Raw genomic sequence first — 144,179 nt, 5'->3', positions numbered from 1 at the left:
AGTTTGATGGTTGCCTGCAGTCTCCTGATATTAAAGAGGTTACCATCCAGCCTGTACACTACTGTCACCCCACTGTTGTCTTCAATCTCCTTGTGGAGAAGCTGGGTGACACATATGAGGAAGATGTTAAAAAGCACTGGTGCCAGTACACACCCCTACCTTACCCCTGTGCGCACAGGGAAAGGGCTAGACTGTTGACCTCCTATTGTCACCCTAGCAGTCATTCCATCATGAAACTGACGGAGGATGTTGACAAACTTAGTGGAGCATCCTTTACCGGAGGAACTGTCACGTGTGTACAGTAGAGGGCACCGCTCAAACAAACCTTTTAGCTGTGCCGCCATTCTGGATAACCGAAGAATGGGATGCAGGAGAAAAACGTTTAACACTTAGGCTACTTTACCAATAAAAACAAAAAAAATCTAGTCTTTTTGCTTATGGTTTAACTGAATCATCAAAGGTCAGAAGCAAGTACATTCAATAAAGTGAGATTAAATGCATACAAATTTACGTTTTATTATACATATTTAGTTATTGGAGGTTTGCATAGTATTCTGATTCTGCATTTCACTGATTTCATTCAAGTTGAGGAATATTTTTTTTTATTTTTTTTTTTGCAAGTGAGATGAGTTAGCGCTCACAGTTAGTCTAGAACTACAATAACCATCATGTTTACACAAGACGTCTCTGCACTTTGATTTGTCTCAACTTGGGGACAAGAGAGCTGTCAGAAGTATAGGAGTAGAAAGGAGTATATAAACTCTTGCTTGAAGTGTACTTTGGTGTGTATCTTATTATGACAGTTGGTGTAGATTTACATGTATTAAAATAAGCAAATACAGAATAAAGTAAATAACAACAAATAGCGCTTTACAAAGGAGATTCTACTCACAGTTGATGCTAATCAGGTTTAGCAGGATGCTTTGCTACTGATCAGCCCATTAGGAACGAAGTGGGACATCTTTCTGGAATCAGCGTGACACTCTAATAAGAATAAAAATCAATAATCAATATGCAAATACATGTATGAATAAAGATAAGTTGCAATTCAATATGGAAATACTGATAATCTCATCCCTGTTGAATCCCCATAAATATTGAATGATTTTAAAACTTCAGTCTTTATATTCTATTTCTTTAATTACATATTTAAAATTTTGAACACACACACACACACACACACACACACACACACACACACACACACACACACATTCTTGTACATCTATCTTTATGAGGACATTCATTGACACAATGCAATCTCTAGCTGCTTACCCTAACCTTACCCATCACAACTAAGTGCCTAACCCGAACCCTTACCCTAAACCTACCCTTAACCTAATTATAACCTTATCCCTAAAACCAAGTCTTAACCCTCAAACAGGCCTTTAAATGGGTCTCAGAAAGTGAGGACTGGCCAAAATGTCCTCACTTTACTCTCTTTGTCCTCACTCCAATGGTCTAAAACCGGGGGGGATCCGAAAAAACAGTCAGTGTCTGGTGTGACCACCATTTGCCTCATGCAGTGCAACACATTCTCATTCACATAGAGTTGATCAGGTTGTTGATTGTGGCCTGTGGAATGTTGGTCTGCTCCTCTTCAATGGCTGTGCAAAGTTACTGGATATTGGCAGGACCTCACTGTTGAATATGCCGATCCAGAGCATTCCAAACATGCTCAATGGGTGACATGTCCGGTGAGTATGCTGGCCAACTGGGATGTTTTCAGCTTCCAGGAATTGTGTACAGATCCTTGCAACATGGGGCCGTGCATTATCATGCTGCAACATGAGGTGATGGTCGTGGACGAATGGCACAACAATGGGCCTCAGGATCTCGTCACAGTATCTCTGTGCATTCAAAATGCCATCAATAAAATGCTCCTGTGTTCGTTGTCTATAACATACGCTTGCCCATACCATAACCCCGCCGCCATCATGGGCCACTCGATCCACAATGCTGACATCAGCAAACCGCTCACCCACACAACGCCATACACACTGTTCGCCCTCTGCCCTGTACAGTGAAAACCGGGATTCATCCGTGAAGAGAACACCTCTCCAAAGTGCCAGACGCCATCGAATGTGAGCATTTGCCCACTCAAGTCTGTTACGATGACGAACTGCAGTCAGGTAGAGACCCCGATGAGGACGACGTGCATGCAGATGAGCTTCCCTGAGACGGTTTCTGACAGTTTGTGCAGAAATTCTTTGGTTATGCAAACCGATTGTTGCAGCAGCTGTCCGGGTGGCTGGTTTCAGATGATCTTGGAGGTGAAGATGCTGGATGTGGAGGTCCTGGGCTGGTGTGGTTACATGTGGTCTGCGGTTGTGAGGCCAGTTGGATGTACTGCCAAATTCTCTGAAACGCCTTTGGAGACGGCTTATGGTAGATAAATGAACATTCAATTCACAGGCAACAGCTCTGGTGGACATTCCTGCAGTCAGCATGCCAACTGAGCAAGCCAAAGGCAACAGTGGCAAGGAACCGAAAAAACTCCATCAAGTGGCCTAATGGTGTCCTAAAACTCCATCAGGTGACCTAATGGAGAAAAAAAAACCCTTGGGAGAACCCAGGCTCAGTCGGGGCCAGTTCTCCTCTGGCATTTATGAACTAGAGGCCGGATTGTAGTTTGAACTGTAAGATTAAAAATATTATATGAATGCCTGGCCGAAAAGATGTGTCTTTAATCTAGTTTTAAACTGGGAGAGCGAGTCAGAGCAATGAACAGTATCAGGAAGACTATTCCAGAGTTTCGGAGCCAAATGTGAAAATGCTCTCCCTCCTTTGGTTGATCTGGATATCCTAGGTATGACCAAAAGCCTCGAATTTATTTATCTTAAAGAGCGCGATGGATTATAGGGCGATTGAAGATCCGTTAAATAGACTGGAGCTAAGCCGTTAAGGGCTTTATAAGTCAGTAGCAATACCTTGTAATTAATACAGAACTTTATAGGTAACCAATGCAGTGATGATAAAATCGGTGTTATATGATCATATTTTCTTGATCTAGTATTGTACGCTCCCTCAAATTGTACGCAATTGTACGCTCCCTCAAAACTTGCAACATCTGTGGCATTGTGCTGTGTGATAAAACTGCACATTTTAGAGTGGCCTTTTATTGTGGCCAGCCTAAGGCACACCTGTGCAATAATCATGCTGTCTAATCAGCATCTTGATATGTCACACCTGTGAGGTGGATGGATTATCTCGGCAAAGGAGAAGTGCTTACTAACACAGATTTAGACAGATTTGTGAACAATATTTAAGAGAAATAGGCCTTTTGTGTACATAGAAAAAGTCTTAGATCTTTGAGTTCAGCTCATGAAAAATGGGAGCAAAAACAAAAGTGTTGCGTTTATAATTTTGTTCATTGTATATATACTGTATACAGTATATGTGTGCATGTGTAAAACTGTTAATACACACACACATATACAGTAGGCTATATATATATACAGATATATACAGATATATACAGACCTTTTATATACATACATATCTATATATATATATATATATATATGTGTGTGTGTGTGTGTGTGTGTGTGTGTGTGTGTGTGTGTGTGTGTAAAATGTATCATATACACATTTAAAGTTCCATAAAGTTCTTATAAAATCTTTGTGCTTGAGGTTTAGACCAAACCCTAACCAGGAATATTATTAATGCATGACTTTCACTGTAAATATCTGCCTTAGATTATTCGTAAAAAACCATCAACAGCTGTTAGACCTCACAGACCTTTTGTCACGGCACACCCATCCCCATGAGTATTAGTAATGCTCCTGAACGCTTCTGCATTGAATCCTCCCACATTTAAAACTCTTCGCCTCTCTTCTAAATGTCAGAGATAATTTATGGAACAGCTGTGATGCTGTTTATTCACTTACGACTCAAGCCTTTAAAACAGCGAGAGAAGAACAACACTTGCAGGTACTTAGCGTCGTTTGAGCCACATCAGCAGCCGAAACAGATGCTGGGTAAACGAAGATAAAGCCAGACACAGCTGAGAACGGGGTTTGTAATGGGTGATCAACGGCTGGATTTGCACAAGGTACTGCTCTGAGACCCACAGTCAGCTCAGTAATTGGTGCAGAACAAATACCTTTTGCAAGAGCATCCAGTTAATTGAATGGAAACGGGGAACATATGGTACCTGAAAGTGCTGTACTGTATGAAGTATTGTTTTGATGATGCATGCCACTTCATGCACAATAGTTCGGCTAGCAAAATATTCCCCAGATAAACACCTGTGAAGTTTTGTGTTTTCATGTTGATATTTTTGACATTTTCAAAACCGTTTTCTTCCACTTGTGATGTATCATTCCCATTAAAAACAACCGATTAATGCAGCGCTTTCTGACATAAAATCACTTTAAGAACTCGAGATTATTTTATTAGTATAGCGATTTTCACAATTCACGGTGTTTCAAAGAAGAAAACCATGCATTAATATCTTAGGGTTAGTTCACCCAAAAAAATTCTGTCATTAATTACTGTACTCATCCTCATGTCATTCCAAACCTGTAAGACTTTCGTTCACCTTCAGAACACAAATGAAGATCTTTTTGATGAAATCTGAGAGATTTCTGTCCCTCCATTGACAGTTGCGCAACTACCACTTTGATGCTTTAAAAAGTTCATAAAGAGATTGTAAAACTAATCCATATGAATTGAGCGGTTTATTCTAAATCTGTTCATCATATAAAGCGATCAAATCTCTTCAGAACATTTGATTTCATTTCGATTTTATTTTGTGTTTTGGTGTTGTTTTAATATAGAACTTGGTGTACTTCAATTTCAATAAAAACGGGATGTTATTGTTTTGGTAAATGTCTGTTTCTCAGATCTTAAAAAAGTGTAGAAAACAGAGGAGGAAAAATGAAGACCGTTCACACTAGCGTATTTCTTAAAGTTCAGTGGTTGAGACCTTCAGATGGACAGATGAAATACAGATGATCTTGAGACAAGGTAAAGCCCGACTGCCAAAGATGTAGTCCACGATTCTCGCTTCTTTAATTGGTGGCAGAATTAAGTCATTTAGCTCTTTGAAAAGGTCAGCGCTCTCTGAAGAGGCAGTGGATGGGAGAGGTGAATGAACCCTTGACCCGCACGAACAAACTCATATCAGACCCTGAGCTGAGAGATATGACCTTTAACTCAGTTACATACGGTGAGAGTGGAAACATGCTGATGCGAAGCCAAAACACTGTCACAACAAACTCCTTAACTTGAGCTGACCTCGGCAAAGTTTGTGTGGAGGATGGAAGTATTGAATTCGTGAATATTCCCTGATGGCAAGGATTTAGCAGTTGATGCTTTATTCTTTAGGATAAAACTGAGAGTGGAAGAGAAAGACTCTGCCTCTGGAGTAATCAGAAAAGATTTACATCAAGTTACTGATCTGAAGTCCGCTGAAGGAAGGCCTGTTCGCTCTGGGAGTTTCTCGCTTGAGTTTTTCCCCTTATGCAGGAAGTATCTCACCAAAAGAGAGCTGATTCTTGTTTGACATGCCAATATGGTGACGCACACACGTAATGTGGAGATAAAGCCAAGACTCATCTAAAATAAGGTCACAAAACAAAAAAAATGAACAAGTTAACATGCATGATTAATCGAAAATGTTTAAAGCTGTTCTTTTGATTTTACACACAACAAAAAATTCCCTAGCTGAGCAGCGGTTTATTGATAAATGGTAGAGAAAGACCCTGTTTATGGGTAATTTATTTTTAAATCAACCCCTCATGGGACATTTAACAAAAGACATTTGGGGCCCTATTTTAACGATCTGAAACGCAAGTATCAAGCGCAAAACGCAAGTAACTTTGTGGGCGGTCTTGGGCGCTGTTGCTATTATACCGGCGGGATAAATGACTCTTGCGCCCGACGCAAATCTAAAATGGGTTGGTCTGAAGTAGCTTCATTATTCATAGGTGTGGTTTGGGCGTAACGTGAAATAAACCAATCAGAGCGACATCTCACATTCCCTTTAAGAGCAGGCGCGCTTGTTCTAAAGCGGATTCCTATTATAACGGCGGATTTGCCAGGCGCACGAGGAGCGCTTCACAGCCGAGGAGTAACACACCCAAATTAACTTTGGTTAAACAGGCGTATGATAATTTGGGTAAATGTGTAAGCTAGATGTATGCTTTTATAATAATCTATCTATCTATCTATCTATCTATCTATCTATCTATCTATCTATCTATCTATCTATCTATCTATCTATCTATCTATCGTAATAATGTATGATTTGCAAAAATGATAACTGCTGCGTCTGTGTGTAGATGAGAGAATCAAAGTGTATGCGCGTTGAGCACACGCTACATTGATTATGGCCCTTAAAATAGCATATGAATAACATGCGCAACGCGCCACTGACTTTAAACTAGGTTTTTTCGGTCAGTGGCGGAATTGTTTTCTAAACCTGTAAAATAGCATGAGGGAACGTTTGCGCCGGAACACGCCTCCTCTTTTCGTGAACCGCCCCGGGTAGCGCAAGTGTATTTCTTAGTTAACCGACGTGCGTCTGTGGAGGGAAAAGTCTGCTTTGCGCGGGTGCAAAATAGGAATGATACATGCGTCGGTGTACAAAGTCAATTGCGCTGGGTGCAAGATAGGGCCCTTGCACTCTTTGTATAATGAAATTTAATTATCATCAAAGCCAAACGAGTGAACAATCATCCACAAGCTAAACACTGTCATTCATGTTGATGAAAACATTAGGAAGGCCATTCTATCTTTCAGTTACTTTGTGGTTTATTTTTTGATTGAACTGTCAGAACTTGAGAGAACTTATTGTATATTAAATAGTTTTTCACATAAAATAAAAATGCTAAAAGTTGTTTTATTAAATCAAGGATAATCTGTCAGTCAAACATATTACATTTCAGGTGTTTAAAGGCAAAAATATTCTGGCAAAAAGTAGTTTTCACTATGCACATTTAAACATAATTTGAAGACTTTTATAGTCAATATAGCTTGAAAGGATGCCATTGAGTTTTCAGGGACAACTTTGTTTTTTGCTAATTTCTGTCAGAACATAGTTGGAAATTCTGCCTCAGTAAATTAAAAGTGCAACTTAAAAATATAAATATAACAATGAGTAAGATGGATTTAAACTAGAAGTACACAATATATATATCGTCACCTTCCTAAAATAATCATTCATTTTTCATTCATTTATATATATATATATATATTCTATAAAATATATAATATGAATAATTAAATGTATATATATCAACACCAAACATATTTTAACATTAAGGAAGATTGAGGATATTATCAGAATTTTTGTCAGAATTCTACATTCTTACCATTTCCACGTGGTTTAACAATGACGTCAGATATCAAAGTAAGCAGTTATTGCTTGAAAGGAGATAGACTGTCATGTTTACATCATAAAATAAGAGAGGGTTGTTCATAATTATTCTATCTTTCAACAAGGAACTTTTCCAGCAACTTCCTGTCAATGTTCCTGTTCGTATTTAACTTGAAGTTTGTTTCACCCTGAGCAAGCTGCAAAGAGCATTTTCATCTGTCACAGGAACCTGCGAGTCACTTATTCCCTCTGACACCCTGACAGGAGGAACACTATAATGACAGTCTAGACACTGCGGAAGAGTACAGGGTCTTTGTGGGAAGGCAGACCCTCCAGAAGGAATGAAAAAGCGACTGGAGCTACAAACAAGCCCAAGAAGGGATCACTCATTTCCAGCCTATATTTTGAGGATTGATAACTGTGTTTCCACAACAAGAATAACCCAGTATCTTTACTGAGCAATGGAGAATGCAGACCGCATTTTTCTTTTTTGCTTACCATGATAATTATTGCCAAAACTGCTTATCAGAACATGCAGAGATTATTGCTATTTACTACTAAAAACACTCTTTCCTTCTTGAAATGTTCTTATCATTAAATGCACAACATAGTCAGGAGGATGCTTTTAGTATTTGTTTCTTTTTTGAAGGGAAAACGTTTTTCTCAGAACATGTACAGACCCAAGGCCCTTGTTAAAGGCACTCCAAGACAAAATCAGTATGTAACACATTTAGGGCCCTATCATGCACCCGGCGCAATACAGTGCCAGGCACGACGCAAGTGTTTTTTGCTAGTTTCAGCCTGACGCCGTAATCATTTTCACTTCCTGCGCAACTTTGTTTAAATAGCAAATGCATTTGCACCCATCTGTTCGCCCATGGGCATGCTGGTCTGAAAACGAGGTGTGTTTAGGCGCATTGTTGTCGAGTTGCTATTTTGAGGCAACTGAGGCAGTATTGTTTTTTTGTAAACACAATGCGTGTACATTCTGCTTATTACACACACAGGGACACGCACACAATCATGCCAAATATTAAAAATAAAAGGATTAGCCTACAATGTAAATATTACTATTGGGTACATAAAGATATGGTGGATTCTCTCTTGTCCCGTTGATGGTCTGCTTGCGTGCTTTAACCTCGCGCACTCTGGAGAAGCGTTCAGTCTTTCCGCTTGAAAATTCCGCCATATAAATAGCGAATACACCATGGCGCGAGCGCAACTGGCTTTTAAAGGGAATGGGAGATGAGACTCTGATTGTTTTTTTGCACATTACACCCAAAACACACCCATTACTCATTAAGAGAATAGGGACAACCCTTTTAGACCATGCACCGGACACACCGACCATTTTTCCCGTTGTTAAACTAGCAAAATTGATTTCGGATATGCCCTAAGTGCACTTGCACGGTGCACTTTAGACCATAAGCTTTGATTGTTAAAATAGGGCCCTCAGGCTAACATTTTCCCTGCCATGTTTTCACTGTTATACAGTAGGAGGCGCTATTACGCATCTTCTGAAAGAGTATAGTATCTCTGGATCCAAAAACAAGCAAAGAAGAAGCAGAAACAATATGGAAGCATTGCTTACGCACATGAAAGCTAACGTGATCATCAAACATTCAACAGCATAAAATCAAAACTTCCCGGGCTTAAGATCCCGAATGTAATGTACATTTAAATACATTAATGTGGCACTAAAAGCATGTTATTATAGGCCAGGTCTATAATGCAATGCATATGGAATAGAGGATCCTTGTCTTTCTTTCCACCATGATAACGGCTGGAGACCCTGATTTGCATCATGGGCTTTTCTACTATCATAATGCTATCGCATTCACTGGATTGTGAAAGGATGGAGCTCATTGGCCAGTGAGGATTGGCCAGATCTCCGAGCAACTCTACAGTCTCGGAGCACAGAGCCTTGTAATTGTCCTGACAGACAAAACGCTGTCACAATCAATTCCATTATCAGTCAGCAAGAATGCGTTGTAGCATTCACGCTCCATCCAGTGGAAGAGAGGCCATCTTCATTAACACAAAAAAGCACACGCATTCGCTAGGTGAGACGCGTTTACGTTGTTAAAGCCTCCGAGCATGTCTCAACTCACAGTGCTGGCAAAAGTCAGTGCACATAGTGGCCCTCTTTAGATCATATTACAAAAAAGCTGCGGGGCATTTCTCGGAGCCGGCCTGAATCTGCTTCAGATAATGATCTCAGGCCTCAACAAGAGCAGGAGATTTAACCAACGTGATGCAACCACTGAAATCACATCCTTTGTTTTGAGGACATTGTGTCATTGGCGCTGGGGAGTTATTGCTTTTTGCTAATTTGTTTTCAGAAATTTTTTAGCATAATATAAGCATTTATTTCCCATGTCAAAATGTAAAACTTAAGAAATATCAATAACTTAACAGTCTAGATAGATTTGAACTAAAAGTATACAAAGGTTGACCATGCTGTTTAACTCTATGAGTGAAATAATGTAACGTAATGTAAGTTTAATACCCATATCAATAAGCATTAGGTTATTGCTCTAATATTATATTAATAAATAATTCATATATTTTCAGGTTTTGTATCTTTTACTTGTGAGCCATTTTAAGCTGTGGAGCTTAAAGATTTACACTGGAATGTGACATTTAGACGAATTTTGCAAGAACTAGTATGGGTAGCTAGGATTAACATTCCAGCGACATGCAGAGTGCAAATTAAACAAAATAATGTAATAATCCCAAAGTCAGACGTCCCCTGAGTGAAAAATAAGCCTGGAATAATGGACAAGCCTGTTCTAAAAATGGCTGCTGTCGTCTTTGTGTGCCTTACGACCTTATTTAAATTCTCCACAGCTTCTTTTCTGGAAAGAATGTCATGCACACACTAATTCATGCGTAAATCTGTGAGAAAATTACACAGATGTTTTTTGTTGCTACGAACACATGCTCCGCCATCTGCGGTCGTGTCTGCTTAAAGTATTACAGTGTAATCATGAATGAAATATCATCACAGTTCATATGGTAATTTCAAAATAAGTCTCTTTAGATCAAGTTTGATCTAGAAGCAGGTTCACAACAAGTTACACTCGCACCAACTTTTGTGGTGCATATGCTTTCAGTTTACTGAACAAACTAATTCACATAAAGGCTATGATGACTGTACATTATCCCGCCTCGTTACCAAATAAATAAAGATAAAAAACATACATACTGTTGAATACAACTACAAGCCTAACAATGGTGCAAAAAATACTACGCTATTCTGAAAACTTCTTCTAGACTCAAAATTGCAAAAACAATCACTAATGGAATCATTCAGGGATGTAAATCATGTAATTCCTTATGATTCCCATACTCATATGTCATATTCAGCATTACAAGCTGATGTGTCTGCATTTGCATTCACAGAATGACTGAAGAGTGAATGCAATTTCTTGGCTGGATTATGACTGACAGACAGGAATGAGTGGCACACATCTTATCTTCATTTCACTGGCGAGGAAGAGCTGCTGACACACTGGATTTTGCAAATGAGCCACTGATACATTCCTAATCATTTTTTTTTTTTTTTGGCTTAATTCGAGTCGGGCTCGGCCGGGTGCAGCAGATAATGGCAAATTGCAGACATTCTTAATAGACTTACAGAGTTTTGATTTCAGGGAATTCTTTAACGCAGTCTTTCGCATCGGCCTCCAAAGAGAATCACGTGTGAGGAAGGTTAAGAAACAATGAATCTAGATGCTCATGGCACAATCTAAAACCATCACAAACACCCCGAATAATTGAATTACAATTAAACATGCTAATCATTGTGATTATGCTAATTTCAACATCTAAATGAGGGCTGTCATTGTAATTATGTCCATTTTGTGAAGCATTTTATGAGTCTGTTTCCTTGGGACGGTTGCACATAGTTGCATGCAAAGATAATCAATCTAATCTAATCACAATGATATATGTTGGGAGCAGATGGGAAGATTTTATATAAGCCACTGAATTTAAATGCAAATGGGACAAATCGGTGCAAAACAAAAAAGGTGTATGAGTCAGATAATAAGGCAGTTTATTTCCTCCTGGAACTGTGCACTGTGCTGGGCGAGAAATGAAACTATTGTTTCCTTTGTCATCGCCATCATTTCACAGGCTTCAAATTAAATCCTCCTCCCTGTTTTTCTTCTGCTGTTTAAAAGAGAATAAATGGAGGAAAGTTTCTCAAAAAAAAAAAAAAAAAGTATTCTTAATTATCCATCCTCGGAGCACACATGAAAAAACGTTTTTTTGTTCTTCTTAAAGGGGCCATTTTCTACACTTCTGCAGCATCAGCCACTCAGCCACTTACTGCACTAATATATGTACCTTAATATGTAACTTTGCCAATTTCAACCCGCTTCGTATTGTTACAATCTCGGAAGTATATGTAAAAGAACAATGTTAACTCTATTCTCTTATTCTCCACCGGATAGTGCACTTTTGTGAGCTCCAGGGCTTTTGTGAAAACTAGAGATTAAACTTCCGCATTTTTGTATGCCAGCCCAAGAGTCGGATCAACAGAGGGTTATTAACAGAACAGTTATTGTAAGGGTAGGTTTATCACTGAAAATTGTATCGTACTATACAGTGTGTCAACTCTTTAAACAACATTATGGCAGCTTTCTTATCTGTATGCGACAGCGTTTTGCTTCAGGGGTTGGGCGGAGCTGACAGAAGGTTAGTTCTCAAACAAAATGAATGTTTGGTCTAAAACACTGTGTTAGTGGTCATACAGTTTGAAATGTTTACTACAAACACGGAGGTTTTTCAGATTTTCCGTCGCAGTGTTATATGTTCTCTCGATTATTTTCAGCCTTTAGCCACTGCCTAACCATAGTGAAAAAAACCTATGCCAAAATGTATTTAAAATACATTAATTTCATACTAAGTATACAACAAATTCATTAACATATATTTGACATATTGCTTGAGAAATTATAATTAACTTTATTTGGAGTACTTCTTTATTCAACAATGCACATTTCTTAATATTAAGCCTACCGTGTTTATTAGTAAGGATAGTATGAGTAAGTGGCAGTATAAGGTCTGTTTTGACACAAAATTGCCTTATTTCTCCATTTTAACTATTTATTAAACATATTAACATGTTGTTCCAAACCTGCACTGAAAAAAAAGGAGCAAAAACAATTAACACTCAGAAATTGCTAGAAAATTTCACAATAAATTACAAAGCAGCAGCAAGTAACACAATTTTTAAATAGAAAGACAAGTATTTTCTTGTAATATGTACTCCAAGCTTTGTTTAATGTACAACTTGAATAGATTAAAAACGGTAAGTTTGTAATGTTTTTAATTCCAGTGCTGGTGGATTTCCTCGTGAAATTCGAGCATGTCTTTGCATTGCATTACGTCACATCTGTACACATAAAGAAGGAGTCTCGGCTAGTAGGCTATGTTGCGTGTGAGGATGTTGGAGGTGGAGATTTATAGCTTTTTCTCACAGCACTTGATATAATTAAACTTATCAATTTGATGGAGGATTCAGAAAGGATCAAACGACAATCACCAGTGACAACTGGAGATTCACCTGTTGTAAAATGCAAAAGACTTCAGACTTCGGAGTGGAAAAAAAGAGACTTCAACCTGGCCCATGCGAAAACAAGGATAAATATCGGAAGGGCATTAAATGTAGTCACGCAATTCTGATGTTGTTAACATTAACAATTTGAGAACAAAGTATAATTTGCACTTTTTTGACGTGATATGATAAGCGATCGTTAGATTTAATCAGTGCGATTTACTGCAATGCTTTTTTTCCCCCTTGGTTGGTTAGAACAAAAGTATATGTTACTTACTTGTTCAGACAACATTTTCCGGTGAAACTTCTTATGTTGGTCATACTTCCAAAAAGTAGAATCTGTGATTTGAATGACAGTATCCACACCGACACGATGACTGACAGTCGCATATTCTCCTCAAAACATTGGATTCATCCGCACTGTGCCGTGCCGAGGCACAACCCACATAAAGTTGATAATTCTGCGAATAACTGCAATTGCAGATTTCGAACAGAGATGGCGACAAAGAGGAAAATCTACGGACTGCAGCTTTAACATTTGTGTTTATTTTGTTTTTATTTTGTTTGTTTGTTTTATAGTGAGAGTTAATGGTGTCATAGGCCATAATGGGGTTTGGGTCTCCACTGACTTTCATTGTACATATATATAAAAAAAATTATAATAAATTAATTAATAAAATAAACATCTTCAAAATATCTGTGATACCGCAGGAGAAAGAAAGTTATACAGGTTTGGGACAACATGAGGGTGAGTAAATTGTTTATTTTTGGGTGGACTATGCCTTTATCAACTGCTTGATTTACATAGTCATCAAAGTTAAATGTTTTTATAGTCATATTTTAATACGGTGGCTTTTGTTGCCCTCAGCTCTCCTGCACTGAATTAATGGCACGGTACTCAAACCCCAAATAAAACCATGAAATTTCAGTTAAAGAATATAAGGGCTTTTACGCTCCCTTCGGCCAGAAACGAGCCGGATTGCATCGCATGGTCCTCTTATGAGGACGTTCTATGCTGAAGCCATTTAAGTGTGACGGAATTTAAAAGGAAACTCTGCTGTGACCGGTCTTCCATTAGGGCACTTTCGGATTTCCAATAAAGGCTTCTAAATGTTTCAGTATTGGCTGATTCTGGGACGTAATCACTGATTTTAATTAAAAGCTGTGAATGTGCATCGACGTGCGAACACATTGAGCCTGCTGAAAAGCTATTTAAAAATCCTAATGGAATTCATCATTTTCTTCATTTGCAAACGGCTCCAACAAGGGATGAGCAGCTTCGCGTGAACACTTCATCATTCTGTGTGATTGTTTGACAACAGGCCTCTGCCTTCTGTTAGCTGAATCACCAGCGTTCTGCACTGAATACAGATGCCTGCCGATGATTCTATGCTTTGGAATAATTACGAACAGCATGACCAGTTATAAAATATTCACCGTCACTGAAATGGCAAATCTGTCGATGAAGTCGAGTGTAGAACCAAATATTGAGTTTTATAGAACTACTGAGTATTTGCAGCACATTTCTGTATTTGGTTGTGTTGTGAGTATTTGCAGCGGGTTTCTGTATTTGGTTGCGTTGTGAGTATTAGCAGCGGGTTTCTGTATTTGGTTGCGTTGTGAGTATTTGCAGCGGGTTTCTGTATTTGGTTGCGTTGTGAGTATTTGGTTGCGTTGTGAGTATTTGCAGCGGGTTTCTGTATTTGGTTGCATTGTGAGTATTAGCAGCGGGTTTCTGTATTTGGTTGCGTTGTGAGTATTAGCAGCGGGTTTCTGTATTTGGTTGCGTTGTGAGTATTAGCAGCGGGTTTCTGTATTTGGTTGCGTTGTGAGTATTTGCAGCGGGTTTCTGTATTTGGTTGCGTTGTGAGTATTTGCAGTGGGTTTCTGTATTTGGTTGTGTTGTGAGTATTTGCAGCAGGTTTCTGTATTTGGTTGCGTTGTGAGTATTTGCACAGCGGGTTTCTGTATTTGGTTGCGTTGTGAGTATTAGCAGCGGGTTTCTGTATTTGGTTGCGTTGTGAGTATTTGCAGCGGGTTCTGTATTTGGTTGCATTGTAAGTATTTTCAGCGGGTTTCTGTATTTGGTTGTGTTGTGAGTATTTGCAGCGGGTTCTGTATTTGGTTGCGTTGTGAGTATTTGCAGTGGGTTTCTGTATTTGGTTGTGTTGTGAGTATTTGCAGCGGGTTCTGTATTTGGTTGTGTTGTGAGTATTTGCAGCGGGTTCTGTATTTGGTTGCGTTGTGAGTATTTTCAGCGGGTTTCTGTATTTGGTTGTGTTGTGAGTATTTGCAGCGGGTTCTGTATTTGGTTGTGTTGTGAGTATTTGCAGCGGGTTCTGTATTTGGTTGCGTTGTGAGTATTAGCAGCACGTTTCTGTATTTGGTATCTGTATTTTTTACATTCAATATGTTTATCCTCTGTCTTCCTGTATCCATCATGAATTCCCCCGGTACAACTAATTATGTACTCAAAAACACATCAATAACCCTGACAGGTGACCTTCTTCCATTTGATATCCGAAAGGGAAAATAAATCAAATCCAAATTACAGTGCGATTGCGCTCTCGGGGGACAGCTGGCCCCGTGCTGCGTTTATAGTGATGCAGTCATTGTCCATTTGAGAGGATGATAAAAGCATCAGGGCCAGAGTCCATAAAATATGAAAGCACGCTGTGTACTTCGCCCGCATTTATAGAAACACATTCAACAGGCCAAACCTCCTACATTTTCCTGTATGACATTGCAAATCCACAAAATGATGTACTTATAACACAAATTTAAGCCACGCTCAGCAGTTTTATTGCTGGGGGTCGCAGGACGCTGGGCTGTAGGCGTTCTTGCTGCTAGATGTGCAACTGGCCAATGCTTTTGAAAACCTCATAAATGAGATGTATTGCCAGTGAAAATAAGATGTCATCATGTCAGCTAATTTTCATGCAGCTAAAACGAATACCGTACTCTGCAGGGGGAAGCATTTGTATGTACATTGCAGCAGAGCATAATACATCACATCATAAACAAGATAATTATCAATGCATGAGTCAAACTCATGCAGATTGTTGACAATTTCTGGCTGGCATGTTAATTTTTTTTATTATACTGTATGCCTTGTGGGAAGAGACAAATCATATAGAACAGTGACATCACTCACAGTAACATGAACTCCTCCATCTGGCTGATGCTCGATTGCAGTATCTCACAGGATAAGTACGGATCACATCAGCTCCAGCGTCTTCACTCCTATTGGTCGCCCACATCGCTGACACTTCATAAAAGACCACAAAAAAAAAAAGTTGTACTTTTAATTATTTTTAAACTTATTTGCCAGTTAAACATTTTTCATCTAATATTTATATTTGATTTTATTTAACAGTAACAACACTGGTAGCAATTTCCATTGCCAAAATTAAGTTAAGGAATCTTTTCTGTATTTATAATATAAGAATATTAACAGAAAATATTCATCTTCAGTTCCAAACTAAGAGCTAAACTTAGCAGAATCTTAAAAGTTTATAGGAAAACAGCAATATACTAATTAAAAAAAGGAATTAAGGAAAGACAAGCATTACTGCGCACTCTCATGCTTATTTACAAATCATCTAAAATGTTTTGCACATTTTTATAGACGGTAGAGAGGAGGCAGAAAGTTACTAGGCAGATGAACATTCCACTCAGGTCAGATTCAAACTTAAGGCTCCTAAAAGAGCACCAAAGCTCAACGTATCTGCATACTAAGCTCTAATATCATTGGTTTTCCTTTTGGGTGACACCACAAAATCTAATTTCCTAGAACCTGTGGAACCTGTGACTGGTTGTCCCTCCATCCTTGTTGTGGAACAATATGTACTATTTTTTTTCCTTGTTTGTGAGATCCTCTTGAAGAGATTGACTCGGTTACTTGAAATTCAGTAGAAGTTTTAAAACCTGTACCTTTTGTGCTTTGAGGTCAGATTCTTCCCGCTGTGCTACCACCATCTGTGCACTCGTTTTGAAGACAGGCATATACAAAAAAAACGATATATTTCTAAATCTATTGCTTCTGACTTCTTCTCTAAAACCCATTTCCCAAGTGTGTCAGGTATTCATAATGAAAAGCAAGCTTGATGTTGAATTTCAAAGTCCTAGACATGCAAGATGAAGCTGTAGAACATATTAGCTAGGATTCAGCTTGGATTGCGAAGAGTATTGCGGTTTAAAGTCAGGGCTGCTGTGAATCCTGATAACCAACTGGGTTCGGCTCACACTAACATTACAGATGTTGGACAGATCTGCTAGTCAGGCTAAACAAAAATGCTTTTTGTACTTTTAATGATTTTAAAGAGGAACTATTGTGTCGTAAAGTCTTGATTTAGTTTTTTGGGGCTACTATAACAGGTTTTCATTCTTGAATATTCACATATTTGACATTGTTGCAGCACCTCTGTTCCCAGTCTGTCAGTAATGTTCTGGGGTGCTTTTCTCATACAACAACATAACTCACTGATAACTACCATAGTACAATGCATCGTTAAAGAAATCTCTTCAGACATTGTTCACCAATTAGGGTTTCTTTCACTCCAGCACCGCCACTTTTTCTTTTCTTTCTCCAGTGATCTTTCATCTAGTGCATGGCCTTGGGTGACAAAACTTGCAGAGAGATTAATTAGTTTGAATGAATCAGTGGGCAAAGGGGTTCAGAGATTTCACCGCATACAAAATACATTCAGCTGTTCAGTATCTGCTTTCAAAGCAGGAGCGGTCAGGAAAAAGCAAGAGCTTCAAAGCTTATATAAATGTATACACTCCTTGCTTTGTTTGCACCACTTGCAGTCAAATATTATTTCATTTTCTTGGCAAAAAAAAAAAAGAAAAGAAAAAATATTTCCATTCACGGTTTATGATAATGTTGTCCATTTAAACAATATCCATTTTGTTTGTGGATCAATCTTGAATGTTCATCAGTTCCCATTCTCTTACTGAAAGATCTGGAAATGTATAATTCTTGCACGGCCAAAAAAAGTTTTAATTAGTAATTTTTAACGAGTATCTAAAAGTCCTTGAAACAAGATTAATTTACTTGAGAAGCCACACTGCATAAGCTATTAAGACTAGATGTTGTAAGAAGCTATGGAATGGTTGCTTCATAAAAGTGCATTGCAAATGCATACGTTTTTGCATTCATAAATAAGTTCACAGACTGCATTCATAAATAAGTATTTTTCAACACTCCCGACTGAGTTCAGTGCTAACAGTTGCTTTTAATCTTCATACTAAAAAATCCACAAGCATTTAAGCAAGTAAATAAATACTGTAATAATAAAAATAATCCAGTCTTTAAAATCCACAAATAATGTTTGCTAATATCATAACAGAATGCATGGTCGACTCGTCGTGACGAACACCTGTCAACGAGGAATCAAAGTGAAATGAACATGACTGCACGAGAGATTCCATTTTCTAGGCCTCTGCTCTAGTTTTGCCTTATTTATATATTTTAGAGTGAACCAAATACAGTATTTTTGCTAAATGAACTTTTTGCTGTATTAATAAACATAACCCAATGCAAATGCATTCCTAATGAGCTGTTCATCTCAGTGGACGAATCCATAGCATCTTATATCATCTATTATGCAAGTGAGATGGGGAAAACAAACTCAAATCACAAACACTAAAGCAATGAATAGTATATAATCATGCATTACGCATCCACCGAATCCATGTGACAACTGTTGAATGCGAGTCAAAAAAAGATTTGAGAAATGCATATAAATTTGACCTGGAATCATGTCTCCACCACTGTCATCACATTCAATTCATGTATGCCTTTTAAACATATACATTCTTAATGGTTTCCAAAGGCAACAGTCTCCAGTAGGCATGGAGAAGAGATGTCTATTTAGACTAAGTGTGAAGCTGTAAATATACTTGATGCATGTAAATAGCTCTAAATCGTGAGCAGATATTAGATGGACTGCGCAGGAAAAAGTGTTTGTAAGAACGTTATCTCAAGCGGCATCAGCAAGACTCACAGTGACAGATCTCACAACATTAAAAAGTATAGAACATCAATGCTTTGCTAAAGTGTTCAGTGGTGAAAATACAAGTTTTATCAGCTGTTTATGCAGTACTGTATCAAGTTAGTATTTCACCAAAAGTTTTAAGCCAGTTATTTATATCCTTTGCTGTATTGTGTCAGTGGGAAATACCAGTTCATGTTTCCAAACATTCCTTTTTGCTATTAATTGTAATAATCAATAAACAATAGATTTTTGTATGCATAATGAGTCTGACAACAGCTGATGCTCCACACGGAGATCTGAAGAAACAGAAAGAACTGAGACAGACTAAATCCAGAAGAACTGCGGCAACGTCTCCAAGACGCCTGAAGAAACATACCTGCAAAGCTACAGTATTGTAAAAAGTTTTAGGCACGTGTGTAAAAATGCTGTAAAATGAGGATTCTTTTCTTTATCAATTAACTTTTATTATCTAAATCAAAGCATTATTTGGTGTGACCACCCTTTGTGTTTAAAACAGCTTTTGTCGGTACACTTGCACATAGTTTTTCAGGTAGATTATTACAATTAATGGCAAAAAGAATGTTTGTAAATGTAAACTGATTTTTCCTACTGACACATACAGCAAACGATATAAATAAACAATTTTTTGTTTATTTGGTGAAAATACTAATGTGTATTTAGTATTAAAGATAGATCTATCTATTAGATCTAAGACAAAACCAACAAATCTTAATATTTTAATTTTAACGAATTAATATTATATACCTAGGCTAGTTCTGGCATGCAACTCTAGATGGTGCAGGCTGATAGGTCCTTAACTCATTTGGTAGTGATCACATGATGATCTACATAGCGCATCTGATTGGTTGCTGTTGCATCAGCGGTCAGTGAGCTGCGGCTCGGCATTCAAATACTGGTTGCTGTTAGCAGTCTGCTGTGCGCTTTTAGAAACCCTCCACCTCCCCAGCTCCACCTGTATAGATGTGCAACAGGGGTTAAACTAAAACTAATCCTAGACCAGCAGTAGGCAGCTTCAACATGCAGTCGATTGAGTGCAATCTCCAGAGTGTATTCTTTTTGGTCAAATTAATTTTCCCCTCATATTTGACAAGTCATTATTGGTGAGTACAGTACGTCACTGCCCCCTAATGCCTGCCCCTGGCACATGACCCTGGCATCAGCTCAGCTGTCACAAACCAAGCAAGAAATAGTTTCCCGGAGACGTAATTAGAAGTGCAAAGTTGTGAACGTCTATCTTCCCCAATGCTCTGCCCTACATTTAGCACGAGGAGTGAAACTCCTGAGGGTTTTGTAAAGTGAGAGTCGTGTCAGTACACTGAGCTGGCAGACTGATGGTGTCGAGATGGAGTGAGTTACACCCTTAATGAGGAACCTGAACACCTTTTGGCACTGCTGCATCTGTTGTAATTATCTCTCTGTCTCTCCCCAATCGCATATGACAATTACGTCCCGCGTTTAAACCAGACTCACTTGTCACCAGTTATGTGTTTGAGACCTAGGAAGACAAGCAAAAAAAAAAAAAACACAAAAGGAGAAGGTATATGTGCATGAGATGACTCTGAAATGTAACTACAAAAAAAACAAAACAAAAACAAGAATGTAATATAAAGACACTATTATCAGAGGAAATGAAAGACTCCAGGGATTGTTGCATGGGGCGGCAATTGTTTCACAGCTGGTGCCTGCGTTAGAAGAACAATAATCCAGCTCATATTCTAGTGTGATTCAGAACAACAGGATTTCTCCAGAATCCCCCAAAGGGCCTTACAAAAACCTACTAAATCTGCCTTTTTATCTTTTTTTTTTTGGGTGGAACAAACAAGACACTTTGTATGCGGTTTGATATAGCATCTCCACAATCCGATATACTATCTATCCATCTATTTGTCTGTCTGTCTGTCTATCTATCTTCTTAGAAAAAAAGACATTAAATTGATATTTTCAAGGAATTATTAATTGATCTTTAAGAAATAGTTCATTATTTTGTATCACTTACTTGCCCTCGTGTCATTCCAAACCTGTATGACTTCTTTCTTCTATGGAAAACAAAACATTCAAATTTAATTAAAATCCATTTGGGTGAACTCCGTATGATACGGCAATGGTTTTTACTGACATTTTTGGGTAAACTCCAAGTTAATTAATTTTTATTCATGACAAACAGACCCTAGTAGTGTAATCTCACAATCTTCTCATGTCTCTTTTAGAGTTTCAGAGATCTCAACATCTCAAAATGTGATAATATTGTCCAAGAGACCAAAGTCTGCCATAAAAAATACAAAAAATAAAAATAAAAAACACAATTTCAATATTAAAATTTTTCACAAAAATATCTCATGAAATTCTTCTGAAAAATGCTATTAACATTCATTTTAAAGCTCTATACTCTTAGTTTTTTTCTATATTATAATATACATTAAAATATTCTAATTTGTAAGCCAATTCAAAATTATGACATGCTAAGTCAAAAAGAGATGAAAAATCTAAATTATGAATTAAATATGCAAAATTATGAATTAAAAAGTCAAAATTATGATTTAAAAGTCAAAATTATGACTTAAGAACTCGCAAATAATTACAACCCCCCCCCCCACACACACACACACACACCGAGTAACAAATTAAACATGAAATTTTGAAGTAGAAAAACTTCAAAATTTGTATTTTTTTATTAGTAAAATAAAAAAATACATTTTATATTTTATATTAATTTTTATACATTTTTATTTTTTATTAGTAGCCTAAAATAAAAAATATAAATGTTATTTTATTTATAGTATTTTCTATTTATTATGTATTTATTTACAGTTAAGAAGAATATCGTATTCCCAGATAAGTGAACCTGCGATCATCAGAACCTGCCATTTTTTCTTCTCCATCCTTTTGTGTGTGTTTAATTTTAGTCTCAAAGCAAATGAGAGCAAATAAATCTCACAGATAACAGTGTATGCTAATCAGTCCAGCTTGATTTGGGTTCTCCACATGAAAATTAGGGTCCACTAGGTGTGTAATTAATTTCACATGAAAGTGATTCTGCAGGCTCATTCATCACAGTAAAGCCACTGCACTGATAAAAATGATCTTGTGGTGAAGTAAATACTACAGAAAAAAAAACAATGTAATTTACATGAAAAAGTTAGTTCAGGCAAAAATAAATAAAAAAAACGAAGTAAATTCTATATTAGTACTCAATTCAAGCGTGTAGAAATGAAAGCGTAAATATCAATGTATAAAATTAAGTAAAATTACTCAACTTTTCTGATACTGGTGTTCCCATCATGCACTGGGCCTTGAATAATTAATGATTTTTCACTGTTTTCCAGCTGTATTTACACTGTTTTATTATTGCTTTTGTTGTTAGGATTAGTAACTTGCCATTTTGTGACATTTGAAGTTTATTTTCCACTCAAAATGACACATTCAAACACAAAAGCGATCCATCAAATGTTACCGTCATTGTGTATTGTCTACCAAGTATTGAGGTCTCTCCGTTCACCATTTGTAACTCTTTATATCTAGAATAACTATTGTATTGATTATGTTTCTAAGTAAAGCATATACTTTAAAAGTGTGGTTTAATTCAATGTTATATTGGTTGAGTGAAATGTATTGCAAAGGAAACTTCAACTAAATAAATATTACTCAACCTTTTACAAGCCAAGTTAAAATTACTTATTTCCTTTGTTACTTTCACTTAACTTAGTTAAGTAGAGTTTACTTAATTCCATATGTGAAATTTACATAAAAATATGCATGTGAAATTTATCTTAAAAATATTTGTGCAAAACTTGCCAAAGAAAAATGAAGTAAATTTTACTTGTTTTTTTCAGTGTGGGTTAGCCGGGTTAATGTGTGCTGTGTCTATTCATTGAGTTTCTAGTTAGGATGAAACTTTTTAAAAGATGTAAAATTAAGCAGAATCTTTTTGTCTAAATAAGCATCACAAATGACATTTCCAAATAACACGCAGTGTAAATAAATCTAGGATGAATTGGAATACCACATCAAATCCTTAATTCAACTGTGTCTTTAACATTAAATTAAACTGCTCAAACACCCTGTGAAGTGGAAACTTAACTGAATTGAGTCAAATTACACGTCAAAGTGCTAAAGCAATATTTTTAAACATTGAACAAGAAATAAAGAAGCCATCATGTGCAGTGGAAGCGCAACAAAGATAAAACGGTTATATTATCTAATGTAATATTCACCTACAATAGCACATTTGCAACCAAAGCTCCGCTCTTCACCTCAGTGGAAAAGCTAAAAACAGAAATTCATCTAAATCCGCATTCACAAAGAACATCAACTCTCATCTGGTTAAAAACATAGAATAACTGGTGGTAACACTTAACAATAAGGTTCATTAGTTAACATTAGTTTACTACCTTAGTTAACATGAACTAAGAATGAGCAATACTTCTACAACATTAATTCATCTTAGATAATATTAATTTCAACATTTACTAATACATTGTTAAAATCAAAGGTTGTATTTGTTAACATTAATTAATGCACTGTGAGATAACATGAACAAACAATGAACAGCTGTTTATTAACTAACATTAACAAAGATTAATAAATACTGTAACAAATGTATTGCTCATTGTAAGTTCATGTTAGTTAATACATTAATGTTAACTAATGAAACTTATTGTAAAGTGTTACCAGATAACTTACAGTATATCATTTACTCTTCCAATTCAGTCCCATGCAAAGCATGTTGAAAACTGGGAATCCCCTGATCAAACAAATAAAATGTATTCATGAAGTCTCAATGCAAAACAAACAAACTTTTGTTTACCATATTTAAATAATTTTATGCAAATCAATTAAGTTGCAACAAACATTCAAGAGCGGTGCTGCAAAGACTAATTTTAAACAAGTAAACAAGCAGCAATTCCAATTTCCATTTTCAAAATGAGCCATCACTTAAAATGACAATGAATGGAGTGAAGATATCAAATAAAAAATGCTGCTGTCATTAACTGTGCTTTAACATGATGCTGTGTTTGAGAAACACACTCTCTAGTTTCTAAGAGATCCCTGAGATTCATCCTCCCACGACTATGAATGTAATTTTAGTTATGCAGCTAGAGAAAATAACAGCAAGTGAGATTTATCAAGACGCTGCCCACGGTGATGGCTCCTCGATTCTGATGAGACAGAAGACTGCTTGATGAAGTGTGTTGTCAGAGGAGGAGAGGAATACCAATTAATGATGGGACTCGCCGTCAGAGGCGGTCCACATGAGACTGAATACCTCAAATAAAATAAAACTCGACCTGCACTGCTGAAATGCTCTGGATGTCCCATCACAATCATCCTCTGCCCAGTGTGTTCCTGTTAATTGCAATGAAAGAACATAGAGGTGTTCAAAAATAGGAAATGAATGATTATTTATGATGAAACTAAATATTTCAGATTATGGGTGAATAAAAGGAAATACATTTCTACTATATATATATATATAGCTTCTGCTGCAGTCATATATATATATATATATATATATATATATATATACACTTTTACACTGAATTGTGACCATAACACGATTCACTTGATTAAAAAGGAACACTTTTAAAAAGGACTAAGCCACAGACAAAGACAGTTTCTGTTTGGTCTGATGATAGTATTGAGAAATTAAAGGGCTGTTTTGCTTCTATGGACTGGGAACTTTTTCATGATGAGATGGACATTGAGGTTGCTACAGAAACTGACAATGTTAACTTTTGTGTGGACACAGTTGTGGAGAAGAAAACTGTAACTGTATCTCCTAATAACACAAGTTATAAAGACAAAATTGAACTAAAATCAGTCCAAAAGGAATTAAATTTATTACTAAAGGGAACAAGGAAAAACTATAATTACACCTGCTCCCAAGAAAACTTGCCCAGTTGAGAATTGTGATTTTAGACCTGTGGCTTTGACTTCAAATGTTATGAAATGCTTTGAAAGACTTGTTGTATAATTGTCTTAAAGGATCAGGTTAAATCATTCCTTGTCCCATTTCAGTTTGCATGTAAGGTTGGACGGTGTGACAGTATTTTTCTGATGTTGACAGGTTTGTTGGCTGGTGTGACACTAATTTGTTGATTTTAAATGAAATGAAGACGGTTGAAATTATTTTTGATCCTGGATCTGTGGGGGACCATAGCCCTGTAATAATACATGGTAATATTATTAAACAGGTTTCTTCATATTAATACTTAGGAGTTTATATGGACAATTCATTATGGTCTTCTTACATCAACACTCTTTGTTCTAGACTGCAGCAGAAGCTATATTTCCTGTGAAGGTTAAAAGTGTTTGGAGTGAACCAGAGGATCTTGTTTCTTTTTTATCAGTCTGTTTTTGAGAGCTTAATAAGATATGGCATCACTGCATGGTATGGAAATCTGACTGTTCAATCAAAATCAAAACTAGCACGACTGGTGCATACTGCTCAAAAAATGATAGGGTGGGAGGAAAACGAACCATACAAGAGCTGTACGAGGCATCTATTCAGGGTCTTGATGTGTAAGTCTAATTGTTCTAAAAAACTATTTTGTGCCAACTGCGGTCAAAATTTTAAATAGAGATTTTCAAAATTGATGTAGGATGCTGCTAGTTTTTATTATTGGAATGTTGTTATATTCTTATTATTGTATGTACTGTGTTGTGTGTGATCGAAGTTGTGTACTGGCCGTGTCATGTTGTCCAAGACAAATTTCCCAGGAATGGGACAATAAAGTAAAGTAAATATATATATCTTTATATATATATATATATATATATATATATATATATCTTTATATATATCTTATTTTATATACATTCTACTAGCTATAAGTAGCTTTGCAACTACATGACAGCTAACTCTCATTAGAGTAGCAGTAGACCGTCTGCTTATATCTGCTAACACTTTATTTTGATGCTCCCCAACAGACATTCAACTGACTATAACTAACTTTGCAAGTACGTCAAATTATACTAACCTTATCCTAACAGTCTACTAATACTCTAATGCGAGTTAGATGACATGTTGTTGCAAATTATTGAGAGTTAGTTGTCATGTAGCTGCAAAATTATTTATAGCAAAGTCCCTTTAAGACAAGTCATTTAACTCTGCGGCCATCTTTGAAATGCCTCTCAGGCATGCAAGTGAAGCTCCTATGTCTTTAAATGGGGAAACATCTAATTCTCCAAAACTGTTCACCAAGCTTATGATTAAATTTCATATTTGAAATCACCAATGAAATCTGACAACAGCTGTCTCATCAATTTTATTTCTAAACGCTCGAATCGCGACAGAAAACAACATCTTTCAAGCTGGATCAAACAGTGGAAGCGCACGTCTGACTGTTTCTAACTGCAGTGACGCAAAGACTTTACCAATCAGCGACTGGTTCTTATTTAGAAGGCGAGACTTATTCCGCCATATTGAGCGTTGCACTTTTCCCCATTCAAAACAAAACGAGTGAAGCACATTGTGTTATTCGATAGTCTTTATTTATAGTTAGTGGAATGTCTAAAGTGGACAATAAAAATAAAGTGTAATCTAAAAGGCTACATCTTCCACACCTAATGCGCTTAAGAAATGTTTTTTGCTAATATAATCATGCTTTCAACATTTAAATAATTCGCATTTGTAGAATTACAAGATTTGCTTAAAGGGATACTCCACCGTTTTTTCTATTAAACTATGTTATTCCCTTAACTAAGACGAGTTGATACATACCTCTCTCGTCTCAGTGCGTGCACTCAATCGCTCAATCGCTCTCAATCGACACTTTGATAGCACTTAGCTTAGCCCAGTTCATTCATTAGGGACCAAACAGAGATGAAGTTAGAAGCGACCAAACACCTCCATGTTTTCCCTATTTAAACACAGTTACACGAGTAGTTACACGACCAAGTATGGTGACACAAAATAAAACGTGGCGCTTTTCTAAGCGGGTAAAAAGGATAACTATAATGTATGGCGGAATAGCACTTGAAGTTGGGAGCACTTCGACTCTGCGCAGTAAAAAGTCACGTTGGTTCTAATGACAGAAGTGAGAGGATTTTTCAGGAGTGACTTTTTACTGCGCCGAGTCGAAGTGCTCCCAACTTCAAGTGCTATACGAAAAAACGGTGGAGTATCCCTTTAAAAATCAGCAAAAAATAAAAAAGATAAAGACAACTAGTTGTCCAGTTCGGAGAATATGGGTTTGACTCGTTGCATGTTCATACAGACAGTATTTGAGACGCTACTGTAAGTTGCTGTTTGAATGGGACATTTCGAGACTCACCTGTAAGTATTTGCAGTCAATCCCAAAAACCGACAGTGTGAACGCAGTCCTAGTAGTCCGATTCCGTTCACACAGCGCAGGTTTTCCCAGAATGCGTTTGTGAGTCCTGGAAATTTGCGGGTGTGAGTTTGGTTATAGAATGCGGTTGTCACACCTGAACACCTGAACTGTGCGTGAAGTGAACATAACTGTATTAAGCATTCAAATACAGGACTGACAACTGTATTCTGTTGCTGTGTGAATGTGGCCATATTCCTACCCTGTGAGATGTTTCTGGTCCCCAAGACGTGAAACAGCCACCCTCTAAAAGGACACCAGTGGAATGACAATCCGCTCCTTATGTCTTGCTCCCCTGGCAGTCGTGTACTAATGATAACTACAAGATGGAAAGTCTCAGATCAGAATAGTGTTGCAAATGGAACTGCTGGAGTGTGACTCTTGATCCTTTCCCTTTGAAAAGCAAATTCCCTATGGGACAGCGGCATAGATGAAAACTCATAATCACCAGGAGACGGGGCGATATAGATCAGACAGGTCTTGAAGAAAAATCAGGCAGGTTTGGGGTCTATTGATAGCCTGATCTACGTTTTCACAGCGCAGTAAAGCTCTCTCTATGGCAAATGCCACCAGTTCAAATTTCATATCAGTAAAAGGGCGGCCTCTGTAAATATTAACATTTCTGCAAAAGTCATGGTGTGAATTAATAAAGGACATTGAAATTTATCCAGTGGGAATTCTTTGATTGGTAAAAATTAGAAATAACTTGCAGCCTGATTTTAACAAGTTTCTGGCTTACGCAATAAAACCCGGAGTAAGAATAATGACCCGCAGGAACTCTTGTAAGTATCCTTCTTACTTAAGCTTCTCACATTAGGCTTTTATTCCATTTTATGCCTGGCATCAGCCAGGGGAGAAATACGCAGGACCTGAGAGCATCCATGAGTTATGAACGCTCCAACCACTGCGCAGAAATATTAAACTCTATTGGAAACTATTCAATAATTAAATACATGAACGAAATCTAAGCAATCCTACTGCAAGAGTGATTACTGCTCGCAATTCACGCATGGAAGAAAATCAATGGTCCCTCAGAACCATCACTGGCTTATTCATTTATAATGCAAATGGCTTTATTCAACTGAATGAACACATAAACAAACAGAGAGAAGAATTCCCTGAGATTTATCAGGACAGGGATCCAAAAAAAATCCGGTAACTTTGTGAGATTGGAATTACACTGCATGAAGAACCTATTATTAGGATCATTGCACAGGGACGATGAAGAAGTCCCAAGGGCTTTACAGTATATTTAATTCATTTTACACTCTGCATAATGATTTCACTTAAGTGTAGGCCTATAGTCATATGCTCCCTAAAAGGACACATATTGCTGCATAGGAACTACAATGATTGTCTGACCCATCAAGCATGTAAACTCACATGCTTGCGGTGGTTGTAGTCCTAATCTAGCAATTTGCATTAAAAAAAAAAGACTTCAAAATTCACGTTTGAGGTCTGACCGTGTATAATTTAAGTTGTACAGCAAAATATGTCACTTTATAGCTGCAGTCCGTAACTTTTTGTGTGTTCAAAATGTACAAAATGTATATAAGCGAGTAGGCCTACATCATGAATCAATTTTTAAACCGTGTTTTTGTCTTATCCTGAATCACTACGGTACACCTATAAAAAGTGTTTGCATTCAGACTATTTTAGACTGGTACGAGTCTGTTGAGTAGCCCCTGCATGACTCGTCATAAACAGCATAGATATAAACAGAGAGAAGTAGTTTGGTGTGGTAAGGACCCCAGCTTAGGACCCCAGTAGTATGCCTGATCTAAAGCTGTTCTCGCGATTCTTAATGTAATCAATCAAACTTTAATTAATGGAATAATCTTTTATTTTTATCCTGATTATTTATATAGTTTAAGTGAAATAAATTGCATTTTTAGGTATGATTTGCGACATTGTTAATAAGGCATACATTTTTTTTTTTTTTAATTACAAGCATGTCATGTCATAATTAATTCTTAAACAGAATTATGCTTGTATCATATTTGTTATCGAAGTTTTTTATCGAAAAATATTGTAGATGGTGAAAAACTTTGTTTCTAATCATTTCGGATAGCTGTATACTATGCTACTATCTAAGCTAACTAAAAAACACTAAGAACGAGAAATGTTTCATTTCACAATCTATAGCTCATAGGTTATATACTAGTATACACTCACCTAAAGGATTATTAGGAACACCATACTAATACTGTGTGTGACCCCCTTTCGCCTTCAGAACTGCCTTAATTCTACGTGGCATTGATTCAACAAGGTGCTGAAAGCATTCTTTAGAAATGTTGGCCCATATTGATAGGATAGCATCTTGCAGTTGATGGAGATTTGTGGGATGCACATCCAGGACACGAAGCTCCCGTTCCACCACATCCCAAAGATGCTCTATTGGGTTGAGATCTGGTGCCTGTGGGGGCCATTTTAGTACAGTGAACTCATTGTCATGTTCAAGAAACCAATTTGAAATGATTCAAGCTTTGTGACATGGTGCATTATCCTGCTGGAAGTAGCCATCAGAGGATGGGTATATGGTGGTCATAAAGGGATGGACATGGTCAGAAACAATGCTCAGGTAGGCCGTGGCATTTAAACGATGCCCAATTGGCACTAAGGGGCCTAAAGTGTGCCAAGAAAACATCCCCCACACCATTACACCACCACCACCAGCCTGCACAGTGGTAACAAGGCATGATGGATCCATGTTCTCATTCTGTTTACGCCAAATTCTGACTCTACCATCTGAATGTCTCAACAGAAATCGAGACTCATCAGACCAGGCAACATTTTTCCAGTCTTCAACTGTCCAATTTTGGTGAGCTCGTGCAAATTGTAGCCTCTTTTTCCTATTTGTAGTGGAGATGAGTGGTACCCTGTGGGGTCTTCTGCTGTTGTAGCCCATCCGCCTCAAGGTTGTGCGTGTTGTGGCTTCACAAATGCTTTGCTGCATACCTCGGTTGTAACGAGTGGTTATTTCAGTCAAAGTTGCTCTTCTATCAGCTTGAATCAGTCGGCCCATTCTCCTCTGACCTCTAGCATCAACAAGGCATTTTCGCCCACAGGACTGCCGCATACTGGATGTTTTTCCCTTTTCACACCATTCTTTGTAAACCCTAGAAATGGTTGTGCGTGAAAATCCCAGTAACTGAGCAGATTGTGAAATACTCAGACCGGACCGTCTGGCACCAACAACCATGCCACGCTCAAAATTGCTTAAATCACCTTTCTTTCCTATTCTGACATTCAGTTTAATTAATTTAACATATAACATAACATATAATTTAAAAGACAAAAATGCTAATTCTCTTCTAGGTTTTAAGACACAGTAGTTTTAAAACTACAAACTTAACAACTAGCCAATCATGCTAGGCTAATTAATGTACGTGGTGTATTGAAATACAGTGATTTTAAACCTTGGTTACTTTTATCCAGCCAGAAATGATAAGAATTTAAAGTTATTCGTATATAATGTTTACTGTTATACTTTTGTACATTTGGATATACTTTAAAAAGTATAAAATGGATGTACTGATAGCATCTAAGTGTAAACTTATTTACATACAGCTTTCTTTATGCATCCTTTATATTATATTTAAATGATAAATGTGTGATCTTCAATGTCACATGACCCTTCAGATTTGATGCTCAAGAAACATTGCTTATTATTATCAATGCTGCTTAATATTTTTGTGGAAACCATGATAAATTTTTCTTTTTCAGGATTCTTTGATGAAAAGTATTAATTATGTTTGATAAAAAATAAAAATAAAAAAATAAATATATATATATATATATATATATATATATATATATATATACTGTATATACTGTATATATATATATATATATATACTGTATATATATATATATATATATATATATATCGTACTGACACCAAACTTTTAAACGGTACTTTTAAACGTTTTTTTTTTTTTATGTTAAAAACTTTCAAAACGACTTAAATACGGCACCAGAAATCACACAGAACAGAATGAAACTTATATAATTTCAAATTATGTAAATGCATCAAATAAATGATTGCACTGAACATACTATAATGTCATTGATTAATACGACAAAAAAAATCTATTAATTTCATTAAAGGGTTAGTTCACCCAAAAATGAAAATTCTGTCAGTAATTACTCACCCTCATGTTGTTCCAACCCTGTAAGACCTTCGTTCATCTTCGGAACACAAATTAAGATATTTTTGATTAAATCTGAGAGCTGTCTCACTCCTCCATATGGCTTCTGTTGTAAAGTTTTCTTTGATCGAAGCAGAGACCAGTGAGACAGTCGGGATCGCGTTCAACAGAAGTTGTTCTTTATTGAGAACTCCACTGTACGCGGCTGTAGAAACTTCCAACATGATCTAATCTAACATAACTTTACATGGTATCTTATAGGCATTTTAGGAGGAGGGACTTTTGGGGGTGGAGACAAATTCAAACAAAGCATGTAAATGAGTATACAGGTTAAGGTAACACCCTAGACTGTGAGGGTCTGGCCAATCCTAATTCAATCAGCATAAGGCTCCAAGAGCCATTTGGGTCTGAAAGCCATTTGCAGAAAAAAAGGTGAGATTCTCAGTGAATCATTCGTGTGCTAATCCCATCAGTCTGAGTGATACTGGGACTCAAAGAGCCATTAAAGACAATGAGGAGAAAACAGGAAAGGCAACTTTGCTGAGCAGAATCATTATCTTACCCTTAAACACTAAATACAATATTATTTACCGTGATGTTATGTAAGGAAGCATATTTGAAATAGATTCTTAAATTTGAATCCTTCACTTCTAAGGGAATGAAACTTGCTGGCCCAGAAAAGTTATTAAAGAGATCGTTAATATAGTCCAAGTGACTACAGTGGCTCAATCTTAAGTTTATAAAGCGACGAGAATACTTTTTGTGCGCAAAAAACAAAACAAAAATAACGACTTTATTCCACTATTCATTTCCGTCTCTCTGGGCCTCGAGTCTTTTCACGTAGTATAACTATCACACGCATCACACACATGACAAGCGTTGGCCAATAGTGAGCCTACGTGGTGACGTGCAACACAGACGCGCTATGCTAAAACACTATGTGAAAAGACTCGAGGTCCAGAGAGAAGGAAATTAATAGTGGAATAAAGTCGTTATTTTTGTTTTTTTGCGCACAAAAAGTATTCTCGTCGCTTTATAAACTTAAGATTGAGCCACTGTAGTCACTTGGACTATATTAACGATCTCTTTAATAACTTTTCTGGGCCAGCAAGTTTCATTCCCTTAGAAGCCATATGGAGGAGTGAGACAGCTCTCAGATTTAATCAAAAATATCTTAATTTGTGCTCTGAAGATGAACAAAGGTCTTACGGGGTGAACTAACCCTTTATTTCAATATTCTATGATCCTTAAATGATTTGTAAACATTTATGTGCACATTTATGTAAATACTTACGATTATTAATGAGATCATATTGCTTTTGCCATTTTATAAATGTGGTCTGATTCACAACATGCATTAAAATCACCCATTAACTGGTAAAATCATTGCAATGCATGGCCTCTTGTGGCTTATTGCTTTAATATGTAAAAACTCATTAGGCGGTCGGCTCAATAACCTCATGCAACAAAAAACTCTGGCCACGATAACCTCGGGTCAAAATCCTATTTTTAAATGACTACTTTACACTATTCCATTTGATTATTCAATATGCCCCTGAGCTTTACCATTTAAATGCTATAAATTATTACAGATCCTTGTCATATATCATGACTTTGAGCCAACTTATCTCTGTGAGCTTACAGACCGAACACATTAAGACTCACCCAGCGCCTCACAGCTGGTGAACTATCCACAATTTCAGACCTGGATGAGCCCGTGATTGGAACGCGTGCTGTCAGCACATCTTGAAAGACAATTTTTTGAACAGTCTGCGGATGAAATATATGCCTCCCTCCTCAGCTGGCATTTCTGAACTCAGAGACACATAATTAATGATGTCACTCATTGGGGATTGCACCAACAGCATGCTGGGATACATTGAGTCAGAGCCGAGTGTGCTCTCCTCGTTGTGTCCAAGCCATTAAGGGTTGTCACCACAGTTAGGAAGAGATATGACCATAGTTTCCCACCCTCGATATGTGTCCATGTGTGCATGTTATTTCCCTGCAGGGCTTTATTGCTGTGGGTATAGAGAGGAAGGCACACACATAAAAATGAGCTATACTTTTATGCCCCGGTAAGCCACCCTTCCCCCAATCCAGGGGCTTCTATATTACACCCACTCAAACAAACTCCTCATCCCAGTTTAATGAGGCCAGAGAGCACATATTTACTGAAATGAGAAACTCCCAAAGAGAGCAACATCTCTTATGTGCACAGAAATTACCAGTTATATGAAACGCTAAAAGGGTTTTGAATCCTTGCATTCCCAATGAGCAATCAGGGCTGGATTATGAAAGAAAAAATAAATAAGACAAAATATAAGTTTGGAATAAAGTTTAATGAAGTCCCCCCCCTCTCTCCAAATCAGGCAGATGCATCTTTGTGAAGGATGTGTGACTCAAGCCACATATAAGATTATCCTGGAAGAAAACTTGCATCCTTCTGCTCTGACAATGTTCCCCAACTGGAAAGATTGTTTTTTTTTTGTTTTGTTATTTTGACCAGTTGTCATTTTCAGCAAATAAATGCTCTAACTGAATGTTTTTACGTGAAATGTAGAAAATGTTGTCAGTAGTTTAGGGAATGAAACAAAAATGTTAATTTTACTCAAACATATACATATAAATAGTAAATCCAGAGAAACTGCTAATTTTACAGTGAAAAAAAAAAAAAACTGTAATCCTTTTTTAATGTAAAAAACACCTCAAGGTTTTATGGCAAAAACAAGTATTTCAGAATACAAAAGTAAAATATTGTGGTAATTATATGGTGTAAATTTACATTCATTAAATTTATATATTAAAATCTTACCTTTTGGATTTTAAGACACATATTTTGAAGAACGTCAGTAACCAAACAGTTAATGTTGACTTCCATAGTAGCCTACTTTTTTTTAACTTCCATACTATGGAAGTCAATGGGGTCCATCAACTGTAAGGTTACCGACATTCTTCAAAATATATTTTGTGTTCAGCAGAAGAAAGAAATTCATACAGGTTTGGAACAACTTGAGGGTGAGTAAATGATAACAGAATTTTTTTGGGTGAACTATCCTTTAACTATACTATCATGGGGTTATTTATTTATGATGTTGTTTAAGAAGTTTTTTTTTTTTTTTCCCAAACAATTTTATTAAGAAACAAACATAAAAAAACAATATTCTTAAGAATTACAACAAAAATCCAAATTTGAGATGTGTAGGCCACTCTCTCTCTGCTCACCTTACACATCATCATCTTCAGCTCTCCAAGCCCCACCAATCAAATCCTGACCCGTCCACTGCCTCTGTTCTGCTTATCGCCCTCAGACAGTGAAGAAGAGAAAAAAGAACTTTGACTCTGGTCAAAGGCGGATAATTCACTGCAGGACCGAAAAAGACTGAGGGTCACAAAATCTGTAATGGAGGAGCGAAGGAAATTAACAGTCTCTTGAATAGCTAGAGGAGAAGATCTAACGATCCAGGCTTCAACAGTAGACTACACATGCAATCAGCCATTATTGATTGCTTTCTAAAATAGCTGAAAGTTTGAGTATTTTTGGATGTCCAAGAATGGCTGTTACAGATGGATTATGCGATCAGTGAGTGCAAATCTCAGCTATTCTGCATCAATGTTTCATTTAGCAGTGTGAAGTAAACTCCTTTCTCAACAGAGATGAATTTTTCATGCATAAAGCTGTGTGTTTTAGATCATGTACATGAGCTGATATGGATGCATGCAGGTTTTTGGCAACATATCAGATTAAATGTGCTGCAAACGACCTAAAAAATTGTTTAAGCCACCCTGGATTAATATTTCATGTGTGAACATATGCTTCAAAGGGGGAAAACTGATTAGGTTGGCCGCTTGGGATGTTTTTCAAAGTAATCCATCTTGTTTTTGCTCAAACAAGGATATCCTGTTCCTGGATCAGTACCTGGAGATCTCTTGAGACTCAAACTTCTGCAAAGAGAGAGAAAAAATGTGAAACTTAATGAAAAACAGATAAACTCTGAGAGCACACTCTGAATATATCGGATTCCTTTTCGAAATGAATAAAGTTCCAAAATAGAGAGGACTTTTTAAACAACATTCAAACTACCATTCACACCTAGATTAATGAAAAATTACATGCAAAATCACTGAGTTTTCAAAATACAGCTTCTCAAAATTAATTTAATTCACATCATCTAATTGCCTATGCCAGTTACTGAATATGCATGAGTTTATAAGAGAAACATGTTTAATATGAAAATGAAGGCTGACACATTTGAAGCAAAAGTCTGCCTATGATGGTGAACCATACATGATTAAGCATATTTTCTGATTGAGACCATAGTTAAAAGTGAATGAAAGAAAAACATATTTATGTATTTGCCTCAAAGTAGCTTTAATGCATAAGAGCAGAGCGTCATGGAGTGGCCCTTAAAATTAAACGAAGGAATAAGAAATCAATTTCGATAATACAAACATAAAAAATTAAATGTTTTTTTTTAAAATAGACATTAATAGATAGTCCTGTATTTATTTCATATTTTAAAATGTGGTTAAAAAAAATTAATATATTCATTTATTTTTCAATTTAAAATTTTGGATTTATTGATTTATTATCCTAGTTAAATAAGACAATATAGAGCACATTTTAAATTGCAAAAATTATTTTTTTTTTAAATAGACATTAATAGATAGGCCTGTATTTATTTCATATTTTAAAATGTGGTTAAAAAAAATTAATATATTCATTTATTTTTCAATTTAAATTTTTGGATTTATTGATTTATTATCCTAGTTAAATAAGACAATATAGAGCACATTTTAAATTGCATTAAAAAATTGCCAGTAGCTTTTCTTTGTCGTTTGGTCAAAATCCTTGTTCAAAATGCCATTAAGTGCTGCTGGCACCAAAATTAGAAATGGAACATTTTTCAAAATTTCTTCTTGTGTTTGGGTTTGAAACAACATAAACATTTTAATTCTTGAGTAAACTAACAAACTATTCATCAAACTTAGGGTACGTTTACACAACATCAATATGCTAAAAACAGAAAAGTTTTTTCTTTGTGTTTTTCCTGTACAGATGACAATGTTATCAAAACTATGTTCAGATGGACCCGCTAAAACGAATAAAAACTCTGTATTCTGCTGCCAGGCCAGTAGATGGCGATGTCACTTTGTAAGGAAACGCTACACTCCTATAGACCTTATGCGCCAGAGAAACGAGGGCGCCGCCATCTTTAGAATATTGTCTTTGAACTTCTGGTTTTGTGGTCGCTCTGTATATTTCTATGGCATTGCTGTCCAGGAGTAATTAAGTAAAGTGGATTTACTTAATGTAAAGTTAACGAAAGTTATCATGAGGACTGTAATGTTTAAAGCAGATGTCTTAACAAATGTCAGTCGACCGGGAAGATTTCAAAACGAGCCGTTCATTCATAAATGTGCAAGATCGCTGTGAAAATACAGACCGGAAGACAAAAGACAACGAGCGCAGCGCTGAAAAGGGGCGGGGCTACATAAGGTCTATAGACTATATAATAAACACCTAATACGCTTGAGCATGACGTCACTGTTTTCACAAATTCAAGTTTTTGTAGTTTACACAGAGACTATAACAGTATAGTTTTCAAATCTCTATTCATTTTTTATAAATCTCTGACAGAATCACGATTCATTATTTATTTCCCAGTGATGATAACTCTCTGAAACTTTGCCTCGGGTAATACGCCTCACAGAGCCTGAGCGCGAGCGTTCCAAAAATAATTGTCTATACCTCTGTGATGATGTATTTTTAATTCAAAATAAACCATGAAGCCAAAGACGTGTACATCTTTGTTTTGCTTTCACCACACACAGACACAGAGGAACGTGGAAAGATTACAGACAGCGGTCCGCAGTTGTGTGAATTAATGGCCGTATCTCAGCGGTGTTGCTGCTGGCCAGACGTTCCTCTGACTCTTGTATTATGTCAGTGTCAGCCAGATTAATGGCAGTATTGGAGGTCTCTCCCCAACCACCATGATCACAGCCAGAAGACAGCCGGCCTGTTTTCTACACCCGTCTCACTAGTAACATTTTAACACTAGACTCCAGCAGTAATCAAAAGCATCCAAAGTTGAACCCTGTTCGATCACTGTCGCTCAATGACTTCTTTGGCAATTTGGGACACTGGCTCTACTGGCCCAGCAATTACACTGTAAAAATAAGCATTCTTGTATTGTTTATCAGTAAAATATCTTAACTGTCTTAAATTAAGACGCATTTCCTTGAGAATCCAAAATAAGTCTATGCTAAAAACAAGAAAAACATATCTGCCAATGATATAAGAAAAATAAAAGTCTTTTTCCCTTTGTATTAAATTTATTTTTCTTATGCCATTGGGAGATTTTTTCCCCCTCAGAAAACAAGACTTGGGGCCAGATTTACTGAACAGCGCAAATTATCGTGCGGCTGGAATCTCCTCTTAGAAAAAAAGGTTCATTGGGATTCTATATAAACCCATGGGGTTCTCGACTCAATTTTAAAGAACGCTGTATGCCAAAAAGGTTCTATATAAGGAGAAAAGTCTTCATCTTAAATGACTGTAAAGCTTTCATGTTTAACAGGTTACTTAGATTTTTTCTTTTACTTCTAAAGGAGCATTCACACTACACATTTCATTCCATTGACTTTCATTATGCGAATTATAGACTGTAAAAAAAAAAGATGGACAGAGCGTCTCGGCTTCCTTCCACTTTAGAAAAATGAAGCCAAAATATCCAGTAACAGTCGGAGCCAGAGTCTACGCAGTAATGATCCTGAGGTGGAGCTGCGGCATCAAGGGAATCACAGCTGTCAATCATTACATTTCACCACTTTTTATAGCATAAAAAAAACTATAACTTAATGGAAAAACGAACACTTTAAAGTATGTCTGCGTGATAAGACCTATCCAAAATGACGGAAACCATCTTTGGAAAAACATATTTGAAGTGTAATTGGATTTTTTTGGTTTGGCTCACGTCCCATTAGATTACATGGAGAGGGCGGGGTTTGTGACCTATACTGCAGCAGCCACCAGGGGACACACTTGGACACACTTGATGCAAATGCGTCAAACCGGAAACACAGGTCAAATTCCAAAGGTCAAATTTGGTGAACTCTGACCTGCGAATTCGCATCACGTGAAGACGTTTGACCAGTAGAAGATCGATACGTCACAGCATGACCTATTGTCTCGATTAAAAGAACACATATTTGTGTAGAGTCAAGTAGAGTAGAGTCGAGTAGATTGTATATTTATACATTTTTAATGTATTACTATGTTGAATTCATGTTTATAAAAAAGACGCCACGGAGTGTGACATCATATCATGACTGTTACAGTGTCCGTAGAAAGTCTATTATGACCATGGGAGTGGAGAGTTCTGTCAGTGCTCTACTGACAATGTGCCTGTCATGTCAGGCGCAAAATGGATTATGGGGGGAAATACCACTGAATTACATTAGTAAATCATGTTGCATGACTCTTTAAATACTCTCCACCCATAAAGGCCAATTCACACCGCAAAGACAAATGCCAACAAACTCCAACAAACAAGTTGGCCGTTGGATTTAGATTTTTTTAAAATAACTGTCATGTTCACACTTCCCCAACAGACACAGACAAACACTGATTGAACATGTTCACTTGGGTGAAAACAAAACCTGACCAACGCCAAACAGACACCGACAGGCGTAACACACTGATCTGACAAAACCCAGCATACGTGTTTGTTGGCATTTGTCTGTGCTGTGTGAATTGGCCTTAAGTTTAGCAGTCTGATAGGGAAACTCCTACAAATGCATATGTAATAAGGTCAGGTGCAAAAATAACAGGCCAAATTTTTCAGCACCAAGAGGGGTGTAGTATATCTGGCCTTTGAAACCTTAAATTAATTTTGTCAAAAAACGTCAAAAATACTGAGTAAGAAAAGCTTTTGGTCACACTTTAGAATAGGGTCCAATTCTCAACATTAACTACGAACTTTGCCTCAATAAACTCCTAATTACTGCTTATTAATAGTTAGTAAGGTAGTTAAGTTTAGGTATTGGGTAGGATTAAGGGATGTAGAATATGGTCGTGCAGAATAAGGCATTAATATGTGCTTTATAAGTACTAATAAACAGCCAATATCCTAGTAATAAGCATGCTAATAAGCAAGTTAATAGTGAGAATTGGACCCTAAACTAAAGCGTTACCCTGTACCCAGCCCTGGTTATAATCAACAAAATTCATGAACTTGTTTGCTGGTAAAGATCATTCAGTCGAGTCAACTTAAAGTTGCATTGTTAAAAATACCCGTTTTTCTAACCCATACATGCTTAAACAATTGCCTGATGGGCTGAATGAGCCCTTCTCTGATCACTGCGATTGCCTCTATAATCCTGTACAGTAAAATAAATAAGAGGGATTCGGGACGGAATTTGAGACTGTGCGTGACGTCATGCGCGTTCACGCTCACCTGGTAATGTCTGGCAGGTTTGTGTATTTGCCGTCATTCTACGGTGGCCGAGAGAGCTCAACGCGCTGCAACTGAAGAAAACACATGCAAATAGAAAAAACACCCGCAAATTAAGAAAACATCTTCATCAGTTTCACAACACATGTGTGCTCCAAATACTCACAACACAACCAAATACAGAAACGCGCTGCAAAAGTTCACAACACAAACAAATACAGAAACGCACTGCAAATAGAACAGAACACAACGGAAATGTTTCCGGGGAACCCAATAAGTTACGGACGGACGGCTGGGACGTGCTTATTGCTCGTGAGCTTTACCTATGCCCTACTCTCTTAAAAGGGAAGACGGCAGAGCCCTTGAATTGGGCACTTTGGAGGGAGCGGGGCACTTGTGTGCCATTATGTTGATGAAGGGAGCAACGAAAGACAACGTAATTTCCTCATTATTTTCACCTGGGATGTTCCCATGACAACGCAGCGCGTGTCCATCAGCTGAATAGCTGTCTTACCAGAAATATAGTATTATTGCTGTTAACATAACTGTTGCAAATAAATATTACCAGAAATATAGTATTATTGCTGTTAACATAACTGTTGCAAATAAATATTACCAGAAATATAGTATTATTGCTGTTAACATAACTGTTGCAAATAAATATACATTTTATACAACAAAGTTTTTAAAATATGCGTTATATCTGTGTGTGATATATCTCAGTTATATCTCAACTTTAAAACTTGCCGTCTCATATTTGGACCCTAGCTGCATTCTAACATTTCTTATGAAACTTATTTTAACATAACATGACAAAATGTGTACAATGTAACTGATGTATAGATTAATGTCTTTCCCTCATGTTCTTTTTCTCTATCTTTATTTATTTATTTATTTATTTTAGTCTTCAGCTCATTGTTCTTTTTAGTATTCTTATGACATTGAACTTATTGTAAATACATTTTGTATATTGTATACAAAGTTGTATGTCATAAACGTGTCATCTCTGTATGTTTTGCAAATAAATAAATAATAATAAAAGTAGACAGCTGTAAGCACGTCCCAGCCGGGTCCGTCACTTATTGGGTTCCCCAGAAACATTTCCGTTGTGTTCTGTTCTATTTGCAGCGCGTTTCTGTATTTGGTTGTGTTGTGAACTTTTGCAGCGCGTTTCTGTATTTGGTTGTGTTGTGAACTTTTGCAGCGCGTTTCTGTATTTGGTTGTGTTGTGAGTATTTGGAGCACACATGTGTTGTGAAACTGATGAAGATGTTTTCTTAATTTGCGGGTGTTTTTTCTATTTGCATGTGTTTTCTTCAGTTGCAGCGCGTTGAGCTCTCTCGGCCACCGTACCATTCTCCGTATCAGCGAAGACAACTCGAGCGACAAAACAAAACTTTAGTCAACTTTCGACAAAAGTAAAAGATGGATTCAAAGAGACCGGCTTGTAGTTCATTCCAAACCCCAACGCAAACTCCACATAAGACAAAGAAAAGAAAACTTTTGTCTAGTGCCACAGGCGTCGGAATAAGACGAGAGTCAACATTGGGAAGGCTTTTAACAAATGGAGAGATCTCCGGTCTGCTGCACACACTAGGAAGCGCCCGCGCCCTCAGATCACTTGGACGTGGCTGTGTACAAAAGGTAAAAACGATATAAATACTGTTCGTTGGAATCTCCGGTCTGCTCTAGGGCTCAAACGGGATCCTCAGTTGGCTTTTTTTCTTGATAAAACGGTAAGATATAGCCCAGTCTCTAATATCTGATACGGCAAATCTATGACAACAAATGATGTAATAATCTATGAATATTACCTTGAGACATTTGAGTGTACTTTGTTGACCAACTGTGTATGGTATGATTATTATTTTGAGCTTTTACAAAGTAATAACAAAGTAATAACGTATATTGTTCATGAACGTGTTTCCATAATAATACAATCATAAGTGGATACAGTAAACACATAAAACAGTTCAACATGGAGATAGATGGAAACAAAAACCGAAGTTTTCTACTACCCCCGTTTTCCCCTCACACATAAGTGTGTAATTTACTCAAATGCCTTTCCGGCTTTCACATATTTAAAATGACTTGCAGATTTATAACTTTATTACCTCTGAAGACATTATGACTGTAAACAAAATATTTGTGTGGCTGATGCTCCTTTGGTTATGAACAGCTCGTGCAAGCGTGCGTGTGCGTGTGGTCCATGAGCGTGCGCACCTCTGGTTGCAGTTTCGCTTGTCGCCAGAGGGGGCATAGTTCTGCAAAAACTCAGAGACTTGCGCAATGCACCTTTAATATAAAATACTAATTTCAGTCGTCAAAATAGTGGCTTACATTTTTCTCTGTTAGCAGATCTAATATAAAACAACAGTGCAGTGATATACCCCCATAGCATGAGCGGACGGCCCTGACCCGCTCTCTCAGCATAATATAAAGACCTGCGGTTTCACCTCCGTAAGGACTGATGAGAATAAAAAAAACTCTTGGTGTGATAGAAACACATCTATCACAGGAAGTGCAGCCTTCACCATCCAGCAGACAGGAAAAACTGCACCTAGACACACACATACACAGAGGGAATGAAAAACTCATTTAAAAACGGAAAGCTGAAAAGCAAAATTCATTCAACCATTTTGTCAAAGCTTTAGACGCCCAGTTCTCAAATCTCGAAGCAGAGAAACAAAGTTAATCTCTGATTTATTGAATCAAAGATTTATTGAACCATATTTAAACATATCAAATAGTGATTTTTGACTTTCGGTACAGCAAGCCGCCTCTGCACAAATACACATGCTCTTGCTCTCGGTAGCGTAATTGGTTTTCAGATTGCAGTCAACCATCGTATTGCCTGGAACACTGAAGAAAATGACTGAAAGACCCTCATTAGACGCTCTCTAAGCATATGGGCTTTCACTGTGCAACTGAGACCCTGGGACCTTGAGATTCAGCCATGAATGCTTGAGCGTCTGTTCAGGGCATAATTATTGATCGTACAAGATAAAGAAAAGCTCCTTACTTACACTGGTATGTGTCTGAGTGTTTCACACCTAGGTGAGAGCGATGTCATTCAGCAAGAAAGGCTGAAATTATGATCTGCTCACATAGGTTCCTCAATAATTACATTGTGCAAATGCAAATTTGTACATTGAATGCATTATTTAAATGAGTCCAATTACAAAGCTCCTATTTTTCCTCAATCGCAGTCTGAAATTCTCTGATATCTCCATCGGTGTCATTTTCAGCTAAGTTAAACTGGAGGAGTACTTCTAGGATCCATGAGAAAAAATGCTTCAAGACAATTCCAGCACTTTACTGGAATTACCAGTACCAATAGACTTTTAGTCAGAGTATATATTTACGTTGCAAACAAAAACGAGACACGAGGGACAAAAGACCGTTCAATATGTCATTATTCATGTCTAATTTGTAAGAGTTCCAAAGTTTTTGATTTACTGATTGATTTATTGATTGATTGTTTGTCTACAGGACAACACAGTCCATTTAAACACAGTCCATTTACTGATGTAAGGAAGATTATAATACCGGTAGAAAGCTATTTGTTAGCATTCCATATCATGTAAACAAATTGCCTAAAAACAAACCAAACAAAATAAATATTGGCAATTTATTTACTTCAACATTTGGCATATGCTTTTATTCAACAATTGAATATTGAACATATTGAACATATTCATCAAATTGAACATATTGCATTAAAGTTAAAGAAATTATATATTTTGAAATAAAGATGAACTAAAATATAATAAATATTATATTATATTACTAACTGAAATAAGATGAAGTACTAAAATTACTAAAACTGAAATAAACATAAATATATAGATAAATATAAATATATAAGCTATCTAGAAACATTGTTAAAAAAATAATACATAAAATTAATAAAACTAAAATATATTTTTTTATAAAATAACAAAAACACTAATATTATATAAGTAATACTAAAATACAACTTCCAGTTATTTTAACTGTACAAAAGCAGTCCATTATGCTGCTTAAAACTGCAAAATGAAATTTGTTATCACGTTGTTTGTAGAGCAAATAGTTTTACTTTTTACTGAACTTTATTCTTCTATAGTTATTGACCTATAGCGGCTGAAATCATTGCACATTCACAGGAAATAACTTAACTTCCACATTGACAAATAAGGTGAATATCAGTTTAGCTTTATACAGGACCCATATTGCAGAAGCAGAAAACAAAATAAAAAACAAAACTAAAACTATTTTGTCAGAATACACACTTTTGAGTGGCCATCAATGGAGAAAGATGCTTTATGCTGGCAGATGGTGTAGTTACATCATCTACCAGCAGGGGCTTATGGTCCATGCTGACCAGCAACACCCTGATCCCTTGGATTTGATGCATGACGACTTAAAAAATCCCTGTGAATTTAATGGATGTAAATATGGTAAATGCATTAAAAAACATGACCAATGTTGTCAAGCACACAGAGGTGAGGAGAAGTTTAGCTCCACAGACAGATTTGGAACAGGCTTAATCCTGTTCTGTGGCATGTGTGCGAGTGTGTATTTCCTGTTGCTGTGCTAATGAAAGCTCATTGACACCCTGATCACAGACCGTGCAGCCACTGGGGCACGTCACTAATTAACACCGGCATAATTCGTGTCCCGCTCTGACCTTTTCAGGCCTTCCAAGGTCTGTGTTGCTGGCACCGAAATTGATGTCAATTATTTCAGATTTCATGTATTTTCACCGTGAATAAGTATTGTCTGAAATGACTGATGATTATGTTTTCATGAAATGTGATTAAGAGGACAAAAGGAAGGTGTGCTTTGAATAGGCTCTTCCTGCTTAGTATTTCCTTTGATTATGAGCACATTTTGACATTATTACATTTCATACTATATGGTCATTTATCCTGTACTTTTTGATATTAGCCCATAATTCATAATATGTTAAGGAAATGATTCTGTTATAGCCCTATATGATTAATGAGAAAAGAAGCTAGTGAACTTTAAAGGGCTTCATTATTGAGTACATACAGCAATATGTCGAATCCTGAATTGTCCCTATCTATCTATCTATCTATCTATCTATCTATCTATCTATCTATCTATCTATCTATCTATCTATCTATCTATCTATCTATCTATCTATCTATCTATCTATCTCTGTTCCATCCATCTCTCTCTCTCTCTCTCTCTCTCTCTCTCTACATTTACATTTATTCATTTAGCAGATGCTTTTATCCAAAGCGACTTACAAATGAGAACAATAGAAGCAACTAAACTAACAGTAGGACAACAATATGCAAGTGCTATGACCCCTCTCAGTTTAATCTAACGCAGTACATGTTATTTTTTATTATTTTTTTATAGAATAGAATAGAAGAGAAAGTGTTAGTATTACTGGATCAAGTGCTGTCGAAAAAGAAGCATCTTCAACCGTTTCTTGAAAGTGGCTATGGACTCAGCAGCTCTGGTTGAGTTAGGCAGATCATTCCACCAGCAGGGAACAGTCATGGTAAAGGTCCGAGAAAGAGATTTTGTGCCTCCACAAGACACCACAAGACGTTGTTCGCTTGCAGAGCGCAAGTTTCTGGATGGCACATAAGTCTGAAGTAATGAGTATAAGTAAAAGGGAGCAGAGCCAGTGGTTGTTCTGTAGGCAAATGTCAGTGACTTGAATTTGATGCGAGCGGCAACTGGCAACCAGTGCAATTTTGTGAGGAGAGGAGTGACATGTGGTGGAAGCCCATGTGTGAGGAAGGGCCTGATCCGCCTAATGTTGTACAAGGCAAATCTACATGACCGGGCAGTTCTAGCAATGTGGTCTGTGAAGTTCAATTGATCATCAATTACCACTCCAAGGTTCCTGGCTGACCTTGATGGAGTTATGGATGACGAGCCTATATAGCTGAATGGTGAAGTTGTGATGAAGTGTTGGGTTGGCCGGGACCACAAGTAGCTCTGTCTTCGCAAGGTTTAGTTGAAGGTGGTGGTCCTTCATCCAGCCAGAAATGTCTGTCAGGCAGGCTGAGATACGATCAGCTACCGTCGGATCGTTAGGCTGGAATGAGAGGTGGAGTTAGCCATGATAGGAAAAGCCATGTTTCTGAATCACAGATCCTAGTGATGTCATGTAGTTGGAGAAGAGAAGTGGTCCAAGCACTGAGCCCTGAGGCACTCCAGTAGCTAGATGTTGGGTCTTAGACACCTCACCTCACCCCTCCACGACACCCTGAACGACCTACCTGAGAGGTAAGACTTGAACCATTGGAGTGCGGTTCCTGAAATGCCCTTCATCTTTAGGATTGACAGGAGGATCTGGTGGTTAACTGTGTAAAAGGCAGCAGACAGATCCAGCAGGATGAGAACTGAGGATTTGGAAGCTGCGCTTGCCAGTCTCAGAGCTTCAATTACTGAGAGCAGGACAGTCTCAGATGAGTGTCCGCTTTTGAAACCAGACTGATTGTTGTCCAAGAGGTTGTTCTGTGTAAGGAAGGAAGAGATCTGGTTGAAAACAACTCGTTCAAGTGTTTTTGCGACGAATGGAAGAAGAGATACCGGTCTGTAATTTTCCAGATGTGCTGGATTTAGAATGGGTTTCTTAAGCAGTGGGGTTACACGAGCCTGCTTAAATGCTGTGGGAAAGGTACCAGTGTGAAGAGAGGTGTTTATGATGTGTGTGAGTGTGGGTACAACTGAGGATGAAATGGCTTGAAGTAGGTTAGTAGGAATAGGATCAAGTGGACAGGTGGTAGGGCGATTGGAAAGGAGGAGTTTGGAGACTTGTGCCTATGAAAGTAGAGGGAAGGAGGGTAGAATGTGTGTGTTAGCTGGTAAAATGTGTGTGTCAGTTTGTGGATTGGTAAATTGGCCTCTGATGGTGGTGGTTTTATTTATGAAGAATGTGGCAAAATCTATCTATCTTTCTATCTCCATAGTTTTATGGAACAGTATACTGATGATGGGTAAAGAGATGATAGATAATGATGTTCATAACAATCCCGGAAGTTGCGTATTGGTTAGAATGGACTAATTACAAAGGAAACAACTTGAATCACTTGACATCATTACCTTCGAATCCAAACGAAGTTGAACTGTTTAGCTGAATTAAGAGACTCCCCAGCTTGGTGAAATTAGAGCTGCATCTGCATGCCTGCAACCATCATGACTAGTGCTAACAGGCAATTTGCCAACTAATGATCTGAAAAGAAGGTGACTATTAATAATAATAGCAGAACAACAGTTAGTGGTAATGAAGTGCAGACAGAAAATAGTGTTACTGTATTGCTGCAGTTATTATTTTTAAATCAATGCAAAAACAGTAGAAACAATTAATTTCACACTTGAGTGTTACATGCAAATTATTTTTAATTGCTAATTTAATCTAAGAATATAAACATACTAAAATAAAATATTATAGTATTAATGTCTGTTTGATAATGTAAAATGCCACACACCACGGTACATCTGTGTATGTGTGAGCACTTACCAGGGTTAATCGTCACTCTGATCCCTAAGATCTCTGTTAGCCTCTCTCTGCCATGACTCAGACCTTTCTGCGGTGATGTCTGTCATTAATGTTTCTGAGCTCAAGCGCTCCTTCGAGAGAATCCAGACTGTTGCTTGTCTACTGATGGGGCCGTATTGATAAATGAAAAGCATTAAGCAGAAGCTTGTTTGATCTGCTCAGTGGAGGAAGCCCCATACACTGCTGGCATACCAATTTACACCCATCATTTATCCTTCCTTGCATGCTGTCTTTAAGCACTCAAACAGACCATGTTTATTTTTAACTAACTAATATTATATAATAATATATGCACTTTTCATACTCTCAAAGCATGTTCAAAAATGGACACGCGAGTGGCGGTAACGAACAACAATCCCTTGACGTGCTGATTTATTTCGGCTAACTTTTACATTTTATTTGAGGAATTCTGTTTATAATAAGCTGAGTTGGTACTTTATCATTAGGCAGTGCAAGACTAATATGTCTATATTGGTTAATGTTGATTAAGTGAACACTTAGGTTTACTGTATAATGATCATAATGCAAGGCAAGCATCACATAAATTATACGGTACATTGCATATGTTTTTCGGTGACATTCATCCAACAGTATTGGATTTGACTGTTTGATTCATAGATTAAGTATAGGCTATTTTAAATGAATCACATATACAGACTTTTTTGACTCCTCTGAGGATTTGTTACACTAGTCGGTTACAAAATTTTAAACATTAATAAAAATAGTCATGGCGCACATCTAATATATATACAGTAGCTGATATGAGGTCTTGGGGTGATGGGCTCTTCTGACTTGGGCCTGTAAACAACCACTCAGAACAACAGCAACCACCTCTCAAGCAAGCACCATATCATTATGGCAGCAAGTCAAGTTCCAGTCACATTTTTTCCCTATTTTATAGTATTTTGTAGTCCAGATGTTATACTGTATATTTATATCCACCAGGTTACTCTAGTCAAAATGCAATAAATCAGCAGATCCATTTAGTGCAAAACACATTCAGTAACACCTGCAGTGTGTTTTGACTGAATTTTCACCTGCAGGAATGAAATGAACTTTTGCCAGGAAAGATGTCAACCATGGTTTCATTAGTTAGTGCCACATTTGTATGAGCTACAAGGATGTCAATACATTATGTAAAATCAAAGTCAATAATAGGCACTTCACATTGAAAAGGAGGCAGACAATGGGAAAAAATATCTCAGCTGTCCACGCAATGCGATGGTACAGTTTTTTTTCCCTTCAACGCCCACAATTCCATTTGGCTTGCTCTTTGTACTGAGATGTATTTTTGTTTAGTTTTTTTTTGCCGTTTCCTTTATTCACAGTTAAGTGGTGGCATATGAGTTTAACATAAAGCTAACTGAAGCCAAAAAAATGTGTGCCTAAAGGAATAAAAATTATAATAACGGTCATAAAGATAGGTGAGTAATTAGATTTTAGAAATGCCTTTTGGCTTCTGATTATGGGTTCAAAACAGCAGTAATAATAGTCTTCTTGAAATTGGATGGATGGATGGATGGATGGATGGATGGATGGATGGATGGAACAACAGAACGAATGAATGACAGACAGACAGACAGATAAGACAGATAGATAGACAGACAGACAGACAGACAGACAGACAGATAGACAGATAGATAGATAGATAGATAGATAGATAGATAGATAGATAGATAGATAGATAGATAGATAGATAGATAGATAGATAGGTAGATAGATAGATCTCCAGGGGTCAAAATGCCCTGGATGAATGGTATGTCACACAGCAGACAGAAGAGCCTCACCTCTGACATGACTCTGACATATTGTACACTTCTTCTGTGATATCTTCACTCAAACACTATCTGCAATCTCTGTTCCTGTAATTCAAAGAGACAGAGACATTCGAGAATAATGCTGCTTTTTGCCCGGGTGGGTTATCTGCACTAGTTGATCATCAAGCTCTCATATTCGATTCATGGGACACCCTCTGCGCTCTGGTAAGTATTGTGTTTCGGGTAATTCAAATTGCTGCTTGTATGATAACGCTAATGAGACTTTTTGCAATTAACCTGATGGTCTCGTCAGGTGGGCCTGAGGAGGAATTGTGCTGATGATGTCATTTTGGGTTAGATCACAGCGAAAAGAGAATGTGAAAAGAATAGTCTCTAAATAAATTAGGAGCTGAACCAGAGGACACCGTCGTGCTACTCCAGAGTGGCGATACGATTCAAATGAGTGGTTCTGATGTTGTGTGATGAGAATGGGGCTCCAACTTGACTGAGGAAGCGTGTGTATAATACACAATGTGTGTTATAAATTATTGGCTTCTTCTGACAGGGAATGGATGAGTTATGCCTGTGTGTTAATCATCTTCTGCCTCTCGGCTCTTCTCTTCGTTTCCTTTCTTCAGAGCCTATACTCTGAACATAAGAAATTTACTTTCCACACAAGGTCTGTCTGTTTTAACTCTCTTTAGTTTGAGCCTGATCCTTAAGCCTCCTCTATTCCACAAGGAATAAGAATCGACTCCCTCCATCTCATCCATTTGCTGTAGAAACCGACCTATCGTTGATGCTACTGGGCTTTGGGTTTGCAGACAGGGAGAGTTAAAGTCATGCATTCTAATCACACGCTAATCAGTCCAGATTAGAACTGATACAGAGAGAAAATGGATTCATCCCCTCACCCCTTGAGATTCTGGAGTTCAATGGAGATGGATAATGCTTGTGATATCTTCTTCAAAGACTCTCAGATTGATTGTATGTCCATCAATGCACAGTAAGTAGGTATCCGATGACTGACACTTGAACATCAATGCTAAATGACAACCGCTTAGCTTCACCTGAAATACAGGACAAATTCAAAATGGGCTGTTAGCACAGTGTAGAGCAACACTAAAACAAAAAGGTTTTTTATAAACTTCTACTTGAGAATAGTTTGAGCAAGCTCTGGCTTTTTAGGCTCAAGAAGATGGATTGGTTTTTAGCAGTGTTCGTCACAATGTTACTTCAGCTACAAGGCTAACCTGCTCTGTTTTATGGGTTAGAGATTGCAAACTAAAACTGGACCAATCAGCTGTGAGCAAAGTGACATACATGACAGGTCACCATGATTCTACCTATTAAGACACATTTTTGGACAGGAAACATGGGTAACGCTTTATTTTGATGGTCTCTTTTGAACATTCTGTCAACTAACTCTCATTAGAGTATCAGTAGACCGTCTGCTTAATATCTGCTAACTCTTTATTGTGATGGTCCTCCAACAGACATTCTACTGACTATAAGTAACTTTACAACTACATGCCAAATAATTCTAACCCTAACTTTAGACAACTAATACTCAACTCACACTCTAATGAGAGTTAGTAGACATGTAGGTGCAAAGTTACTTATAGTCAACAGAATGTGTTAAAGGGGCCATCAAAATAAAGAGAAACCGAAACATGTTGATCCAGGAACCAATTTTTTCCAAAAAATTCCTATCGCTAACCCTAAACCTACCCATAACTTATCCCTAAAATCAGAAGGAAATGATAGGTGAATAACACAGATGTAGAAGCACCTAACCATGGTTGTAAGACTAAACTTGAGAAACCATAAACTTGTCCCTCAAATCTGATTGGTTAATTGGAATGTTGCTCAAGGATCAAAAAAGATGTTGATCCAGGAACATGTTGTACTTAGTGAAATCACATTTGCTGAATCGGATCTAAACCAGGTTGGATTTGTATGGTTTCGTCAACCCTAAACCTACTCTGAAACTCAGTTTGTTAGGGTACAGTAGCTTCAAGCAACAGGCCAATGATGTGCATCTTTACCTACATGTTGTGAAATATAAACAAACAGTCAGTAAACACAATGATTTATGTCTTATAGTTGTAAGCTGCACGCATTCATTAAAAATAATTGACTTATAATAATAATTTGTTCATGGCGGTAACTTTCTGATTGAATTCAAATTTTCTGTCAATGTTATTATCGGTTATCAGCTGGAATGGTTCTAATGTAACTATATCATTCCTCTTTGTTGTTATTGTTATAGATGTGGGGTATATAGTTCTGGACTTCCCTATTCTCATAAAAAATGTTGGTGTGAATGGCCCTTAATGCCCTGCACCCTTCAGAAATACTAATGTCAAGTGCCCTTCAGAGTGAGTAAGGGATAGTGATGCTCACGTTTGATTAAAATTTGCCCATTCATCAAGCAGATTCTTCAAGAAGTGGAATTTGGCAGTCATAACATGGATAATTAATGTGGAGGAGAATAATAAAGCATATTTACCAGAGAAAGTCAAGCTAATGCAACTCCTCAAGCCTAATACAGAGACAGATAGGCCCTAATTATCAGTTAATCAGTTTAATTACCCATAATTAGTCTTTTCTAATTATCCTACCATTTTGGTCTGTAGATACATCATCAACATCCACGTCACAAAGGCTTGTATTGTCAATTTATAACAAGCCAAAGCAAGACACTCCAGATTTCCAGATGACTGTTGGCAAACAATCAGCCGTTAAATCATTAACCTGATTAATGTGTATAGCTTGTTATTACTACACAAAGATAAAATCAACTGATGACGCACAAGTGATTTTAATGCAGTGGTTGTTTCTGAGCATATACATAGAAGTTATATAGGTGTGAAAGATTGCACTCTGAGGGAACTTTTTACAGCTTAAAATTATAACTGCTTCTGCCTCCTACTGAGTAAACCGTATGCAATATTTAGCAGTTGTTGTGAAGGAGAAAGACACCTCTCTCTAATGATCTAATTCATTATTCACAGTGTGAGTTACAGATGGCGAGGGTGAGAGATTGCATCTATGTGCTAATGATGGCCTGTCGACGTGATACCGCCTCTCTATACAGCTTCCTTAGGATGGGAATAACAGACTACAGATGTTAATGTATGCCTTTAGTAAAAAACACACACTACACAACAAGAATGGCCTGCGATTCATCCTGTACTCAACTGTTGACATAGATCACATTTACTTCACTTCATGTTTGATTTTCCATTAAAAATAACTTTTTATCATATTTTTTCATATTTACTTGATGTCATGTAACAGGCTGAGTGACTAGTGGCTGGGGTCAGCAACCATGACGGTACGAAATTGAAATGAAATGTCGCAAGCAAAAACGGTTCATCGTCTCTTGTCAATAGCAACATATAAAGGACAACTTGTACAGAATTCGCTTTCAAACCAAGCAGCTTTCTGTTGGTCAACGCGGATCCAACATGAACCTGTTGTCAAATCTGCATTGGGAAATCTTTTGTGTCCCCACAACATTCCCAAATCAAGTGGATTCAGCAAGGATGTGTTAAATTGATAAAAAGTGATTTATATTTGGAATAAATGCTGTTCTTTTTAACATTTTATTCATCAATGAATCCTGAAAAAAGTATCACAGGTTCCAAAAAAATATTAAGCAGCACAACTGTTTCCAACACTGATAATAACTGAGTATCAAATCAGCATATTAGAATGATTTCTGAAGGATCATGTGACACTGAAGACTGGAGTAATGGCTGATGAAAATTCAGCTTTGCATCACAGAAATAAATTATATTTTAAATGATATTCAAATAGAAAACCATTAATTTAAATTTTAATAATATTTAACAATATTACTGTTTTTTTCTGTATTTTTGATTAAATAAATGCAGGCTTGATGAGCATAAGAGACTTCTTTCAAAAACATTAAAAATAGCAATGTATCCAAACTTTTGACTGGTACTGTATATATATATATATACACACACACACACACACACACACACACGCACGCACGCTCACATACACAATATTGAAATATATAGTTCAATATATAGCATCATTTTACAAAAGAAATTACCAGTCAATGCAGTTACAGTTACTTATTTACTACAGTTACTTATTTACTAGCCTTTGAAGAGTTTGTTTTCTTATATTTATGATCCCCTGAGTGAGAATACTTCAGTATAAGAATCCAAAAATCAAAGAGAATGAAAGCAAAAGGGAAATATTCACATGATGTCCGTCAAAACGCCGGCCTCGTTGCACGTCGAGCATGTTGCGCTACAAAAACAGCCTAAATTCCATGAAACATTTTCAGTCTCATTCTGTCCCACAAGCACTTTCAGTCCCTGCTGATCCTCAGATTTCCTTCTAGCTGCTCCTTGGTAAGATGCTCCTCATGTCCGAGAGCACCATGGATCTGTAGTTGCGCTCCAGCCCCTCCATGTACTCCAGGTAATTACTCATCCTGAAGCTGTGGATCGGTTCCTCCTGCAAGCATAAAAGAAGCACAGATTTGATTGAGAGAGCCGGTTTGCGGAAAAGAGGTAGATCAGGCTTAAAACAGCTTTAGAAATGATTACATTCAAGATTTTGATATTCTTATTCCAGTCTGAGCAGATCCTGATTATGTGCGACACAGAGTGGTTAAAATTATTCTGACAATTGTATTCTGCTGCATGAAAGCATGCAAACTTTTACACATAATAAATATTGTGACAAATCTCACTGCCAACAGTAACAAAAGGTCTTTATTAATGAAACAAGAGGTCATATACTGGCACTATGTGAGGAATGGCTACACGTCAGCGTACTAAATAAACAATGCACCGCCTAATACACTCTGACATTTAGCTTGGGATAAATAATATCGTTTAGACAAAGCCATATTAATTACATTTTGTTTACGATGAGTCAGCGGATGCAAGACCAAAAGCTATGCCTTAAGTTACAAAAGGACACTTCAGTTCATGGTGAAGAGATGAAAATGAGAGAAGGGATAATAAACCTTTATGAGTTTGCTGCATTAAATAAAACATGCCTGCAGTGCTAGCAGTTTTGTGATATAACTGCAGACGGCTTGGCAATCACAGTCGGTTTGGCAATGACAAACAAAATAGATAAACTCACAATGCTTAAAAAAAAAAATAGTCCATTATAAAACAAACTATAACCAATTTTATCCACTGCTGATAAATGCTATATGTCATAAATATAAATACGGAGCGTCTTTCAATAAAACCGAATGGAGTCAGATAATAACTGACAATATGTGAAAAAGTAAACTGAGAAGTATAGATAAAGATCGTGAAATTGCATACGCTGCTCTGATGGAACGTACAATTAAGTTACGTATTGTAAGATGAGACCTCATTTAACTACAGTCTTTGCGAACTTGAAGGAATAGTTCACCCCAAAATGAAACGTGTTCACCATCAGCTGAAGCTTATCACCATAAGCTGTTCCAATTACTTTCTTTCAAGGAACCAAAAAATGAGATGTTTTGAAGGATGTTCACATTTTGAGAATTTGAGGAAAAAAAGCACCATAAACATTCACATTATTCTGTTTCCATATTTAAACTTGGCATGTCACAATCGGTCACAAGTCAGAACCAGTAGTGTTCAGTATCACTGAATTCAAACATGGTGTGATGAATTTGGAATATTAAAATATTTTGTTTAGGGCTGTCAATCGATTAAAAATTTTAATCGATTAATCACTTGATTGTCATGAGTTAACTCGTGATTAATCGCACATTTTTTATTTGTTCTAAATGTACCTTAAATTAATACTTTTCAAGTTTGTAATACTCTAATCAACGTGGGCATGGATAAATATGGATGCTTTATGCAAATGTATGTTTATTATTGAAACCATAGTCAACATAGAGCATGAAGACGAGACATGTTTCAAAGGTCATAGATGTTTTTCAAAGAACTTGTTCATGTCTATTAGACACATGTAGAAAGAACAAAGAAATACCAGGTTCCCATTACTTCTCTTTCTTTGCACTGAGCAATTAACACAAACATGTTTAGGTTTTTGCATGACAGGTCAGCTCTTCTGAAAATGCTAAATGTACATTTATTGTTTATTATTAGGCTACATTATAGTTTGTCTCTCTCTGTGCCCATTTTGATGAAGCTAAATTTTCAATAAAACTGTTTTCATTGGTATATTTTACTGTTTCTGTTGTCAAACAACGGAATGAATATGAAATGGTGACTGAAACGCGACCCATTAAGACATAATCAGCTCTCCCTTCCAAGATGTTAATCTGCACAAAAATCCTGATAATCGAGCCGTCGTCTGATGAAATCAAATACACATAAGATAAACACAATATCTGTTTTGCGATTTCGGCTATAACTTGCATGTAAAATTAGAGGAGCAACATCATATCTGTGTTTAACTGAATTAAAGCGCTGCTCCTCTCTCCAGCGCGAGATGCAGAGAGAGAGCGAGAGAGAGAGAGGCGCGCGCGTGTGCTGGGAGAGCAGTACCGGCGGTACCGGTAGATTCTCAGAAACTAAATAAGGTTTGGGCGCTTTGTTTAAGGGAAAAAAAATCGCTAAATGGGTCTGCAGTGTCGCTAAGTTGGCAACACTGTATCTCCATTTCTCCAACTAGGTTTTGGGCCACGGGTCAAACAGAAAATACGCGCTGCGTTAATCAAGCGTTAAAAAAAATAGTGCCGTTAATATGATTTTGCGTTAACGCGTTATTAACGCGCTAACTTTGACAGCCCTAATTTTGTTATATGTCAAAAAGCAGCTTGGTATGGAAGCTTGTTTCCGCCACAGAATAAAACATTTTAAAAGATAATTGCGACTTTTTATCTCACAATTGCGAGTTTACATCTCGCAATTCTGACTTTATTTCTCAGAATTGCAAGATATAAAGTCGCAATTGCGTGAAATAAAGACACAATTGCGTGTTATAAAGTCAGAATTGCATGAAATAAAGACGCAATTGCGTGTTATAAAGTCAGAATTGCGAGATATAAAGTCAGAATTGCGTGAAATAAAGTCGCAATTGCGTGTTATGAAGTCAGAATTGCGTGTTATAAAGTCAGAATTGCGAGATATAAAGTCGCAATTGCGTCTTATAAAGTCAGAATTCTGACTTTTTTTCTCGCAATTGCGACTTTATATCACGCAATTTTGACTTTACAACACATAATTCCGAGTTTATATCTCGCAATTCTGACATCTTTTCTCAGAATTGTGAGATATAAAGTCCAATTCTAAGGGGAAAAAAGATACTTTTTTTTTTTTTTTTACCTCAGAATAGTTTATATCTCACAATTCTGACTTCATAACACGCAATTGCGACTTTATATCATGCAATTCTGACTTTATATCTCCCAATTGCGTGTTATAAAGTCAGAATTGCGTGATATAAAGTCGCAATTGCGAGAAAAAAAGTCAGAATTCTGACTTTATAAGACGCAATTGCGACTTTATTTCACGCAATTCTGACTTTATATCTCGCAATTCTGACTTTATAACATGCAATTGCGTCTTTATTTCACGCAATTCTGACTTTATAACACGCAATTGCGTCTTTATTTCACGCAATTCTGACTTTATATCTCGCAATTCTGACTTTATAACGCGCAATTCTGACTTTATATCTCGCAATTGTGAGATAAAAAGTCACAATTATCTTTTAAAATGTTTTATTCTGTGGCGGAAACAAGCTTCCATAGCTTAGAGATTCTTCAAAATACCTTATTTTGTAATGTATAGAAGAAAGAAGTGATATAGGTTTGAAACAACATGAGGGTGAGTAAATAACGACAGAATTTACATTTTTCCTGTTTGGGTTATTGTTATTGTGTGGAAGGTTACTTGAATTTCTTCACAGCACTGATGATAGCTGTGGAGTAGCAACAAATCTATAACATAAAACCACAGAGCCATAAGGTACTATTGTGAAAAGTCCAGATGTTTCCCTAAAGCAGAAGAAAGTCTCCTGCCTACAAAGCCATTCAAAACCAGAAAGTGGATGCATGCTGGTTTGTTCAAAATGAAACAATAAAAATGGCATTTTAATTACAAGTACCCATTATCTAAGACATTCAAACTATTCCACCATCTATTGTTGCTGATAAAAATGAAGGAAAAAAAGCCTAAAATGGTTTTGCAGGATACTTTGAACTCACTAGCTAGACTGTGTCATGGTTTTCAAAGTGTTGGAACGATTGGATAGTGACAGACAATTTCTTTTGAAATCCTGCAAACAAAGAATGACTTTAGTTGAGTTTGATTTCCCCTTTGTTGAATCATCCAAAATGGATTCATTGTACATTTACTCTGGCTTCAGAGTGACATCAGGAGGGATTGTTACGAGTAATTTCCATTCCCGATCTTTAATTTAGATGAAATACAGATAAGTTTTGCAATCTTGGATATGTACAAATCCTCAGAAACCATTCAGGAATAGTCTGAAATGGTTTTTCTATTGTGCAGGGTACACCGTGAACACTGACGCACACACAAACACTAAAAAGTTTTGAACTTTTAAGGGTGAACCAAGGACAAGAGTCTGCTTAATCTGATTTACCGCAGTCACGCTTGCACACTCCATGGTCCCTTAAAACAACACCGCCTCTTACTTTAAAGGACTAGTTCAGCCAAAAATTTAAATTCTGTCATTATTCCAGAACTTCTTTCCTCTGAGGAACACTTTAATAATGTTTTTATGGTGCTGTTTGGTCCTTTTTGGAGCTAGACAGCCCCAGATCCATTCACTTTCATTGTACGGAAAATAACGTGAACATTCAGCTAAACAGCTTCCACGGAAGAAAAAAAAACTCATACATTGGAATGGCATGAAGGTGAGTAAATGATAGCATCGTTTTCATTTACAAAAGTTATACTGCACCTTCAGAAAGACCTGCAGGTCCTGCGTCTGTGTGTGCTGCAGGATCTCTTGCTGCAGGTGACGGAGGGCAGAAACACACATGTACACCTGGTAATCTGGTCCCATGATGACGCAGGTGACCACATAGTGACAGATCTCAGGCCAATCTAGATAGTTCCAGAAACACTGGCCAAGCCACTGAATACAGATCTACACGGCAGGTGGAGGGAGGAACAGAGAGCGAGGGAAGGAGAGAGAGAGAAAACGCAACGTTTGCACCATACATTTTTTAAATCAATCAATATGAAATGCTGGAAAAATAAATGAGAGATCAAAAACTTCTGAGTATCGAATTTTAACATGATGCAGTCAACTGTACATTACCCATTAGAATCATAATTAACTATGAAACAAATCACTACACACAACATAGTCATTTTCTTTAATTAGTATTTTTGTCATTTTCTAGTAAAGAAACGTCAACATTTATTTGAGAATCAAAACAGCAAGATATTAAAACTTGTTTTGAGAATACGTTTATGTTCAAGAGTTTAGGGTAAGTAAAATATTTAATACAATAAAGACACTTATAATGAATAATGATTACTATTTTAAATAAATGCTGTTAATTTTCTTTCTATTTATCAAAGAATGCTTAAAATATCACAATTTCCACAAAAACACTAATCCTGTTAAAACTGAATTTCAATAATATTTCACAATATTATAGTTTTTACTGTATTTTTTATCAAATAAATGCAAAATTCAAAAACATTACAAAATCGTACCGACCCAACACTACATTATTATTATTTTTTTAATCTTGTTTAAGTATAAATCTAACACAGCTGTTTGGTATGTTCACTGGAAATATTTTATTTTTTTCAAAAGAACATGATTTTTAATTTTATTTGTAGTGTATGAATAACATTGAAAGAATGTTCCTTGAACTCGTACACAGAAATAAATCAAGTCATATCATATGAATCATATGCAAAAATCCCTTTCATCGACAAGCTTGACGTATTTCTGTTTTGTTTCTGTGGTGGTGAACTGCGTTCAGGTCATATAATCCTCCTCAGAAGCTGTTCAATTACTCTACGGTATCATAGAAAGGTGTTCCAGTCTTGCCAAGCGTGTATGCATACATTCAGACCACTCCAGCAGGCAATTTATACAGCATCTGTGTCTCTCTTTCAGACACTCTTCCTGCTTTGTCAAGAATTCGAAACACTCTCTCCGAGTGCGCAGACACGGATGCCCTCTATGATGGAGGTGACACTCAATTTAAAACAGAAAGTCTTCTTTCCTTCAGTTTCTGTCACTTCAAAACTAGTTACTAGTTTCACAACTTTGGGTATTTTCTTTTTATTACTCAGCTGTGTAACACTCAACACACTGATGACCATCAATCATTAACTGCAGCCTTTAGCGAATCAATACTTCTGTGTGGTATAAATAAAATTCCTGTCACAGAATCTGTATGAACTGAATGCGTGTGTGTATATGATAAAATAGTGTTCTCATAAATGTTATGTAATGTGACATATAGTTATCCCAATCATAGTTATTATTAGTCGTGCATTGCTGTTTGAGCTGCGTGTGCTGAAGTGCTGAATGAATAGATAGGCCTACACAAAATAAACACGATATTACAACTTAGATTTGCACGAAACAAAAGGCTGCGAATGCACACGCAAACTGTAAAATGGTCCCAAACATAACATTAATTCTTCCTAGTGTCTGCTTTACGTCACACGCATGAACCTACTTAATCGACGATTAATCGTTAACATCCCTACTTAGCACTATACTAAAAATCTTAACACCCTGCTTCTAACTCACAGACTCAACAACGTACCAGAAGATGACAATTACAGCAATTGTCCTCTGTTGTTTAGTGTAACAGTTTGATTTGTAATAAGGTGACAATAAGGTGAACAAATATGTTACTGATGCCCTGGAATACTGGAATAATTTTAAGAATGTGAAACTTTGTTGGCTGAAAGGCTACTTGCGTGATAACGTTTTTATGGTATATTTATATGTGATTGTTAATCGTATGTTACCTCGTCCTGCCCAGGGACTACAGATGAAATTTAGCTTGTAGCTAATTCTGGTATGGCTGAGTGCCATACACTGTCCCTGTTAAATAAACAAATAAATAAATAAATACTGAAACCTTGATTCTGCTTTCCCTTCACATCACACTGAAGTACAAACAAAAATGTTGTGTAAATTGCCTCCTGTTATACTGGAAGACTTTTTATTTTCCTGTGTCCTTGTTGTTCAGAAAGATTTTAAGCTTATTGATCATATTTTTAGAATGGGTCTATGTGAGTGTGCATTTTAATAATTTGAAAACAGCTTTGAAACATTTTCAGAAAACATAGCTACCAAAAAACATCTTCCATTCTAATAACAGAAGAAATTTTCTGGACGCACAGAGAAATAATTTTTTTTTTAGTAAGGTCATAGGAATTAAGCAAGATCAATTCCAATAAACTAAATGCAGAAAACACAGTTACTCTATAATTTGCTTGTCCTTGACTGCTAGAAAAGGTTATATCTGACTTCATCTGACAAAAGACTTGAGGCAGAGCTTTGAGATCATGCATATAAACCCCAGAGAAAGTGTAGCGCTGAATAATCAGTGCGTTTGTCTATGAAGATTGTCAGTCATTCAGGTCATAACAGAATGTCTTTGCATCTTTATATTTCTAGCCTGACAAAGTCACACAAATTCACCCAGCGATCACAATTCACATCATAAGTGATGTGACTCCCACAGAGATTCGTGACAAAGTAACATGTGATGAGCTTAAATACAGGACATCCACACCATTTTATTATTTTTATTATTATTATTATTATTATGCCCCATAAGTAAATTCAGATAAGTCAGTGCCATATTTGGCTTTTCTGCTTTTGTTGTATGGAAAGGTTTTTACAAAATTATTCATGTTTTCATGTTCAATAATTATTTATGTTTGATAATATTTTCGTATTATAATTAATAGAATATTTTCTATTGTAATAAATTATAAAAACTAAAACCACTGAAGAAATATATTACTATAGTAATATAATTATATTGCACAGTAAAACAATTGCATATTTAACAACAGCAATAATAATAATAAATTAAAATTTGGTGATTAACATTAAAATAACAAAACTAATATTCATGGCTTAATTTCATAATTCTTATTTCTTTCAAACATTTTCAAACACAGAACTTTAATTTTGGTGAAACCACAGAGGAGACCTGTTGCTGACAACAGATTTATAACCAATCCACATTAAAAATTTAGGAAGATGGTTGCTGCTCCGAAACACTGAAAACACCAGAAGGCATACCTGCGATGCAAAGTGCATCAAGGCTGGCAAGTCTGTTTTACCAACAGAGGAGATTAATTAAAAATGTAAAATAACAATTCCTAATAAAATACTTAAAATACAGCACCTGAGAGGGAGTGAAGCCAGACATCCTGAAGGCAGAATAAACCAGAGGAACCTCGGCCTTGAGCAACATCTCAACGTAATGAGCGGTGCAGGAGTAGATCGGATGTATTCCCGATTGAGCGATTTCTATAGGGAGATGCACCTAAAACATGGGGAAAATGTGAAGAAACTGTGAAGATGCAGTGCACAAGGTGTAAATGATGCTAAGCTGGTGTCGTAACTGATCATGAAGTGCAAATGAGATTTGAGAACTCTGGGCAAGGGCAAGACTTTCAGTAAATAATTACTTGATTATAGTCTGTTCTCCACACAAAGCTATCATTGATTTCTGAAGACTTTTATATAACACAGTGTCACTTTTATGATGCTACTTTTCTCATTTTTGAAGTAAAAATCCCCTTTTGTGCTCTACAGCTGAAAGAAAATTGTATTATTATTATTATTTTTTTTTTGGAATGGCATGAAGGTGAGTAAAGTACATTTTTTTCAACTCTTCCTCCAAGGGAAGGCAACAAAATGCCACAGGTGCTAATGACATGGCCCAGATTTTATTAGCTGCATCTGTGACGAATGTGACGACTGCATCTTCTCTTTTTCTGATTCTCATCATTGTCTCTGAATGATTTACATGCACGGCCACTCTGACAGCACAGAAATATGGAATTGTAATCAGACGAACTCGTGTGTATGGAGCGTTATCATATCCCGCACATATTTCTACAGCTGAAACTCTATTAACTGAGCTCTGTTTACTATCCGCTGTTCCGAGAAAGAGAGCGAGATTGCTCCATCCACATTTTATGGGGACCACAGTAATGACTATGCCCCAGTAATATCATGATATCCAGCATTTCCTCCCAGTATTAACTTTTCCTATGCAAATGGAGATTAGAATGATAATGCAGGTCAAAATGCTCAGATTTGTTTACAGCACATGAATATGGGAGCCACACAAGAATATGCATATAAATTCAGAACATTACTAAACATGAGAGGGATGCAGATGTTATTAGTTTACAAAATTGCACCTTGGGCTGTTTGAGACATTTAAAGGAATAGTTCACTTTATCGTTCTGTCAACATTTACCCTACTGTTCAAAAGTTTGGGGTCTGTAAGATTAAAAAAAAAAAGTGTTTTTGAGAGAAGTCTCCTATTTATTTGATAAAAACAATACAGTAAAAACTTGTAATTTGTGAAATATTATTACAATTTAAAATAACTGTTTTCTATTTTAATATATTTCAAAATATAATTTATTCCTGTGAGGGAAAAGCTGAATTTTCAACATTATAACTCCAGTCTTCAGTGTCACATGATTCTTCAAAAATCATTCTAATATGCTGATTTGGTGCTTAAGAAACATTTCTTATTATCCATTATGAAAACAGTTGTTGCTGCTAAATATTTTTGTGGAAACCATGACATATTTTTTCAGATTTCTTTGATGAAAAAAAAGTTCATAAGAACAGCATTTATTTAAAATAAAAAACTTTTGTAACAATGTAAAAGTGTTTACTTTCATTTTTTAATCAACTGAATGTATCCTTGCTGAATAAAAGTATTGATTGAAACATTTTTTTTTTTTGGGGGGGGGGGGGGGGGGGGGACTAGTCCTTTAATGCATTGTGTGTGTATTTTGTTGCTCCAGTCATGATAATAGCTACTCAAGCAACACATACTGAAGGTTGACATGAATGAGAAGAAAGAGAAACGATAAATACTAATGTGATGAGCTGTAACTCACAGAGCTGTGCAGTCTCGGGGGCCACAGGAAGGCAGACGGCAGCAGACGGGAGAAACGCAAGAGCAGACTCAGAGAACGGCCCACGTCGCCATGCATGAGCAGAAAAACTGTGGAGGCAAACCAATCGTGACCAGGATAACCCCCCTGAAAATAGGCTGACAACTGGGTCAAGGAATCTTCAATACATTCTAGCCTACATGTTGTTGCTAATGCCAATATCTAGAGAGCAGGACCTGATGGCTAAAAAGTGATATAGTAGCCCCAAAAACTATTTGAACACGCAAGTAACACTTGTTGAAGAAATGCAAGAATGTCACATCATTAGATTCAAACCAAGAAACATCTTCAAACAAAAGATACTAGAGCTTTTCTTAGAAGTTCTGAGCTTTTTTGCAATGACTTATAACCAACTGATTTTTAGTAAGTGAAGTTCACAGTTAGCCAAGCAGAGGGCGAACATGTTGCATTAATGCTTGACAACCAGAAAGTTGCAAAATGCTAATTTTTTTTAAACAATAAATACAAACGTTCAAAAGTCTGGGTTCAGTATGACTTTTTAAAAGAAATTAATTCTTTTTTTCACCAAAGATGCATTAAATTGATCAAAAGTGACAGTAAAGATTTATATTTCCAATAAATTATGTTATTTGAACTTTCTATTCACCAAAGAATCCTGAATATATATATATATATATATATATATATATATATATATATATATATATATATATATATATATATAACAGTTTCTACAAAAATATTAAGCAGCACAACTGTTTTCAACATTGATAATAAGAAATATTTCTTGAGCAGCAAATCAGCATATTAGAATGATTTCTGAAGGATCATGTGACACTGAACATTGGAGTAATGATGCTGAAAATTCAGCTTTGCCATCACAGGAATAAGTAATATTTTTAATTATATTACAATACAAAACAGTTATTTAATATTTTAATATTTACTTTTTTGATGAGATAAAATGCAATCTTGGTGAACATAAGAGACTTATTTTGTAAATATCTTAAACACAAAGCCTTTGAACGGTCGTGTATGTATTGTTTCATTATTTTAAACCCTACAAAAACTCTTCAAAAGTGTACTTTAGCTAGAATTCTTGATATTTTATAATGCATTGACATTCATAATTTTTAAAGTATGGCTTGTGTATCCAATATTTTGGGGCTAAGTTCACTCAAAATAACTGAAAACAGAAAATGTCTCCTATCAATGGGCATTGGTATAGATGTAAACTAAATACATACTAAATTGATCTGATACTAAACTTTTAATTGTGATTCATCCACATTAACATAAATATATATATATATATATATATATATATATATATATATATATATATATGTTCTACAGAAAATTACAATATTGTGAAAACAAATGTAAAATATCAGAATTCTTGCAATAAGTTGCGTCACTTGATTGATATCAGGAATAATCTGTAATGAGAAGGATACAGAGCTCAGAGGTGACCTTGACTCGTTGCTGAGAGAGAAACTCCTGACAGTGCTTTAGCAAAAGACACAGATCCTGTTCTGAATCTTCTCTCAATAGCTTCAGGAACTTGCCATACCTATACACACAAAACACACACTGTTTTACATGGCAGCTTCATTTAATACCCCATTCAAGGTCTTGCTAAACAAAGTTGAAAAGAAAATTGTTAAAAATGTTCTTCCCGAAACACCAACTTGTGTACATTTACATAATTAGAACTTTCTCAAGGCAATATTTCTTGACTAATAAGAACAAATATCACTACTGAATTAAATTTGGTTTTATCATGCATGTACAGTCTCTCCCTGGGAAACACAGCACCAAATCAAGGTTAACAGAGAGTTACAATTATCCCAAAGTGCTGAGCACTAGAATGCATTGGCTGATTACAGTCAATGTGGACTGCCTTAAGACAAAATATCTAAATGGGTTCATATTATAGTTACTTAGTGTGCTGACATATCGCAGAAAGAATGAATCTGAATAAAAACACTGCAACAATTTCTTAATCAGTATTTTTGTCCTGGTTTGCAGTTTAACTATCTAAACATTTTTATAGGGGTCAAATTTGCCTTTGTCATTTGACATATAAGAGGTCTGTGTACCATTAAAATATCCTGCATGTTTCATAGCTTAAAATGTCATTATAAAAAAGGATTTATTTAATCAAGCTCCAAAAAAGGCGCATATTGATATTGCGCGATCTGTGACATCACACGGGCAAATATATTTGCATATGACTGCCTCCAGAGCAGAGTCTCGAATGAGTTCCGAATGAGTCCGCGACTCCGCGTCCATGAATCGCTTGACTGAATGATTGAATGAGTCACTCGTTAAAACAATGTTTTGCTGCCGCCTACTGCCAGTTTTAGTTACATTTTATTTTTCATTGTTTCATTTATATCTCTCGCCTGCGGCTGATAAAATCATGCCTGCGGTCCACCATGCTACAAGAATAACTGTCCTCACTTGACTAGATTTCAATTGAACATGACGTTATGACATTGTTGGATATGGATAAATCTGTCTGAGCTTTTGCAGCACTCCGTTATCGGAAAGTCAAGTTTTAAATGTCAAAATCAGAGTAGCCTAAGTGTAAAACTTTTCCGTTGATGTAGCTTATTCATATTCCTATTATATTAAATCACTTATCTAATCCCTGTTCTCTAATTTTTATTTCTTTGCTCTCATGGCCTGATCATTACGCTGTCCAAGGCGCTCGATGAGGGGTTGAGGGTGACAAAGATTGAATGTTGATTTTGTTTTCGGTCATGATTGTAGCGTGGATAGAATGCAATATAAATTATAAATGTATAAATATAAATTATAAATAGACTATTAAGAGTGAAATAACAGTTAACAATGTTAAATAAACATTGTAAAGTAATAAAGTAATTGCAGTAGCAAAATATATACATTTTATTAACATTATAAGTGAACCTCAAGGAACATTAAAATAATGGGGAAAAAAATCCATGTCATGCCCTTAAAAGCAGAATACATTTAGATGAGAAGAAAAGCTCTAACCAGCACCAGGAGATTGCCTTGCAATGAAAAGCACTTTAATTATAAATTAAATTAATATAAATTAATTAAAATAAATGATTATGTTTTACTTTAATGCTATTAATAATAATAAAGTTTCTAAGTAAATTAATTTTGTTTTAAGGATGTCTAAGGAATTGTTTTTATGGAAAAATAATAAAATGAGCTTAGTACATTAGTATATTAATTCATTTCAAAGTTGGTTTATTTTCTCATAAACCATTAGCCTAGTTATGGCATATTTATTACCTGAGGGATATCCCCACACCTAACTGCTCCACAGAAGACAGGCTTCGAGTCTTTACACTGTGGTCCACCACTGAAACCAAAAAAAGAATAGAGAAATTACCTCTCATGTACACCCCCTCTTCAAATACCCATTTCATTTTGGTAAATGGAGCAGAGAGTAGCAAAAGAGCACTGAAAAATGTGCTGTTAAATAATACATTTTCATCTCGGCATCGGCTTACCCACAAATCAGCATCAGCTGCGTAATCTACATTCATCATGCTTAAGAATCGCCTTAATTGAGTGAATGCCCTTGGTGAGACGGAAATGGGCCCACTGATATAATTATGGGACCATTCCTCCATCCTCATTAATATAACAACAATGTCAGGATTGTAATGATGACATAATGCAGATAGATGTGCACCTTGTGAAGTGACTGGTCTTGACTGGCTGGCAAACAAACCAATAGGAGAGAAGGGCTAAGACTGAATGACAAATCATACTTCCCTCAGCGATTATGACATGAACAGCTAAGTGAGATGAAGCATGACAACTCGCTCCAACTGCTCTGCTAAATGAGAGGTGAGGATACAGAGGACACAAATGCTAATGTAACATAACACCACAATCCTTTCAATGTCGGGTATTTGCATGTACCCATATATCATATTTGGGAAGTTTGGGCATTTGCAACTGGTTCAGGCATATAAATTCACATTTGAATGACCTCACTTACCAATTCATGTATCACTCAAAAGTTTGCCCAGAAGCTGCATTTTGTGTCTTCTTGTTAAAGCAAAATCATATTTACTTAAATACTACTGTTCATCAGTATGTTTTCAAATTGTTTATATAGATGGCAAATGTTGCTTCCAAAATATCATACACGTTTTATTCCTAGATGAATTCTCTTCCTCAGATTTCCTTAGACAAATCAGTTCAACTGGATCATAAAGAACTGTTTCAAAAAAATTTCCAAATCAAACATTACAATCATGATCAAGTAGATTCAAACACTGTGGGATTCAAAATGTAAAAACAAACATACATTATAACAAATGAGAAATATAACATAACATAGCATCACGTAATATAATATACTATACAAGTTTCTGAAAAAAACTGCGTTAAAGGAGAACTCCGGTCAATTTTAACATTGAGCTCATTTTTTTGTAAATTTGGAGTGCTGTCAGTACAGAGAACAACGACAAAAATCGGTGTTGCCTACACCGTGTTATCCTCTTTTTAAAATTTGCACCCTGTTGACTTAAATGGGGCAAGTTTTAAACCTGCTTTTAGCCTCTTAACATCCTTGATGTGTCATTACAAGTGCACAGCCAATGTGAGTGATTCCTTCAGAGTGAACACGGGTGAATCTGACTGCAGTAGATGTGAAAGATATGAATAAAAATGAAGTTAATTCGGCCAGCGCTCATACCTGTATTTATTTCCTGTTTTCGGTCGAAGTCCATAGTAGTCGATTGTCCAGTTCACGCAGATCATAGGTAACTAAGCAACAGTGGAGAACTCGACAATCGACTACTGTGGACTTCGACCGAAAACAGGATGTAAATACATGATACCGAATTATTATCATTTTTATTCATATCTTTCACATCTACTGCAGTCAGATTCACCCGTGTTCACTCTGAAGGAATCACTCACATTGGCTGTGCACTTGTAATGACACATCAAGGATGTTAAGAGGCTAAAAGCAGGTTTAAAACTTGCCCCATTTAAGTCAACAGGGTGCAAATTTTAAAAAGAGGATAACACGGTGTAGGCAACACCGATTTTTGTCATTGTTCTCTGTACTGACAGCACTCCAAATTTACAAAAAAATTAGCTCAATGTTAAAATTGACCGGAGTTCTCCTTTAAGGTATAAAAATGCTAGAAGCATTTTCACTTGTAGTCTCAGACCTTGGACTTCACACATAAATGAAGAGATGCTTGTCATTAAATTAAAAGTTCATGAGCTTCTCAGAACCCAAACCACTATTAATCTCCACAGTTAACTGACCCCTGACCCTTACCATACTCAAACAAAGTAAGCAAAAAGTCTTTCAAAGTATGAAAACTTCAGCTCTCTGAGATTAAAAAGAAAAATATATGTAAGATGTTTAATTGATGTCATGGAGTCAAATAGAAAAGCAACAATTATAATTATCATGGCTTATTATAATTCTTAAAACAATAATAGGTTTTAGAGGGATGTGAATTTTGTCAAATCTTTCTTTGAAGTCGTCACATTAATCAAGCCTGCAGATATTACTTGCAGCTGGGATATTATATCCAATATTATTTCTGAGAACCATTATGTTTAATAAATTATACAGTTGATAATAAATGATAAAACCCACAGAGCCTCAACTATTCGCCTGTTTTCTAAATAATTCTGTTTGCATGAATAGAAAGCTGAACAATGTCTTCCAGAAGGATTTTTACAATAACTTTACCATGGTGATCACGCATGTGCTAACCAGGTGGGATGCTGAAAGTTTCCAGCAGAAAGCAATTTGTCTTTTAAACACTGCTGTGCAATGTGACACTATCACACCCAATAATAAAATATTTGTTGTTTAAAGGGTTAGTTCACCCAAAAATGAGAATTCTGTCATCATTTACTCATACTCATGTTGCTTGATGTGCAAGGACCAATGAGGTTCCTTCTTGTGTTACACTGCACATTTGAGTTTATGCAAGAACCAACGTTTGCTGAACAATGTTTACGTGTGAATAAAAGCCTAAATTCAATCTGTTCATCATATAAAACAATTGAGTCATCTTTAGACAATTTGTACTAAACTGCAATTTATGAACTTTATGAACTTTTTGAAGGGATAAAGTGTAGTTGCGTGGACTGTCAATGAAGGGACAGAAATCTCTCAGATTTCATTAAAAAATATCTTCATTTGTGTTCAGAAGATGAAAGAAAGTCTTACGGGTTTGGAACAACATGGGGGTGAGTAATTGATTCAATTGATTTTTCATTTTTGGGTGAACTAACCCTTTAATGTACAGTAATGAGAAGCAGGGCTATACTACACAAAGGTATATTCACATAAACTCTTGTGTTTTTCTTATTCAATTTATTCCGTCAGAAGTCAAGGGTATCTCTGTTAGCTGGCTGCAAGAATATAAAAATAATATCATTTTATTAAACATTGAAGTGCTTTTGACTGACCTTTATATTCAGCAGGTGGAAAGAAGCAGTCGGTAGATGAAGAAGAGAGATGCAGCACGACCTTCTCCAAAAGATCAGCAAGTACTACGAGAGCGGAAAACAGAAAAGAGGAAACCTGACTGTCAAGGCAATTCCCTTTGAATCAAACCAAAAATCTCATGCAAAAGAGCTCTGTCATATAAAGAGTGGATGCTCGAGAAATCAAAGAATATCTTGAGCTACAATATAATATATTGAAATATTCTACTCTTAATCCAGAAAAACACAGCATGGTTTAAGGGGGTTTTACAGCTTTATCATTAATGTATTAATAAATTTAATGACCAGACCGTAACATTAAAGAAAAAGACATACTATACTGTAACAGACATTAAGGTGTGAAAGTAAATAAATGCCAATAACTTAAGTCTAAAAATCAATTGCACACTTCACATTGTAAACAATCTTTGCTTCATTTACAGAAACTGGTCTTGCAGAATTAGAGATCCTGAATACATTCATTTATAAGCTTTCTCTTCCAAAATAAATAACATTTGGAACATATAATGCAAAAGAGCTTTGTTTTGAATTTAAAAGGGTCATTTCATACATCTTTTATTTGTTTTTCCATTATTTTATTTGTACATCCAAGTTCACAGTTTTTCCCCTCTGGTTCACTTTTAATTTGCCCAAACAGTCATATTTAGTTTTATTTTTTAAAATGATTTTCCACTATCTCTCTGTCCCTTCAAATTAAACAGGCTGCTGTTGTGCCTTTAGGACCTTTATGTAAATGCCCTCTTTGCATGTGAAACGAGTAACAACACTGACTCACGAGCTGCAGCTTTGCTGTCGAGCCTAATATACTTTGTGCTGTCCCGGCCTTCAATAACAGCCTCTTTGCAAAGCCTGCATTACACTGTGATAGGATCACAAAACAATCTGCACTGAAATGTGATGTGAAAAAGGATTGGACTGTGGTAGGATAGGACTGCCACTGAAAAGGATGGGATATTGTTAGTTCTTCTGGTGTTTATGAGAAGCGTCTATGCTTGGGAGCCTCTTAGTATTTATCCTACATCATCACACCCCTTATTACCTCAAGGTGACTGGGCAGACATGTTGTCTACCCAGCAATTTGATTTCTCATTACTGACACCTTTAAATACTGTAAAAAGATTAGAGATTCTGTGCATCTTGCTGTGAATTTCAGACAGAGCTGAATGGGACTCATACCGTATCCAGTCAGAGTGTTTGACTTTGTAGCCATGACCTTGCAGAACTGTCTCCTGCAGTCATCCATCCAGCTAGCATCTCTCTCATTTTCTTTAGACGAGGCCAAGAAAGCACTGATCTCTGACTCTGAGAAGAAATACGCAGTGTTCAAAGTCTCTGACTTGTAACTGCCAACTGTATAACTACCTGGCCTTCAAAAGTACAATATACCGACTCAAGCCAAGTAAACATTTAAAGAAACATCACTGAGACATCGAATAGGCCTTCACACACATGTTGACGCATGTTCCTAAAGGAAGAGTGTTTACTAGGCGTTAAGAACCTCTGGTCTCTATTTACTGAGCTGGAAACAGCTGTCACATTGAAATAAAGATGTATCGCCGTGACAGTAAAGAAGAGAAATGAGTCTGTCATAAAGAGAGAAAGTGTCCTTGAAGTTACTAGTACAAAGTAGAACCCTGTAAAACACTGAATCAGACTGTAACATATTCCTTTCATATTTTCATAAATTAGGGAAATAACACATACAATGCCTAGAGCTTTAAAAGATTGTTCTTACCCTGTTTAGTGCGGAGAGTCTTGGGTACGTCAAGGATGTAAAACTTGGGCAGAGGGTAGGTAAACACCATTGGCCATGGGTAAGGGTCACTTCCCTATGGGACAGATGGAACACTTTACATAATTATGGTACACTGTGGTGTCATGAAGAATGTCGGTAACCAAACAGTTGATGGACCCATTGACTTCCATAATAGAAAAAAAAAAAAAAACTATGGAAGTCAATGGGGTCCAACAACTGTCTGGCTACCAACATTCTTCAAGATATCTTCTTTTGTGTTCAACAGAAGAAAGAAACTCATACAGGTTTGGAACAACTTGAGGGTGAGTTAATGATGACAGATTTCTCATTTTTAGGTGAACTGTCTCTTTAATAGTTTATCAAACAAAAACAAAACAAAAAACATAGGGTTTTGCCTCCTACAGCTTAAAAACATATGACACCACAGTGTACCATAATTGCAAATAAATGCTATTCTTTTTAACTTTATTCATCATGGAATCCTGAACAAAATGCATCATGGTTTCCAAAAATATTAAGCAGAACAACTGTTTTCAGCATTGATAATAATTATAAATGTTTCTTGAGCACAAATATTAAGCATCAATCATAGAATGATTCCTGAAGGATCATGAGACACTGAAGACTGGAGTAATGATGCTGAAAATTCAGCTTCGCCCTCACAAAAATAAATTGCATTTTAAAAATATTAAAATAAAAAACACATTATTTTAAATTGTAATAAAATTACTTTTAAAAACAAATGAAACCTTACTGGCCCTAAACTTTTGAACAGTATTATATTTTTAATTATCAACTCAAATTTTACAAATTTTAATTTGCTGTCATACAGCTGTGTGCACAACACTTTTATTACATGGTTTTCGCAATTACAAAAAAAATAAATCAAAAAGTAACAAGCTCATCCATTTATCCTTGAAAAAGAAAAAAGAAAAAAAGAAGAAAAAAAAAATCATTAAACTTTTTGTTGTCTTTAATATATGGGAAATATACATTTATCAATAACTACAAACCATCCTTTGGTCTGAAACAAGCTAACCACTAGTACTGAATTACAGCTTACTCTGACCTCCTGAGGTCACAATTTTCTAAACTTTAAGCATCTCCATTAACTGTGCCAAAACACATTTTTTCCTTTGCTACAATAATAAATATTTATTGCTTTTTCAAATCAAGAGTCTGGTTTCATTATAAAACAAATGAAAAATAAAGGATAACACATTGGCTTTGTTCGTCAAACACAAAAGGCTGCAGGTTTTTTTTTTTTTTTTTTGGATCCAGTCGTGATAATCACTTAAAGATGGTTTGAGTCATCAACCAGAGCCACATACTATATGTCATATTCAGTCATCACTCAAACTGTCACATATGCATCTATCTTTGTAACCAGACTTTGCAAATCCTCTTTACATTACAACAAAGGAAGCTCTATTTAGAAGAACAATATTTGTTGTTCACGCCACTAAAATAATTTCTGAGACATTTGAAATACAGCACATTCTTAATAAACAACTGACAAAGCAGCAATAAACCCCTCCATGGAGATAATGTTGTGGTAAATGGTAAATGGTAAATGCTGATATTTAAGACCCCATTTCTGTATTTTAAATTCTAAACATGAGATGTAGAGGCATCTAAATCTAGATTATTAACTTGGGCACAGTTACAATGATGTAAAATTGTGCAAAAGCATCCTGTCTTCAATAACAGATTAAATCTCACTATCCCTTTTCCAAACTTAATAACCAGGATGAAACAGCTTTTTATTTACAGTGTAAATAAATAATGTGTCTTGCAACCAAATTGCAAACTGTGACACTTTGCTTCAGTGGTTCTGTATCTACAACGTGATAAACTGTACACAACTGCACCCTCACCTTCTCCAGGCCTCTGTGAGGAAGTCTCCTCTCTGACGGGCCACCAACTGTGCAGATTCGAACAAGGATATGGTTTCTTTCCACAGACAGTCCATCAATGATGAATTCCCTAAGTATAAAGAATTAATGTATAGTGTTTCCACAGTATGCTCATATTGTACATACAGGATATCTAAGTCTATGGTAAATGATAAAACGGTTTTGTAAAGTGACTGTTTGTTGACCCTGAATTAGTGTCTTGTTGAACTACAGAGTCAGAGTTGGTCACTCACCCTTCACCTGAAGGCGGCTCTGTGACATTGTCCTTCTGACCCTGCAGCAGTAACTCGGTGAGGTTATACTGAGACTCCAGCAGAAGAAAAGAATCCAGGTTACAACACAGCACGCTCAAGAGCCTGGAAGAGCGCAGATGGGATACAGAAGTGTTTAAAAAGGAAAACAAAGACCAAGCAACATTACTTTAATTGTACATAGCTGAGAAATGGATGGTTGGATGGATGGTGCATTCAGTATCGGTGCATACTTCCGTACCATACAATTTTGATTTTGATGACTTGATGTTTGCGTTACAACTTTTCTACATTACATTAGATTTAAATTCATAATCATAAGTCATTTTATTATGTTAAAATACTTTCTCTTACCCCATCTTAAAAATGCAGAAACAACAAGGCATTTGTAGGTAGGTGTCAGTTCATTCATAAATGCAATTCTTTTTCATTATTTTTAACTTATAACTCATTAGTAGACTAATGTCTAAAGCTCAGTTGAATTTGTTCTCGGTCATTAGACATGACGTTATAGATATTATAGTGCCTTAGAAGTCTGCCTGAAATCAGTTAACTTAGGATGTTCCTTCATTCAGAAACGCTGGCTGTGAAGTCAGCAGCCTTAGCCTTTGGACACAGCCTATTCTCTGCTAATGTGACTGTGATCACAAGGCCGAGTGGGCTATCCAAAGCATAATAACTGTCAGATGTTTGGATACAGATAATCCTAACAGCACTCAGAGTTCTTCAAAGTCTGAAAATTCTATAAAATATGTAGTTATTGAATGATAGGAAAAAAACAGATTTTTATTTTGACTAAGAAAATTAAACACCTTTACAAATCAGATGCATAATAATGCTGGTTAACCTTCTTTGTTTTTAATTTTTTAAATGGGCCTAATGCTTAGTCTCAAATCTGACACAAGGGGGCGATTTATCTATACACAACTGTGATATTGTAACGTCTACAGATAAATACTTGAGCTGAAGGACTTCAAAACACGCCTCAGATGACCGAGGGCGTGAACTGCATGCTGATATTTCGCAAACGGACCATGTTCCATGTAAACACAAGAGTGTGGGACTGGTCATATAGCATGTGGATCTCTCCACAAACACAAGAGTCACAGTTTTGTCATTTCCCACATACCCACACCCAGGAAATTCTATTGCTTTATGTGCCTGTTCACCTCTTGAGCCCTGCCATCCCAACAGCCAGACATCTGTTACTGAGTCACTTTATCAAATGACAGATATGCTGCATTGTCTGGCTGGTTATTGCAATCGTTACTCCATAGAATGTCATCCATTTGAACTTATAAGTTGAAATCATAGTTTTAGAGTTACTTTAAGAGTTGGTAACCTTTAACCTTGAACCTTGACTAATTTCTGGTTATTGAGTTAAGAGTTTGTTTGGTAAGCTTTTGTACACTGTGTGCTGATCAAACATTCTATGACTGTTTTCATGGTCTTCTAGGATGACGTAACCTAATGGATGTGGGGACTTAAGACTCAGGGTGTGGTCAGATTTACTTTTGTTCGGCAAATTTTCACAGGCAATTTTTTTATAGGAATCAGGGATTCCGCGTGAGGGTGAAAGATTTCTCATGCAGACCATCAACGGGGCTCGTTTGACATGCAACCATTTGACCCTTTTCACATTTCCAGGTTTCTCAGAAGCGGAAGTTGTCATAGTTGTCAATAGTAGTGAATGAGAGACTACATTAAATATATTTTGTTCCCACTTGCTAAAATAGCAAAAGAAAAAAACTCCACAATAGTGTTTTCACAGCTTTCAAAAAGAGGAGTTTTACATGGGCAACCACACACATTTTCTTCAGAAAGTCGTACTAATTGGTAGTTTCTCCTTATTTATCTTTATTAATCTCCTTTATTTCATCCTGCAAACTTTCAAGGGTGTAAACAATGTTTCTACTCAAACCATTAACATGAACTGTTACCGGATAGATAATGATGAAAATAATGCGTTTCTATATTTTTACCAGAATATGCCTGAGGATGTCACTCTTTTCTATGCCACAACTTACATCTTGACTTTATTAAGGGAAATACAGCAAACCTAACATGACAGCAACAAATAAACAGCACTTGGTTTCATCATCACAATTGTTCTTTGGATTGCCAAAGGCAACTTCCTCTGCACTGAGGCAAAATGCCATATAAAGATTTAGATTCAGGCGGAATAAGACAAACACACGCTAAGAAACTCACAGGAAGACAGAATGTTTATTTAAAAACTCAATCAAAATTGACACATCTTAGCAGTCATGTATGGATTAAAATGATTGAACACACTTTTTCATATCTATAAATGTTTACGCTCAAATAGAACCTAATCTCCTGCCATACTCCAACGCTGGTTCTGGACTTGCCACATGCAAATAATAACTAATAACTAACCATTTATCATATAGTTAGGAGAAGTTAAAAGGGAGGAGAAAAAGCATCCTATATCTTTTGCTTTCAAAGGCTGTTCATCCAATTGACCTCTACAGTATTTTGGCACTAACCTAACTAGGCAGAAGCCAAAATGGGTAGGTTGCTTTGACATTTTCTCATCCGTGAAAAGCATCAATAAAACGACACAAGATAAAATAAAACACAATAAAATAAATAGTTCACTTGCAGTGAGCATAAACATTGTTTGCGCCAACAACACTGTGTATTGTGGAGTGAATTATTAGCTGCTGGGAGTGTGAAACCACTGAATATACATGATTTTAACATGATTTTTATTACCACCTTTTTCTTAATACTCAATTATTTTGCCCTTTTCAGAAACCTAGATTAAAGTCTCTAAAAAAGGCTCCTTATGAAATTTGGAGGGTTATGTTATGCTCATAATGATAATATTGACATAATCCTTTTTAATATAAATACCACCGGTGGGAGAAATAACTGGCACAGCACTATGCATCTATGTAAATGTGATCTCAAGCTGCGGCAAGCGATCTAAAGAGCTGAACCAATTCTGTTTCTGATAGCTGATAAAAAAATAAAAAAAGAATTTATTTTTAAACTATGGTAATTCATTTATATGTGAACAAAATGCATCAAAAGTGTTCCTTTTTAATAAGTAGATGGATTACACCAGTCAATTCTAGTTCCTTTGAGAGCCCGAGAACTCTTTCATATCCTGGTATCACCTTCTCTGGCATTAATTCAGGATAATCATAGCACAGAGAACACAAAGAGCTGAATCAATCAGCCATTGATCCCCAGAGAAGAATGAATGGAGAAAAAAGGCTAATCAGATAATAAACCTCTATAAGGACCCTCTATCACTTCTGTGCTCTTCCTGTCTATTTACTGGTAGAGAGAAGTGAACTATTGATCTTACCTCAGGCCAAACGTGTGGGACTGCTCGTAGTTGAAAAGGGAGTGAATCTTCGCATCAGAATTAATAATGATGAGGCGGTCAATCAGGTCCTGACGGGAAGAGTCAGTGAGTCATTATCAAAAATGCATGATTTCAAAATAAGTGTGACAAAGACCACAGCGAGTTCAAAGACACACCAGTCAAAGTGTGCCCTCCAATGATCATGATTTGAACTGCAAATGAAGAAAATCTGAGCTGCTAAATGTCATATTAAACAACTCTGAGAGTTTTACCTGTCTCTTCATCAATACTGTTTTATCAGCAGACACAACTTAGATATGACTTAGTCTTGTGTAGCACCAACTTAGACTGGAAGACACCTTCTGGCCATGTACAGTAACCAACCACAGTTCATTTCAAAACAAATAATGATAAATCAGTCCCCTATGAATGGTTGTACAAAAATACAGGAAAATGGAGGGAAATGTGTAGAGACTCTGTAAAATTATTAGTTAATATACATACTATCGTTGAAAAAATTTTGTATAATTTTTTAATATGCTCACCAAGGCTGCATTTATTTGATTAAAAATACAGTAAAAACAGTGCTATTGTAAAATTTAATGACACTTTAAATTCAAATTATTTCATATTTGAATTTATTTTCATGTATTAATATATGTAAAATTTCTATTTATTCCTGTGATGCAAAGCTGAATTTTCAGCGGTCATTACTGCTGTGATTAGAAATCATTTTAAAATGCTGATTTGGCACAATAAGAAACATTTGAAATGTTATTATTACCACAGTTGAAAACAGTTGTGATCCTTAAACTTTGAGGAAAAAAAGTTTTTTTTTTTTTTTTTTTTTTTAGGATTCTTGATGAATAGAAAGATCAAAAGATAATTTTTTTAAATAGAAATTTTTCGAACAATATAAAAGTCTTTACTTTTAATTTTGATCAATTTAATTCATCCTTGCTAAAAAAAACTAAAGAAAGTTTTATTCATTCAGAATAAAACAACCCTGTACTGTATATACTGCTCATGTTGCTCACGGAAAAATTCCTACTTTTATACTGTTTGTATTGAGAAATCACTCAATACAAGTTAGTTATGTGAACAATAGGCATCAGAAGATCAGTGAACAGACTGTGGGCGGTTCATGACTGTGAGCTGAGACTAGACATAGATAGGCCAGTTTGGGTTTGTCTATTATACTCACTAAAACTGATGTGGCCATCTCTCTCAGATTGTACTCTGTCTTATTAGGAAGCGCTCGATGTCCCAGCAGCTCCCACACAGCGTGAGGTGAAGAAAGCAGATTGACTAGAGACAGGAAGGACTACACACACACACAAAACTCACTCAAAGTCATTCAGAAATATATCACCCATATTTTGGGGTCAAAACAATGTCAAAAAGTATTTCGATATTTAGTGTTCGTCCTTAATAGTTTATTCAAAACAAAATGAAAAAGGTCTGCTTTCATAATCTTTTATTAAATGTAATAATTTGCAACTGGATAATGTTAACCAGGTAAAATGGGTTGTGAATGCAATTTCATATTAACTTTAATGTGGTTGGTGGGTCATTGTGCGCACTGTTGCATTTATTTATGGAATTATTCAGTGTAGCTTTTGTAGGCAGACTGTGGAAATTGGCAAATCGAAGCCTTATCCATAGAATCTCAATGAAGCATAGCTTTTGCTTCTAAATAATTGTAAATAGCAAAACATTTCTGAATATTAATTGCAAGATGAATGATAGGGGAGTCAGAACCTTGAGGCAGCTCCTGTCAATAGGGTCCATTGGAGTAGATTTCGGATGGACCACCCTCACATCCTCTCGACCACACTCCAAGGCTGACCACAGCTCCACCACGATTGTCTGGAAAAATCCTGCGAATCCACTCAAAGTTCAACTCCTTTAACAGCCTGAAAACCTAGTTTCCATGTTAAAACATTTCCCTTGTGCAACGTCGTCTCAGTGACTAACGACGTGCATGATCAATAGTACCAGGAAATGTAATGATTGCAGAAACACTAACAATGTAATTCAGTATTTTTTTTAACATGACCTTTGCTGTCTGAAGCTGTAAGAAGAAAATATGGAAGATGTTGTTCTTAACTCTCTTGATATAGATGAAATTGGTCATAAATAATACTTCTAGCTACCTGAGCTTTGCAAGGCCACAATGCCTGGGGCTGTGGAAGCCACCTGGGTCACCATCACACCATAACCAAACTTCTCACACCTGCTGACCTAAGATAAGAGAAAGAATGGAGGAAATACACATCCTTCAAATTCCAGAGTCTGGAAATATGTAATATCTAACACAAAACAATTAAAATAAATGTCCCCAATGGCCAGCGAGTAGACTCAAGTAATGAAAACGTGTGCATAAATGTACATGTACATTTTATATACATTTTTATATACTGTTCACAAGGGTATTATTCTATTCTATTCTATTCTATTCTATTCTGAAAAGTTATGGTGGCCACCATATTGAGATCATATGACCACACTTTTTGGGTGAACTATCCTTTTAACATAAGTATCACTAGCCACTAATATTCTTTATCAGAATAAAATGCTTTTGAAAGTGGCATCTGATTATATTACCTGTAGTTTTTTGGTGAATCTTGAGAACATGTAGGCGACACACTCGTTAATGGCTCCAGTCTGTTGGAGGAGCAGCAGTCCTTTTGGTGTGGCAGCAAAATTCAGCAGGTTGTCCAACAGCATCTCTTCCCAGGCCACACTGTAGAACCAGGATAAAAGATTTAGGAAGAGAGTTCATTATTTCTTGTTCTTGTTGATTCATTCCCATAAAACAGCATTGGCAGGCCAAGCTCGAGTTTAGCACAGAAACAAACAGCTTGTGCAGCAACAGGAGATCACTGGAGGCATGATGGTGAGATACTCACACGCTCTGCAGCTCCTGGGAAGCCAGCACTGGGGGAGCTCCAGGAACAGGAGTGGGAACTCTCTCTGACATTGAGCTTGTCTGTGGGGGAAGAGAATTCGCTGTCAGGCTGGACTGCTACACGGCATTCAAACCCATTGGCTAAATAATGAGACGACATGTTGAATGCAATGTTGATTCCTCACACCATTCGAACTCAGCCTTTTTGAAGGCAGGGGAACCCCCGGGAGGTTTCATTAATGATGGTGCAGCACTTTACTGCTGCTTCTGTATTCAACAAATCCTCTTTACACAGCCCAGAGATTGGACGTTCAGCATTTCTTCCAACATTAATACTGTTTTGCCTGGGGAACAGACACTGCAGGCTCTAAAGCAGCAGTTCAGAAAATGGAGGCTTGATTTTGGCTGCGAGAGGACTGATAATAACTAAAAATAAATTTTCAATAAGCAGAATTCTGTTTTGTTAAAAGGCAACTGGAAAAAACATGTTTACTGAAATTTTATTATAGTTTATCCATAAATAAATAAAAATTAACTTTCTTGACACAGTCATTTCTGTGGTACGCCAGGACATACACTATGGTTTAAAAGTTTGGGGTCAGTAAGATTTTTTTAAAAGAAATAATACTTTTATTCAGCAAGGGTGCTTTAAATTGATCAAAAGTGACAGTAAAGACATTTTTATTTTTTAGAAAAGATGTCTATTTCATATAACATTTAACATTGATAATAATAATAAATGTTTCTTGCACCAAATCAGCATATTAGAATGTTTTCTCAAGGATCATGTGACACTGAAGACTGTAGTAATGGCTGCTGAAAATTCAGCTTTGCCATCACAGGAATAAATTACATTTTTTTTAAATATTCAAATAGAAAACAGTTATTTTTAAATTGTAATAATATTTCACAATTATTACTGTTTTTATAATCAAATAAATGCAGCCTTCCTTGGTAAGTGTAAAAAAAAACTTATTTCAAAACATTTTTAAAAAGTCTTTCCGACCCAAAATGTTTAAACGGTAATATATTTGGCAGTATGAGACAGGGACTGGTCAGATTCCCAGACAAAAATTCATCAGACACGTCTTTCATAAAACATTACAACACCAACGATAGACATACAAGTTATTTTATCTATGATTAAAGGATTACTAATTAAAGTTACCAAATTTCTGTGCCACTGACCTCACGACACTCCTACAACCACAGACATAAGACTAGTTAGATGACTAAAATAAGATGATGCAATTCTAGCTTTTATATAATCATTGATAGGATGATTAAAATAAAACTTACTCTAAATGTGTGCTTTTACCTTTCATTGATTTACATTTGAATATATATATATATATATATATATATATATATATATATATATATATATATACAGTATATAAGTTCATGTATATAACATTCATAATAAATGTAGCTGCAAGCAGCAATTAACGGGGTTCAAGCATTTTAAAGCCTTTAAGCTCATGTATAAAACAATATTAGGATTTATTTAGCAAGCATGTAACCACTTAAATCATAGAAGGAAAAAAGACCATTTACAGCCAATACAGGCAATTTACCATAGGAAATATACTTTTAAAGCTTTTTAACAGTTATAACCTATGGTCCGATCACGCGAAGGCGCTCCCTGGTGGCCGAATTCTTTCGAATTTCTCACAGACCTCTAGAGCCGTGAGTCAAACAGTCCGTTATACTTATACCGGTATAACAGACTTATACCGTTCACGATACCTCATACCTTCACAAGTTATAGCCACTTTAGTAAAAGTTCTTCAAACGTTTTGGCCCTTAAGAGACCGTGAATAGGAATTACATTTATTTTTGGTAATTATTGATAAATAGAATAAACAAATAGGTCTGGTTCCGATTGGGCAAAAAACCCCAATACATTACATACTATTATACTATGGTCTGTCAGAATACTTGATTCTGATTGGCTGTTTAATAAAACCATTTAATGCACAGGTAATCAGTTGAATCACAATTGTATTTTAACGCTGTTTTCATTGAAGCGCACACACGGAAATCACGCTGTGCACACACAGAAACACTCAGGAGCACAGACATTTGTTATCAACGCTGCCCCGTGACTTTTAGTAATATGTAGCTTCGCTACTGAATCGCTATAGCAACGAGAGGATAACATCACTATTTTGAAGTAAATTTTGAAATAAATGCTATAATTTATTCATTCAAATAAATGTGATCTTACGCACTACTTTATCTCTGTGTGCCTGATTCAAAGTGGAGCGAGGTATTTTACCTTCCGGTAAAATATTGCGCTGCCTGCAAACATCAATAACAGCTTTAAGTTTCGATGCTGGCAAATGACCATGGTATAAGCGAGAAAATCCACGGCTGGCTGTGCATTAAACGATTTTAATGCATTTCACAGAGGCAGCTTTTGGTTCTTTGCCTCCACGTTGTACTTAAAAATCATTTATGCACACCAAGCGTGGATTATTTGAACCTGCGCTAACGCAAAGACCCGACAAACCATTCGCAAGCTTCTGTGATCATGCCTCCGTGTGCCATAGGTTGCCGACCCCTGTGCTATGGCATAGCGGTTAAAGATCTGGGCTAGTAACTGAAGGATTGTAGGTTTAAAGCCCACAAGGTCATCACAATTTTATATTTACAATAGTGTTAGTCTGGATAAAACAGTCAGCTAAAGAGTACATTGGTAATAACTGAACTAGTGAGGCTAATGTGTATAAAGCTCACCGTTCTCCAGGCTTTAGCGATGCACTCATGCAGGGTGTATGGCCGTAGAACTTGCAGCCCCTCGCAGGTGTTGTACATCTGCCGACAGACGAAGATAAAGGCCCCGCTCACGGCAGTAGAAATCTCCAGCTCACAGAACACATGCAGCTCTTTTGCCAACAGCCTCTGAGTAAACTGCACAACCACATGTGCAGCTGAAATACTGTGGAAATAACAGCACAACATATTAGTACCGTGTTATTCCAATTTGATAAAATATTAAAGTGCCTGGATCTGTGAATGTTATTTTAGAAATGGAAACTGTGATTTTAACTGCTGGATTAGTGTGGTCAAATGAATGGTGGTATAGCGTAGTGGATAACAACATGGGCAATTCTATTCTATATTATTCAACTTATTTTAAACGTAAGAGTAGGTGCAGTCATTTGTAACTTGAATGTGCAAGGCTTCTGGTGTCATCAGTTTCCAATTATTTTAGCTGTACAGACGCAGTCTGTTATGTTGCTTGATATTGCAAACTGGTATTTGTTATCATATTATTTGTACTTATTATCGTAATCATAAACACACTGGTTTGTAGCGCAAAGAGTTATACCCTTTACTGCACTTTGTTATTCTTCTAGTTACTTACCTATAGTAGCTAATAAATCGGGAATTCTCAAAGCTTACTTTCGCATTGCAAAATAAGGTGGATTCTATTTTAACGGCATTCATCTTTTGTTTCTTTTCCAGAGTATGTTACAACTCATCTCACTAAAGACACTGGTGTCAAAAGGGTCCTTTCTTTTATTGAGAAGCTCATCCTTTCATTCTATGCATGCTGATGATATATATGGCGCAAGTGCTGACTAGCTCGAGATGACACTAGCAGGAAGAAAAAAATAATGAATGTAACCTGAGAGCAAAATTAGATTTACTTACCTTTCACCCTCGGCCGAGACGAGATTTCTGTCATAAAGCAGGAGTGATAAACCTCGTTCAGTGGTAGCGATCCTCGCCAGGGTGTCTGCTATGTGAGTCAGGGCACTTTCTAGGGAATTTAATTTGGGCTGCAACAAAAGACAAATTGAAAATGCTTGGGGTGAACAGTATAATGCATATAAAATGCTGCAGATGAGGTCTCTGATGAGATGTTATATAAAAGCTTACAGTTTTATTTCAGGATTTAAATTAACAGGCTTCTTCTGTAGTGAAACTGTAAAAATATTCTGTTCACGTCTTCAATGAGGGCACATCATGGAAATGGCATCAATTCCTCTCTTATATGTACATTCATAGAGTTGCTCTTTTGAAATAACATACTATATACAGTACACTAACATTCAAAAGTTTGAGGTCAGCAAGATTTTTCTTTTTTAAAAAGAAATTACCAGGAAGGATGCATTAAGTTTATGACAGTAAAGACTGTTTTCAACATTGATGATAATTTAAAATGTCTGATTTCTGAAGGATCATGTGACACTGAAGACTGGAGTAATGATGCTGAAAATTCTGCTTTGCCATTACAAGATTTTTCTTTCATATATATATATATATATATATATATATATATTAATATTTTAAATTGTAATTATATATTTAACATGTTACTACTTTTATTGTATTTTATCCAAATCAATTCAGCCTTGATTAGCATAAATATTCTTCCAAAAATATACAAAAAACTTTGCAAAAGTTATATGTTACACGTTACAAAATGTTGCATATACATATTCTAATGTTGCGGGAATATAAATAGCAAAAATGGCTCATTTTGAAATTTTGTAATGGTTGTGCAAACCCTGTATAAAGTTATGTATGTATAGTAGTATGTTACCATAATAAATAAATACAATTAAGAAAAAAAAGAAAGAAATCATCATAGAATTAATGTCAAAAACAACAACATATTAACATAAAACTACCCACATTAGCATGCCTATTCAGTATTCAGGAACTTTCCCCACTATAATGGACTATTTGTGAAGATAAATCAAACAAATAAATTAAATGAAAAGAAGTAAAATACTACAAGCAGGAGTAGTAGAAAGGGCCCCTGTAGTGAAGCAGAATTCACATTTCATAATTATGTCTAGACTCTTGATAACACATTTGCTGATGGAAGTGTTCATGTTCAGCTGACCAGCTTTCCTTTAAGCAGGGTGATAACGGGAGCCAGCAGAGTCTCTATAACAGGGATTTGGTAGAGACACTCCACAGCACACTCAGTGCGGTCACACAGGGTCCTTAACACCTCCATCACAAGATGAGTGGGAGACAGGGAGTCTAGAGAATACACAAACACAGACATACATACCTGTAATAACTCGTTGGGAGCTTTAAGACCCCTCTGTTGTTGGCCTTTAGTTTTACTGCAGATCTCAGTTAATGAATGATTTAAAGTGCAGCACAACATGTCCGACAAAGACAAACCAAGAGAAAAGTAGTATTTCTTCCAGTGTAAAAAAAAAAAAAAAGTCAAACTCTTTTAAAAAATATGTTATGTGCCTTAATAAGCGATTCGTGATTTACGCTACCTGGTTAAAGCCTGGTTCACCTGAAAATGAGAATTCTGTCATAATTTACTCCAAATTCTTATGACTTTCTTTCCTCTGTGGAACGCAAAATGAGAAATGTTGAATAATCTGATGGTCACTTTTTTAACACAATTTCAAAAAATGAAGAAAGTCATACAGGTTTGGAACAACATGAGAGTGAGAAAATATATATTTTTTTATATTTATTTTGGTGAACTACAGTTTCCCTTTAAATAAGCATCCAAATCAATAATCAGCTCCACATAATAAGATAATCACTGGAACTGTATAAAGTGCAGTCCTGTAAGTTTTCTAGATAAGATTGAATCATTTATCCTCCCAAGGAAGTAAGTTCATTAACCTGAGGAAGACATAATAGGCCCTTGTTCTAATACAGTTGTGTCACTGTGAGAAGGATGATCTGGCACACCCATATTAGCACTAACATTTACATAATGTTAGTGCTAATCATAAAAAAAATCACACACTTAGACACACTCCTTATGGGCAGGCATGGTTGAGTTTTAATCAGAGTTTATCACTTTGGTACTCTTATGACGCGTACCTGCATGTGGTGTCTCACCACAGGATGGTTTTGGGTGTTGGTATATGATATTGATCAGAATCACAACCAAGTCGGTCAAAGTCACCGGATCTGAAACAGGGGACAAGTTTAACACGTTTAACACGTAGAGATCATTTAGTGAGTCAGACTTGTTATTCTCAAAAATGATTGCTTCCTCCCCTCCAAACTTACCTCTCCGCTTCTTCACTTTAATGGGGAAAAGTTTCCTTCCATTAGTGTACATCACAAGCCTCCCGAGCACACACAGCGAGTGAACGAAATAAACAAACTCCAGCTCTTTAGAAGTGTAGAGAGTTCTCCGAGCAGGGCCTGAGGGGCAAAACACAAGAACATCTCATTCGCAGAGCATGCTCTAAATGGATTCAGTCATTTGCATGTGACCTCCAGTTTCTAAATTAGCACTGAAATATAAATGTTTATCTTTATCTTTATCAAGCATTAGAGGAGAAAGTAGTTTGGGTTATTTACTGGGTCTCACAAAACTCGTAAAATACACGACCAAGTCCCATAACAAAAAGGAAGATTTTTTTTTTTTTAAAGTCAGTTTTTGTGGGTGGACTACTAAACTGCCATGCCAAATGCTGGAACAAAGAAAAATAAATATTTATAGTGTATATACATAAAAGTACATTTAATTTTTTTTTAATGTCAGCATGTCACCAGTACATATTTCTGTGATTTTCACCCAGTAAGCAATTTTACAAGAATTTTGACCTTTTAAAGATAAGGTAGATTGATTCCACCGAAATATGATATCTGAAATCTATTGTAATACTACATGAGTGACCATAAAGGAGGGTTGTGTGGAAGAATCATAAACTGACCCTGATCACAGAAACTAGATAAGTGTCTTTTGAATATAGCTGATCTGTTACGAATATTTTACAGCTGTGGGAGGTTTAAAAGTCTGGTAGCTATGACTTGTGTATACAGCAGAAGATAACGTAATCAGTCAATACTGTGTGTATGTTTGGGTATTTTGTTTTTTCATGTGAATCTTCCAGCTACAATACAGAACCCGAATTCTGGGAACGTTTTTCAATGTAAGTCCACAAACCCTTGGAATTATCTCTGGCAATGATAATCTAGCAAGTTGACCATGAGAGGACAGCCTGTAACGGCACACTGGGGAAAACATAAGCCAGGTTGTCAGATAAAGTATGATACTGTATGTGAACATTGTGGGCAAAAGTTCAGCCGTACCAATCTGCTGATGTTCCAGGCTGTGGATAATTTCCAAGGTTTCCTCTCTCACTGAATCACAGGAATCGAAGTAATAAATGCACTGCTGCAGAGCATTAACAATCTGGGAAAAATGATTAATAATCACTTGAACACATACTATTATTAGAGACACTTGAAAAACTGTTCATTTTACCCATTTAAACCAGCCAATGAATACTGATTATGTTCGGGATAGTATATTATCATACTACAAAGTACACAACAATTTCTGCAAAGTACAGTATGAATATTTTTAGTTTGATGCTGCTAAACATGCTCCAGACTATCAGCAATGTTTTCAAAATCAAATGTAAGGCTTTTTAAGACCTACACAAATGAAATACCATATGAAAGGCCAATTAAATGACGATTAAAAAAAAACTAAATTTCATATAAAAAAAAAGTTTTATAAAATAGTAAACAATTAATTTCCACATTTAAACATTCACATTTAAATCATATATACATATAAAGATATATTTAAGACTTTTTTTGCCCTTAAATTGAATAAAACTGAATTTAAGACCTTTTAAGGAGCCGCAGGGATCCTGTGCTCATCATGTGACAACAATGCAGTATAATATTGTTTGAAATTGTCTATTGTTTTGCTTTACATATTATGAAAAATCAAATCCAGTTTTCAGTATGCTAGTATTCCATTCTCACTGGATTTTATGGTTAAGGCTAGAAGTTAGCGTTTACAACCATTGGTTTGTGCATACCGCATTGAATAACTCACCAAAGACTTGTATTTCCTCTCAAGAAGTCTTAAGACAACGGTTCTGCTGTAGTAGCCATGCTAGAAAACAATATTTAGTCATCAATTTTAATTATTCTGATCATTTGAGTAGATAAATGATTTTTTTTAAATTATTATTGGTCATATTTTCCAGTAAACATACCGAAACATCCTTAAAAGAAGATACATTTACTTGTATTTCAGAGAATATATCTTGAATTGTGTTTTACATATTTTTAGTGTAAAAGGCCTGTTCACACCAAGAACATCAATCAATGTCAATCAATCAATCAATCAGTATCAATCTATATATTGGAAATTGGACATGTAAAAACAAGTAAACAAAACTTCTAAACCTGTGTTCACACTGCTGAACGCCTAGTGGGCGTTCTCACTACTGGTTGCCAAGTAACATTTACGAGTGACATTCATGGATGTTATTCCATGTTGTAGACACCAAATCAGTTTTCTTGTTGTTAAAGTATCGGAAAGTTTAACCGCTAAAATAACCTCTCCATCTTGCCGCCGACACAGGATGCAGTGATGAATCACGTGCGGTCAGCTGACAACACTCCTATTGGTTGTCGCTCCCGAAAGTCACTCTTCACATTGCTGAACACTACTACTGTACATCCTGTCGCCAGTGGTCACTGTCGCTCATAACAACGGAAATCACCACCTTTCCATTGAAATGACTGGGATCATGTCGCTTTGTTGCTGCACGTCGCTGGCAGTGTGAACACAGCTTAATTTAGAAAATGGTGTGTTTTGCGCTTCTGGTTTTGTTTATTCTTTGATAAAAACTTGGCTCACCATCCATTTCTTAAACCAGGTGGCTTTGATATCCAGCAGAGAGATTAAGTGTATAGGCTCTAGGGATTTCTCTGAGCCGGGACTGCTCATGCCTTGTTCAGAATGCAGAGCGAGAAGAGAGAGTGTGTTCTCAATTATTTCCTCCATGTACCTAGAGCACAGGATGAAAACTCATTTATTTCCAAGAATCTGACACAATCAAGATATAGTGTACAATATTTGGGAAATGGGATTGAAACGTGAAAGCTCACTTCTCAGGATGTCGTATCCAAAATGTTGTCACTTCTTTTTGAAAGTCGTTCATTAATCGCATCTGGAACGACCAAAAAGAAACAAGTTCATCTGTATATCCAAGCAACCTAAACTTTATTCATATGCAAGGAGAAAAGAAATGACATATACCTGTTTGAGGAGACGGGCCATATCTGGTCTGTTCGCATCAATACTTGAGGAACCGCTGGGAAAACTCAACTTGTGGTACAGGAAATGAGCCTCCAAGCTTTTTGCTGAAAAGAGATGTTGACACTTCATGGGAACGAATTGACAGACAGTTCATTCTCATATATACTGAATATTAAAACATATTGCATCCTGCTAAAGTAAGTTTAAACTATTACCAATGCTAGCGTAGATATCCTTGGTCACATTTAATGGAGAAGAGGAAAATGTTTTTGCAAAAAACTGGAGGACTTTATCCTGTGAAAACAGAATATGTTCATGACAGTGTTATTTTAGTATCATTGAGATATTAAGTACCTCAATTATACTTTTAGTTAGTTTTAGTAATTATGTTGTCATTTTTATTAGTTTTTTGTTTTAGTCTATTTACATTTTGGTTTAATTATTTTAGTACATCAAATTAAACTAAATTAAAATGAGAAATGTTGCTTGGCAACTAGCTGACAGAAAATATGTCTAAAGACTGGAATACACTGCACTGCAGATTTTCAGATTAACGAGTCCACAATAGTTGCAGAAAGTCTGTGTCATTCTGCAGATTTTGAGCAGTTGGAGTTTTTTAGTTTTTCAGCTTCAGATTAGGATTCCATCCAGTTGGAGGATATCAAAACGTTTGATATTTTGAGCCGATTTTAGAATACATATCGTAGTGTTTATGCGTAGCTAGTGAAACCAAAGCTGTCCTCGATCTACCAGTGTTGCATTAAAATACAATACAAATACAATAACAACACAAAAGCAAATTAACAGAACACGAGTAACAAATTAGCCCCTATATATATGACTCATCAGCTCAGATAAAAAAAACTGACTGCGCCACTCACCTCTAACTCCCGTTGTAATCTGTAGAGTCACAACCGCATCTACCCACCCAAGACCGCATCCAAATGCGCTTGGCTCGTTTTTGTTTTTTGACTCACTCAGCACACACAGTTGCTACAACAACTACTGTGGTCATGATGCCTAGGCCCGGTTTCACAGACAAGGCTTAGATTAAGCCAGGATTACGCCTATGTAAGTAGTTTTTATAAAGGTGCATTAAAAAAAACATCACTTGTGTGCATCTTGAGACAAAACGATGGCAGTGACATTTTAAGATTTGCCAGTGCAAGTTGCTTTCAGTTAAAACAGCTCAAACTTGCATTTTAGTCTGGGACTAGGCTTAAGCCTAGAAAGAAGTGTATTTTTTAAGCCTAGTCTGTGAGAGTTTTAAAAGTTGTGTAGTGTATTCAAGCCTTAAGTTATTCATGTTTAATTTTATTTCAGTTCACATTTATTTTATTTCAAGTGATGAACATGTTTTTTTTAATAGATTTAGTTAGCTATAATAACCTTGATTCAAAATATTTAATAAACTCCCACATACTGTGGGATTCAATATTAACACTGGAACGGGTCATGGCCTCCCGTTCCACATGAAACCACTTCTCTGGAAACTGCTTGAAAATGTTGTATTTCCACATTAAGCAGCTAAGGAAACAGTTTTGCTGTTTGGACCATGGCAAAGGTCAGTGCTTATTTAGCACTTAGCTCTTACGCTGAGCTCAGGGTCAGGGTCAGTGAGCGCAGCAGAGAGGTTTCGGCGCAGACCAGTCCAGCTTTCACAGCTCAGGACATCAGAGGGAGGGGCATAGCACAGAGACTGCAAAGCTTCCCAGCGAACCTGTAGTTAAACACATCAGGATGGCTGCATCATGCTGACTCAAAACCACAGTTCTCTCCTTTCTATAATTGAAACAATGGCAAGTGGGTGTATCAGAGAAGGAGCTTTCACCTCTCGTGGTCTACCGGGGTCAAGCTTCTCAGCGATGACTTGCAATTGTTCATGTTTGATAAATGCATAGCTCTACGTGAAGAAAACAAAGACATCAGTTAGTGATTCAGTCTATGGTATGAAAAGCTGAGATAAAAACTGTGATATGCTATGTCATAGAAAACACTGCAGCCACTGTAACTTATTTAAATGAATACAAAAACAACCTGATTGAATGAAGAGTCACTGTCAGAGCAGTTGTCGGTGTAATGGTTGCCTGACTGTTCATGTTGGATCTTCCTGTCCATTTCCTCTTTCTTAAGCTGATCTTCCTCAAATTTATTGATTAGTGATTCCACAACCACCATCATGGTCTGTTTCAGAGTCTGCATCATCTGTTTATACCTACAGATATATAAAAAAAGTCATGTTAACATCATCATTTTCTATTCAAGTCTGTGAGGAACTAAAAGTAAACATCATCGCTGCTTTCATAATCGAATACTTTCCTACTATAAAATATGTGAAATAACAGTACACCAACAGAGTAGTATGTCTGAATACATAGTATTTGAAAAACACCAGGTGAAAAGTACTTGAATGACCTACTACTTCCATTGAGATTCTGAAGTGTGCATTCAATGGGCACTTTACTATCCCATGAGGACACAGGACAGGATTTATGAATGGTAGTGAAGCGACGCAACTGATGCTGGTAGGTCACGTGACAGTAACAACATGGCGGATGTACATCCGATTTTCATTCATACTTCTCATATTCATTTAACATAGAACATACTTTTTTAAAGGTTGTGAAGTAAGTTCAAAGTCAAATGTAGAACAGTTTGTAGTTTGTGCTTTTGGACACACCACATATCATTGATTTTTAACAAAAACATAAACATTTCAAGACAGATATACCATCTCACTAAATTTATGGTGATGAACTACTAAACTACCCATACTCGGAAAAGTTGCTGTAACAATGAAAACAGAAACCACTCACATGAAGCATTGATGATACCATAATCAAGTTATATATTTGAATACATCTGGATACACTACTAATGCACCATGGTTGCCAACATTTTTAAGTAGATATTAAGCATTAAGTAGCACAAATATTATATCAAATGAAATAATAATAAAAAAAGAATAATAAAAAATGAGTAAATTAAATTTTAAAAATATATAAAAATACAAAAGAGTTATTTTGATTGAGTTAAATTGTAATAATATTTCAAAATGTTACTGTTTTAACTAAATGGTTGGTGAGCATAACTTCAAAAACATTTTAAAAAATATAGTTTTTAAAGGGTAGTGTATTTTGAAATAAAGTTAAAATATATGCATTGTTCATTTAATGACTTAAAATATGCAATTTCATATTCTACTGTTTTGATTCAGTTATGTAATTCGCAAAGCTTTATGGGATAAGTAGTTGATTTTATCATGAATGACATTAAAAGACGGAACGCTGTTGCTTGTGTGAACAGCACATTTGCGTATTTACCGGAAAAGTAATTCTAGTAATTTTACGTTAATTTACCAGGATTACTGTGTGAAAGAGGCTAGTGGTTGTAATATTGTGATTTATCCTGGAGATGGTTGGTTTGATTTGGTTCACGGCTTAGAGCTTTTTATTGCTTTTTTTTTTTTTTTTTTTTAAATGGGAACTTACCGAACTACTTTCAAAATTGCATTGATGCAGGTATTTTTGCATCATGCAGTTTGAAAACTTCCACAAAATCATCTTATCATACAAAGAAACACATGGTAAGGGGAATTATAAAAACACATACTGTGTGGACTCCCTAGTCCTCTTGGTAACAGCATGAACCAGACTGTCCTGTCCGGACCCAATAGCATGACTATCACCCCTGGTAAAATTCTCAGTCTCTTCTTCAATAGCTGCTCCCAAACTGCTCTCCACATACTCCCGCAGATACTTCACAAACTCATAGCTGAAAAACAGAGGGAGGGCACAAAAACAGGTCAAACAAATAGTAATCACAATCAGGCTTAACATGTACTGGAAGAGGCAGATCTCTCACTTGTGAAAGTTCTTGTCAGTTTCCTCCAAATGAAGCAAGATCTCTTCGGCACATTCTACCGATGGTGCTCCCGAGATTCTGTCTTTGACACTTTTCAGGAGCTCTCGCAGCAGGGTCTGGAGCTCTGCCTCATCCTCGCTGGAGAACTGAGACATCGCTCCTCGGGATGTGTGATCTCTTCTCTACGGGTGATCTCCTGCTTAGAGAAGCAAGGTGTTAGCCTAAGTAAGGTGTGTTTGGCTTATAGTAACAGTGGTGGGAAGTAACTTATACAGTCCACACAGTATATTCCCACAAAGTTTAGATTCCTGGAATGCTTTTAAAACAGTATGTATGCTGGATACTTGTTCAACAAGTATGTTCTACAAGTTGTTGCCTGCTTTTCCTCAGTATCTGACCTAACCCATTAAACAATATAAACAAACCAACAAGCAAATAAAATAATTTGTCTATAAAAGCAATTTCAAAATCATGAGAAACAAAGATTAATGTCAAGTGTGCCTAAATCTGATATAGTAAGTTAAGTTAGGCTAACGTTATATGTACCCTGTATATTGGAGGGCTAAAGCTAAAAATAGGAAATATAGATACATTATTAATAACATTTAGGCTAAGTTACCCTACATCGGAGTAATACATCACAGGCTAACGTTAGCTATAACGTTATATCATTAAATATTAAAACTGAGACGATCAGAATTCAAGTGTTGGCATTAAGCTTATATTTTCTCCTTAACACATTAACACTGTGTTACACATACAGCTCGAGTAGTTGTAAACATTACCTTCAATTATTTCACATCAATGTCCAAACAGATGAGTTACATCGCTTCCATAACATTAGAAATCATCCATAATCGGACGCACAGAGATGTATATTTTCAGCTTAGCACCCGTTAGCACTACTCGTTTCTATGGAAACAAGCACAGCTTGCGATGAAGCACCCGCAGTAAGCGCTTACAAAACACTTGTCGTATGCAAAAATACGCTTCACGGCACAACCGTATGAATATATTCCGTGTCTATCAATATTTACGATAGCGATTATTACAAATTAAGACAATGAAACCAAATAATAAATAAGAAAGGTGATGTTTTCATGTGTTTATTTGACACTGGCTGAAGCCGCCAGAGTTGATCACGTGATGGGAGTATATCACGTGACTTTTAAATGTTCCGGGTTTCCTGATACACATGATGATGTGACGAGACTGAAGAGGAGAATCTGGTGAAATAGTGCTTGTATTAACTAACATAGTCAGGCTTGTTGATTGCAGACTAAATCATTGAATATAAAAGATTATTCTTTTTCCATTGGCAGCTAATTTAGAGTGAACAGTTGTAGAGATTTCAGCTTATAATGGCCGCTGTTGACAGCTTCCAGCTTTTGTATAGAGAAATTGCCAGATCATGCAGCTGTTATGTGGAAACGCTGGCGCTCGTGGGTGCGTGTTACACAGTCAGCAAGGCTGTTATATTTATGAGGGACACCTATAGTTTGATAAGGCTTCATTTTATTCCTCGTCTTGTGTGCCATAGAGATCTTAGTCAGCAATATGGACAATGGGCTGTCATATGTGGTAGGTTTTATTTAATTTATGCATTGAACCTTGATATATGTAATAATACTGCATAATAGGAAAGCTTTTTTCCGACACGGAATAATAAATAAATAAATAGATTTTAAAAAAGTAATTGCGACTTTGTATCTTACAGTTCTGACTTTTTTATTTGTAAGTTGATCTAAAAAATTGAACAATTCTCTCAATTCTGATTAAAAAAGTCAGAATTATGAGATATAAATCGCAATTGCGAAGACAAAGTCAGAATTGTGAGATCAATGAAAGGTCAATTATCTTTTTTTTTTATTTATTCAGTGGCATAATTTTTATTTTTTTTTGCTTGATGTAAACTCAGGGTACGTTTACACGACAACAATGTACTAAAAAAACAGAAAAGCATTTACTTTATACAGATGACAACGTTGTCAAAACGTTCCCCGTTCAAACGGATCGGCGAAAACGATTATAGTCGTATAGCGTTTTATAAAACGCTTAACAGGCCAGTAGTTGGCGATGTCACTTTGTAAAGAAACACTACGTAATAAGCATGAGCATGACGTCATCGTTTTCACAGATTCCTGTTTTTGTAGTTACACGGGGACGATAACGTTATTGTAACGTTATTGGGGGGGGGGGGGACTAGCAATTGCAAGAAAAAAGTCAGGATAAAAATATGCAATTAGCCTACCTTTTTTATTCCGTAATTCCGTATTGGAAAGAAGCTTCAATAGCATACTGATATTTTACAGATAATTACCTAACTTACATGGACATCTTTTTCATAGGAGCTTCAGAGGAAATAGCAAAAGCATATGCAGAGGAACTGGCCAGGCATGGCATCTCGGTGATTCTGATCAGTAATGACATCAGTAATGTGGCTGACACTGCCAAAGCCATCTCAGACGCTCACGGGGTAGAGGCCATTTGGATTGAAGCTGATTTCAGTCAGGGGTCCACGGCCTGCAGACCTATAAGAGATGCCATCGCCGGTAAAGATATTGGATTCATCATTAACAGTCTGGACGGGTCTCTGGACACCTCTCAAGACTTTACGGACCTCTCTGAATCTGCAGTGTGGGACACTATTAATAGAAATGTAGTTGCTGCCACTCTTGTCACCCGCTTGGCACTGCCTGCTATGGTGGAGAGGGGAAAAGGAGCAGTGGTCAACATTTCTGCTGGGCGCTGCTTGCGTCCGACTCCTAGAAAGGCTCCTCTCTCTGCATCCACGGTCAGTTTGTCTGTTTGTGTACCAATTTTCCATCCAAATATATGGTGTTTTCTTTGTCTTATGATTCAGGTGCGTTTTCAATTCCCCACAGGCCTTTTTTGATAACTTCAGTCGCTCTCTACACTATGAATATGGTAATCGAGGAGTCTTCGTGCAGAGTTTGCTGCCTTTTAGAGTTGCATCTCAAAGATCTGATGGTTACGGTTCTGCTGGCTGGCTGGTGCCAAGCCCACAAGTGTATGCCAGGAATGCTCTTTTAACTCTGGGCATCTCTCACAGAACCACAGGATACTGGCCTCACACCATACAGGTACATTTTAAGTCACTGTAGAGAGTTTCCTCTTTTAGGGAACATGTGCATTATATTTAGTGTTTCTTTGCTTTTCTGTTTCACTTTTTCTCTAGTTTGGACTGGTGCAGTGCATGCCAGAGTGGGTATGGATTCTGGGATCACGTGTGTTCACAAGGGCCACCTGACAGGGATGTTTCCCCTCCATGTGAAAGACCTGGTTTTTCAAATGGATGTTGCAGAGTTTACTTTGACCAATCTTAGAACAAAAATGAGTGATTCAAGTGTTGAAACTTAAAATCAACTACTGTTCCTTTAACAGTTCTAAAAGAAATGCCTCTGTTTGTAAAAAAAAAAACTTTTTCTAAGTGGTTTGAATGGTTGGATCATGATGACAATTCTATAATGTTTTTGCACTATTGCTTTTTGACTTAAAGGGATAGTTCACCCAAAAATGAAAATGTTGTCATCATTTACTCACCCTCATGTTGTTCCAAACCTGTACGAGTTTCTTTCTTCGGTTGAACACTTAACCGTTGACCTCCATAGGAATATTTTTTTTTCCTACTATGGAAGTCAATGAGTGCCGTCAACTGTCACGTCAAGGGTGAGTAAATGATGACAAAATTTTTGGGTGAACTATCCCTTTAAAAAAAATCCCCTCCTTGTGCATTTTGCAAAAATCATAGTAATATATTTAGAAAAAAAGGTTTTGTAAATTATTTATTTATTTTTATTCCAGGTGTTTTTGAGTATACTGGCTATACTCAGCATTGATAGATCTTCATTGTACCATTGTGTAGCCAGTGTTTGGTTATTGCAGTGTATCTCATTCAGCTGTTGCAACAGTGAAATTATCAATAAATAAACTCAATATCTATAAAAAGACTGTTTTATTATTTTATTTAATTAATTTAGTGGACGTTTAGTGAAAGACTGTTTGAAACTGTTTGATTTTCAATGTTCGAAATTAAATTTATATATTTTCTCCAATGTATAAACTCCAGTCATGCTGATTGTATTATCACATATATTATCATTATTACATGTATTATCTCTGAATGAGCTGACAAGCTCAAATGTTGTGTCTGCCAAGAACACATAATGCACATTGCTCACTTAATCTCACTTTCATTAACACTAACAGAAGTACAAAACAACAACTGTACCATACTTTGGATGTTTTTTTCAACACTGTATTCCTCCAGGGAAGTCAAAACAGAAATCTTGAAAAATAAGTCTGTATGGAGTTGGAGAATAGAATTATTTCAAAAATAGATGGAATTAGAGTCAAGAGTTAATGACTTGTATATTGAATAATACTTAAGTATGAATAATACTTATTTCATCCTATAAGGTGAAATGTGTAGTTTTTTGTTCCAAAAATACTTTTCCCAGTTTACTATGCCAAGGAAACATTGGCTGAACATGTTATAAATTTGGGGGTGGGACTATCTGTTTATCTGTCCAATGGAAGAAGTTTAGGAAACCTGTTTGAAAACAATTGTTTTGCTATTCAGACAGCAAGTTGTGCAGAAAAAACCTCATTATTAAGAGTTATACAACAGGGCCCAGCCAGAACTAAAGTATGATACATAAATGAAGGGACATTATAGTAATGTTGGTGTATAATCTTGCATGAGAAACACAACTGAACAACTAATATTCCAGCTAAATGTTCCAATTCCAGATGTCAAGGCTGAAAGTTGGAATTTACACACAGATAATGTGACAATCTTTGTTTTGGTTCAAAAGCTGCCTCTTCGATAGGAAGTGGATGGCTTTGAGAAATCCTGCAACACACATTTCCCTCGAGTCCTCACTGAGCGAGTGAGCCTTCTTCTCAGTCTTCTTAAATTTGGTAAGTGAAAAGCGTAATTATTTGTATTTATCTATCCATGTCATTTATATGCTTGTTTATGATTCTCTTTATTTATACTACCGTTCAAACGTTTTTTTTTGTTTTTTTAAGAAAATACATTTACAGTATAATGTTACAAAATATTTTTATTTCAAATATATGCTGTTCTTTTGAACTTTCTATTCATCAAAGAATCGTGAAAAAAGTAAAACGGTTTCCACAAAAATAGTAAGCAGCACAACTGTTTTCTACATTGATAATAATAATAATACTACATAATACATAATAATAATAAAACAGCATATTGGAATGATATCTGAAGATGTGACACTTGAAACTGGACAAATGGCTGCTAAAAATTCAGCTTTTCCATCACAGAAATAAATTACACATTCAGTAAAATGTTACAAAAATAAAGCCTCTAAAAAATGTATATATGTAATGTGATCTGAAATGTAAGTGTTATATCCCTGAGCAGGCAAATATTGAAAATGTCATTCTATGATTATAAAAAAGCGACAAGCTCAGTTGAAGATGTATTGCCATTGTCGTTATCAATGTTTTGGGTTTTCAGGGCAAAAACCTTGGTTCCTTGTGTATGTTTTGTAAAAGAACCTGGTTTGTCTCCTGACTTGACAATCCCATCAACAGTGCTTGCATAAAATACGTGAAATCAAATTATGGGCATTTTTTGCACTTTAATTGCTTCCGAACATGCTCTGTCCAATTAATAATGTTTTTTCTTTCAGGAATTCGATTAACATTAAAGATGGGTGAGTGGGATTTCCTAGGAAGACTGCTGGATAGAGTCCAGACACACTCAACGGTGGTGGGGAAAATCTGGCTCACCGTCCTGTTTGTGTTTAGGATTCTAGTCCTCGGTGCTGGTGCAGAGAGAGTGTGGGGCGACGAGCAGTCGGACTTCATCTGCAACACCGAGCAGCCGGGGTGCGAAAATGTGTGCTACGACCATGCGTTCCCCATCTCGCACATCCGCTTCTGGGTACTGCAGATCATCTCTGTGTCCACACCTACTCTGGCCTACCTGGGCCACGTCGTCCACGTCATACACGTCGAGAAGAAAGTGAGAAAAATGATTATGAAAGATCTTCAGAATGAGCAAATCAATCTGTTCCTCAAGAAAGGCTACAAATTTCCCAAGTACAGCAGGGACAATGGGAAGGTCAACATTCGGGGGCGTCTCTTGAGAAGCTACATTCTGAGCTTGCTATGTAAGATACTTCTGGAGGTGGGTTTCATCTTGGGCCAGTACTATCTTTATGGCTTTACCCTTCAGGCCCAATATGTCTGTGCCCGTTTTCCGTGTCCTCACAAGGTGGACTGCTTCTTATCGAGGCCCACTGAGAAAAGCATCTTCATTTGGTTCATGCTGGTGGTGGCCTGTGTCTCTTTACTCCTGAATGTGATTGAGATCCTATATCTGTGCGTCAAGAAGATCAATGAGTGTCTCAGACGTAGAAAGGACTACACCGTCACCCCTGTGACCCCGGTTGTGAACAGGAAGGACATCAAAAATACAGATCAGAGGATCCAGAACTGGGTGAACTGTGAGCTGGAGCTTCAGAGGAGGGAGCTTGGCAATGAGGCAACCAAGAGCGTGGTTTCAGAGAACCATAGTGCTGACATGCAAGAGGTCCATATCTAATCAGCAGGCCTCTGCACACAAAGTCTTTCACACGGTCAACTTGAGCAAACATCCACTGATCCAACTAACTCGTGCATGGTCAAGACCCCCCAACTCCAAGCACACTTTGACCCTCTCTCTCTGTTTAACGAATCAATAATGTATTGCTGAAATTTCTATTTTTGTTTTTCTGTCATTTATGTCTGAAATTGTACTTTGTAGAAAGGTTCAATACAAGCAAAACAGTTTGATGTAAACTGTGTTTTTGTGTTTCAGTTATTTCTGTTCTGTTTATTTCGGGGTCAGTAAGATTTATTAAAATTGTTTTTGAAAGCTCATCTTATGCTCACCAAGGCTGCATTTATTTGACCAAACATACAGTAAAACAGTCATATTGTGACCTATTATTATAATTTAACACTCCAGTCTTCAGTGTCGCATGATCCTTCATAAATCAAATGTAATGATTTGGTGCTCACTTAATGTTTTTCTGTAAACCATGATACATTTTTATATACACACACACACACACACATATATATATATATATATATAAATACACGTTCCTTCTGGCCAAAGAATTTTTTTGAGTCTACGCCCAGATGGGAGCATTTCAAAAGTAGAATGAAGGGGGTGAGTATGATCTTTAAAAATCGCAATTGACATTTTTTCCCTAAAACAATCAATAAGCCCTGAAGTGGGTGTTGTTTGTGTCCAGTGATTTGATTAATTATTTGTGAAAGTTTGTTCTTCTGTTTAACTGTTAGATTGCCGTACCATAAAACAATATTATATTGTAGAATACTTTTAATCAGTGATCTATATACCATAGTTAGAGTGTGCATGCTAACGTTAAAACTCCTCAGCTTCCTAAGAAGACCCAGGCGTTGTCTTGCCTTTTTATGGATGTACTCTACGTTACTTTCAAAATTAAGTTTCTCATCAATAATTGTACCTACTGTAGGTATTTAAAATTCGAGACCTCAAGTTTTTCCAGTTTTTCATTATATGTGTGTGTGTATATATATATATATATATATATATATACATACACACACACATATAATGAATGATTAGTATTATTAAATATAAGACATAATATTAGTTGTGTGGGTCAGGCACTTAAGTGTGGTACATATCATTGTTAGCCTTTCAATCATTAATGTGACACTCCTGTGTATCTGCATTCAAAATCTAGCTCTTGTCATTGCTGTTGGACAACGTGACAGTAGGACACTTGCAGCTATTACGCAATCTTAGTAAAGCCCAAAAATCAAGGTTCAACTATTCTCGGCTATCACTTGGTATGCGGCTTAGTTTCTAATAGGAAGAGGTGCAACTCGCTAAAGGTAAGTCTGAAATCAATATTACATTGTTTGTATGCTTCTGTTCATGTATACATTGTTTCAGGTCACAAATATGAAAGATGTTTGCCTTGTGGTGAAAAAAAAGAATATTTAAGAATATATTAAATAAAATTAATTATATGCTGACTGTAGTCAGGCAAAGTGCTTATTACTAATATCTAATTAATTATCTTAGTAATTGTTCTTTACCTTAAAAACATATTGTGTTTTAAGACATTTAGTGTTTTACATACATAGTAAAAATGTAGAGAATAATTTTAACATGTATTTCTTTTAAATCAATATTTGCATATTTTATATTTACCGGTAGCCACAGATGTTTATTCAATGAATAAGATTCAGAATTGTCAAGTTGTTTCCTGTGAACACCACTGTACATTTTGAATCAATATTTCTTATTCATTTTTTTGCCTGCACCATGTTCAAGTATTACAATTATTGATGCATTTCATTTGGTTTTATAAAATGTAACATTTATTAATAACACCATTGAATATTCAATGGTTATTGAACCATCGTATCGTTTTACTTTTCTGCATGTGCAAATCTAAGCACAATAACTAAACTCGTTTGAAGGACTAATTAATTATTAAGTAGATTCATCTATTAAGAGTATTCCATTAATGAAGCTTCATTTAAAGGCTTATTGATTAAGTTAAACCTAAAGTGGACTTTGTAATTCATCTGTTTTCCTACCCTTTCTCATGTCTTTTTTTTGTAGGAAAGTCTGAGCATCAGCAAACATGGGAGACTGGGGATTTCTCTCAGCGTTATTAGACAAAGTACAGTCTCACTCCACCGTCATCGGCAAAATATGGATGAGCGTCCTTTTCATCTTCAGGATCTTGGTGCTGGGAGCGGCGGCGGAGAGCGTTTGGGGTGACGAACAATCTAGTTTGGTTTGCAACACGTTGCAACCCGGTTGTGAGAACGTGTGCTACGACTGGCAGTTCCCCATCTCGCACATCCGCTTCTGGGTCTTGCAGATCATATTTGTGTCCACTCCAACTTTGGTGTACCTCGGCCACGCGGTGCAGGTCATTCACCAAGAGAACAAACTCAGGGAGAAGATAAAAAGCATTGGCGAGGGCCACAAGTTGAAGTCACCCAAATACACAGATGAAACTGGCCATGTCAAGATTAAAGGAAACCTGCTCGGCAGCTATCTGACCCAGTTGTTTTTTAAAATCATCCTCGAGATTGCGTTCATCGTTGGACAGTATTATTTATATGGCTTTATTATGATCGCCAAGTTTACATGTTCCCAATCTCCTTGTCCTTACACCGTAGAATGTTTCATGTCCCGTCCCACAGAGAAGACTATCTTTATCATCTTTATGCTAGTGGTAGCCTGTGTGTCTCTGCTACTGAATGTCATAGAGGTGTTTTACCTGCTGTGCACCAGGGTGGGATGCAAGAAACGCACACATCACATCACTTCGCCAAGAAACCCCGCCAGTTCGCCATCTTCCTGGCAGATGACCTCGGAAGATGCTCTGAGGCAAAACGAATTGAACAAGCAGTATGAGAGTGGTCAGAGTCTTGGAGGAAGCCTGGATGGGGCGAAAGAAGAAAAACAATTGATGGAAGACCATTAGATTTGGACTTTTGTATCTCAGAAATGTAACAAATCTGCCAAGTTTTAAGAGAAACATCATTACAGTTCATTTTCCAAAGCCCTTAACTGATTGTCCAGTATTTTACACACTTGAGAAAGAAAGTATATTGTTATGGTATACTCTAAAAAATAGATTGTGTTATTTAATTATTTTATGATTATTTTGTGCATAAGTTTGGCCTGGATAGTTTTGACTATGGTAAAAACTGCTTATTGTTATACTATTGTATATTATGTGTGTAAATATTTTTAAGAGTCAGAAGTGACTTAAGCACTGGTGTCCACATGTCTTGTTTGTCTGATGTTGTCATTTCCATTGGCCACATTTGTCGTTACAAAACAGACAAATTTATAGTGATGTGTAAACAATATACTTGTTTAAAATAAAACTTTTAAAAGAACCAAAGTGTCTTATTTCACAATATATCTAATCCAGTAAAAACACTCATTCACAAAAGCACAGGGGCAATTCCGCGCAAAAATGTCACATCCATAACGCCAACTAAATACAATGGCATTGTGTTGGCGTTATGGATGTGACAGTTTTGCGTGGAATTGCCCACAGAATGAATGCAGTTTCATGAAGTGGCAGTGGATTTATTTAAAAATCACATGTAAAATTATATATAAATAATCATAAAAGTCATCATTCTAATCACAAATCAGGCTATACGTGCTTAATTGCTAATATCTGATAAATTATATTAATTCATCATATTATTAATTGTTCTTTACCCTAAAGACATAGCATGTTTTAACCCTTAAACGCATACCTCGGGTCTTTAGACAAGGGACATCATTCACTAAGTTAGACATCAACCTTCTTAATATTCCTCAATCGATTCATTATAAACAACATAACAAGAACAAAATAATAAAATTATAAAAGAATGACTGTGTACATTTTTTTATAGGGTTGCTAACGACCCGAGATGTGTAATAGTGTATTTTTTCTTCACAACAATAAAGAATCTTTGATGACTAAATAAGTGCAATTCACCGTTATTCTACAAGGTGGCAATGTCTGATACACAATGATGAAGTGTCGTTTCACTCATAGTCACCGCAGGCAGAAAACAAAAGAATAGGAAGTATCATCAGCAAAACTTTAAATGGCTCAGCGATTTACTGCATAGCAAGTACTGAACGCAATCAAATATTAGTGTCACTATCACTTAATGGTGGATTTGGTGAAGAAGCTGTCAGCGATCAAAATATTGATTTTGAAGATGCTGAAAATGATAGTTTTGAGAATATGTTTGAGATCGCAAATATGAGCCAGATGCTGAATGTACTGGGAAATAAGCTCTGACGAGGACAGTGATGATTGTATAAAACTTCTGCTCAAAATGAACCCTTCCAAGCTCCAAAAGGTGACAAAATATGCTTTATTTTATTCTTCTGTAATTGGTACTCTAATATCAGGAGAATTGTGTATTAACGCGACAAGTAGAGAGCCATCCGTGTTAGATATAGACCCGGGTCGCTTAAGACCCGAATATGTAATAATGATTGGCGAGACATTCATGCATTTAAGGGTAAATATTTTAAAGACATAGTAAAGTGTTAGAGAATGATTATAACATGTATTGATTTTAAATCAATAATTGCATATTTTATATTTGCATTATTGTTTATTCAAGAAATAACTTTCAGAATTATCAAGTAGTTTCCTGTGATCAGTAAAAAAGAAACATTTAAACAAATAAAGACATTTTGTAGCAATATTTTTGGCCCGCACAATATGTTAAAATATTACAATTATGAATGCATTTTATATAGTTTTATCAAATTTTAATTTGATTAATTTATTACATTTATTTAAAAAATGTAATTGATTTTTGCTCCACTATTCCTCTTTGCATTGCACTGCAAGTTGCATTTGTATTATCTTTATGTTGATGTATGTTGTTCTCGCATATCTCAAAAATGGGCACGCTGCTGATTTTTATCACTGTTCTTATTACTGACTGTAGCATAGAATAACTACAGCTCAGATGATGAAAATCCTAAAGCACTAAAACTCAAGGATTCATTATGTTATAAAAGCTCCTCCTGTGGTGGATGCCCAGATACTTTTTTATTCTGTTCTATTCTCTCATGGTGAAACATTAAAAAGTGTTTTTACTTCCCAGTATTAGTTGTGTTCAGAAATTCCTGCAATGTTATGAATCACACTGATGCCAAATCAATATACCGTGCCAAACTTGTGTGAACTGCATTGCGTGTGTATTTATGCGAGTATGAGTATGTGAGAATACAAAGGTACAGAGATATTGGTTCGTGTGTATGTACTTATCCTAGATTCTAACATGATTAATAATTAACTTTGGGCTCAATTTTATCCTGTAATCCCAAATATGGCAATGGAACTTTAATCAGATGTCAAGAGGAAGGTGACATCCCAAAAGAAAAAAAAGGAAAAAAATTGCGAAATCAGGTGCACTGAAGTTCAATCTTTACACCTGACACATGGCATTTCAACATTGAGCAATAGTCAGTCAGCACCGGACTGAGACGCAAGTTGTCACAGGTAGAAATGTAAGTTTTTCGTATTTTGCATTTTTTGTATGGCTCTATTTGCTAATTTATATGTGATATTATGTATTGTTAAGCTCCCTTCAGGATTCTAAACACAAAACTGACTATAATCAAATAATGTTATTTTGTACTGATATACAGACGTATGTTGGTGATTGCTGAATGTTAACCATTCACTGTTTCGAACTGAATGCTAGATTGGAAAAGTCAGTCATTCACATTGTTAAAACATTGTTGAGTATCTTGAAGACTGCATGTTGAAAGATTTGCTTGCTAATTAGTTACATATTCCCTTTTTGTCATTAAACCACAAATGTAATTACTTAAATGCCTAGAATTGTTTGTTTTCAAAAATACAGTGTCTTTAGGATATAATACAGACAGCAATCAATGTTTTGGTCATAATAATAATAACAACTCATAATTCCTTACTAGTACAAGTACTTAGTACAATGTACTAGTACTAGTAGTACTTAGTACAATTTACTAAGTAAATGTAATTATGTTCATTTCAAATTCATATTTTTAAATTATATTTTGTTTTAACCAGATTTTAACGCTGCACCTTGGAAGCTCTTAGCTTCTGAACATTGAATTGTTGTCACAGTCCACAAAGGTAATGTGGTTAAATGTCTTTCTTTCTTTTTTGTATACATAATTGTTTACTTATTCTCTAATAATCTTACCCTTCTGCTGAAACTCACACGTTGGCGTTGCCCACATGCAGATATGTCCGTGTTGACATTATTGATGCAAGCAATTGGTTTTTAGTAACATAAGTCATGCGATGTGTATTCAACATTATCATTGAATAATGACTACAATTATTTTACCTATGGAAGAAAGAAAACCATGCAGGGAGATGACCTTTCATTTTGAATACTTGAAGCACATAGATAAAATAATAATATTAATAATAATAATAATAATAATAATAAAATGCACTGTAACTATGAAAACTTTACGTGGAGTACACTTTGAATTTTGAAAGCAAGTTTAATTTTTTTACATAAAAAAAAAATATATATATATATATAACAATTTTTTTATATATTTTTTTAAATATAATTTTAAAAATGTAATCCATTTTTTCTTTGTTTTCTAAGCCAATAGTTTTTCACAGCTGTAAATATTGTATTAATATGTATGAAGTATTTCATGCATTATGTTAACATTATCAATGAATAATGACAAAAATGTTTACTCTGTTCCTCCCTCAAAGTTAGTATAGTACTGGAGTCTTGGAATTATAGTCCATATAGTTTTTTTTCTCTCTCTCTCCTTTTTGGATTAGCCGCTGCTCTATGAGCCACGTAATGATTCTTTTAAAATTTCTAATTATGTGTGTTCACAGAAAAATAATATATGGGTTTTGAAAGACATGATGTTGAGTAAATAATGAGATTGCTTTCAGCATTTTAGGCAGATCAAAACCACTCAAAAATGCTGTCTTTCTCCCCTAGTTTTGCAGGCAGAGAAGACACTAAAGGCACAAGCATGGGAGAGTGGGGCTTTCTCTCCAAGCTGCTGGACAAAGTGCAGTCTCACTCCACTGTCGTAGGGAAGGTGTGGCTCACTGTCCTCTTTGTCTTCAGGATCATGGTTCTCGGGGCCGGGGCCGAAAAGGTGTGGAGCGATGAACAATCAAAAATGATCTGCAACACTAAGCAGCCGGGTTGTAAGAACGTGTGCTACGATCACACCTTTCCAATCTCCCACGTTCGCTTCTGGGTACTTCAGATCATCTTTGTGTCCACGCCAACACTTCTATACTTCGGCCACGTTCTGCATGTCCTCCACAAAGAAAAAAAACTGAAACAGCAGATTGAAAGCCATGCTGAAAAGCAAGGCATCAAGCAACACAAATACACAGACGATCATGGCAAAGTTATAATCAAGGGCCAGTTGTTAGGTAGTTACCTAGCCAGCCTGTTTGTTAAGATCTTGCTGGAGGCTGCGTTTATTGTAGGCCAGTATTATATTTACGGTTTCATACTGATCCCTAAGATAGAATGCTCCCAATCGCCTTGCCCTCATACGGTTGAGTGTTACATGTCTCGTCCCACAGAGAAAACCATCTTTATCATCTTTATGCTGGTGGTGGCGTGTATCTCTCTGCTTCTGAACGTGATTGAGATGTTCTACCTGATATGCCGCAGGTCAAAGAGACATCGTGGCACACAGATGTCTGCATTCTCGAAAGATTTAAATGGATCCAAGGTGTACATCACAGGAACTTCAAAGTCTAGCAAAACTTAAGGGTGAAAAGATTGTTTGGTGTTGTAAGCTCGTACATAGATAAATGAGTATTACAATTAATGTCATTTTGTGATCAATTTGTTTTGCACAGTTTTTGTTTTGCTGTGAAATGAGTATATGTATTTAAAGTTTGCACTAGAATGAATGTTGGTGCATGATATTTAAGGTAATTTTATATGGACTATATATAACTTCTAACCTTTGCTAAGGTAATGACTATGATCTATCACTTATCTCATTTTATCACATTTTTGTGATGCTCTACTTGGTCTGACAACGGAATTGTCATAAACTGACGTTACACTTAGATAATAGTTTATGTAACAAACTGCAGTTTCATAATTTTCTAAATACTTTCTTCTCTCCCCATTTGGTTAAAGCAAACCACGTGGAACTCGATGAGAGTAACCAGTAAAATGTGGAAAATAAAAACTGTGAATAATGTAACAAGCCTATGTTTTTTCTTGATAAATTAAGTATTGCTCAGCTAATGATGTGTGGGGAAGCTACGTGTAATATTGGGAAATGTTAGAGAGTTTCATTAAATCAGAAAAGAATGAAAGGGATAGTTTACCAAAAATGACAATTTTGTCATCATTTACTCGCCCTCGTGATGTTCCAAACCTGTATGTTTCTTTCTTCTGTTGAACACAAAAGAAGATATTTTAAAGAATGTTGATAACCAGACAGTTGAAGGCACCCATAGTAGTACTATAGGCCTATTTTTGTCCTACTATGGAAGTCAATGGCTACCGTCAACTGTTTGGTTACCAACATTCTTTAAAATATCTTCTTTTGTGGCCAACAGAAGAAAAAAACTCATAGGCTACAGGTTTGGAACAACTTGAGGGTGAGGATAACAAAATTGTCATTTTTTTGTGTGAACTATCCCTTTAAAGGAGCATCCAAACATATCAATTGTAGCATAATTTAGCTAACGTTACTCACCCAAATGTTGTTCCAAACCTCCATGACCCCCAAAATAACAAAAAAAGCACGATAAAGATATCATAGAAGTAGTCCATATGTCTCACGTGCTGCTGGAATCTAATTGCAATTTGAATATTTTACGTTTTTCTCTCACAAATATTCAGATAAGTCCGTTTCTGACGCGTCAAACTTGGTTGTTTCACGTGTGTCTTTTTACTTGCCTTATCTCCTTCAGTGGTTTATGGAAGAAAAGAACCATGCAGTGTTGAGACGACCTTTTATTTTTGGGTGAACTATATGTAAATCTTAATGGGAATACTTGAAGCACATAGGCCTACTGTACATACAAATAAACAAATACAATGCGATGTGACTATTAAAACGCATGTGGAGTATCCTTTTAAATTGTATGGGGATCTCAAGCTAGTTTCTTATTTTATTTTTAAAATGTTTAAATTAAATATAATTTTTTTTATAATAAAAATGGAATAATGGAAAAAACGGAAATGTGTTTTATAAGTGCATTAGCTGTTTTCACGGCAATTTAATATTATATTATTCTGTCAGAAGTGTTATTTCATGTATTGGTATCTAAATGTCCTGATTTTCAAATGCACTGATGATTTGTGCTCTTCACACGCCCCCCTGTGATGAAAAGACATAACAGCAATGCAAGCCAACATTTTTTTTTCTAGTTAACATTGGACACCATCACTCGTAATATTTAGAAAAAAACATTCATCTTGCATCTTATAAGTAAAAAATAAAGTGTAAAGTCGGCAACACCTAAGCTCCAAAATTATCAAAAATATTTATTTTCAAGACAACTATCGCATAGCGTGCGATAGTTGTCTTGAAAATAAATATTTTTGATAATTTTGGAGCTTAGGTGTTGCCGACTTTACACTTTATTTTTTACTTGTTGTTTTCTAGTCGAGCACCCTTTTGAGACTGATGTGCGTGCTTTTGTTTCATTTTTCTTGCATCTTATAAACAACACACTATTTTTGCTGTTGTTTTTATTTGTATTTTTATTGCACATATGACATATTCACAATAGTTATGTTCATAATAATCCCTGAACTGTGTGTTAAGCTACTGCTAAAATAATAGGCTAATGTTCATAATAATTAAACTGTGTTCTTCAATAAGCTACCAAGTCAGATATTATAAAACAGATACAATGGCATACATAAGCGATATAAACACTATTTTTACGGATAAATCTTGTTTCACCTGAAAAGAAAAGGGGAAAAAAAAGGACTGTTTAAATAGAATAGAACAGGAAATGGTGGAGGGCTTGAGCTCCGGACATGGGTCTGAAGGAAAAATTATGTCATTTCAGACTGTTTCATTTAGCAAAATGTCTTAGTATGGGTTCATTTCTCCATCTCAACCACTGCAGGTGGCCTCATCTTGTGCTGGCTCCTACGACCTATCAGATAGAATATTTCTCCTAGATTCAAAACCAAAGACACACATGCCACAACGAGCATGAAGATAATGAAGATGCTCTTTTCAGTTGGCCGGGATGTAAAACAATGCAGGCCGACTTTAGGGCAAGGGTCTACTTTACATTCTAGCTGCGCGGGCATCCAAAGGCCAATTAAATAGTACTGGCCTACAATGAACCCTGATTCAAACAAGATAGTCACAAAGAGACTCAACATATAGCAACAAAGCAGGCTTCCTTTGTAATAAATCTTCCCGTTGTCATCAGTGTATCTGGGTAGTTTGACGCCACTTTTCTCTGCCTGGTTTTGTAAATGCTGTCTCAGTTTGTTTTCTTTGTGGATGACGTGCAGAACGTAGCCGAGGTAGACCAGAGTCGGGGTGGCCACGAAGATGATTTGGAGCGCCCAGAATCGCATATGGGAAATGGGGAAGGCATGGTCGTAGCAGGCATTCAAGCAACCAGGAGTCTTGATGTTGCAGACCATACTGGACTGTTCATCTCCCCAGACTTTATCCAGTCCAGCCCCAAGAACCATTATTCTGAAGATCAGCAGAACCGTCAGCCAAACCTTCCCAATATTGGTTGAGTGAGACTGCACTTTGTCTAAAAGTTTAGAGAGGAATCCCCAGTCTCCCATGCTGACCTGCAAAGGAGAAGACTTCTGAGGTAAAGTACAATATGGGAGAAAAGGAATTGCTTGGACATACACTACCGTTCAAAAGTTTGGGGTCAGTAAGATTTTTAATGTTTTTAAAAGAAGTATCTTCTGCTCACCAAGGCTGCATTTATTTGATTAAAAATACAAACAAAAACAGTAATATTGTGAAATATTATTCCAATTTAAAACAGCTGTTTTTTATGTGAATATACAGTAAAGTTTAATTTATTCCTGTGATCAAAGCTGAATTTTCAGCATCATCACTCCAGTCTTGATCCAGTGACTCCAGTGTCACATGATCCTTCAGAAATCATTCTAATATGATGATTTGATGCTCAAGAAACATTCATTATTATTATCAATGTTGAAAACAGTTGTGTACAAAATCTTTTCAAAATTCTTTGATGAATAGAAAGTTCAAAAGAACAGCATTTATCTGAAATCTAAAGCTTTTGTAACATTATACCGTTCAAAAGTTTGGGGTCAGTAAGAATTTTAATTTTATTTTTGGGGGAAAGAAATAAAATAAATCAATACTTTTATTCATCAAGGATGAGTTAAACTGATCAAAAGTTACAGTAAAGACATTTATAAAGTTAGAAAACGCTATTTTTAAATAAATGCTGTTCTTTTGAACTTTCTATTCATCAAAGAATTTAAAAAAAAATAACTGTTTTCAACATTGATAATAATAATGAATGTTTCTTGAGCATCAAATCATCATATTAGAATGATTTCTGAAGGATCATGTGACACTGAAGACTGGAGTAATGATGTTGAAATTTCAGCTCTGATCACAGGAATAAATTACAGTTTAAAATATATTAAAATAGAAAACAGTCATTTTAAATTGTCATAATATTTCACAATATTACTGTTTTTTTTTAATTATTATTGTTTTTTATCAAATAAATGCAGCCTTGGTGAGCAGAAGATACTTTTTTTAAAAACATTAAAAATCTTACTGACCCCAAACTTTTGAACGGTAGTGTACATATATTTGACAACTCTGAACAAATAATACTTAGATATTTTATCTATTATTTTTAACTAAATGTCTTTTAGTTATCACCATCACTTTTAATGGTGTATGTAGTCATTTCCCCTCAAGTTTATAGCTGTCATTTAAAATAATTAAATTGTAAAATTGACGAAAGAAAAAAGCTAATGTATGGGTTTTTCTATAATATACAGTAGGAAAGTTGGTACAACATCAACATTAAAATATGTGGCCTATCAGTAATAAGAAAACATGTTGTTTTAAATAAAAACAACATTCCAATCATCAGTAAATGTTAGAGTGCAAAGGTAAACCTACCTTATTTTTATGACGACAGTTCCTGTGACACTTCTTGTGTGCAGGCGAAAAGATGATATCAGAGGTTTCAAGATCTGATCTTCAACAAGTTTTGTATTTTTTATAAGTGTAGCTTTCATTTAGTGTACACCCACAAAAAAAATGGGTGGACACAAAAAAAAAAATTCATCATTTCACTTCGGGTCGATGAGCACGTACACATTCAAAATCACACACTCTCGGTTTAAATCACACCGACCTTTACATTGTCCAGCTTTGCCTCAGGATGTTGCAATACATGAAACCAAAAAAAAAAAAAAAAAAAAAGTAAGAGTCATGATCATGAGAAATGTGGTGAAATTGTCGTTTCCATAGACAGCATTTTTCCGAAAACACAAACACAATGTTGAAAGGAAAGGTCTGACTGTTTGCATTTCATACATTTTTTGCAAAAATATCTTATGTAATCCAAAGGCCATGATCATTGCAATATGTTATGCTGTTTTTGTCTTTGTACAGTAATGGGTTTATACAATATAGTGTTTTGATTTTATTTAGATAACATTTCTGTAATATTAATTTTAATATGAATGTCTGACCGTGGTACAAAAGCCAATTAAGAATTTATTTGGGTAAAAGGAAAGCATCTGCCAAATGAATACATTAAAACAGCAAATATGTAAATATGCATGTTAGCATGCATGTTTGAACTTTGTCCAGCTCTCATGTAGTTTCACCGCAGCTATTCTCCACAGAAACCATAATTATGGGAGAAAATTGGCAAACATTGCTTTTACTTGCGGTTCTGTGAAGTGTACAGTGCAGACAGAATATGGTTGTTCTCACTCAGTGATAAAACACAGAAACACCACATGAAAGGACACACATTTTGGAAACAATTTTTATCCTCGTCATCCATTTATAGATCACTCAGTCAGATCCCTTTTATATCATAATTGAAAGACTGTCATGTCTGAGAGTATTTTTATGATGCAAACCACTGAAAGAAGACGAATATGTCCAGTTGTGTGGATGTATATGTGTCTCTATGGTCATCGTGAGTGGGCTAGAGATTTTACTTGGAGAAATGAGAGGTGAAGTTTATGTTGGTAAAATATATAACTACCCAAAAGTAAAAATGTGTTTAAAAAAAAAGAGGGTTTTTGAATTAATTAACCCAAGGATGACGTCAAAATCAAACTTGCACAAATAAATGTTAGAAATAGCAATAAAAATGCACTAAATAGGCTATAACTAAATAAAATAATAAAATGATGAATAGTCTGCTACAAAAATGACATGATTCAAGTGTTTTTAGAATCTGTTCATTTATAAGAACCGTCCGGAAAAAAATGTATGAGAGTTTCGTATTAGAGACTGGACCGTTTAAGACAAACAGATTCACTAGAATGAATCGAAAATGTTAAGTAAGAATCGTAAAATCATCTTAGCCTAGCCTACTAATTGTCACACATACAGGCTAGCATTTGGTAAGGAACCAAGTGCCAACTAGATCACCATACAAAACAGAGACCAGTGCAGCTTCAAGTGATCAAATGTCTATATAAAACAACAGCCATTTTAGGAAGCAAAACTTCTTTACTTCTGTTTTCTATCCCCCCCCATCTTAAGGTTTCTTTAAACTCTTTTTTACCACATCGTTATCCCTAAACCAATGTTGATATATCATTCTTATGTATCGGTTTGAAAGGATTTGTTCTTATATTTGTAATATTTGGTTTTCAGTCCACAGTTTAATGATCTGACATCACAATATGGGGGTGGTTGAAGCTGTTAAGCGGTAGTAAGCATGTGTTCTCTAAAATGTTGAGTTTGACGTAATTCGCTGATCCTGCTCTTATGAAATTTCCTGTCCTCACATGGCAATAAGAGAAAATGTTAGGGTCCATTCATCAATTTGCACTGTTAGATTTTTCGAGGGTTTTTTACAGTAACTTACTTAAGATTTACAGTACATTACCGGTTTCAGTTTTACAGTATGGTACTGTAATTGTGTAATACAGTGCATTACTGTAAAAACGAAGCTAATCAGTACACTACTGTAATTATTTTTTATTTGTACTAAATTAGATTTAATAATTTTTATATATAATTAATTTTATTTTTATCCTACATAAATACTACTAACATACAAACCAATTAGACAAAGTTATTACAAAATACCATATTTTTATTTAAAACATTTCATATATATCACAAAATATACAGTCTGCCAATGCTGGAAATGATGTGTGGAATTTTTACACATTAATGGGTGAGTTTAGGGACAACGTTTTTTTGTGTTAATTTTAACTCATTCATTGTGTTAATGATTTTAACAAAGTAAATATGTCAGAAAGGTTAGCACAAAGATGTGTAGACGTGTTAAATTAAAACATTATGTGCTGTCCTTCACTGCACACATTGTTAAAAACATACATAAAATCATAAACAAAACGTTAGCATTTGACAAAATGAATGTAGAGTCATTGGTTGTTTAGCTTATACAAGTATTATAATGAAATATCAACCATTACATTCATAAAACTGCAGAATATAAATACATTTTTAAGCAGTCAAAAAGAAAATGTCCAACACAGGAAAAAACACAGTTCTTTTCACAATACATGACACATAACCCCACCTTCAAAATAATTTCACTTATTTCCAAAAATGTGTTGGATTCATGTACACTGGTGGCCAAAAGAACTATTTAAGTGTCTTAATGTTTTTGAAGTCTATTTGATTCTCAAGAAACATTTCTTATTATTATCAATGTCTGACTGTCTACCCCTCAGTCTACTTCTACTTCTACGAGTAAAAATCATCATCAAAATAATCTTTAAAAAGCCAACACAATGTTTTTGTCCACCTTTGCGAATAAATGAACTTCTCCAAAGATTGGTTCCTGTTCAGAACTTGACTGACAACATCAGAATGTTCCCTGATCTGTGTGCGTGTCCACAAACACAAATGTACTTAGTCCTTCAGAGGAGAGCCTGGTTCCAACACTATATACTGTAAGAGAGAGAGAGAGAGAGAGAGAAATAAATATTAGTGTCAAAATATTTTTAACCTCCTTTTTTTACATTTTTATTATTATGTTTACAATAACTTAAGAATATATATTTGTAAACAGCTTTGGCAATAGCATATTCAAACATTTCAACTGAACTAAATTAAATTATTCCAGATTAAATTTTAATACTTACAAATCCTAAATTCTGTCCAAAAATGCTGAGATCCATAGAGAGAAAGACTGACATCGATGATTTAGCCCATTTCAGCTCATCTGCAGTGAAGGGGTCCCTGTCTGAGACAAATATACATTAAGACATGCAAGAAATCACTGAGTGATGACCGTTCTCCTTCCTACAGTAGTTAACCCACCTGTGCGCTGATGTTAGGACCTTCCTGTTCAGGTGGGACTGCAATGGTAGAGAGTCTTCTGCCTAATAAAATATCAAAATAATGCAAAAATATAAACTTAAGTTGTTTAGAATGCTAGATTTGGTATGAATGAATTAGTGAGAGTTTTAGTGCAGTGCTTACCTGGATACATTTAATCTGGTGAGACAGAACATAGAAAATGGTCCATCTTCTGATTGGTTCATTTGCTGTGTAATAAAGTTAGACATGATGCAAAGGTCACTTATTTGATATAAAGTTAGCCAATTTTATAGAGATTTTATAAGATATTGTATGCTACCTAGTCTGCACCAGTGGCTCCAAAGCACTTATAACATATTGCTAATCATTTCAGCAAACTTATGTCAAAATATATCACAAATGGCCTAACGTTAACTTATCTCCGGAATCTTGCTAGAAGTCACTGGCGCGAATTGGCGCTTTGTTGCAGTTGCCTTTAAACACATACAAAAATGGAAGTAAATAATAAATTCCATAAAAAAAATAAAAAAAATATAATATGTTATAGTTTACAAACTAATGCTAAAACTAGAAAGGTGGCAGCTAGCCAAATAAAAATTAACGTTAGCTAACATACAATGTTATTTTCTCATCAGTAGGCCAACATTATCTACAACCAAAACAGAATTTCACATAGTTAATTTATTGTTAATGTAAACTAAGCGTTGCTTGTTGGCGTGTTTTAAAAGTGTGTAAAATGAAACGTTAGCGCAGTTTACTGTGGTAAAGTTCGTTACCGCCATGTTGACGAGTATAACAGGTTATAACTGGACACATTCCTGTCAACACACAGAATGTTTTTTTTTTACCTTGCTTGCTGGTCTCTCTCGGTGAAGTGAATTCCGTCTCTTCCCCGGGCCAGACACGAACGGCGCGGTCCAGCAAAAGACAGTCCCAGTGATATTACACTGGATGCTCCGGCGAGACACGACAAATCCCAGACAGTGTAGCCTATAGTGATGCGCCGTTATATTTCGGACGTACGGACGGTAACGTTACGAGTCCAAGCGCTCGCGCTATTTCTGGCAAGGGACAAACAGGTTTACATTTTGCATTAATGGTCCGGCCCGGTCGCTTCAATGTGTCCAATATCCTCTGACTGTTATAGCGTTGTAGACACGTGGTGTAAGGCAAAAATTAGGAAATAAAAAGCACGATGGAATGGTGCCAGCCAGAGAGGCCGTTACGTCAAATACAGTATACAGCAAATTTAAAAAATACAGTAAGTCTCTGTATGTGGTGTTAGACAAATACAGTAGTATACAGCAAATAAAAAAAATACAGTAAGTCTCTGTATGTGGTGTTAGACAAATACAGTAGTATACAGCAAATTTAAAAAATACAGTAAGTCTCTGTATGTGGTGTTAGACGTCACAGAAAATTCCCATGATGCAATGGGAAACAGTTATTTACTGTAAAGAGAAATAGCAGTATAATACTGGGGGATTTAAAGTAAATAACTGTAGAAATTACAGAAAAGTCTAACAGTGTGGGCTTAGTTAATCTGTCACTGCAAGATGACTTTTCTGTCAGGACCTGAGACAATATTTCTTTTGATCACTTAGGGTTTAAGTTCAAATCTATGGTGAAGTTTCTCAGGTCTTGGGTGTAAAATATCTTTGTTATTGAGTTATCAGTTTAAATGTCAGTTCAAATGTTTGCTGTCCCTCAGTTGCCCCCTTTTTTGGATCTCAGTCACGTATGACATGAAAAGTGTCCGTGTCCATGTTTTATAAGCAGAGATGACTCAAGTTCATTGTCAGGATGACTGTCCGCAGATCTCTCTCCCACAATTACACATAATTAAACAAAAATGCAAATCCTTGAGAAATAAAACTCCTTTTTAGTGGGAGATTACACAAGGCTTTACTTGAAAATAAATTGTCAAGTGTTAAAGGTTGTCAGGGTCAATCTGTGATTTATACAGAGAATTATCTATCATCTATCTATCCATCCATCCATCCATCCATCCATCCATCCTCATTTCATGCATTCAAATTGGGATTCGTGTTTTATATTATATTATATGTTTTATATTCGCTTGTTTCAGATTAGGAAATTAGGATATGGCTAGAGTTTTTTCAACGACAAAGAACTTTTAAATCTTGGGTTGATTCTTATTAAAACTAAGCTTTTTCCTATTATATAAAAGTTATTTTTAAACCTTTTACTATGACTTTAAATACATAAAGTTTAAATCGGTCATCCATCATACAATAATATTCCATAAAAACTACAATTATCTAAACAAAGTGGGAAATAATCATAAATAAATTATAAATAAATAAATAAAAAAACATAATTTTTTACACAAATAATGACCGTTCCTTAGTTGTGACGCCTTTCCAGCACATCTAACAATTTTGTCAGAAATTGTCTTAAAAGTCAATGTACTTATTTACCAAGGAGACAACAGTGTCAGTGAAGAGCTTGAGATTAGGGTAAATATGTTTTTTTGTGTGTGTGCAAGTTTTCATCAAGCTTTATTAATGTCTGCCAAAACTGTTTTAACAGTGTAATTATACATGTACTGAGTAATAATAATGAACTACATGTACCTAGGGTTAGGGTTAATGCTACCGATCCACAATCTGATTTCTGACTTGTGATGCTGCCTGAATCATAATCACACCATGTTCTTTCATAGAAAGAGCGAGCCTGGTTTCTCCCAAGGCTCTATTCTGTCACCTGATGGAGTTTGGGTTCCTTGCCACTGTCGACACTGTTGCTTAGTTGGGGAAACTTCAACAATAATATTGTTCTGACTAAGCTGATACTATTGGATAAAAACTGAAGCTGGACGATGACATCACTGTTTTCTGCAGAACTGCTTTATAGATGAAATGAACTCATTTAATAATTGATGTTCTTTACCACGAAACTGAATAAACATTAAACTGACTTCAGCTGAACAATGACACTGTTTTATTTTAGAGCTGCAGCTGAAATTAACTCTGTTTACGTCATTGAATAATTTCCTTGTTATCACTGTAAAGCTGCTTTGAAACAATCTGTAAAGCACTAAATAAAGGTAACTTGACTTCACTTGATTTAGGATTAGGGTGTGGTTTAGTTTTGTTGTGTGTAATTATGCACAATAATTACTATAGTAACTACATGTAACGTGTTACAAGGACACTGTACAATAAAGTGTTACCAAATATTGTTTCATTGTAGGCTATTCATTAGGCTGAAACTTGTGTACTTTCTTATAGGGACAATCCCTCTGGAACAATCAGTGCTTAAGTCAAAGACAGAGCAGTGATTGTCATTTCTTATAAGGGCTCAAACCCAGCACATAACCAGCCCTGATCTTTAGCCACTACACCACACCACCATCACATAGATGTTGTTTCCACCTCGCAACATATTCAAAGCTGATGATTCAGACAAATTTCGCTAATGTGTGAAAGTGTGATGCAACTAAACTGCATCATGGCAACTAGACTGATGATTGGACTACTAAGAAGAACAGAAATAAAGAAGTGAAAAAAGACTGGTTAAAACTGGTTTTCTTTATCATAGAGTTGGGTGGAGCTTTCAGCGTTCCTTCAGATATAGGCAAATCACATATTACGGGTAAAAGATGAATGACTGAATCCTGTCTGACCTCATCGAAAGGGACCGGTATTTCATAAAGATACAGATGTTTTATTGTAGAATAGTCTTTAAATCTCAACAAACTGAATAAGAAAATAAGATGATTTAAATACATACTTGCGAGTGATTTAAAAAAAATATATTTTTTACAATCATTAGTAGTAGTTGTTGCTTTACGGGAAATTACCATTTGGACCCTTCATTCAGGTAAGAATATTTTGGGATTTGTTGGAGTATGATTTTAACAGTTACATATTCAATTTATTAATTTAATATAAAATATATTTAAATAATTAACAAGATAGTTATTGTTAACTATTTGGACCCACTTTATATTAGGTGTCTTTAACTAACATTTAAATAAATCATTTGATACAATGCACTTATTAGGTACATACAGGTTACATACACTGTAAAAAAAAAAGTGATGACCGTATGTTTTTACTCATCAAAATAAGTTAAGCAATTTTCAACTCTTTTTATAAGTTATACAAGAACAACTAATTTTTTAAGACAGTTTGATGTAATTTAAGTTTAAATTACTTAAACATCCAGGTTGACTGTACTTAAAGCTACAATATGTAATTTTTTTCGCTGCTAGGGGTCGCTAACCTCTTACAATAACAAAGGCGTAGGTTGATGACGCATAAGCGGAATTATGAAACTTGCCATCATGCCGAAGGATCTAATAATGTTTATGGATGAGTGAATACATTCATTTTTTTAGTGTGGTATGAAGCAGGGCGCGATTGCTAATGAGAGACAGATATCAGCGGATAGTCCCGCGGATATAAAGGAATAAGGACATTTCATTCTACCGAACTATCCGCAAGTGCTTTATTACTACTACACAGGTCAGTTTATTAGACGAATTAAACTTGTGAGGAACTTGTTTCACTTGGTCTACACTATCACACTAAACTGCATTTGAGTGTGTTGAAAGTAATAATGTTATTCCATGTGTTAGTTTGTCTGAATGAGACTAGCAGTAAGCTAGATCAACATTAGAATAACATAGTGATCATATTCTAACATTTCATCATGTTCAGCTATATAACATTGATTTGTTTAATGTACATTTGCTCACCTGTCTAATAAAGTGCATGCAGGAGCGGCGTCTCTGTCAAGTCAAAGTTTGTCATGGACTTGGAGCTCTCGGCATTTCGAAAACGCCATGCTGATATAGATCCTCGTTTTAGTTCTCCTTTTGTCCCAAAGTCTGCTTGCCATGATAATGTTTGAACGAAACAACAACAGCGTGAGCGTTTTTGTTAGACGTAACGCAGTTGTCCACGTCTGTCGCCATGGTTACTATGGCAGTACGAGCGGAAACCAGGGATAACGCGGATATTACGTCATTGACAGGTGACAAGTGAATAGGGACGAGGCATTATTTAAAATGGGAATTTCTCTGAAATTAAAAAATCTTTGGGAACTTTTGGGATATTGTAAGTACACAACTGCAGGAAATCTATCACACTGTGCAAGTGATTTTTGGATATTTTATAACAAAAATCGGTAACACTTTATTTTAGAGTGTCCTTGTTACATATGTTACATGTACTTACCATAGTAATAACAGTAAATTATACATAATTACATGCAACTAACCCTCAACCAAATCCTAATCCTACCCTAACCCTAGTACATGTAGTTAATTAATATTACTCAGTACTTAATTACACTGTAACAATGACACCTTAAAATAAAGTGTAACCAAAAAATCTTACATATTGTAGCTTTAAAAGTTTAAGGCAGCAACTTTATTTACAGTGATAGTACTTTTATTATTATGATTACCTGCATGTAGTTACATCTGTAATTAATTTCTGTAATTACATCTATTACACTGTTGTAATTATAGATGTAATTACAACAGTAATTACCTCTATAATTTCCATACCTTTAAACACCAAACCTGTCCCTAACCTACCCGTATCCCACTTCAATAGCAAAAGTGTTTTGCTATACAGCATGTTGTACTTTTTTTTGTTGTTGCTGCAAGTACATAGCAGTTAAAGACACCGAATATAAAGTGTTAAATATATTTTGAATATCGTTCATAAAACATTTCTAATATATATATATATATATATATATATATATATATATATATATATATATATATATATATATATATATATATATATATAAGGAAACAGGAAACATTCTAGAAACATAACTAGGAAATAACTTTCCCTCAAAGCTTTCAGACAAAAAGTTGTGTCCTAAAATGTATGATTTTATATGTCTACAGGTTGGCAACAAATACTCTGAGCTTACAAGGCACAACGTTTTTTCTTGCCCATTTAATTTGGTGAGTATGACATTTCTATAATGGTTTAAATGCAAATGCTTTAAATAAACTGGAAAGATTTTTGGGAAGTGAGAACATTACAGCAAAATGTCCAATGTGTTGTAAAAATCTCAGTCGCTGTTGTTCTCTTGTAACATTCAGATTTACTAGGGGGGGAGGGGACATTCATTTTGCATTAATCTGCAAAAATATCTGCCAATGGGGTCAGAAAACTAATCTGAATTCAAACAGAAGCAAAAATATTTTTCTTACCCCACTGGCAGATCATTTTGCTTGTTTTTAAACCCTCCTATTACCTTTGGGGTCGATTTGACCACATTCAGTGTTTAACGTCTCTAAATACATAATTAACAAAAACATTTTTGCTTCATATTTAAATTATTTTCCTAATTTAATGGGGACAACTGGGTAAACATAAAGTTAACATGATGATATGTTTTCAGTGTTCTGTACACATTTTAGCATCGGTGTTCTTTGGGGTCAATTTGACCCCAGGCTCATTTTGCTGTATAAAACATATACGAAATATATATATATATATATATTTTTTTTTTTTTTTTTTCACAAATCCCACATTTGTTTTGGTTGTTTTGGATACTATTGAGGTCATTATAACTTGAGATTTTATGATCAAAAAACTTCCCTCTGCTTTAGGGCCCTAACCTAACATTACCATATAAGTCTACCTGAAGTGTGTGAGAACCACTGATAGTTAGTGGATATAGTGGAGGGGTGAATCATAATTCTCACAAGAAATTAGATATTTCCAGTGCCAATTATATATTTCCAGGGAAGGGAAAACATAATTCTTGCAAGAACTTTGATATTTTGTGCCGTGGAGGAGGGGAAAAGATAATATAGGGGAGAAACAAATCCACAGAAGCCTTATAAACCATTTCTCTTTGTGCTCTGTGAGCTCTCTCTTTATGCTCCCTCTCAATTGAAAATGATCTCTAAGCAAAGGTTTTCTGTCAATTAGATTTTGTCATAGTTCTTTGAAAGTGACAGTGACAGAGGAGAATGTGTCTGAGATAGAGGAAGGCCCTGATTATGAGGCATCCTCCTCAGATGAGCACGAGACTCCTAGTGTTGACCCTCATGTTGTCTAGCAGATAAATTACCTTCCAAGAATGGAACGTTATTATGGTCCCACTTCCCACTTGAATGACAGAGTACAGCTGTGGCCAAATTTGAAAAGTTTGCTGCTTTAATTGTTATGAAATTGATTCACATTTTTCTAGATTATTGTGCAGAGTGATCAGAGGCATTTTACTGTACATATTTGCAAAAAGCTTTATCACAAAACCCCAAATTTCACTGTCTTTGTCCTTGGCACCAAATGACCAGCTAAAATAATTTTACTAATCATATCATCAGCACATGATGACTATAAAAGGATGGAAGAAGTTCTTCCAATCATCGTGTTCTTCTGTTAGCAATGGTTTCCTCCAAAGAGAAAGATGTGCAGCCATCATCTTTGCATCAAAATTGTTGGTTGGTGGTGTTTTATTTAAAGGGATATTTAAGTAGTCAACAAAGAAACATAAAGTACCTGACTCAAACATTTGAAAAAAAAAATAAAAAATCTAATCAAATTGACCCCAGTGGGTAAAAAAATGTTGGTAGATTTGAGGGTAACAGGAAGCAAAAACTCAATTTAGTTCTAGTAACTCAATAATTAATCTAGTAAATGCATCTTGATGGGAAACAAGACAAAAAAACTGAGTACGAAATGCCATTTTTCAGTGTTTGGTTTATGAAGTGTACACACTAATAAATGAAGAGTAAAAAACTTTGATCAAAAAACGGCCTAATTTACTTGATTTCACTCTGCTAACCTCCAATTCCTATCTGTGATGATCACCATGTATTCCTATAAAAACTAATTGTGTATAATTTAGTGTAAATATCCTATCTATCCTCCAGGGAAGCCCTGAGCAACCAATCATGGGAGATTGGGGATTTCTCTCAGCTTTACTGGACAAAGTACAGTCCCACTCCACTGTCATCGGCAAGATATGGATGGTCGTCCTTTTCATCTTCAGGATCCTGGTGTTGGGAACGGCGGCGGAGAGCGTGTGGGGTGACGAGAGATCCAACTTAATATGCAACACCAACACTCCTGGTTGCGAGAACGTGTGTTACGACTGGAAGTTCCCCATCTCGCATATTCGCTTCTGGGTCATGCAGATCATCTTCATTTCCACTCCGACTTTGCTGTACCTGGGCCACGTGGTACACGTCATCCACCAAGAGAAAAAATTGAGAGAGGAGCTGAAAAGGAACCCGATGTCGAAGCAGCCAAAATATACAGACGCAAACGGGAAGGTTGCAATCAAAGGAAACATGCTGGGTAGCTACTTGACCCAGCTGTTTGCAAAGATCATTTTAGAGGTGGCTTTCATCGTTGGACAGTATTATCTGTTTGGATTTATCATGGAGCACAAGTTCAACTGTAAGATTTTGCCCTGTACGGTGATGACAGAGTGTTTCATGTCTAGACCCACAGAGAAAACCATCTTCATTATCTTCATGCTGGTGGTGGCTTGTGTGTCTCTGGCCTTAAATGTTCTAGAAATATTCTATTTGCTTTGTAAGAGGATAAGTGGGAGGAATAAGAAATATAAGAATGAAATGTATGCTGGAAATTCCCATTATCCTTCACCTTTTATGGTAGAACCCAGTGCTGTTGATGGAATGAGACACAATGAGTTAAACATGGCCTTTATGAACAGGTGCGGTCAAAGAAAAGGCAGTCTTGATGGAGCCAAAACTGAGCTATAAGGCAAGTTCTAGCACCTATTTCTAGGAACACTTGTAGGAAAATACATATAGCTAATATAATCAACTTCATATTCAGAAATATGAATATAATAAATTATGCCTATGAACTTAGCCTATGATTTATTTGTTATTGTTAATTAACTTTTGCTAACTGAACACTAGATGGCGCTGTAATCTTCTTGAGTTGCATTCACTAACGCCTTACTTCTGTCACTAAGGCCAGTGTTTTTTTGTTTGTTTTTTTTGTCCGTTTCTATAGTTTCTACAGCCTTTTTTATTTTATTTTTCAACTAGAAGGACTTGGTTTAACCAAGTTTTTTATACACCAATAATAAATGGGAGATAAATGTGTACATGAAAACGACTGTGTATTTAATTATTGTCTTATAAAGACGGGGATTCAGCTATTGAGCTATTAAACTATTATTATTAAAAAAAAATTATACACACACACACACACACACACACACACACATATAGCCTATATATATATATATATATATATATATATATATATATATATATATAGGCTACTGTTCATAATCAAAAACGTTCTACCATTCTGATTTACAGATCACTTTCTTATAATACATAACTGTTTGTGAATTGTTAAATTCTCGTCAATTTCATAAAGTTTTCGAGCGAAATATTTGTTCGTTTGAGTTGAAGAAACCCATCAAGCGAGAGTGTATGAGGAGGACCCAAAAAATCTGACGTAGCAGTCACGTGACTTTGCCAAACTTTGTGCGTCTGCTTTCCACTTTCTTCCCTCCGAGTCTCTTATAAGCAGGGAAAGTTTGACAAGTGTGCCTCAGTTTCTCCATAGTCGCTTACTTGGATTTGGTGACTGGTCTTCAGAGGTGACGGAGTAAGTCCCTACAGGGCTCTCCTCTCTTTACTTCTATCTAGGTAAGTTTTTACAGAAAGTCTTTCAACTTTTAAAAACTTAGTTTTTTTTTTTTCCCATAGCAGCACTAATATTCATAACTGAGCATCACAGTGGAAAGTTACTTTTAAAGAATTAATTTAATCATTTTAAAAGGCTTTTGTCATATTTTATTTGATTTTGAAAAACTTTTCAGTGAGTTTAGAAGTTTATGAAATGATATGAATCGCCATATAAGATATTATAATCATATATGGTTCATTATTATAGCCTATCATATTTAGGTTTAGTTTAGTATTTATTCACGTCTGTTGTGGAGGACATGTTCGGTAGAAACAAGACATTTAATAGACATTTCAGTAATTAAAACAAAAAGGAAATAATAGAAACTTCAAAAACTTTGTGTCTGGAATAAGTTTTGAAGAAAAATGTAAGCAGGAATCAAATACATGAATTTAATTGGAACAAATTATAACAGCTATTTTTCTTATAGAATAAATGGAAAACAACTTTTATTTTTTCCTGTCTTTGTTTTTTTTACAACTCTAATACGACTTTCTGGTGAAAAACGAAGTTTCGCTTGCGTCGTGAACGCGCTGTAGCCTAGAGGGCGCTGTTCAGTCCCGTATTACAATGTTAAAAAGATAGTTCACCCACAAATGAAAATTCTGTCATCATTTACTCACCCTCAAGTTGTTCCAAACCTGTATGAATTTCTTTCTTCTGCTGAACACAAAAGAAGATATTCTGAAGAATGTCAGTAACCAAACATCTGACGGGCCCCATTGACTTCCATAGAATGAAAAAAAATATACATACTATGGAAGTCAATGGGGCCCGTCAACTGTTTGGTTTCAACATTCTTCAAAAATATCTTCTTTTGTATTCAGCAGAGGAAAGAAATTCATACAGCTTTGGAACAACTCAAGTAGAGTAAATGATGACAGAATTTACATTTTTGGTGAGCTATCCCTTTAAATATCCCTTCTGTAGCAAAACTTAAACCTGTAATTCTCAAGTATTCCTACATGTAAATTTTACCATATTCCATATTCTTCTTTACTATATACTAAAACCTATCACAGATTTAGTAGAATGCAACATTACAGAGAGACAAGCCTACTTTCTAACTATTTGATGTCTAAACAACAAAAATACTTGATGTCTCCCCCTTGATGTCTCTTATAAATGTTAACACTGTAATTGTCGTAATATACATTCCACATACCCCATTTAAACTTTATTAGTGCCACGAGACCCACAAATTGTCCAGGATATTGAAGAGATGCTCTTCATCATGCCTGCACCACATGAATCAGGAAATTCTTTAGAACTTCTTAAACAGTTCCTTATGATATTTGATTTTCCATGCTGCACATGGGAATTAATCAAAGACTTGCTTCCCAATTCAATTCAGATTTCAAGTGAATGTTATTGTTTGCATTTAAACATTGCTGATGTAACCAAAGGGACCAACATCTTGCGAAAAAAACACGCGTCTTTAAATTCCCCAGTCAGTCTTTTCTTAGTCATGTTAAAGAGGCATTTAAGATGTTTTAAGTAGGTGATGACTCACTTTCTGTAAAAACTGTCATGGTAGCATTAGCTTGAGAACTTTGATTTCACAAAGCAAAAGACAGCAAGTGCTGGCAGTTATCTTTACAACCCTAAACCTAACCCCTACGTGTGTGTGAGCCACATGTTTGTTATGTGAGCTTTCTGAGACCAGGTGTAGTTTATATTATGATAATCTTGAGGTCAGTTGTCATGCTTATTTTCATAATAACATCCTCAGCAGGTGCTGAAACTAACACTTTCATCATGTGCAGAAAAAATACACTACAGTGGCCTCAAAAAAAAGTATTTGGACGCTTAAGACACACTTCAAAATGTACGAATGTCTTTGCATTGCATAATAACTACTAAAACCAGGTGACTTTTTAATCCAAATGTGACATATATATATATATATATATGTGTGTGTGTATATATATATATTTATGTTATGCTATAACAGTTATGCTGGTATGAACTTGAGGGGAACTGACTTCATACATTCACTAAAAGTGATGGACTATTTGTTTAAAAATAATAGAAAAAAATCACTGTGTTATTTGTTCAGAGATGTCACTTTGATATTTTGCATCTAATACAAAGACATTCAGACATATTCAAGTGTCACCGAAGTGTCCAAAAGTGTCTGAATACGTTTTATTACATCTGAGCTTTTCTATTTTCAGCTAGAACTCCCTCAAGATGGGTGACTGGAGTGCGTTGGGAAGACTTCTTGACAAGGTGCAGGCCTACTCCACGGCCGGAGGGAAGATCTGGCTCTCTGTGCTCTTCATCTTCCGGATCCTAGTTCTGGGAACAGCGGTGGAGTCGGCCTGGGGTGACGAGCAGTCGGCTTTCAAGTGCAATACCCAGCAGCCCGGTTGCGAGAACGTCTGCTACGACAAATCATTCCCCATCTCGCACGTGCGCTTCTGGGTGCTTCAGATCATCTTCGTGTCCACGCCTACACTCCTGTACCTGGCGCACGTGTTCTACCTGATGCGCAAGGAGGAGAAGCTCAACCGCAAAGAGGAGGTGCTGAAGGCCGTGCAGAACGACGGCGGCGACGTCGAGGTCCACCTGAAGAAGATCGAGCACAAGAAGTTCAAGCACGGCCTAGAGGAGCACGGCAAGGTGAAGATGAAAGGCGCCCTGCTGCGCACCTACATAGTCACCATCATTTTCAAGTCGGTCTTTGAGGTGGGCTTCCTGGTCATCCAGTGGTACATCTATGGCATCAGCCTGGCCGCCGTGTACACGTGCGAGCGTTCGCCCTGCCCCCATCGGGTGGACTGTTTCCTCTCTCGGCCAACGGAGAAGACCATTTTTATTATCTTCATGCTGGTGGTTTCGCTCGTCTCGCTTTTGCTCAACATCATAGAGCTTTTCTACGTGCTCTTCAAACGGATCAAGGACCGCGTGAAAGGCCAACAGAACCAGCAGTACCACACCGGTACCATGAGCCCTACACCGAAGGAACTGTCCACTACCAAGTACGCCTACTACAACGGCTGCTCCTCGCCGACCGCACCGCTCTCGCCCATGTCGCCTCCGGGCTATAAACTAGCCACCGGCGAGCGGACCAACTCTTGTCGCAATTACAACAAGCAGGCCAACGAGCAGAACTGGGCCAACTACAGCGCAGAACAGAACCGCTTGGGCCAGAACGGAAGCACCATCTCCAATTCGCACGCTCAGGCCTTCGACTTCCCAGATGACACGCAGGAGCACAAGAAACTGACGCCAGGCCACGAGCTGCAGCCGTTGGCGTTGATAGACGCCCGGCCGTGCAGCCGCGCCAGCAGCCGCATGAGCAGTCGAGCGAGACCCGACGACCTGGACGTCTAGCCGCGCGACTTGGTGCCGCGTCACGACGCTAAAAGACTGACACAGGCAGTGAGACGCGCTCAACTCCTGTGCTGAGGGGGCGGGATTTCATCCGCACAAGATCCTCACTCTAGACTCTAGTCGATACAGAGACATAAAATTACTCACACTGCTGGAGGTACTATTCATTAATAATGATGTTGAAACTAGCAGAGCTAACATGCCCTAACAAACGAACAGCTATAGGGGGGCTCAAAGGGGCACAAGCGGGGCCAAACCTGGGGCGCCTCTCGATTCTGCCCACCAGAATATGCCTTGGTGATGTGATTGATTTTGTTTGCTTGTTCGTATTTGGTTTATTAAAATGCCACACACAATGATTCCACTTTAACATGTTGCACTCCTACAGTACGTGTAGATTTGTGTTCTAACCCCGCCCCCCCCCCCACACACACGGTTATACGTCACTCGTTTGCATAACATCAAATCCCTGTTGTCCAACAGGGTGTTAATATTTATTTATTCATAAAAATTAACAGGATATCCACCACTAGATTAAGATTGACTACTACTCAAGGTCATGTCTACATAATTAATACCATCCAAGTGCATATTTATTGACAATAATCCAAATTTCAGCAATACATTCATCAGCAAATACTTTTTTTTTTTATTAATCACAGTGGACTGTCATTTTCCTGATAAACTTTGAATTTATGTGGTGTCGGTTTTTGTTATTTGATGATATTTGTTGTTTTTTGGGTGGTGGTATGGATTGAAAATGTCTATGTGTGGACTGAGCTGCTGTACCAACTGGTACACGGCTTGATTTTCTTTTCTGCATTTTTACTGAAATTGTCCTAAATAGTGTATGAGAGAAAGGTTTAACTTTTGTTCTCTTTTTTTCTCTTTTTTTGTCATTTTATTTTCCTTTTTTTCTTTGTGGAGGGCAGACGGAATGAATTAGTTTTGAATTAGAATGAGTAGAATTAACGTCTTACCTTTGGAGTGAATGACCTTTTTAACTCAATGTAATCATTGCTGCTTGAGAGATAGAGTTTTAGTACTGTAAATCAAGCTAACTATGTCACAAATGTGAGTTTTTTTGATAGAAGACTGCTTTTTTAGAGCTGGACTAATATTTAGTCAGTTATATTAAGAGATATATGCCAGCGTAGCTCCACAACTACCAAACAGTAGATGAAATTTCATTATGGACATTCTTTGTTTTGATTTTTCAAATTGTGCATCATAGTATTGGTACTCATTTGCAGAGGCTCATGGATTTTTCAGCTACAATGGTGTTTGCACTGAGATTTTGGCTAGGGTGTTATTTGATGCAAAAATGACGAGAAGTTCTCTGTTATGCACGTAACTAATTTATTTTACAACACACTACGAGGCGTAAAATCACTACACTTTAACAGTGCTCTCACAGAATCCTTGGGTTTGGGCCGTTGAGTGGCTAAAGGCAAGATTTTGCATCTGGTAAATAGTGCATATTGGGTTTTAAATCAGAACAACACTGATGTAATGCCATTCCATGGGAATCCGCTGTCGTACGGTGTGCATGACAGTGGAAAAACCGAGCAATCAAACAAAAACGGACATTAATCAAATCTGTGAAAAAGCAATTTAACCAATAAAGATTTTTTCTTTGTCATTTTGTATTTGTGTGTCTCAGTCAAACTCTTTTATATGACCACACTAATGCTTTCCAATATACACTTACTCATTTCAGTATTTTTGTTTACACCCAACGAGAGGCACATGATCAAAAAAAAAAAAAGACAAAATGCTCTGCAATTTGTCTGGTGCCAGTATCTAAAGGAGTCTGGTGCAGGCTTTTCATCCAAGAGAATTAGCCCTACACAAACCACCGTGTTTAAACAGGCAATAGAGACAAACGCAGTGTAACGGCCAAGATCGGTCTACGCCAAGAAAGACTGCAAACTGAAAGACTGATAAGTTTTTACATGTATGTTTTAAAATGCCCCAGAAACTTTCAAAATTTCATCATATAAAAAGATTCAGAGCCTTTTCTCTTATCCAAGTTTCCTATTTAACCTTTCCACAAAGCTAAATAAAACCATATGCCTGGGCCGAGTCTGTGGACCACATGTGGCTAGAGCAGAAGAACATAAAAAAAAGCAGGAGACTTTGATCTAATGCTAATTAATGCAGATCTTTTTAGACCAGATTTATCACACAATACTATTGCATATACCAGAGGCCAAACTGATAAATTCTGCAGTTATTCATCAGAAAAAGATAAAAGAAAGAAATCAGCTGGTGCAAAAATAAATAAAATAGGCCTTGAAGCCCAGTGTCTTCTGTATACACATACCTTTCAAATGTTTGCGATCTATAAAAGCTTTGTATGTTTTTGAAAGCTGCATTTCATTTTTTTTTTTTTAATACAGTAAAAATAGAAATATTGTCAAATTTATTTAGCAATTTACTCCTGTGATGGCAAAGCTGAATTTTCAGCATCATTACTCCAGTTTTCAATGTTCCTTCAGAAATCATTCTAATATGCAGATTTGCTGTTCAAGAATGTTGTTTAAACATTTTTCATTATTGTCAATGTTGAAAATACATTTTCTTGCTAATAAATGCTAAATGCTACTTAATATTTTTGTGAAAACCATCATTAATCTTATTTTTCAGGATTGTTTGATGAATAGAAAGTTCAAAAGAACAGCATTTTTTTTAAATGGAAATCTTTTGTAACGTTATATATATTTACTTTCATCATTAATTATGCCTGTTAAAATGTAATGTGCAAGCTTCTGTCACTTTCACTGTTCATTCTATTGCTCTATCATATTTTATCTTTCACATGCAGTATCAGGCCTGATACCGATATCAGAGCATCCCTAATTATAAGTGCCTTTAACATCACCGTTTATCAATTTAATGCATCCTTGTGGAATAAAAGTGTTGATTTCTTTCAGAAAAAAAAGTATTGCTGTCCCCAAACTTTTGAATGTTAGTTATGTATTTTCAATTTAAATACTTTATGCTAAGTCACCATTCATCCCACAAGATATGTCAGCAATGAAACAGAATGTACGTCAGAGAAACCACTCGAGGGATGGGTAAACATGTTCCAGAGAAAGATGGGGACGTCAGTAAAGAGTCACTGGAAATGCATAGGCTTTTGCCCACACTACTGAAAACCTCAGTGTGTGAGTTACATTTCCTGTGCCCAAACTGCCACCCAGACCACAACTCCTGGGTGGTGCTGGGAATCCATGTTAAAGCTGCTAAGTTTGACTAAAAATGTCCAATGGACGTTTTATTATGACGTCGCCCATGTTTGATTAAACAGCTGCTTTGCTTCTCTCACAATCTTATATTGGACACCCGCCTGACTTTATTTTTTAATGACACGTCTTTCACAATCTGATAAACCATTTCCCCCTCTGTATCCATGTCGAGAAAGTTTGCAACAAATGTTCTGGGGAGTTTTATTCACAATTCCAAAAAGGATTGGTTCTGTGACGGTCATCTTCCTGACCAAACTGTTTATTAAATCTCTGAATTTATCCCTCTCCTGCTGCTATATGGGAGCGGTTCCAAGTGTAGGTGCATGAGAACATCACATGTGATTCCCGCAAATGGTCCGACTCTTCCTGGAGCTCAGCGGTGGAATGCCGACTATCAAGCACGCAGAGTGTGAAAAACATGCAATGCTTTGTAGATGGTCAACACACACGGGCTGACCGCTTTGCACCTCCAGGCACTGTGGATATCATGCACAGTCATGTTTCCTGAGAGATCTGCCCATTCCCTGCTGTTTATATAAGCATAAGCAAAGCAAAACAATAGGATGCTTCCAATTTTACAATGGCGAGAGCTGCCAATCCCAAATGGTGTCTCAGTTTTCCGTGCGGTTAGAAATTGGATTCGTCCTCATCGCATTTTTCTTTGAAATTTTCCACTGCTGGATGGTCTGGGACTGCTGAGAGAAAAGCTGTGGTTTTATTAAACATGGAAGAGCAGCTCCCAAACATGTCTAATAAGCTGAAGAACACGCACAGAGTCAGAGGAACTCAGCACTAATAGACTCTCTCTGTCAGCAAGAGGATTTAACTTTCTCTTTCTCTCATTTCTCACTATATCATCACCTGACACTGTCAGTCTCAGTCTCACCTAATGTATTGCCTTGTTTTAGTCCCTTGCTGTTTATTCAAAGTGAGTTAATGTTGCCTGTAGGCCATATGAGCTCCTCCCTGCTAGGTTAGGCCTCCAACGGGAAGTCTGCAGGAAGACCTGAGGCATGTGACCCCAGGCTTTGCCAATTCCTTCCGTGGAAAACAACGCAAATTATTAAAGCCCACAATTTTGCCTGGAGTTTCTGATTCTGAAGCAAGCGCTACATCAAAAAGGTCTGTCGTTTTAATTGCCTAGTCTTCATTTCACTTCTATTCCAATATTCAAAAGTCATCAATATGAAGCATCTGTGTAATTAGTGGAGTTTGCTAAAGTATCTAAATCGTGTGACTTGTTGAGGAGAGATGTTCTATTACTGTTCTACAAATTTGACATTTAAAATGGTAATAAAAGGTCTGGGGGAAAAAAGGATTGATCTTGCATTGAAGGAGTGACCAGAATAACTTTTGACTTTTGATTAAGCAACACCCTAGCAACTACCAAGAACACTCTGACACTCAAAACCTTAGCAACAACACAGCAATGCCCTGGCAATAACCTATAGAACACCTTAGTAACTACAAAACAATGCCCTGCAAACAGCAGTCTCCTAGACATTTAAAGTTAGAGAACAACACATGACAGAATTAGTTCACAGGCTGCTATTGCACCCTCAATAGCACAGACAGAGGAAGAGACACTGAGACTGACTCAAAACACAGACAGCAACTCAAAATACGGACACAGGAAATGAAAGACGGGAAATGAGCACAAGCACTAAACATCAGGCTCAGGGAAGAGCAGAAAAATTAAGTTATTTAGCTGATATCAAGAACAGAGCACAACTTCAGAGAGCAGACAGATGCGCACTGGAATGCATGCAAATTAAATGAGGCAGATGAAGAGAATTATAGGAGGAATGAAGTGCAAATCCAGAACATGAGCAGCAAAACCCAACAACAATATTGCATGACGTATGCGCACATGCAGCATATTCCAGATAGCAAACTCTGTGCCTGGTCGGGGTGAATCAGCAAAGGCCTCGACACAGCATCTCTTTTTTAAGGAACATGAGGTTCTTCCATGTGCCGCTGTTGGAGCAGGATGTTGACCATGTGGGATGCATTATACGGCGGTCCTGCCACTGTCCACTCTGTTCTCTGCAACCCAGCGCCACCTTTGTTTTGATAGCACTAACTCTTCGACTCCCCTCGTCCAAGTGTCAAGGCCGTAAAATCTTTAATGTGGCCGGATCCTGCGCGTCTCAAAGAGAGACTTTAAAGTTCACTAGGACTCTGTAACATACCTCTAATTGAGGTGGATGGGGTTTGGATAGTATAGGGCACGCTGGGTCCATACCAGAGCTAAAATTACGAGACTTGTCATCGGTTACCGAGAGGTCAGGAGAGAAGAAAGTATGCAGCCCACATCCAAAGTCAATAGCTGGTTGACTGGCATAGGCAAAATATTTCCATGCTTCACCCCGAAACGGCGTTCTGCGTTTTTTCCCCTCACTTCCACACCGGCTCTCACTTACGGCAAAACGTCCAATATGTCGACTATGGTCATTACTCTAAATTTAGCCAGATGCACCCCGGTTTTCCACTGAGAGGTCCAAATCGGGAAAATCATGCCAGGAGTATTCTAAGAATGGGGAATAAGATATATTTCATTCGCCTGACTGTAACCAGCATCTATTCAAAGAATGCAGCAGTCTGAATCACTTTCAGCACTGCTCTTCTGGCAATATGTATTTGCAATAGCTATAATTTTAAAGGGCTGCTTAAACAGCTGCTAAGCGAGAAAGATTATTGATTATTCAATTTCTGCAACTAAATATTTTGTAAGCTCTAACCAAAAAACTTTGTTCTATTGTACTGTATTTATCTATGCATGTTTATTTGCTCTTATTTTATTACCGGCTGTTCACTTGCCCGTAATAATGTTTGAACTTTATTAGTAAGGCTAGTAGCTTTTACTGTGGTATCGAAGTACTTGAAGTGTTCCTGATCCGAAAAATGATCCAATCCATTTTGTGATCCATTGCACCCCTAACTCTCAATAAAGTGGCATCAACAGCATTGGCCCTTAGCAGTGAGAATCTGTGCATATAATCTGTGTTTATAATCGCGCTCTCACAAACTATTATAAATCGAACTTTCAGCGAAAATGATTTTAAACAAAGACTGAAAGAGTTGTTGGAAGCTTAAAGGGTCAGTTTACCCAAAAATGATAATTAACCCATAATTTACTCTAAAGCCATCCTAGGTGTATAGGTGTCCTAGGCCAAACACAATCAGAGTTTATCCTGGCTCTTCCAAGCTTTATAATGGGAGTGAATAGTACCTTAGATTTTGAAGCCCAAAAAAGCACATCCATCCATCATAAAAGTAATGCATATGGCTAATAAAGGCCTTCAGAAGCAAAGTTATGCGTTTTTGTAAGAATAATATTCACATTTATAAATTTGATAATGGCTGTACATGAGTCAACTTCCGGCTGAAGAGTGACCTCTGACCCAATGCATGACATAGGATGTAGGAGTAGCGTATAGTGAGAGTAGACGCCTCCTGCGGTTCAAACAAATAGGGCTGGGCAACAAACTCAAGTTCCTTCCACATTAAACAAATTTCTTTAAAAATTCTCGTTTTAGACTTCTAATTCGTGACCGGTGCTTTGTTTTGCTCTATCCTCTGCACTAATGCAAGTTCACTCAGAGTTCACTCTTTGGCCAGAAATCGACCGCTATCAGAAGGATTTTAATTTGGAAAGATTATGACTATGATTACTTCCTCAGTACTTATCAGCACTTCCACAATAGCAAATGACAGACAAGTCTACAAGGAGACGGAAGTGACGGAGCCTTTGAAATGGCGAAACAACAAACAGCTGTATAGATGGAGGAACAGCTGGTCGAAATGTTGCAATAATACGACTGACTTTATAATGTCTCCTCATATGATGTCTAGAGCAAGTTGCCGCAACACAGTATCCATTTTCTTTACATCTGCTTCCCTGTGAGATCACGTGAGGTGCTAAATCTGGCATTATAATCTTTGTAATTTTAATCTCTGATTGATTTTCAAATCTTGTAGTGTGTGTAGGTTTGAGATTTGAAAGAAGACAATTTGTGAAGATTATTCTTATGTGCGTGATGCAACCAGATTTCACAATCGGTTGAGATTTATAAACACCTGTGTTGTCTGTTGGTGAGTTGTCATGTCTTGTTCTTGTCTTGTTTTGTAAGACAAAAGCCAGGTGGCGTCCCTTTAGAGGAGGGTAGTGTCAGGGTTCTGTCACTTCTGTCTGGTCTATTTCTTGGTTTTGTGACAGAGCCCTGACACTCGTATGTTATCTTGTCTGTGCTTTGTTTCATGTGCTTCCATGTCTTGTTTTTGTCTTGTAATGTGTAGCACGCAGCTCGTTTCACTAGCTGTGTGCTTTTGTTTTGTGTGAACACGTGGCTTATGAGTTTTCTCATTAGCTGCGTGTTCATGTCTTTTATTGGGGTCTTTTGTTGGGGTACATGGCTGATGATTGTTTGCTGGCCATGTGCTCATGTGTTTATGTTTGGTGTGAGCACATGGCTTGTCATGTATGTTTCATTGTGCCATGTGCTCTCCAGTTGATTGTCTAGCCCCTCCCATCTTGTTACCTGATTATTAGTTCATTTTCCCCACCTGTCCTCCCTCGTTACCTGCTTTGTTTGTGCTCCCTATTTATTCTCCTTGTGTCTTCAGTCCTGTGCTGGATCGTTGTCATATGCCGTGTGTTTCCCTGCTGTGTGCTTCAGTCAAGTCAAGTCTAAGTCTGTCTTATTTTCCCCCTCGGGGTAGTTTTTGTTTTAGTTTGTGATATATTGAATAAAAGCCCTTTTTCTTGCAATTGAGTCCTCGCTCCCTTCACTCAACCTGACAGAACGATCCAGCCATCAGAGGACTCCGCAGAAAGATGGGCATCTTCCTGTTTCCATCTCCCAGTGCTTGCCCCTCCGCTTGTCAGACGATGAAGCGCTATGGCATGCTCTTTTCTCTTCGCCAAGGGGTGTCTACAGTGAAAGAGTTTGTCATCACTGCAGAGGGGCTTGACATTAACAACCATGCGCTCAAGGACATTTTCAACAACGGCCTTAATGAGCCTGTCCCTGCCTGGGAGATGGGAATGCTGGGGATACTTTCATTCTGGCAGTTTGTGGGGTTTGTATACAACCGTGGAGAGGAGGGTGGCCTTCCACCTCTTGGCCCACCTCCTATTCACCTCACAAACTGCCAGGTCCCCAGTCCTCCGATGACCCCTTCGGGGAGAGGGAGGAAGAACAGTTCTGCCTCCTATCCTCTGGCGGCCCAAGAGGCTGCGGCGCCCCCACTGGCGGCCCAAGAGGCTGCGGCGCCCCCACTGGCGGCCCAAGAGGCTGCGGCGCCCCCACTGGCAGCCCAAGAGGCTGCAGCACCACCTGTGGAGGTCCAAGAGACTGCATTACCACCTCGCTCTCGGAAACAGAGGAGGAGAAGGAGGAAGGCTTCCTCCATACCCCAGGACCAAGAGGTCGTCCCAGAGCCTGCTGCGGGCCCAGTGGCCATCCCCAGGCTCCTTGCCCTGCCGGCGCCACCCAAGCTCCTTGCCCTGCCGGCGCCACCCATGCTCCCAGTCATGCCGGTTTCGGCCAAGCTCCCAGTCATGCCGGGTTCGGCCAAGCTCCCGGAGGCCGTCCCAGAGCCCGCTGCCAGCCCGGAGGCTATCCCAGAGAACTGTCTGTCCTGTGCCTGCCGTGCATCTTTTGGAGCAGTGATATTTGTGGGATTTCCCTTCCTCACTATAATCCCTGTCTTTCCCAAGTCTGGCCAGTCTGCTCCGCCTGCCCTGATGGATCTGCCCTTGCAACCTGCCCTGTCGACGCCACCCAAGGTCCCTGTACTGTCCTGGCTCTCAGCTGGGACTCCTGTCCCACCGGATTCTCCCTGGTCAGTTCCTCTAGCACCGCCCTGGCCCTCAGCCAGGATTCCAGACCCGCCGGAGTCTCCCTGGTCAGTTCCTCCAGCACCGCCCTGGCCCTCAGCCAGGATTCCAGACCCGCCGGAGTCTCCCTGGTCAGTTCCTCCGGCACCACCCTGGCCCTCAGCCAGGATTCCAGACCCGCCAGAGTCTCCCTGGTCAGTTCCTCCAGCACCGCCCTGGCCCTCAGCCAGGATTCCAGACCCGCCAGAGTCTCCCTGGTCAGTTCCTCCAGCACCGCCCTGGCACTCAGCCAGGATTCCAGACCCGCGGGAGTCTCCATGGTCTGTCCCTCCGGTTCCACCCTGGTCTTCTGCCATGACCCCAGAACTGCCTGAGCCTCCCTGGCTCAACCTGCCTGTCCCTCCCTGGTCCCTCCTTTTGACTTTGTGGATGTTCCTGCTGGCTCTGACTTGGCTCCCCTCCCTTCCTCCCTCCCTCCCTCCCCACTTTGTCTCTGTCTTTTGATCTTCCTGTCTTGTGTTGTCTGTTGGTGAGTTGTCATGTCTTGTTCTGGTCTTGTTTTGTAAGACAAAAGCCAGGTGGCGTCCCTTTAGAGGAGGGTAGTGTCAGGGTTCTGTCACTTCTGTCTGGTCTATTTCTTGGTTTTGTGACAGAGCCCTGACACTCGTATGTTATCTTGTCTATGCTTTGTTTCATGTGCTTCCATGTCTTGTTTTTGTCTTGTACTGTGTAGCACGCAGCTCGTTTCACTAGCTGTGTGCTTTTGTTTTGTGTGAACACGTGGCTTATGAGTTTTCTCATTAGCTGCGTGTTCATGTCTTTTGTTGGGGTACATGGCTGATGATTGTTTGCTGGCCATGTGCTCATGTGTTTATGTTTGGTGTGAGCACATGGCTTGTCATGTATGTTTCATTGGGTGTTTCTCAATATGCGTTCTTCAGCGATCTTGCGTCCTTGTGTTCTCGTTTTACGTCATCATTAACCGTCGAAGTTCAGACCCAATTCTCAAGAACGCAAGTACAGAGGACGCATGAAAGAACCCGGATGTGTTCTTGATACCGAGGATGCATCGAATGCAGACTTGAGCTAGTACTCGCCTGGTGTCCCAGAAGTCATTGCGGCCGGTTCCGAGTTCGTTCTTCCAAGGAAGCTTGGCAAGACCGGTCTCCACGAGAACACAAGTCCGTTCTCTGCGTTCTTGGAATTGAGAAACAGCCATTGTGCCATGTGCTCTCCAGTTGATTGTCTAGCCCCTCCCATCTTGTTACCTGATTATTAGTTCATTTTCCCCACCTGTCCTCCCTCGTTACCTGCTTTGTTTGTGCTCCCTATTTATTCTCCTTGTGTCTTCAGTCCTGTGCTGGATCGTTGTCATATGCCGTGTGTTTCCCTGCTGTGTGCTTCAGTCAAGTCTAAGTCTGTCTTGTTTTCCCCCTCGGGGTAGTTTTTGTTTTTTGTTTTAGTTTGTGATATATTGAATAAAAGCCCTTTTTCTTGCAATTGAGTCCTCGCTCCCTTCACTCAACCTGACACCTGTAGTCTGAGCCCAGCTCAAGCCAATGGAAAAATCCTATTGGGATTTTGTTGAAGGAACCAGGGTGATGCTAATTTCCGGGTTGGCAAACAAAAATACGTCATTACTGCAGCACTCTATTGTTTCAAGGCAGCTAAAAGTGTTTTAGGAAAGTATTTTACACCAGAACATATGCAAGTGCCATTCTCAGACAGCAGAGCAATGCCAAAGTCATGGGTTAGATTGCATGAACTGATAAAATGTACACCTTGAATGCAACGCATTTGGATAAAATGCATGCAGTAAATGTATGCTATTCTAAATACAGTTAGTGACATTTTTGCTTTGATCAGAATTGCATACTATCATATTACTCTTACTACTTCTGCAGTAGCCTATAGTATATACAGTAGTATGTTTACTATGCATTGCATGCACTATGTATTAAACATATCCCTTGATGCAATGCGCTAAACTAAACCTTCCGTTTCTAGAGTGACAAATGAACTGGAAGTAATATTAACCCTGGTTATTTTAATTTTATGCATTTGGTAGACACATTTGTGTAAACACTTTACAATAAGGTTCATTAGTTAATATTAGTTAACTACCTTAGATAACATGAACTAAGTATGAGCAATACTTCAGAATTTATTAATCTTAGTTAATATTAATTTTCAACATTTACTAATATGCTATTAAAATCAAAGGTTGTATTTGTTAACATAAGTTAATGAAGTAACATGAACAAACAATAAACAGCTGTTTATTAACTAACATTAACAAAGATTTATAAATACTGTAACGAATCAAATCATGTTAATTAATGAACCTTATTGTAAAGTGTTACCGACACCTTTTTTTATTTATTTTTTAAGTATTACATTTTCAAATATACATTTTATCAACTCTTTCATTCCCTGGGAATTGAACTCATGAACCCATGACCTTGGCACTAGTAACCCATGACCTTGTTGCATTATTTTCCTGTAATCACTGTAAAGCTGCTTTGAAACAGTCAGTATTGTAAAAAGCGCTATACAAATAAAGGTGACTTGACTTGACAATGCTCTGTTTGCGCTGCAGAACAGCTCTGGTTTAAACCAAAACTTTTACTTTAATTAAAAGTGGGATAAAAAAAAAATATATATATATTTATGAAAAGCCGAAAAACTTTTTCAAAAAAATCTAATTGTTCTGAACCACAGAACTGCTGCACTACATTAAATAAAACATTAAATAGATTCAATGTAGTTAGTTATTTTTTATTTAATAGCTTTGTTGGTATTCTATTCTGAACATAGCTATAGTGTTGAAATGGACACATTTGCTCCAGCAATAGCATGCCAAATATGCTATTGCACATTATGAGGATTTTCAAAATTTAGACCATGCACAGATGAGGGATCTTTCCTCTCATTCATGGAAACTTATGTCAGTATTTAGAGTAATGTGATTCTTGTTATCTGACATGCCGCACTACTGCTGTTCAGGACATCTGAACCCTGTGAGAATCTATACGCTTTTGGGTTTTCCATCTCTTGATCGTACCTCCACTGCTTTGGCTCTCCATCTCCAGATAAATTCACAAGCATGTTTACAATCGCATCAGGAATGCTAAAGCAGCTAATAACCTTGTTAAAAACAAGGCTTTGTATGTTCGCTTTTGCTGGCTGCACACTTGCCAAGGCAGTAGTGGCTCTCAGATGCTGAGGAACTCTGAAATCAGCAAAAACGCGTGTTCCTCAGGCGCATGCGAGCAGCTAAGATATAAAAAAAGTACAGGGCAGGATGACATAGCACTCATTTAACTGCTATAGACACATTCAACAAACAAACGTAAGTGCATATCCACAAACTTCCTAAAATATTCTTCTTTGATTTTCCCTGCTAACGCATACAAGGTTCTCAAACCGCGGTGATTGTAAAAACAGACAACATCGCCTGTGTGTTTGATTATATACCAAAGTGTGCATTGTAATATAAAATGACTTTGATAGATGGCTGTTTGAGCACTGAGGATGGTTGCAATTCCCTGACAGGGGGTTTCCTCATTTATGTAACATTGCAGCTTGCTTAGCTCACGAGGGATGGCAGTTTCCCTTGATTGTCTTCTAAAATCCGTGTAATCTCAGAGCCGAACTGTCTCTGTACTCAGGTGCATTTGCTCCATCTGCAGATCACATTGCTCTTCTTCAAATTTACATATTCGAGGATTGGGAAAAACTGTCTTTAGGCATCAGCCACTGTTGCTACCATGAGAGGAAAAAGTTTCCCCTTTATCCTGTTTCAAAAAGTAGCTGCTCTCTATAAATTATATGATCAGTCTTTGCAACTTATGCTTTTGCATTACTGTAAATCATCAAAAAGTAAAAAATAAATGTGTTCAGTTTAGTATAATTTACTTGTACAACCAAATTGATTACACTTAAAAAATGTAGGCAGAAACTGAACTCATTTTTTAATTTTTATTATTTGAAGTTAATTCTCATTCTCCTAGAATGTTTCTGGTATGTAGCATTAACAAGTCTGATTCGCTTTAGTGAATCGGTTTATTTGAACTGTTGAACCGAATCAAAGAGAAATGATTCACTGATTCAAAGATGGCAGGTGAATGCTGTGAGAGAGAGAGAGAGAGAGAGAGAGAGAGAGAGAGAGAGAGAGAGAGAGCTTAAGTCCAAACTACTTTTTGTTAATAGCTAGTTCAGTCTCGCTCTCACTAACAATTTTTTCATAAGAGCTTGATTTTAGTTTAAATACTTTTTTTCATGATCATGATCTGTTTGTAACTTAGCAACACTGGCAAATATTAAAAAATTATAACTCGAGTAATATTACAAATCTTTGCATTGTAAAGACCATGTACTTTATGCACTTTTTTAAAGTAAACTGACACAACCAGTAAAAAAAAATAAAATAAAGTAAAGGCTGCATTGATATATGGTCAGTTTAATCAAATGATGATCAACCAATTTTTTTTACATTTTTTTTTTGTTATTTACATGATTGCAAGAATTTGGGCCAAATGTCATCCTGTATAAAACCAAACGAGGGCCCTCTACATTAAAGACAGGCAATAAGAAAGAGAGATTGAAAAAAGAGATATATCATTGAGGAAATGAAAAATAAAGTGAGGTATGTATGGAATGAATGACTTTACAATATAGTTTTTCTGGACTGGTTTTCTCCAAACCAATGTGAAAAGGTGCCTCGGGTTGTTAAACTTTCTGGAAGCTCTCCGCAAAAATCCTTAAACACTAAATCAATTGAGAATGATGCAAATATGTTCATTTCATGTGACATACCAAAGTCAGTCTGGAGTTTTGATAGATGCATGATCTATCTACGACAAGCAACGTATTGACGTATTGTTTTTGCTTAGCTGGCAAACATTTAGGTACTACCGAACAAGAGATTTTGGGAAAGGTTTTTGCATAGTCAAAGCAGAAAGAACTCACAGGAAGCATGCCAAGCAAAAACAACAAACAAAATGAACAGGGTGCTAATTAGAAATCAGCTCACAGCGGAACGAGCTGCTCTTAGTAGGAGTTTGGACATGGCACAACATTGAGCTAAGCAGGGTGGACTTTGCTACCCCCGCTAGCTTTTTGTTTTTAATCTGCAATGCTGTGATGTTTAAGAGCTACTAACGGACAAAAGGTGTGAGAAAATGTTTAGGATGAATGCTAAGCTAATGATCCAAGCCAAAACAGATAATTCCACCATTTTCCCACTTGAAATATAAGAAAAGAGGTGGTATTTTACCCACTCTTAGCTTCTGCTGCAGCACACATTGGATTAAGGCTTGATGTTGAGGTTGAGTTGAGGTGAGGACGGGGTAATGGGCTCAAACAGTTGAAAGAAAATGCCTTCAGTGCGAGGCTGCCCTCAGCTGCCCCCTCATTTGATCACAAGGTTCATGACTCATAATGAACTTCTAAAATCTCATATGCGCCCGAATGCGAGCAATAGCGACAAACCTACAATACAAGTTGAACTTGAGTCACTGTTCTAGTGGTGTACCTGTACATTTGGAAAAAAAATCATTTGAATAATGAAGTGCGTCTATCGTTAGCATTGACACAGTGTTTCCATTTTAAATGCTGCAAAACACAACACAAAGAGAAAAACATCAGAAAGACACGCTCTCCAACCCACACAAATGAACGCTTTTTCAAATTTTCACCACATGAGTCCGTGGGAGGAATTCAGTTCCTACGCAACCCAATTCTGCTTTGCACGTCTCCGAGTCTGGCTCTGTAATACTGGCAACAAAGAGTTTGACACATACTTAAACAGAGTGCCAAGCTCTGGATGCTTTTATGAAGGCTTTAAAAGAAACACCTTTAAATGCAAAAGTATGTATTTCATCAGCACAGCCTATTTATATTGCAATTATTTCTGCTAAAGAGGCTATTAGACAGGCAACCCAGAAGCAATGAAGTCCGCTCGATACTCAGATGAAGCTGACATCATTTAAATGCCGACGCCTGAAGTGATGTGTTTGAGTCATGATGATCTGAAGCTATGAGCTCACCTGGGAGAACGTTTTTAATACAGAAGAACCTCCATTGAGATTCCCGTAAAGAAACAAGCTTATCATCTGAGTTAAGTCTGAATGGACTGTGTGCAGTTTCTCTTTTGCCTATTAAGCTCTCATTTTTGTGGATATGGTCTTAAAGCCTTTGGAACAGTTACCAAGCAGTAACCATAGCAAAATCCAACAGCGCCAGACAAGTGTTTAATTTGGCTCTTCTTTTACTTCCAATGTTATGTCCTTCCTTCCTGTCTGTAAAAATCTTGGTGTGGATCTCTTCAAAGTTTAATACTTTTATACTCTCTGACATTCTGTATTTGGAAATCTGGACAATGAGTTTGTCATTTTTTGGTTTGACAAATCACCATATGACCACACTAAGGTAAATTCACTACAGTTGTTTTATGGTTTATGGCTTATGAATTGGTAAAAAAAAAACCTGCAACCCCTGCCTTTTCCAGGCACTAAATAAGCTTATATAAGGCTGTGCCATAACTATTTTAAGTAATCCTTGTCATTGTCGCTCTTTTCTGGGCAAATCAGCGCATCTTTCTATGCAAATTATTGCATTCACAAAAAATATTGTATTCTCACTAATTAATGTTGCGCTTTTACCTCACGTTGGTCCACAAGATCGGGAATTGTGCTGTGAAATTTAGAGTAATGTTGAACCTAAGAAAATATGACTGTCAATACAAACTAAATAATTATAATCATGAATCTAAAAATGTGGTTGATGTGACTTTCTCAGTCCAAAATAAAAAAGTGTGGTTATGGTTTGAACCACAATCCAATAAATACGAAAATTAAAGGAAACCAGTTTGAAGCATGATCTGGTTTCAGTCAACCCAGAACGGTCTGGCACAGAGGAGATCAAGTTCCTCACACTTCTACTGTAATTATTGGAATATAATATGCCATATGAAACCTTGAGGTTTCTGGAGATTTGCTGATGTCTAACCCTCAAATAACCACAACATTTGCTTCTGATTAATAGTAAAGCGCTATTGTGCTATAATCATAAACAATTAAGTAAAAGCACTTAAACCCAGACAAAATTAAATGAGTTATAATTCCTAAATTATATGATATGCG

At 36.6% G+C, this 144,179-nt stretch overlaps 8 protein-coding genes and 1 long non-coding RNA gene across 13 annotated transcripts; 6 read left to right on the top strand and 3 right to left on the bottom strand.

The window, feature by feature from the left end:
- Nucleotides 1-52,744: 52,744 nt before the first annotated feature.
- tbc1d32 (TBC1 domain family, member 32) lies at nt 52,745-93,971 on the bottom strand. Of its 2 annotated transcripts, XM_084090710.1 has the most exons (34): nt 93,594-93,971; nt 92,809-93,004; nt 92,557-92,718; nt 90,982-91,159; nt 90,776-90,847; nt 90,539-90,664; nt 89,160-89,238; nt 88,945-89,048; nt 88,794-88,855; nt 88,543-88,693; nt 87,730-87,789; nt 86,970-87,072; nt 85,938-86,075; nt 85,746-85,835; nt 84,787-84,929; nt 83,586-83,713; nt 82,665-82,866; nt 79,924-80,003; nt 79,619-79,757; nt 79,168-79,255; nt 78,773-78,891; nt 78,216-78,335; nt 77,012-77,100; nt 73,654-73,776; nt 73,382-73,490; nt 71,484-71,577; nt 70,925-71,050; nt 69,710-69,793; nt 66,542-66,611; nt 64,708-64,823; nt 63,233-63,387; nt 61,489-61,629; nt 58,044-58,232; nt 52,745-53,642 (listed from the first exon to the last, which is right to left on the bottom strand). In XM_084090710.1, exons 2-34 carry the CDS (start codon nt 92,961-92,963, stop codon nt 53,523-53,525), a joined length of 3,915 nt encoding a protein of 1,304 aa, XP_083946836.1. In that variant the 5' UTR covers nt 92,964-93,004; nt 93,594-93,971; the 3' UTR covers nt 52,745-53,522. The 2 variants fall into 2 exon arrangements, with proteins under 2 accessions (XP_083946836.1, XP_083946837.1); XM_084090711.1 differs by lacking the exon at nt 70,925-71,050.
- A 7-nt stretch (nt 93,972-93,978) lies between these two features.
- hsdl1 (hydroxysteroid dehydrogenase like 1) lies at nt 93,979-96,774 on the top strand. 2 transcript variants are annotated; one of them, XM_084090702.1, is made up of 5 exons: nt 93,996-94,254; nt 94,349-94,389; nt 95,157-95,602; nt 95,694-95,912; nt 96,008-96,774. In XM_084090702.1, the coding sequence occupies exons 1-5, from the start codon at nt 94,220-94,222 to the stop codon at nt 96,077-96,079; spliced, it is 813 nt and encodes a 270-aa protein (XP_083946828.1). In that variant the 5' UTR covers nt 93,996-94,219; the 3' UTR covers nt 96,080-96,774. The 2 variants fall into 2 exon arrangements, with proteins under 2 accessions (XP_083946827.1, XP_083946828.1); XM_084090701.1 differs by having other exon boundaries at nt 93,979-94,389.
- A 1,747-nt stretch (nt 96,775-98,521) lies between these two features.
- On the top strand, nt 98,522-99,544 carry gja11 (gap junction protein, alpha 11; the record flags this gene model as incomplete). The annotated part of the gene is made up of 1 exon (XM_084090703.1): nt 98,522-99,544. One exon carries the CDS (start codon nt 98,522-98,524, stop codon nt 99,416-99,418), a length of 897 nt encoding a protein of 298 aa, XP_083946829.1. The 3' UTR covers nt 99,419-99,544.
- Nucleotides 99,545-100,587: 1,043 nt separating this feature from the next.
- On the top strand, nt 100,588-103,353 carry gja13.1 (gap junction protein alpha 13.1). Its single transcript, XM_084090704.1, has 2 exons — nt 100,588-100,746; nt 101,486-103,353. Exon 2 carries the CDS (start codon nt 101,508-101,510, stop codon nt 102,360-102,362), a length of 855 nt encoding a protein of 284 aa, XP_083946830.1. The 5' UTR covers nt 100,588-100,746; nt 101,486-101,507; the 3' UTR covers nt 102,363-103,353.
- A 1,419-nt stretch (nt 103,354-104,772) lies between these two features.
- gja12.1 (gap junction protein, alpha 12.1) lies at nt 104,773-108,502 on the top strand. Of its 2 annotated transcripts, none has more exons than XM_084090706.1 (3): nt 104,773-104,923; nt 105,474-105,539; nt 106,387-108,501. In XM_084090706.1, the coding sequence occupies exon 3, from the start codon at nt 106,421-106,423 to the stop codon at nt 107,180-107,182; it is 762 nt and encodes a 253-aa protein (XP_083946832.1). In that variant the 5' UTR covers nt 104,773-104,923; nt 105,474-105,539; nt 106,387-106,420; the 3' UTR covers nt 107,183-108,501. The 2 variants fall into 2 exon arrangements, with proteins under 2 accessions (XP_083946832.1, XP_083946833.1); XM_084090707.1 differs by having other exon boundaries at nt 104,841-104,915; nt 106,387-108,502.
- A 644-nt stretch (nt 108,503-109,146) lies between these two features.
- On the bottom strand, nt 109,147-111,952 carry gja12.2 (gap junction protein alpha 12.2). The gene is made up of 2 exons (XM_084090708.1): nt 111,545-111,952; nt 109,147-110,211 (listed from the first exon to the last, which is right to left on the bottom strand). The coding sequence occupies exon 2, from the start codon at nt 110,203-110,205 to the stop codon at nt 109,492-109,494; it is 714 nt and encodes a 237-aa protein (XP_083946834.1). The 5' UTR covers nt 110,206-110,211; nt 111,545-111,952; the 3' UTR covers nt 109,147-109,491.
- A 1,750-nt stretch (nt 111,953-113,702) lies between these two features.
- LOC311068327 lies at nt 113,703-115,429 on the bottom strand. Of its 2 annotated transcripts, none has more exons than XR_014603365.1 (4): nt 115,076-115,429; nt 114,914-114,975; nt 114,736-114,836; nt 113,703-114,541 (listed from the first exon to the last, which is right to left on the bottom strand). It is a non-coding gene; the product is annotated as an uncharacterized lncRNA (long non-coding RNA). The 2 variants fall into 2 exon arrangements; XR_014603366.1 differs by having other exon boundaries at nt 114,736-114,832.
- Nucleotides 115,430-118,519: 3,090 nt separating this feature from the next.
- gja13.2 (gap junction protein alpha 13.2) lies at nt 118,520-124,014 on the top strand. Its single transcript, XM_084090705.1, has 3 exons — nt 118,520-118,759; nt 120,810-120,869; nt 122,796-124,014. The coding sequence occupies exon 3, from the start codon at nt 122,817-122,819 to the stop codon at nt 123,651-123,653; it is 837 nt and encodes a 278-aa protein (XP_083946831.1). The 5' UTR covers nt 118,520-118,759; nt 120,810-120,869; nt 122,796-122,816; the 3' UTR covers nt 123,654-124,014.
- A 407-nt stretch (nt 124,015-124,421) lies between these two features.
- On the top strand, nt 124,422-129,583 carry gja1b (gap junction protein alpha 1b). The gene is made up of 2 exons (XM_084090536.1): nt 124,422-124,562; nt 126,780-129,583. The coding sequence occupies exon 2, from the start codon at nt 126,796-126,798 to the stop codon at nt 127,939-127,941; it is 1,146 nt and encodes a 381-aa protein (XP_083946662.1). The 5' UTR covers nt 124,422-124,562; nt 126,780-126,795; the 3' UTR covers nt 127,942-129,583.
- The last annotated feature ends 14,596 nt before the right edge of the window (nt 129,584-144,179 follow it).

Source organism: Abramis brama (assembly GCF_963993115.1).
Source record: "Abramis brama genome assembly, chromosome: 18".
NCBI lineage: Eukaryota > Metazoa > Chordata > Actinopteri > Cypriniformes > Leuciscidae > Abramis > Abramis brama.
Note: the sequence above shows the minus strand (reverse complement) of the source record. Positions and strands in the feature narration are given on the sequence as shown.

Excerpts from the sequence above, each read along its gene's own strand:
- gja13.1 (XM_084090704.1), top strand. The coding sequence starts at position 101,508 with ATGGGAGACTGGGGATTTCTCTCAGCGTTATTAGACAAAGTACAGTCT.
- tbc1d32 (XM_084090710.1), bottom strand. The coding sequence starts at position 92,963 with ATGTCTCAGTTCTCCAGCGAGGATGAGGCAGAGCTCCAGACCCTGCTG. Across the intron at positions 92,719-92,808 it reads ACTGACAAGAACTTTCACAA|CTATGAGTTTGTGAAGTATC; the intron begins GTGAGAGATCTG and ends TCTGTTTTTCAG. Across the intron at positions 79,256-79,618 it reads GATTCACCAAAAAACTACAG|GTCAGCAGGTGTGAGAAGTT; the intron begins GTAATATAATCA and ends CTCTTATCTTAG.
- gja1b (XM_084090536.1), top strand. The coding sequence starts at position 126,796 with ATGGGTGACTGGAGTGCGTTGGGAAGACTTCTTGACAAGGTGCAGGCC.
- gja12.2 (XM_084090708.1), bottom strand. The coding sequence starts at position 110,205 with ATGGGAGACTGGGGATTCCTCTCTAAACTTTTAGACAAAGTGCAGTCT.
- hsdl1 (XM_084090701.1), top strand. The coding sequence starts at position 94,170 with ATGGCCGCTGTTGACAGCTTCCAGCTTTTGTATAGAGAAATTGCCAGA. Across the intron at positions 95,603-95,693 it reads CTCCTCTCTCTGCATCCACG|GCCTTTTTTGATAACTTCAG; the intron begins GTCAGTTTGTCT and ends AATTCCCCACAG. Across the intron at positions 95,913-96,007 it reads ACTGGCCTCACACCATACAG|TTTGGACTGGTGCAGTGCAT; the intron begins GTACATTTTAAG and ends CTTTTTCTCTAG.
- gja13.2 (XM_084090705.1), top strand. The coding sequence starts at position 122,817 with ATGGGAGATTGGGGATTTCTCTCAGCTTTACTGGACAAAGTACAGTCC.
- gja12.1 (XM_084090707.1), top strand. The coding sequence starts at position 106,421 with ATGGGAGAGTGGGGCTTTCTCTCCAAGCTGCTGGACAAAGTGCAGTCT.